This window comes from Panicum virgatum, chromosome 9K, assembly GCF_016808335.1.
Source record: "Panicum virgatum strain AP13 chromosome 9K, P.virgatum_v5, whole genome shotgun sequence".
Taxonomy (NCBI): domain Eukaryota; kingdom Viridiplantae; phylum Streptophyta; class Magnoliopsida; order Poales; family Poaceae; genus Panicum; species Panicum virgatum.
Genome location: NC_053144.1, coordinates 68,251,172 through 68,361,399, shown reverse-complemented (window position 1 = coordinate 68,361,399; position 110,228 = coordinate 68,251,172). Strand labels below are relative to the sequence as shown.

General features: G+C 47.8%; 8 protein-coding genes across 9 annotated transcripts; 5 read left to right on the top strand and 3 right to left on the bottom strand.

Moving 5' to 3' along the window:
* Positions 1-2,094: 2,094 nt before the first annotated feature.
* Positions 2,095-8,052, bottom strand: LOC120648272. The gene is made up of 4 exons (XM_039924997.1): positions 7,989-8,052; positions 2,785-2,865; positions 2,456-2,712; positions 2,095-2,376 (listed from the first exon to the last, which is right to left on the bottom strand). The coding sequence occupies exons 1-4, from the start codon at positions 8,050-8,052 to the stop codon at positions 2,095-2,097; spliced, it is 684 nt and encodes a 227-aa protein (XP_039780931.1).
* Positions 8,053-39,834: 31,782 nt separating this feature from the next.
* LOC120647381 (probable protein phosphatase 2C 28) lies at positions 39,835-43,827 on the top strand. Its single transcript, XM_039924161.1, has 5 exons — positions 39,835-40,297; positions 40,560-40,981; positions 41,413-41,780; positions 42,350-42,586; positions 43,222-43,827. Exons 2-5 carry the CDS (start codon positions 40,660-40,662, stop codon positions 43,492-43,494), a joined length of 1,200 nt encoding a protein of 399 aa, XP_039780095.1. The 5' UTR covers positions 39,835-40,297; positions 40,560-40,659; the 3' UTR covers positions 43,495-43,827.
* A 12,868-nt stretch (positions 43,828-56,695) lies between these two features.
* Positions 56,696-60,507, top strand: LOC120647379 (probable protein phosphatase 2C 28). The gene is made up of 5 exons (XM_039924159.1): positions 56,696-56,961; positions 57,224-57,617; positions 58,039-58,406; positions 58,980-59,216; positions 59,853-60,507. The coding sequence occupies exons 2-5, from the start codon at positions 57,311-57,313 to the stop codon at positions 60,123-60,125; spliced, it is 1,185 nt and encodes a 394-aa protein (XP_039780093.1). The 5' UTR covers positions 56,696-56,961; positions 57,224-57,310; the 3' UTR covers positions 60,126-60,507.
* An 875-nt stretch (positions 60,508-61,382) lies between these two features.
* LOC120647380 (protein CHAPERONE-LIKE PROTEIN OF POR1, chloroplastic-like) lies at positions 61,383-64,606 on the bottom strand. The gene is made up of 3 exons (XM_039924160.1): positions 64,181-64,606; positions 63,036-63,402; positions 61,383-61,820 (listed from the first exon to the last, which is right to left on the bottom strand). The coding sequence occupies exons 1-3, from the start codon at positions 64,484-64,486 to the stop codon at positions 61,645-61,647; spliced, it is 849 nt and encodes a 282-aa protein (XP_039780094.1). The 5' UTR covers positions 64,487-64,606; the 3' UTR covers positions 61,383-61,644.
* Positions 64,607-66,257: 1,651 nt separating this feature from the next.
* LOC120647378 (CSC1-like protein At4g35870) lies at positions 66,258-69,132 on the top strand. The gene has a single exon (XM_039924158.1). It carries the CDS (start codon positions 66,509-66,511, stop codon positions 68,891-68,893), a length of 2,385 nt encoding a protein of 794 aa, XP_039780092.1. The 5' UTR covers positions 66,258-66,508; the 3' UTR covers positions 68,894-69,132.
* A 1,972-nt stretch (positions 69,133-71,104) lies between these two features.
* On the top strand, positions 71,105-75,834 carry LOC120647377 (mitochondrial outer membrane protein porin 6-like). Of its 2 annotated transcripts, XM_039924157.1 has the most exons (8): positions 71,128-71,391; positions 71,524-71,570; positions 71,647-71,725; positions 73,551-73,618; positions 73,712-73,822; positions 74,347-74,433; positions 74,650-74,858; positions 75,112-75,834. In XM_039924157.1, exons 3-8 carry the CDS (start codon positions 71,677-71,679, stop codon positions 75,416-75,418), a joined length of 831 nt encoding a protein of 276 aa, XP_039780091.1. In that variant the 5' UTR covers positions 71,128-71,391; positions 71,524-71,570; positions 71,647-71,676; the 3' UTR covers positions 75,419-75,834. The 2 variants fall into 2 exon arrangements, with proteins under 2 accessions (XP_039780090.1, XP_039780091.1); XM_039924156.1 differs by lacking the exon at positions 71,524-71,570 and having other exon boundaries at positions 71,105-71,391.
* A 226-nt stretch (positions 75,835-76,060) lies between these two features.
* On the top strand, positions 76,061-77,777 carry LOC120647376. The gene is made up of 6 exons (XM_039924155.1): positions 76,061-76,492; positions 76,598-76,695; positions 76,844-76,915; positions 77,044-77,168; positions 77,259-77,331; positions 77,489-77,777. The coding sequence occupies exons 1-6, from the start codon at positions 76,267-76,269 to the stop codon at positions 77,591-77,593; spliced, it is 699 nt and encodes a 232-aa protein (XP_039780089.1). The 5' UTR covers positions 76,061-76,266; the 3' UTR covers positions 77,594-77,777.
* Positions 77,778-77,939: 162 nt separating this feature from the next.
* LOC120647375 (putative magnesium transporter MRS2-H) lies at positions 77,940-80,920 on the bottom strand. The gene is made up of 4 exons (XM_039924154.1): positions 80,447-80,920; positions 79,842-80,251; positions 79,069-79,353; positions 77,940-78,549 (listed from the first exon to the last, which is right to left on the bottom strand). The coding sequence occupies exons 1-4, from the start codon at positions 80,772-80,774 to the stop codon at positions 78,265-78,267; spliced, it is 1,308 nt and encodes a 435-aa protein (XP_039780088.1). The 5' UTR covers positions 80,775-80,920; the 3' UTR covers positions 77,940-78,264.
* Between the last annotated feature and the right edge of the window lie 29,308 nt (positions 80,921-110,228).

Sequence of the window (110,228 nt, the reverse complement as noted above, 5' to 3'; positions counted from 1 at the left end):
GAAAAATGTTGACCACGGTAGAAAACAAAATTGTGTTAAGAGAAGTGTAATATTTTCAGAGAATTATATCTAATTCTTATATATAATAGTTCAATATGCATAATGATTTTCTTACAAAGCAAATATTAATAGAATTGACGTAAAACATTATATCAATACAAACCACAATCCAAATGCAATAAAATATAGGTTCAACTTGTTAACACAATTTATAGGTTCAAATAAAATATAGGTTCAAATAATACAAGTCTCAAATAGTTAACACATAATATACTCTAAAATTTTTATTTCGGTGTTTTCCCATAGGAAACCTTACGACCGACCGGAAATTGTTGATGACTCCCATTGTAACGTCGAATCCTATAAAGGAATAAATAAAATGGGTGAGAAGATGTAAAAGAAATGAATGCAAGTGAGAAAATAAGATGTGTTACCTACATATTTAGGTACTCATTCGGAGGGATCTTGCTCTGGGGGATATTCCTGATAGTACATGTGAGGATTTCCATATGGGAGATATCCTTGATAGTACATATGGGGATATCCATATAGGAACGGAGGGACAGCCATCGGATGTGGTTGTGGTGGCCACACAAAGGAGGGTGCCGACGGGTAGCTGTAGGTGGAACTGACAGAGGTAGAGCTACCATCATCCTCACCGTCGTACGGCCTAATGGACGAGTATTGCTTCTTGTGCGACGTTGAGAGCTGCTCCATGATCTTGATCTTGTGTGGCATGAGTGAAGGCAGTCTCTCCCGTAAATCTCATAGCACCAGTTTGGGCACCACTAGTAGAAGCACCACCACGATCATCCCCATCATCATCGTCATTGTCATCACCACCCTCATTGCCATCACCATCATCGTCATCGTCGTCGTCGTCATCATCATCACCACCACTACCACCATGTCCATCATCACTAGGCTCTGGTGTGGTATCGTCAGTGCCAATGCTTTCCTCCTCAACGTCACCCTTTCTTTGTTTTTTTCGTTTAGACTGATTTGGAGGAATTTTGGTCTTTCTTTTCCCTAGGTGGGTGTCACCAATATTCTCTCTGGCCCAATCATCAACATTTACTGGCTCACCCACCCTACGTGCGAGGTCAGTCAAGATCTGAGCAGGCACAGGAGGGTCGGCAAAATCAGAATCTTCATCTAAGGTTGGTGCTCTATTTGATCTACCATGCTGCATCCATTCTTCAATTGGCCTGGTCTGCCGATACAATGAGAGATCCATGAAGCTAGTAGCAGGATCGAAATCACTTGCCTCAACTGTAGCTGTTGCACGCTGAATACGAAGCCGAAGGTTGTAGTGCACATATACCAAATTATGGAGCTTCATGCTGCTTAACCTGTTGCGAAGCTTTGTGTGAATAAAGGCAAAGGAACTCCAATTCCTTTCACATCCACTTGATGATGCGCATTGAGAGAGTAGTCGCTTAGCTGCTATCTGAAGATGTGTGTTTCTGAACCAAACATAGCCCACCAACTAGCTGGAGAAGTGCCTCTATCTTTTGCCATCCTCGCAGCAAGGTCAGATGAGAATTCTCCAAGTTTTCGACGAAAGAGCTCATACTCTTGTAGTGCACGTGCTGCTCTGTCGATGTCAAAAGTTTCTCCAGCCCTTTCCGAAGGTCTCCAAAGACATTTTCTGATATTCCAACGCATAACAAGCATATGGGTGTACGGCACAAGCAGTGTGCGCATACGTACCTTCGAACACACTAGCCAACCTTCTGTCAACAATTTCCATGATCCTGTCACACCTTGCCATATCTGAATGGAACCGGGTATGATATGTACGCTTGAGGCTGCCGTACTCCATAAGAACTTCACCCAAAGTTGGAGTCTTGTCTTGATCAGCAAATCGCAAAAAAGAATAGAGAGGCTCCACATCATTAATAACATACTGCATGTTTGCCCACCATTGAACAGAGGTCATGCATTCGAATGCATACTTGCCTGCTTCAGTCTTGTAGTGGCGTGATGATCTATATTCAGTTGACATCATCCATATCATAAATTGATCTTTCTTCTTCATAAAACTCTCCAGAAACATATAGTTAGTGCCAAATCTTGTTGCATTCCATTTAACTAGCTCCCACCAGTGGCACTCTTAAACATGGAGTGCACACTATTAGAATTGTATAACCATTGACAAATATATTGGGCACTCTGAATCATGGCCTTGTGATCATCCCACTTTCCAATATCTTTAAGAATGAGGTTGATCGTGTGGGCAAGACATGGCTGCCACACAATGTGAGGGTACTCCTCTGCCAACAGCTTGCAAGCCTTCTTAAAGTTGCTGCCATTATCAGTGACTATCTGAATCACATCTTCTGGCCCTATATCGTTCAGAACAATTGTTATCTCCTGCAAGTTGTTGGAATCCATTAGAAAACTACAAATTCTTACAAATGTCATGATCCATTAGAAAAATACAAATGATTACCTTAAGTATGAGATGATGATCTTGTATTTTTCCAGTTACATCAATAGACTTCCAGAAGTACATCATTCCATTGCAATATACCAAGAAGTTGATTACGCTATTGCGAGAAATACCGGTCCATGAATCACATATGATAGTGGCACCATACTCAGGGAACTCTTGCTTCCACTTGTTGATCTCCTTCTTTATCTCCTCCACGTTCTCTGAAAGATATTTTCCATCAATGTCCCTCCCAGTTGGGATCGTGACCCCAGTACCTGCATGCAATAATCACATATGATCCGGGATGTACAATACAAATTGGCATGCAATAATAAATGATTATTTACCTTGTTTCTGTGTCTCTATGATGGCCGCCCTAAAGTAAGGGTCATCTACCTTCCGTCCAGGAATACCAACGGAGTGGCAGCCTTTGACCACGCCCTACCCAGCAACTCTCTCGCAGTCCTCCCCCTTAGACGTCCAAGGCCCCGTATCAATCCTCTGCTGCCTCGGTCCGGAAGCAAGTAGCAAGGTTATAGTCCCTTGCCCGCTCGGGGATATGTGACCGACTCCTAGAAAACATCCTCCCAATTGGTCTAGAGCCACCACCTGGATCCCGTGCCTGGCCTGATCCCAGAACCACCACCCCTCTCATACCTTGGACCAGCCCTTTGCCTAAACTCATACTCTTCCCGTGAATGTCTCAAAGCTTGCTGCAACTCATCATCCTGCTCTTCTTCTTCTTCTTCCTCACCTTCAAAGTCAACATATTGAGTACTTCGAGCTTGCAAGCATCTCTCCTACGCCTATCTTGCTGTCTTTCATACTTCTTCGCCTTTATCTTGTCCAACTCACTAATGAAAAAGTTTCTTCACCGCGGGGGGAACCGAAGGCAATCAATAACATCATGACCTCTATGTGCCAAGTGGTCCTTGAACCGTGTTGCCCCTCCACCGCTCTTTGATGTGCCACAATACTTGCACTTGAAACCCGATCCCCTTTTTTCTCCATGCTCCCAAACAGGTCAACCATTTACCTGCAACGGTGCAACATTCATACACATGCACATGCATATTCACATACCAAAAAACATGCACATTCTCAATTTGTCATAACACATGCATATTAATTTCACATTTGTACTCATACACATACATAACAAAACATGAATAACAAATACATGCACATTCTCGTTTTCTAATCCATAAAACATTGTATACTTTCTACTAATACTTATATTACACTACTTGCTACCATAAAAAAATTCAAACAAAAAAAAACTTACCCACAGCAGCCGGATCCGGTCGGTAGGGAGAAAAACCGGTCGGAATCAAAGATTTACCGGCCGGAACTTCCGAAAACCGCAAAACCCGGAGCAAGCGGAAGCTACGCGCGACCGGCGACGAAATCCGGCCGAAACACCCCGATTTCCGCTCGGGAAATGACGGGAGCGGCCCGGCAGCGGCACCGGCGCCCGCGCCCGCCCGGAAACCTCTTCTTGCCGGTCGGAAACCGCCTCCACGAGCGCGGAAACCGGTGGGATCCGGTCGGAAATCGCCGGGAGCCAAGGAGGGAGCAGCTCGGGTGTCGGAGGACTGGAGGAGGAGAAATGGGAGGGTGGACGGCTGCTCGGGGCGTGCGAATGGATAAGGTGAGCGTTCAACAGTAAAAGCTCATTTTCTTTTTTTTTACACAACATATGAGGTTACATTTCAACAAAAATATTAGTCCAAAATGCTCATAAAAATGTCTAGTTTTTTATCAGATTTTTTACCCTATTTATATAATTTTTTTGAAATTTCAAATTTGAAAACGGTAATGCGAAATATCACCGAAATCCATTTCTCGGACACTACCGGTAACGGTAAATTTTCCGGTAAACCGGATTTACCGGTCGAAATTTTTTTCCATGAGCTCAACTGCGTGCCTGCTCGCACGCCAGGTGATGATTAGGGTTCACTTAACTTGTGGGAACCGGTCCGATTTGACCAGTTATCGGTCCGGTTCTGTTTTGGGCCGGTATCAAACCGGCCCCAAATTCAAAATTAAAATTTGAATTCGAAAAAAATGAAAAATTTCCAAAAAAATTCTAAAAATACTTCAAGGTGCGACGAATCTAATGGTGTCAAATTTTCTCAAAATTCGTTCGTTTAACATACTTTTAGGACATTTAAAGTTAAAACAAAAAAGAAAAAATAAGACGGCCCATTAAGGCCCACTTTGGTAAACCGATCAAACCGGACCGGTATACCGGTCAAACCGGTTGCACATGCGATTTTAAATTTGGATTTGAATTCAAACCGGCCGGTAAACCGGTCTAACTGGTCGGGTATACCAGTACGAACCGGTTGAACTGAGTTTTTTGAATTCAAATTTGAATTTAAACCAGTTTCTACCGGTAACCGGTCTGGTAAACCGGAACTGGAGTGCTCCGGTTTGGGGTGTCCGGTTGGGGAAAAAAAACCCTGGTGATGATCCGGCAAGTCGGCTGTTACCAGCAGCGGTGCATGGTGAGAGTAAGTATTATGACTGATTGAGAAGTGGCTGAGAGTCTAAGTGGCACATGAGAGAGAAGCACGCGGGCGTCTCGTCAAGCGCCGGTGCAAGCGGGCTGAGAAGCTCTGCAACCCATTCTATTGGTGCAGCTAATGGGACCCGCCACAATCATGACCTCCCTCCCAGCCCGCAGCCGGCGCGATTATGACCTTGTTTGATGAGAGTAGCACAGACGAACCTAATGAGATCTTTGACCGCACGATTAGAGGATGGTTACTGTAGTATCACTGTAGCCAATCATCGATTAATTACTATCATTAGATTCGTCGTGAAAAGTTACACCCATTCCGTGAAAAAGTTTTGTAAATAAACTTTATTTAGTACTCCATACATATAAGATTCTTTTTTCGGAAAATTGTGTGCTATGCTTTACTAGAGAAAACCAAACACGGCCTATAAACCATGCTCTGAGGAACAGGGTATGTCGGAAAGGGAAGGATGGAACCCTACCAGCAGGAAGTAGTAGCTCGTAGCTGGGGGCGGCGGCATGGCTTGTCACATGTCGTCACACACAGCACACCCCGTCCCCGTGCGTGCGCGCGGCGTGCCCATCCATCCAGGCATCCAGCCAGCCAGACAACAATTGAGGTCCGGTTTTTTATCTGGTGCGCAGCTAGAGCTAGCTGCTAGTGGCTTCCAGGCCGTGTTTACATAGAACGCAAATTTTTTTCGATAGAATTTTACTAATTTAAATTATTAAATGAAATCTATTTATAAATTTTTTTTGCACAGATGAGTTGTAAATCGCGAGACGAATCTAATGATGCTAATTAACTCATGATTAATCAATAATTAATGGATGGTTACTGTAGCATCACTGTTGAAAATCATGGATTAAGTAGGCTCATTAGATTCGTCTCGCGATTTACAGCTCATCCATGTAAAAAGTTTTATAAATAGACTTTATTTAATACTCTATATATGTGTCAAAATATTTAATGTGACGTTTTTTTTATGTTGATGAGATTTACGTGTAAAAATCTAAACTGGGCATTAATAATGGAGGCCTTCTTGTCCTGGCGACGAGATCGAGCGGCCGGACGCGACGCGACGATTGCAACGCAGCGCGCAGCCGCGAGCTGTACCGAGTACCAGTGTGGCCCTGCTCGATCATCGCCTGCTGACAACGGAAGGCAAGGCAGGACGGAGCAGTGCAGTGAGCGCTAGCTGGAGCGCGCGGGGAGGGACCACGACCGGGCCGTCGAGCGAGCGAGCGAGCACCCGAGCACCAACGCCGTCGTGCCCAGCAGGGCCGGTTTTGCTTGGCTGTACTGTACGCCCCTGCAAAATTATTACTAGCTTGTTCTGGCTGGCGGGCGACGCCAACCAGCACACACAGCAGCGACGCTTCCGTCCTCACCGGTCGACCTGGGGGAGAGAAATCATCAAAATGTCGCGTTCGGTTCATCAGCAACGACGGCGGCGGCGAAGCTGAGATTTCGGTCGAATTCTTGGCGTTTAATTTCTTCCACCGAGTTTCTAGATTCCGTATACGCAGGCCCTAGAACAGTGCTTCTTTTGTTATTTTTTTCTCGAAGAAAAACGACGCTGGGCTCATTCATTGACTATATATACAGTATACGCCGCTGATAGCGATGCACACATACATGCATACAGAGCCCGGGCAGTCGTCGAGGTTGGCAAGGACGATAGGCTTATCGTCGCGTCCGTGTCCGATTCCGGCTGCAAGCTGGTGCCCGGCGGAAGAGATCGTCGCACGGGCGTACGAGCGCCTTGGTGCCTGTCGGGGGGAGGCGACCTTTCCCGGCGGTCGCGGCCTCCAGCCTGGAAGTGGAAGGCCGGTCGGCCGGCCAGCCCCGCAAGCCCGCGCTGGGTGCTGGGCTGCTGGCACAAGTAAGCCCAATGGAGACGAGACGATTATTCCCCTGCACAAGTCATGTATGGTTGCGTCCGCCACAGCGCTAGTAGTACACGTACGTAGCTAGCACTAGCAGCTACGGTCCAGCCTTGGGTTGGTATCGATCACATCGTCGCCCTCTAGGAACCGTCCCGGGTTGGGTTTTGATGATGGCATTTGATCAGCACGGGAACAATTGGTACCATCTGCCTGCTGTAGCGACAGTCTGGCTGGCTGGGTCTGGGTGCGTGCCTCGCGGTGGGGCACGAAATTTGGAATGCTGGTCAAGCCGAGCACTGACCAGTGGATCAAGATTTTATACTCCCTAGTACCATAGTAATATCTGTACCGTTGAATCTACTATGGGGATACGTGCTATACCAGACAGATGTGGGGACATGTACTACTGACATGTACTTTTTTGTTAGTAGATGTATTGTAAGTATTTGCGTTCCCCGAGAAATACGTCCGACGTGTCGGGGCAGTAGCACATGTATCGGTTGGGGAACATTTCAAAATCATTTGAATCCTCTCAGTCCCCTGCTCCTCCCCAGCGGCGGAGCTCCCCGCGCCCTCCCTCTCCGTGGTGGCCGAGATCCCCGTCGCCTCGCGTGCTCCTCGTGGGCCATGGCGGGCCGGAGCAGGGGTGGCCGGGGCAACGCCTCCATGCGCTGCGGTCGCCGGAGCCGACGCCGCCGCCGGCCGCACTCGCCTTGGAGGCCTCCGGATCCAGTGCCGGCCCTCCCGCTCCTCTCCTCCCAAGCTCATCCTCGCGCCCTTGCCATGGATCCGGATCCGCTCTTTTCACCTCCCTCTCTGGCAGAGCTGCGCGGCCAAGGGAGCCGCCGCCGGCCATGCTCGAGGCGGGCCCCTGGCGGAGGGTGCGCGGCGGCCGGGTGAGGGCGCGGCCCCGGGGCGGAGGGTGCGGGGCGCGCGGCCCCCTGCACGGCGGCTGCGTGGCCTGCGAGGTAGCGGCGCGGTCGGTTCTGGTCCACCGACGGGTGGGCCGCCGCGGGCCGCACGTCCGGTCCGCTCCTCTTTGGCTCCGGCGTCATCGACTTCGCCGGCTCCGGAGTCGTCCACATGGTCGGCGGCGGCGGCGGGCTCTTTGGCGCGCTCTCTTCATCTCCCGTCTACCCCTCTTTCTGCTCGCGCACCGCACGCCGCCGCAGATCTGCACCAGCTCCAGCGCCCTGGGCATCGCGGGTCACGGCGCGGCGCGGATCCTTGCCCGCCTCTGACACCTCCTCCGTGGGGACCCCGCGGAGGCGCCGGGCACGGTGGCCGCGGTGCCCGCCACGGGAATTGCACACCGACCGCTGCCTCCACTAGCTCATGGCCGTGGACCGGGAGGATGGTGTACTACTAAGATCCAATGGCGTAGGTGCCAGATCCAGCAGCTCCGAGGCTGCCGCCGGGGCGTGCGGCTCATGGTCAACAGCGGCGGCGCCGGCGGAGGTCAAGACGACGTCGACGACACCTACGACGAGATCCACGACGACGACACCGCTGCCGTCGTGGAGGAGCTCGCGACGCGCTACCAACCCTCAGCGTGGCGCTCGCTGAGCATCGTGGCGAGGGTGCTGTTCGGGCTGGCGCTCCATGAGGACCACCGCGCCGCCATCGGAGCGGGCCGACCGCCCTGAGGCGGACGTGGCCGCCCCGCCGCGCCCCGACTGGCTTTCCAGCCAGGGCAAAAGGTGGAGGCCATGGTGAGGGAGGGGCTGCGGTGCACGCTGGAGCACATCACGTCGGTGTCGCAGACGCAGCCCGGGGAGCTGCTCGGCGCCATGGCTGGGGTCAGAACAAGAGCAGCGGCGGGGAGGCCGGAAGCAGCGGCACCGCGTGCTTGGTGGCCGCAGCGTTGTCCTAGTCTGGCGAGACCGCCTAAATCGTCCTCCAGCGAGGCCGCCGGCGCCCCTGCCCCCGGCGTGCCGGCTGCCGCGGCCACCGAGCAGGCCATCTGCAGCAGTGCGTGGGCGGCTCCTTGCAGACGGGGTGTCCTGGGCAACAGGAGGCCGTCCCGACGCCGCGCACAGCCGCCTGCGCCTCTCCGCCGATCACCATCCCACTCCACTCGTTCGGCGACGGCGACGAGAAGACGGAGAACCCCGTGTGTGCGAGCTGCCAGGACAGTGGCTCGGCGGCCGCCTCGACGACCCCAAGACGAGCTAGCTCTCGCTGCGGCTGTGGCTGCTGCTTCGACCGTGGCTGGCATCCTGCAGCGCCACCATGCGGCTCGGGTGCGCAAGCGCGGCCGCGCAAGCCGGCACGCGGCTCGGGCATCCCGGCGACACGAAGGCCGGCGCGTGGTACTGGGTTCTCTCCGATTCAGTTGTTTCTTTGAATATACTACTCATTCGAAGTGGCCATAATCCGCTGATGCTTCGCATTGGAGTTTCTTCACCAATTATTCTATTTGAATTGTTCCGGCCCTTTGTTTGGCCTTCGATTGGAATTATTTCGCAGAATCTCTTCATGGAGAATTTGAGATTTGCAAGCTCTGCAACTGGCTCGTTCAGGGCCAGCGCCGAAGCAGCGGCCATGACCATCCCCAGCACCAGCTCGTTCAACAACTGCACCACAGCCGTCCATAGCCGCCGCCGCCGAAGATTTCGAAGTCTCTATTTTTCATCCCGGAAGAGATTGAGGTAGCCGAGATGCTGTTCAGGCTCACCAGGGTAGTTCTCGTGCCTTGTTTTTGGAGTTTCCGTACCTAGTATATTCACAATTAGCATGGTTACCAAGCTGTGTTTATGTGTTCTTCATCCGCTGTACCACGGTGTACAAAAGAGAAGTACCTTGTCGTACCTAATTTAATTAGTGTTTATAATTTATTTTTATGTACCTGGTATTTTATTATGCAAGAAAGCGTACCATGGTGTACATAAGAGTGTCCTGAGGTACCTAATTTTATTAGTGTGCTTATGATTTGATTTTTTATGTACCTGGTATTTTATTATGCAAGAAAGCGTACCATGGTGTACATATGAGTGTCCTGAGGTACATGATTTTATTAGTGTGCTTATGATTTGATTTTAGTTTTCTTCTATTTAATTGTACTGTACAAGAGAGAAGATGGCTATGAATAAATATTATTTTTATTTTATTAGTGCGTGGTTGTGAATGTTTATTTTTTGAAATTTGTTGTGTACCTATTCTGATTTATAATAAATTGTAGATCAACTACTTTTAATACGTTGAGATTTAGTTGTATATTAAAGTTTCTAGTATACATGGGTTAAAAAATATTTCAGTTGAACAAAGCTGATACATGAGAATTTTAATTTTATTTCTCTTGATATTTTTTTCTCATGAGCAAGATGTGTGTTCATGGCTTCTTCGTATGCAGTACCAATGTGTATATCAAAATGGTACCTTGATTTGTGTTCAAAAAATAGGTCACCAGTTAAATTTAAAAATATGGTACCTTGGTTTACGTTTAAATAGTTGGACCATCAGTCAAATTAAAAAAAATAAGAAAGTGGCCGTGTGCAACGGTAGCTTTTTAAATGAGTGGTACAGAGTGAGTCAGCTTTTTGCATGTCTCAAAATAACTTTATGTGCTCATGTGTCAGCCCGAGATTCCATCGGTGGCAGCAAAGGTGGGTATACGGTACAAAAAAAAATAACACTTGTATACGCTATGTGGGGACAGGATCTCACACGGTTGGCTTCACGATTGACGTCCAGGATAAGATCTGTCATGGCTGCAAGGTACACCAATGACTTTCCCGTGACGAGTGACCACCCACCCAACGCGTCAGCATCCGATCCCTGCGGCCGAGGCGGATCGTGGCGCTGTTTACTACTTGTTGAACAAGCAACAGCCACCAGTAGGAGTATTACATTTAGGGCTTGTTTGGTTAAAGGGATTTTTTAAGTCCCTGTCACATCAAAAGGAATCTTACCATTTTATAGTATCAAATAAAATCTGTTTATAAATATTTTTTGACAGCTGAGTGCTAATTTGCGAGACGAATCTAATGAGCCTAATTAATCCATAATTTGCTACAGTGATGCTACAGTAACTATCCGCTAATCATGGCTTACTATACCTCATTAGATTCGTCTCGCAGTTTAGCCATAGAGCTCTGCAGTTAGTTTTATAATTAACTTTTATTTAATACTTATAAATACTAAAATTCTACATAGTCTAAAGTTTAGCCTCTGGAACCAAACAACCCCTTACTCCTCCTCTGTCGTCTCCTGTGCAAATGGCTGGCAGGGGGTGGGGCACACGCGCACCACGGCCGCCGGCGCAGACCTCATGGGAAACGTGGCAATTCACCGTGGCTTTGCACCTCGCGCTGGTAGTGGTAGGGCAATGCCTATGCCTTGTCGTCATTGGTTTGCTCATCCTTCCCCATACCACCACCACCACACACACGGACTCACCACCCGTCCTCTCTGCCGTGCCGGCGGCTGCGTAGAAAAGAAAGTGCCCGTCTCTCGCCGTGACAGCATCTCGCCCCCTACATTCCTGTGGCTAAAAACCTAGATTGACTCGAGCACGTAGCCCGCCATGCATCATCCCATCACCCACCTCTCATGGGTGAACGAGGCCATGGCCACGTAGCTTATGTTAGATAACTAGGCCGTTCACGCCGGGAAGTAGACGAAGTAGTCGTTCGTTCACGCCGGAAAGTAGACGAAGTAGTCGATCATGGAGCGAGCAGTCGCGTCAAGACGCTCCCCAAAAACCTTATTGCCCGCATCCCGTGCAGGACGTTCAGCGAGCAGAGGTTCCGGAGGCCTGCTCTCGCTAGAGCTGTGCGCGCAGTACTAGCGATGGGAACAGCAGAAAGCAGCAGAGGGAGAAGGGAGAGATCTCCTAAGCAGGAGTACCTGGATCAAGTGCTGAAGTGTGTGTAGATGAGAGGAGGAAGGGGTGGTTTATATAGGCGTGGAGGTGCCTCAGGTTCAACGAACCTGGACGTCGTAAAGAGCTTTGATGAGCGGCAGTTACTGGTGTGATTCTCCAGTCATTAATGTCAACGTTTATTCTCCGTTTTAATGTTCTTAACAGCAAAACGTTCTTCTCATCTCAGCACATCATGTCGGCCCGGCTCAGCGAGGCGAGCGAGCGTACGCGCGTGTGTGGTTCACCGACATCCTCTTACCGGCTTCACAAGTGGTGTACACGAAGTCCATCCTTTAAGTCGGTTGAGATCCTCCTCAAATCCCGGTACGGAATTAAGCAATTGATTCCCTAGCATTTAATAGTGGGCTTTAAATTTTTTTATTGTATTGATTAGAATAAATGGGCTAAGCCCATAATTCCAACAATCACCACCAAGAAATTCAAGCCACACTAGAAATGCCCTCATTCCCTTATTGATGTACCAGTATTTGACAGAGACTGTTAAGTTGAACTTCCATCTATGACAAAAGCTACACTTATTCACAACTGTACAATGGACTATGCCTTGAATTTCCAGTCTTGTGCAAACAAGTTTGACCAGAGCCCTACACTGGTACTAGGCTGCAAAAGCATCCCCGCGGTTTGGAGCTTATAAGTCATACTCCAAGCCCTTCATGAGTTTCTAGAGAATACCCAGTTCTCATAGACCATTACTAGTAGTAAGACTCATATAGGTGTGTTTCTTTCAGATGTTCTGTAGGACAATATCTTTGTTTCAAGAAAACAACTCATTTGTTTTAAAGAAACCACCTGGAACACATTAAGGTATAGACCAACCTGCCATACAGATTAGAAGAAAAATGCACTTTATACACGGAATGAGCCCTTTTCACAAAGGTTCTCTTCTCTCGGTCAGACTTTAGTTTGTTTCACCATCCTAATTCACGGGATCTCCGATCACATAGGATAGGTTTCCACTATAGAATGACTCACGTGGGTCTCAAGCCAAATTCCATAGATGCATTGTCTATCACATTTCGTGAAAGACCCTATGTAAACTGATCTGCCAGATTTTTAGACGTCTGAACATAGTCCAGGGCTATAACTTCGGAGTTTCTCAATTTTCTGACAGATTTCAACCAACTTTTCACATGTCTAGATGACTTCATGTTATCCTTTGAACCGTTCACCTTGACAATCACCGTTTGATTGTCACAGTTCATTAGAATTGCCGGTATAGGTTTTTCAACTATCGGCAGGTCCATAAGGAGCTCACGAAGCCACTCAGCCTCAACAGTGGCGGTATCTAATGCTGTGAGTTTTGCTTCCATAGTTGACCTCGTTAAGATGGTCTGCTTGCAAGACTTCCAGGAAACAGCTCCACCACCAAGTGTAAACACATATCCACTTGTGGCCTTTATCTCATCAGCATCAGAAATCCAGTTTGAATCACTATACCCTTCTAGGACCCTTGGGGTACCCGGTGTAGTGAATTCCATAGTTCATTGTCCCCTTTAGATAGCGCATTACTCTTTCAAGAGCCTTCCAATGATCATCTCCCGGGTTTGAAACAAACCGGCTCAGTTTGCTTACAGCAAATGAGATGTCAGGTCTTGTAGCACTAGCTAAATACATCAAGGAACCAATGATATGAGAATATCTCAGCTGATTTCGCATTATCCTTTTGTTCTTTCTAAGAATTAAACTGGCATCATATGGTGTTGAGACAGGTTTATAGTCGCTATAACCAAAGCGACTTAACACCTTCTCCACATAGTGAGACTGTGTAAGAATCACCCCACCATTGCTCTCTTTTACCAGCTTTATATTAAGGATAACATCAGCTTCTCCTAGATCCTTCATCTCAAAACTTTGAGATAAAAACTCTTTGACTTTATTAATCACATTAAGGCTAGTGCCACAGATCAGTATGTCATCCACATACAAACACAAAATCACTCCTTCAGCCCCACCATAGCGATAGTACACACATTTGTCAGCTTCGTTCACAACAAAGCCAGCAGACGTCAAAGTTCTGTCGAACTTTTCATGCCACTGCTTAGGCACTTGCTTGAGACCATATAAAGATTTCAACAACTTACAAACCATTCCTTCTTGACCCTTTGATACAAACTCATCCAGCTGATCCATATAGATCTCCTCTTCTAACTCTCCATTGAGGAAAGTCATCTTAACGTCCATATGATGAACGAGAAGACCATAAGAGGCTGCCAGGGAAAGTAACACTCGAATTGTGGTCAATCGGGCAACTGGTGAATAAGTGTCAAAGAAATCTTCTCCTCCTTTTTGGGTATAACCCTTGGCCACAAGTCTAGCCTTGTACTTTTCAATAGTACCATCTGGCCTAAACTTTTTCTTGAACACCCATTTGCATCCAACCGGTTTACATCCATAAGGACGTTCAACGACCTGTTGTCGGTCAAACCCACCGGCGAGTAGCGACAGGCAACACGAAGAGCCGGGAGGTCGCCGGGGCGATGGCAGGCACTGCTTCCTCGGACAACGGCCCGCAATCCGGCACACGCTGTTGACGCTCCTTAGCGCCCCCGATTTATATACCGCAAGCGCACGGTTTCGTGTAGCTTTTCCCTTAGAGTATTCCCCCAAGGTTTATCAATCCACGGAACCAAAGAAACAAGAAACAATCTACTAGCATAGAGATTCCTTTGTGTGAGATGGTGAAAACGAATCTAATCTACTAAAAACACGACAAACACCGAAGGGTAGCAAGAGAAAGTTAGAGATAACCAATCTAGATCACCTAGATCATGCATATGTTGTAGTTCCAGCTAGATAAAGTGAAGTAAGATAGATGTGAATCTCAATGAAAAGCCTCTTTAAACCCAAAATCTCCAATCCGATCCCTCGATACCCAATCTACTCTATGGAGACGGCCTGTCACGACGCCCCCCTTTTCAACGGGATACCCTGAAGCAAGTCGAACTCACTTTGGTAGTTCCGCCATGAACCTCTATCCACCGTGACTACAAGATCATGCTAAGTGATCTATCTCGATAATAGATCTAAGATGAAGCGAACCCAAAGAAAAGAACGAAATCGAAAGAGGAGAACATGGTCGCTAAACATTCGGAAACACAAATAACTTCACCATGAATGATAGTACATCACAAGATCACAACCGGGGCCCTACCTTGATCTTGATGATCCTAGCTCCAGAACTCCGACGTGGTCTTCCTTGCAAGGTTCCCACGTAGGCTAGGGCAAACCCTAGACAACTAGCACGACCCTCGGCTCTCCGAGAGGTGTCCCTCTATCTTCTCTGCTCCTTGGCGTCGTCTCCCGAATTGCTCTCCCCGTGAACCTTGGGAAGGGGTCTTTAAATAGCCTCAGGGAACCCTCGGTCAAAGGGGAGGTCGAACCGACCTAAAAACAGGCTGGGCCGGCCGGCCCAATGAGCCTAGGCCGGCCGGCCTGGGTCTTTCCTTCACCGGCTGGTGCTCAACTTTCTCCCCAAGTCTCCTGGAATCTTCTAGAATTTATGTATTTCACGATTGCACCCCTTTAGACGTCGTTATCTTCGAGATTTCTTCGAGAAGAAGGATAGGATGGAAAATCCTTCCTTAAATATCTCTTTGCTTTGCTTAGCCCCGAAGCATCTCAATCTTATCTTGTGGGCTTTGTCTTTTGGGCTTCATTGGAGGGTGGATATGCATGAATGGGCCTCTAATCATCATGGCCTTCGATCCTTTGTTCGGGCTTTGGCCTTCGTCATTCTTCGTGTCATCGCGTGATCGTGGGCCTCGCCATTTCATGCTCCAAAATTGGTCAAAAACCTGCAAAAAACGAAGTACCTCCAAAATATATGTGCAAACGTGAAAACGATCAATAATTGGGCCGAGGTTAGGATGGTTAGTGATTTTGATATTAAATTCATGCCATTATCAAAGTTAAACAGGGGATAAAATGGATACTTAAGGAGCGCCAACATTCCCCCCATGCTTAAACCTTGCTCGTCCTCGAGTAAGTCTTTGATAAAAATCAGCACTGCCTTTCAGTGTCCAATCCCTGCACTTGATCATACACGAGAAAACACAATGCTCCCAAAAAATATTTTGTATTTATTAGTTCAAGTTGTACCCAGCTTTTTCAATGTGGAAGGTAGATACAAGTTAAATGCTTCCCCACAATTATTAAGCACATGCTCTCAAAATTAAACAAGTCTCAGGAGTAAGAAAGTAAGTTCCATAAGTAATGCTAAACCAAGATCAATAATTCAAACCTCATTGCAATTTGCTCATGGAAACTCTCAGCTCATCTTGTCTCTCAAACTTGCTGGAACTCTCTCCTTTCTTTCTCTCATATGTATGTGTGAGGCTTTATCTGGAGCTCTTGAAAGGTTAGTCCTAACAAAAGATATTATAATCAAGATATTATCAAAACAAGAAATACTTCTTATGGATTTACCGAGACTCGTCAAAAAGACCATTGGAAAATAATTTCTTTGTGGAGAGGGAGAGAATGGAACACACACTTTAGATGGTGGACATGTGCAAATGGCAACGGTTGATCCCAAGGCACGACTGAAGTCCTTGTTATCGGATTGCACATGGTTGGAATAATTGAGTATAGAATAATCTTCAAAGTACCTGGAGTTTAATGAAGCAAACGGGACCGAGGAGCTTTTCATCATTATTTATTTTTTTTCTTTTCTCTCTTCCTCTTTTTTTATTTCTTTCTTTTTGCTCCTCAGAACCACTGGCAACACAATGCACTTACTCCACCTCCCCCCATGCTTGAACGTTTGCTTGTCCTCAAGCAATGAAGTGATGATAACTTGATGGAGTGAGTGCACAAAACTTCTATCAATTCTCTGGACATAACTTTGGAATTCAAGGGAGCATCTCCTCGTGAAAGATTGAAGCCAACAAAGGAGGAAAAGGGGCAAGCCGGCCGGCCTAGGGGTGTTGAGCCGGCCGGCCTACTGCCTGTAGGCCTCCACTTCTTCGGATTTTTCTTCTTCGAACTCTTTGATGCTTCCCAAGCTTACGTTTTACTGAATTTTGCTCTTGATTCCACTGTTTTGCCGTCGAAATAAATATATATACTCAATATATAGGTTGTGGTCAAGGAGGTGTTTCACAAAAAGATGTTTTTGGTTAAGGGTGGATATCCAGCGAGGTTTGCGATGTTCCCGGTATAGAAACTCACAATGCATGGATAGAATGGCTAGCAAAAGATAGGTACGCAAAAATACGGAATGGTCAACTTCTTAGTCTCGTACCAAAGAAGATAAATCCTGAATTAATTCACTTGAAAATAATTCTTGCTCTATGGTTTGTTATGATATATCATTTAAGCTTGTAGAAGGGTAGAGCAAATGCAAAAGGTATCATTGACAAGGTTAGCTCAAAATTAAATCCAAATTAAATTTTCCTTGACAAGCTTAAGTAAGAGAGCAAGAGTAAAAGATATGGGTCCTAATTTATCATAACCTCCACAATTGCATTACCCGGCATTTAATTAATTTTCAGATCATGTTAAAGAGAGCATTAGTTTAATCATGCATAGACCAAGCACAAGAAAGTAGACAAAGCGGCAACAATCATCATATTTTAACATGGCACAAACTTTCTATCATCATTACTAACCATAACATTAAAGCGTGGGTGATGCATTTATTTATCATGGTGATGAAGACAAATGAAAACAAATTGCACACATGCTGAAATAAATAAAACAGAAAATTGCTACGCACACACAAGCTTGCACACATGCTGAAAATGAATGAAAAGAAATAGAAAATCCAAACCACACGTGCGAGCATTTTGTTCATGGTCATGCCGTCGATCAATCTCCTTGATTGGCTCTTGCGTTGTATCCTTGATCATAATACTGCTGAAATGTTCCTCCATTAAATTGTTCCGGTGGCGCCAGACCTAGAAGTCCCATTTGATATGCAATTCCTGCAGTTCCATCTTCTAGTTGGGTTGTATGCCTCCGGATGGCATCTATATCTTCCATATTTCTTCTCGCATAAGCACCCATAATTCTCATTCCTTGTTCTGGTTGAGGGAGGTCAAAATATTGTGCTCCAAATAATGGGTCGGGCATCTCTCCTTGATATGACGAGGGTGGGCATCCGTAGTTGCTAAATGGTGGGGGTGCCGCCGCAGCGTGCCCCCATGCTTGTTCTTGGCTTCCTTCCCATTGACTCGTCCATCCTTGCGGGTATCCCTGTCCACTTGATGCACCTTGAAATTCATTTCTCCAATAAGCAGAACTTGGCGGTGGAAGATTTACTTCCAAGTCTTCTTGATGTGCCGATGCCGATGTCACTTCAATTAACCTTCCTCTTTTTGATTTCTTCACCTTTTTTCCAATATTTTCAACTCGCCAATCAGTCCTCCCTCTTGCAAATAATTTCAGCCTTTGATCGGGGAGGGAAATATCCATCTCAGAAATAGTAAATCCCTTCTTTTCATCTCCTCCCGATATAATGGCCTTGCCTCAAATGATCAATCCCAATATCTCTTCCCGGGACATAAAATTTTTGGATCACTCGTAACCTCGGATTCATTGCTCGGGCTATCATTGTGAGATAACATCCCGAACCAACTTCTCCCGTACCGGATGATGCTTCACAAAGCCACATTTCAACCATGATGTTGGTGGGATCAATTACTTGCTTCTTCACCAATGCAGCATACATCCAACTTAATTCCTGGTCGGTGACCTTTGATTCTCTCATCCTCCCGACAATTCTTTTGCTCAACCAAGAGTGGAATATTTGGAGGGTAACATTACTTATATTCTTTCTTTGGCGGTTGACATCTTTTGCTATTTTTGTCCAAAATTCATCAAGCTCTCCATCTCCAACTTGCACCATTTCATATGCATTATTTTTGAATCCGAGCAAGCTTCCTATTTCACCATAGGTGATTACTTTCTCTTCATTCTTGAGCCTAAATTTCAGATATGAAACTTCTTCACCATCCACCATTTCTGTTGATTTTTCTAATGTCATGAACATCTTAAGAGCCACTTCTTCTTGCATATCAACCGTGACACCATCGGAAAATAACTTCCAACCGATGTTCTCCAATAGCTCATAGATGTCATGATGAAATCCCAGCTTCACCAATGCTTCATCATCAAAATCATAATTTGCTCATAGTCTTCCCTTCATGAACTTGAGCCTTTCTTCTTCTTCCTTCGACAAGATAATAAACTCATATTCTGAATTCTTGGGCTTGTATGGTGGTGCGGATGACCTTGTCGAACGCCGTGGAGGAGGTGGCATCCCTTCGGTGAATCTCATGGAGGAGCTTCTCGGGTCTCTCATCCCACCAAGGAGCAACATGTCGCTCCTCGGTGCGGGGTTGTCTTCCTCCATGCTCCGCGGAGACTCGGAGACCGAGTGCCTCCGCGAAGAACTTGCCGATGCGTCGGATGTTGATGAACGTGTCCTTCTCCTCCCGGCGATGAACTTCAAGAGGCCACTCATGGTGACTCCTTGCTGCACACACTCAAAAACAAACACACCGGGGGTTTCTTGCCGGCGGGAGAACAATATATCGAAGAGTGGAACAAACTAGGAATTGTGGTGAATTTTCTGAGATTTTTGGAGTAGATTTTGGTGGACGAATTTTTCAGGGCTCTAACTGATGTTTCTGGGCAAAGAACTTGAAGAACATAAGCAAGGAAATGAGTGAGGAGCATACCTGCCAAAGGGGAGCACCAGAGGGCATAAATAGGGGCCAGGCCGGCCGGCCTAGGGCCTTGGGGCCGGCCGGCCTAGGGTGTTTTTCCATCTTCTCCACTTCAATTTTCTCTGGTGGATTCCTGGTGCAATTATTTGCTTATGTCCAGTACATCTTGTATGCTTTGCACCGCCCAAATCATGTGAACCACTCCTTCTTTGCCTTTGATGTCCACTTGCAACATTATTTCTCCACTTTGTGTCATTCACCTTGTCCCATGCTTAATCATTCATCACATGAAGCCATCTTTGCTGAAAATCACTTGTCCTTCCCATGCATGGCTGCTCCCTCCTTTGAATTATTTGCATGTGGTGGTAGGTAGAGAGCACTACTCTTTCCCGTGAACTCACTTTGATCAATGGATGTTAATCAAGCACATAAACCCTTTCCAAATCATGCTTAGATGTTTAATCCTCCTCTAACTTCGAAATTTCAGAATTGACTCAAAGCATGCAATGAGTTTAAATGAATAATTAGAGGGGAATTGAAACATCTTTACATTTGTAAGTCGAAAAATATTTCCCGACTACGTTAATTTTGGTTGCATTCGAACCGTTCACTTTCATGAATTGATAGTGAACAGTCTCGAATTCAACCGTGGGTATTGGGTTTAGGTTCTAGTTTTTGCCAAAATGAGAGAGAGATTTTTGAAAAAGAGAATAATTAAGGTTAGGAAAATTCTAGTCCTATGGTAATGAAACTGAAAATTCTCTCTAAGTTTGTGTGAACCTACGCATCAAGAATTTAAGTAACATAGCGCGGCTCTACTCGTGTGTTTTAACTCAACTTGGTCCGGCCGTCATGGAGAGGACGGTCGCCAAAAATAGGTATGGAATTTTGGATGTGGCTTTCTCAAGAAGAGGCAAATAAATCTTAGGATGGCTCATGTCATTGGTTTAAAATAAGAAATAACATTGGAATGACCGAGCGAATAAAATCCAAATTGAATTGTTCGACCGAACGACCAATTGTTCAAAAGTATATCATGTCCTTGCGTAGCAAAATTCTCGACTCACTTACCTAAACTTTTCATGGGTTGTCCTCCCGGCAGCTTATTCTTGACTCGACGAACGGGTTGCCTCCCACAAAGCGCTTCGTTTATAGTCTATAGCTAGACTTTCTTCTTCTTCACTTCGGACCAACGCTCGATGATGGCGCTGCAGTCTTGGGTACCCACTTCCGCACAATCCTTGGTGCGGGTTTGTCTTCTACGTTAGTCGTCTTTTTGGTCTTCACAGGCGGGCTTTTAGCTTTCTTCTTGACGGGTGCAACGATCTTCTTTGTCGCGATGGACGCGACGACTTCTATCTCCTTCTTCGCTTCCTTCTTGTTCGGCTCCTCTTCTTTCTTTGGCTTCTCCTCTGTGACGCGGCGGTGAGGCGGAACATATTTAACATTGATCATGTTGCATACCTCGAGGCATGGACGAAACTTGAATTCGCTTGTGGTGCCATTGATGTCGAACTTTATCTCCCCCTTGCCAACGTCGATGTTTGCCCTTGCGGTCTTGAGGAAAGGCCTCCCAAGTATGAGAGGCGTCTTGCTCCCTTCTCCCATATCGAGAATCACAAAGTCAACGGGGATTAAGTGTTCTCCAATCTTCACGGGCACGTCTTCGGCGATTCCCAAAGGATAGCGAACGGAATTGTCCGCTAACTCTAGGCACATGGCGGTGGGTTCCAGCTCCGGTAAGCATAGCTTCTCGAACACATTCTTTGGCATGACGCTCACACTTGCACCGAGATCACAAAGTGCTCTTTCGAACATAAGAGATCCAATGGAACACGAGATGGTAGGACATCCGGGGTCCCTCTTCTTTTCTGGAGCTTCATTAGCGATTGCCGCGCTGCATTCCTCAGTTAGCTTGACAGTGCTTGGTGGTATCTCGCGCTTGTTTCCCATGATGTCTTTGAAGTAGCGAGAATACGTCGGAACTTGTAGAGCGTCCAAGAGCGGCATATTGATGCTCAACCTGCGTACCATCTCAACAAATTTGTTGAATTGCTCATCTTCGTGTTTACCTTTGCGGTATCGTGGCCTTGGCGGTAGAATCTTGGTGTCTATATCATCTAGCTCAAACTCCGGCTCTTCGGTGACTATCTCTGGCATAGGAGTAGGTGCCTTCTCCTTGATGATGGTCTCCACTTCAACTCTTGGCTTAGGCTTCCTTGCTCCCGCTGCATGTTCAGGTTCTTCGGTCTCCTTTCCCGAGCGAGTTTGAATTGCCTTAGCCGTCTCCACAGAGTAGGTTGGGTATCGAGAGATCGGATTGGAGATTTCTAGCATCTTCATCATGTTGAGTACTTGAAGATTAGAGCTCCCGACCTCCGTCACCTTGCCATCAATGTTCTCCAAGATCTTGTCCATAGCCTTGAACTTGGTGACGGTGTCCTTGTTGATCTTGCCTTGCTCCTCCATAAACTCCTTCAATTGTATACGAAGAGGCACCGAGTTTTGAATGGAAGAGCTTGCATTAAATTGGGGTCTACCTTGCCCGTAGCGGAAGTTGGTCGGCGGAATCCATTCTCCCTTCTTCATGTAATCGAGCATCTTGGCTTCCTCCGGGCAATTCTTTTGCACATGGCCGTACTCTCCACATTCTTCACATGTAGACCTTGCTTCGGCCGCCTTCACATCGATAGCTTGGGCTTCTCTCTTTTCCACTTCCATCTTCTCCAACCTTCTCATGAGCGAGTCGATCTTCCCTTCTAGCACTTCTTCGTGTTCCACTTGTAATACACTCTTCGCGGCGCCCACGGCTTGGAGTGGTTGCCGGCGCCCCGATGATGCCCATGCGTCATTGTCCGCCACCTTCTTGAATAGTTTGAAAACTTGAGTAGGCGTGAGTTCAATGATAGAGCCTCCGGCCGATGCGTCAATGATCTTAAATTGATGGTTCCCCGGCAACGGCGCCAGAAAAGCTTGTTGACGCTCCTTAGCGCCCCCAATTTATATACCGCAAGCGCACGATTTCGTGTAGATTTTCCCTCAGAGTATTCCCCCAAGGTTTATCAATCCACGGAACCAAAGAGACAAGAAACAATCTACTAGCATAGAGATTCCTTTGTGTGAGATGGTGAAAACGAATCTAATCTACTAAAAACACGACAAACACCGAAGGTAGCAAGAGAAAGTTAGAGATAACCAATCTAGATCACCTAGATCATGCATATGTTGTAGTTCCAGCTAGATAAAGTGAAGTAAGATAGATGTGAATCTCAATGAAAAGCCTCTTTAAACCCAAAATCTCCAATCCGATCCCTCGATACCCAACCTACTCTGTGGAGACGGCCTGTCACGACGCCCCCCCTTTTCAATGGGATACCCTGAAGCAAGTCGAACTCACTTTGGTAGTTCCGCCATGAACCTCTAGCCACCATGACTACAAGATCATGCTAAGTGATCTATCTCGATAATAGATCTAAGATGAAGCGAACCCAAAGAAAAGAACGAAATCGAAAGAGGAGAACATGGTCGCTAAACATTCGGAAACACAAATAACTTCACCATGAATGATAGTACATCACAAGATCACAACCGGGGCCCTACCTTGATCTTGATGATCCTAGCTCCAGAACTCCAACGTGGTCTTCCTTGCAAGGTTCCCACGTCGGCTAGGGCAAACCCTAGACAACTAGCACGACCCTCGGCTCTCCGAGAGGTGTCCCTCTATCTTCTCTGCTCCTTGGCGTCGTCTCCCGAATTGCTCTCCCCGTGAACCTTGGGAAGGGGTCTTTAAATAGCCTCAGGGAACCCTCGGTCAAAGGGGAGGTCGAACCGACCTAAAAACAGGCTGGGCCGGCCGGCCCAATGAGCCTAGGCCGGCCGGCCTGGGTCTTTCCTTCGCCGGCTGGTGCTCAACTTTCTCCCCAAGTCTCCTGGAATCTTCTAGAATTTATGTCTTTCACGATTGCACCCCTTTAGACGTCGTTATCTTCGAGATTTCTTCGAGAAGAAGGATAGGATGGAAAATCCTTCCTTAAATATCTCTTTGCTTTGCTTAGCCCCGAAGCATCTCAATCTTATCTTGTGGGCTTTGTCTTTTGGGCTTCATTGGAGGGTGGATGTGCATGAATGGGCCTCTAATCATCATGGCCTTCGATCCTTTGTTCGGGCTTTGCCCTTCGTCATTCTTCGTGTCATCGCATGATCGTGGGCCTCGCCATTTCATGCTCCAAAATTGGTCAAAAACCTGCAAAAACGAAGTACCTCCAAAATATATGTGCAAACGTGAAAACGACCAATAATTGGGCCGAGGTTAGGATGGTTAGTGAGTTTGATATTAAATTCATGCCATTATCAAAGTTAAACAGGGGATAAAATGGATACTTAAGGAGCGCCAACACACGCCAAAGATTCCGGAAAATGTAAGGCATGCCACCTGACCTATACCTGATCAGGAAGATGCGAACGTGCTTTAAACGATTAGCCTGCATGCACAAACACATGTAAATATTAGTCCGAGCCGTAGTCTGCTCCCCGGGATGACTCTTGCATCGGCTTTCAAAGAACCGATCAAGTCCCGGTGTCAGATCTGATCTGTATATCCGGATATCAGTGGATAAAGCAAATAACTATGAAAACTTGCTTCAATTGAATCTAGCTAATCCAACCCACGACAGTAAAAGCTTCACCGCTGGATCGGAACATCCTACACATAACTAGGCCTAGCGAGTGTAACAAATAACTAAACCATAACCAAAAACAGAGGCCTAAGAACTAGCAATAGCCGATTCCCGGAACAATCCCTATCAAGGCTAGAACAAAGCATCTATTACATCACCGGAACATCCAATCCGTTTGCAAGGCCTAACCTAGCAGATATTGAGATAATCCTTATAAAATAAGAACAAACCATAACAGATTGGATCTACTAGATAGAAAAGAAGTAAGGTGTTAACTCTATACAACTAATCCTTTGCGACGAGAATTAGCTTAAGATCAAGCATGAACGCATAGAGGAAACATGATATTCGTAGATGGTAAACAATAAAAGCATAATAAATCTACTAAAAATCATGCTACGAACATCAAGATAACTAGCATTACTCGCCATAAAAAACGCTTCAGAACGAGTAATACCAAGGTACTCCTTCAACAGTGCTATCATCAACTCACGCAAGATTGGGTCTAACCTTTTGCTGATAAACGTCGGTCGCGGCTTATCCCCGGGACCGATATCAACTTCCTCCAAATCGTCAGCTGACGTAAACCCGTACCCTAACTTGCCGCCGTCTGAAAGATCGACATCGACAGCAAACACAGGGAGATAACAAGAAAAATTTTCCGGCCAACCGCACGGGCTGGCCATTCCTGTATTTCCATTATCCTTCAAAACTAAATGCGCAGCAACTGACCAACTACCGGAGCAGGCCATTGTTTGTTCATAATGTAACAATTTTAACTCCAAACATATATTACTCATATTTTTTGGCCGGTCGCTGGGACCGGCCTCTCTAATCATGTTGGATTCCGTAGCTTGCCAGGATGTTTTTACTCTGTGAGGCCAGTGGATAAGACCAGCCTCAGCCCATTTTTTGTCGCTTCAATCCGATCACAGTCTTCCAACGCGATCCCTGAGATCGGCTCTTGCCCTTCCGCATCCCAGGCATTCATGTCTGCAAGTGAAACCTCGCTGGAGTCATCTGCACGGACCACCTCCACTTCATCGCCATCACAATGGACCAAACACTGGTGCATTGTGGAAGGAACACAACAATTGGCGTGAATCCAATCCTTCCCAAGTAGCATTGTGTATGTACTCTTACTGTTGACGATGAAGAATGAAGTTGGGATGGTCGTGCGGCCAACTGTCAACTCCACATTGAGGACACCCTGTGCCTCCGACGGCTGACCGTTGAAATCATTGAGCATCACATTAGTCTTGATAAGATCAGCAGCGGAACGACTCAATCGGCGCAGCACTGAGTACGGCATCAGATTGACTGCGGCGCCAGTGTCGACCAACATCCTGTTCACAGGCTTGCCATCGATGAGGCCCTTGAGATACAATCCCTTTAGGTGCTTGTAGCTTTTCTCCTTGGGCTTCTCGAAGATGATCGGCTGTGGGTCGAGATCCAGCTGCGCGATGGCCAATTCCTCCGGTTGGGGCGCCCGAAACTCCGACGGGAGCACGAACACCATATTCACATTAGCCGATGGCTTTTCATCGGTTCTTGGCTGCTTGGGGCGCCACTCCCTCCTTAGAGGATGCCTTTCCACCCTTCGCGGGTGCCTGACTTGCTCCGCGAGATCCGGACGCGCCTTCCTCAGCACGTCGAGGTACTTTGCTTCTGCCTCTTCGAGATTGCGTAGACGCTGCACATGGGGCTTCTATGAGCGGCTGAGCACGTCAGGACACCATCGTGGACGATGATACTTGTCTTCCTCTTCTAGCTCAAGATCGTCCCTGGATGGCCGCTCAATATGATCGTCATGATGTGTTTTGGGCCCTAAGCGCTGGAACACCGACGTCTCGCCTGGATGGCGTCCCCGAGGCCTGCACTCCAAGCAATCATAGATAGTAGGCAATCAGCTCATGCCAGAATTCCAACAGTACCTGAAGAACGGGCAATGCCAGTGGTCGTGTATAGTTTGGCGTCGCCCCAGCGTTCTCCCTGTGCGATGCTCATACTCCTCCTCTTCCGATTCATATCGGCGGCGCAACTTATACTGATACTGGTATTTTTCCAGAAGCCGATTAGAAGCTGGGAGTTGATTGCGAATGTGACACACTTGTTCTTCAGTGACACGTTGTTGCTCCGGCTCGTGTTCATCCTGGGGCCATTTGCCAGAAGCGGCCTCTTTCCTCTGCTCGACATGGCGGTGCATGGATCCCGCCATGTTGATCTGGAACGCCAAGTTCTGGCCCTCGGGTCCAAGATCCGACAGCTCCACCATGTTAGCCTGTGGGAATGGTTGACTGTCCACTTTCATCGTGTGTTGGGCCAGAATTAATCGGCCTTGCTCGATAGCCGATTGGATCTGCCGACGCAGCTCCTTGCAGTCATTCGTGGCATGAGTGAACGAGTGGTGCCACTTGCAGTACAGCCTTTCCTGCAGCTCCTGTGTCGTTGGAAGCTTGTGATTCTCTGGGAGCTTCAACTGCTTTTCTTTGAGCAGTAGATCGAATATCTGCTCTGCTTTGGCCACGTCAAAGTCAAAGCCCTTCACAAGCCCCTTCTATTTGACCCACTTGCACGGGACGGGGTTTGCCCCCCGGGTCCACTCTGCCACAACCACTTCTTGTTCCTCGCCAGAATCATCGAAATCACCTGCTTGTGCCATATTGACATGGTGCTTGAATTTTTCTTGGTACAGCTCAGGGTGATAGTGTTCATACGTCGTAAGCTTCTGCACCATGTGTGCCAGAGAAGTGAATTCCAACTGAAAAGCCAGATCCTTGATCGGCTTAGCGAGCCCCAGGACAGCCAAATCGACTGCCTCCTTCTCTGTAATGCGCGATGAGTAGCATCGATTCTTAACTTCTCTGAAGTGCTGGACATATTTTGACACACTTTCCCCTCGCTTCTGCTTGACCTGGGCGAGGTCAGCAATCCCGGCTTCAGCAGCCTCTGAATGATACTGGGTGTGGAACTGATCTTCCAGCTACCTCCAAGTACGGATCGAATCTGGGGGCAGTGATGTATACCATCTAAAAGCTGAACCCGTGAGAGACTGGGAGAAGAAACAAACCCTTAGAGGATCCGACACTGAGATCATCCCGAGCTGCGTTAGGTATCGGCTTACATGCTCGATAGAGCTGGCTCCTTCTGATCCGCTGAATTTGGTGAATTCCGGGAGCCGATACTTGGGTGGCAACGGGATCAAGTCGTATTCACTTGGATACGGCTTAGAATAGCCGATCGCCTTTCTCTTGGGCAGGATGCCGAACTGGTCCCTTAGTATTGCACTGACCTGCTCCACACTAAAAACTCCTGGGGCCGAGGGCTCAGCACTCGGCCCAGTAGCGTACTTCGCCAGCCATGCCTGCTTCTCCGCGTCTGCCCCTGAGGCCCCTGTACTCACCAGCTGCCCCGCATGTGTTGGGTTGATATTGTCAGGTATGTACACGCACGTGTAGCCGTGCGGGATCTCCTTGGGCGGTTCGCTCAGGAATTGTCCCTCCCCGGGGTTACCGCCGATCTTGTAGACGACGTAGATCGGCGAACTCTGCGGTCCTGCTGCCGTGAGTGAGTATGATACTGGCGGCCTAGATTGCAATGCAGCTTCCCCTCTGTGGCTCCCTAGGACTGGTCCCGATGAGGAGTACTGGTTCTTGATCACCTCCTGGACAACGCGATGTGCCATGCGCTCGAGCTCGTTCATCAGGCTTTCTGAGTGCCGATGAAGCGTGTGAGCCACCATATAATTCATCTCCTGGCGTAGGGCCCTGATGCGCTCCTCTGACGGCACAGACAGATCAACGTTGTCGAGAGCGCCCTCTGGTGAGAACCCCTTCCACCTGATGCCGTGGTTGCGAGTCCTCTCGAAAGAGCCGATGAGATCGGCTTTGAACTGAGCTTTGACCTCATCATATTTTTGCTTGTGTTCTGGAGTCAGCTCTTCATACGTGACAGGTTTGGTGACCGGCGGAACGGGAGCTTGGTCTTGAGGTCCAGTCATCTCTGCGGCGGGCGTTGTTCTTGATGAATGTCCCACTGGGCGTGCCAGAATGTGTTGTCGGTCAAAACCCACCGGCAAGTAGCGACAGGCAACACGAAGAGCCAGGAGGTCGCTGGGGCGCTGGCAGGCACTGCTTCCTCGGACAACGGCCCGCAATCCGGCACACGCCGAAGATTCTGGAGAATGTAAGGCGGCACCTGACTTATACCTGATCAGGAAGGTGCGAACGTGCTTTAAACGATTTGCCTGCATGCACAAAAATGTGTAAATATTAGTCCGAGGCGTAGTCGGCTCCCCGGGACGACTCTTGCTTCGGCTTTCAAAGAACCGATCAAGTCTGTGGCAGAACCGCCTAAATTATCCCGGCTCAAGTGCGTAAACCATCACCATAAAGGCAACATTAGCTTTAACGCACGTCAAACGGAACAATTTTTGGTCTGTCGGGTAACGTCCCGATACAACCACCGATTCTCGGATCGAACAAGCATATCCCGCACGAAGGCGAGTTCAGAGATATTACAACCACCATTTTACAACACAGGCATATTAAAGATTACAAACCAGTTCAAAAGATTATTACAAAACCAACTTAAGTAAAACAGTTATACAAAACATAAGTGTAGAATCAGAGTTTAAACAGCGGAAGTTAAAACACGATAACTACAACACGTCGCAAAGGTATACCGAGCTAGCCCAAGCCTGGTATCACTCGTCATAGTCATTGCCGGCCGAAGACGTATCCCATTCTACGGACCAGCCAGGAGGCAAAGCGCAAGGATAGGTCAAGCTAGCGATCTGATCCTCAAAACTCATACCTGAAAAAGGGTTTCAACAGCAAGGCTGAGTATTCTAATACTCAGCAAGACTTAACCGACAACGGGTATAAGTAGCCCACCTTAGCTAGACTATGCAAGGCTTTGTAAGGTTCTGGTTTTCCTTTGCTGAAAAGCAATAAAGAGTAGGTCCTTACTTTCAAGTTTTAGCTTCAAGATTCTAGTTGATTAACCATTCTATGTAAGCATCTACTAACCAAACATGGTGGAACTTCTAAGCAAGCATCAAGATTAATAAGAATATTGTTGCTCTTATTACTCTGTGTGGCAAAGAGATCAAGCAGTCTCATTTCATCGTGAGAGGCGGACGATTCTGAATCGAGATTCAACCTTGCAAGGGTAACCTAGCACACACGTCTGGAATACCGTCGGGTCATTCCCAAACAACCGTTAACCTTTCTTTCCGGCTTGTGGATAGTGCCACTCTCCCCGACTACAGGGCTCCAAGGCCGAACCTTGTCCCTAGAAGTCGTAGTGTTGCGCAACATATAATAAAACCTATCCCTACTGAGAGAGTGGGAGGTATATCCACTCCCCGGTCCAATCGGCTACTAGGCTTGCCGCGTACCATATTTACGGCATGTGACTAGTACTTTCAAAAACTTAACCAGCACTACCACACACCGCGACCTTAGCAAGTTCTTTAACACAGACGGGGTCTCACATGAGGTCATGATATTGAACACAACCCCGTCCGTCGTCCTTATATTGATAACAGAAAGTAAACAGGCAATTCCTATAAAGCTCGCGAGTGACAGGCAATCACTCGACTTTTACCGGTCCTATAAGCTTAGCAAGTAGTCGAACTCAATTCTAGTGTTCAGTACATAGGTTCCTAGGATCATGCATCTAGGGTTTCAATTCAACTCCTATGAACTGTAAATGCACAAGTAAAATATTACAGTAAAGGATATTAATTTGAAGTATAGGTTATGTCCGGGGCTTGCCTTCTCGGTAGTTGCTAACTATTTCAGCGCTAGGCTCTTCCGAACTTTGGTTCGGGGCTTCAGTTAGTTCCGCAGTGTTTACTTGAGCTTCGAGATCACCTCCGTCAGACTCCGGAATCAGCTCGTAAGTCCCGTCTGACAAAGTAGTCGTATCTATATGTAATGCAAGAACAACATTATAAACAAACATGGGCAATCGTTTATAGAGTAGTTAAATAACAAATTTAACTACACAAAGCATCATGATCAACAGCACAAAAGAAGTTAACTAACTTCATAAAATTAGTGGTGGCGATTTCCTATACAACTAAGTCATGGTTTGTAAATAAATCAACAAATCAGAGTACAAATAGTAATAAAATCTACCAAAATTACACTAAACAGAACATGAACAAAGTAATCTACCCTGTAAAAATCATGCCAAGACATTTAACCATTTAAACACAATAAATCATTTATTCAGATAACATCTAGAACAAGCAAGAATTATACAGGTCAAACTAGAGCAGATTAGAAGCTCAAAATTTAACATGAGATCTACACAGGGATGATCTAGCCACTGTGAATTTTTCATGATTTTATCTGCACGGAATTAATTCAGATAAATTAAACTAAACAGACATCAGTTTAGCAATATTTAATTTTTGCTCCTGTTCTAGACAAGAACTAATGCTCAAACTTCCTGGACAAGCTAATATACTCCAGAAGAACACTCAGGAATATTTTCAGGATTTAACAAGAACAGAAACTATTTATCATGATTAAAGTCTACTAAACAAAGATTAAATCAAATAAATAGCTACACAAGAGAACTGATCATGAAATTTTTATAGCAAAGCTAGTGTAACATGATTCAACTACCACAAAAATTTCAGAGCAATACAAGCTTTTAAGCATCAGATAAGAAAAAGATTAAAGAACAAGTATTTATATACCTATTAACACAAAACCATTTATACAGCAAAAGTTTGCAACTAAAGCCTAACATATTATGGTTCTACTGCATAGAGCTCTTCAAGAGGATTCCAAAACATCAAGATTTGCTATTTTACGAATTTTCTACAAATTGATATTGAATTTCAAAGATCACAGCAAACTATTTCAAACAAGTCCTCAGAGCACTATTCCTCTGAGTCACTGACATCGCAGACAACCCCCTGAGCTTTCTCAAATTCAAAACCGAGGTCCTCGGGTCGGGTCAGAGGGGGAGGCGAGGTTTGACCGGCGGTTTCCCGGCGAGGGGCTCACCGGCGGCGAGGGTGGAGGGGTGCGTGAGCCTCACGGGTTCAAGGCGCACCTCTGGGTGCTTGGAATCGAAGCTAGGGCGGTCGGAGAGGGGGTGTCGACGGCGAGCGGCGGCTTGCGGGCTCGGAGCTCGGCGGCGGGACGGCTCTGGTGAGGTTTGGGCGAGGGGAAAAAGCCTGGGAGCTGCGCGAGGTCGAGGCGGTGCTAATGGTGGGGGATGTAGGGGTAGAGCGGGTCTGGGTTGGCGGCTCCGCGGCGGGGCGAAGCTCGTCGGCGTTCACGGTGGAGCGGCGGCGTGTTCTGGGGTCTGGACGCGGGGAGAGAGCTAAGGGGCGAGCGAAATCGAATCCTGGGACTCTTGTAGTGCTCAGGCGCGCGAAAGAGCGAGAGCTCGGCCTCTGGTTTGGGCTCTCCACGGCGACGTCGCGGTGGCGGCCGCCGGGGAGGTTCTGGGCTCGGCGGGGGCGCGTGGCGAGGGGTGGGGGCTCCAGCGCGAGGCAACAGGAGGGGGAGGAGCTCGCCGGCGACGCGTGGGAGACAGCGCACGGCGAATTGATGGCCGGGAAAGCCGGGAAGGCGTCGGCGGGCGGCGCTGTCGGTGGCCGGCGGCGAGAAGCAGAGCAGGGAGGGGGAGATGGTCATAAGGGCAGTTTTGCAATTTCCAAAAGTTCCAGGGACCTTTCTGTAAACCAGTGATAACTTTTAAACCAAAGCTCAAATGGAAAAGTGCCCAACATGAAAGTTGTTCAACTTTTCAAGATCTACAACTTTGATGTTGTGAAAAAATTTATTTGACCAAAGATTCAAGAGTTAAAATTAAAATCGTTGAAGGGACTTTGAATTCTAGGAAATTTGTCTTTTTCAACGTAAATTCACTTCAAACATAGACTTACAAGCAAAATTGGTTGTCATGCAATAAATGCACTGAAATTTTGCACAAACACCCTCCATAAAAGCTATAAACACAATTAACTATATAAAGGACCTTGCATAAAATCATAATTACACATATACCCTTTCATAATTACAAAAAGATCCATTTTAAGTAATTCAAGCACATGATGCAAAACAAACCTACACCATTACTGTGCAGACATTTATTTAATTACTGTGCAAACACCCGGGGTGTTACAAAGTCCCGGTGTCAGATCTGATCTGTATATCCGGATATCAGTGGATAAAGCAAATAACTATGAAAACTTGCTTCAATTGAATCTAGCTAATCCAACCCACGATAGTAAAAGCTTCACCGCTAGATCAGAACATCCTACACGTAACTAAGCCTAGCGAGTGTAACAGATAACTAAACCATAACCAAAAATAGAGGCCTAAGAACTAGCAATAGCCGATTCCCGGAACAATCCCTATCAAGGCTAGAACAAAGCATCTATTACATCACCGGAACATCCAATCCGTTTGCAAGGCCTAACCTAACAGATATTGAGCTAATCCTTATAAAATAAGAACAAACCATAATAGATTGGATCTACTAGATAGAAAAGAAGCAAGGTGTTAACTCTATGCAACTAATCCTTTGCGACGAGAATTAGCTTAAGATCAAGCATGAACGCATAGAGGAAACATGATATTCGTAGATGGTAAACAATAAAAGCATAATAAATCTACTAAAAATTATGCTACGAACATCAAGATAACTAGCATTACTCGCCATCAAAAACGCTTCAGTACGAGTAATACCAAGGTAAAGGCAAGAACAATGTTGCCCTGATCGCAAGAAGACGATCAGGGCAGCATGACGCTTACTTGGATGAAACCCTAGAATTAGAGGCGGCATTGCGCCAAGGTGTTCTTGCAAAACGTGATGACATTCTTCTTTTTACGAATATCATAGGGTACATATTTATAGTCCGGAGACTTGGGAATCAATCTAAACCTAAAGCTTCCAAATCGGACTCTATCTCTAATCCAAACTGAACTAAATCTAAAGATACATGGCCTGCAAGGCCCAAATACTCACGCAGGAGCCGATTCTCAAGCCTTATTTAATCCTTGCTTCAAGCCCAACTCGCTTGCGGCCCATTAATTAACCCTGTTAATTTATGGCGATAACACGACCTCCCAGGTTCCATTAGACATAATAGAATCCATCTCACTCCTCACTGCTTCCTTCCAATAGTCAGCATCAGGAGATGAATATGCCTCTTCAATGGTTCTGGGTGTATCATCTATGAGGTATACAATGAAATCATCACCAAAAGACTTTGCAGTCCTTTGTCTCTTGCTCTTTCTCGGAGCATCATTGTTATCCTCCTCAGAATTTTCCAGAAGTGTATGTTCATTGTGTTTTATCGGCTCAGCAGAGCTATCATCCTCGATGAACTCTTGCCTAGATGAACTTGTTTCATCTCTAATGGGAAAAATATTTTCAAAAAATGTAGCATCTCTGGACTCCATTATAGTACCAACATGCATGTCAGGTACTCCAGATTTCACTATTAAAAATCTATACCCAACGCTGTGAATAGCATAACCTAGAAAGATACAATCCACAGTTTTAGGTCCAAGCTTACGTTTCTTGGTTATTGGTACACTCATTTTTGCCAAACAACCCCATGTACGAAAGTATGAAAGTGTTGGCCTTTTCTTCTCCCATTCCTCGAATGATGTTATCTCTTTATTCTTTGTAGGAACACGGTTTAGGACATGACATGCAGTCAATATAGCCTCACCCCACCATTCCTTGGAAAGTCCCGTTGTATCTAACATGGCGTTAACCAAATCCGTTAGAGTGCGGTTCTTTCTTTCGGCAACCCCATTTGACTGAGGTGAATAGGAAGGCCTCCTCTCATGAATAATACCATGTTCCTCGCAGAATAAAGTAAATAAATTTGAGAAGTACTCGCCACCACGATCTGACCTAACTCTTTTGATATTTCTCTCAAGTTGGTTTTCTACTTCAGCTTTATAGATTTTAAAGTAGTGTAAAGCTTCATCTCTTGACTTCAACAAATAGATGTAACAAAATCTAGTACTGTCATCAATCAAAGTCATGAAATATCTTTTACCACCTTTTGTCAACACTCCATTCATTTCGCACAAATCGGCCGAATTAATTCAAAGGATGCCAAGCTCCTCGCCTCCGCGGCCTTATGAGGCTTGCGAGTTTGTTTTGATTCAACACATACATGACACTTAGAATTTTCGACAAAAGTAATCTTTGGAATTAAACTCAAATTAGCTAAGCGCATCATACAACCAAAATTAACGTGACAAAGCCTCGAATGCTAAACATTTGTTTCATCAACGTTAATAACATTGTTTGCAACTTTATTACAAACATCTGACAAAGAAAGACAGAACAATCATCCGCTTTCATAACCTTTTTCAACAAAAGTATCAAATTTAGACAAGATACATTTATTGGACTCAAAGACTAATTTAAAACCATCTCTACACAATAGAGAGCCGCTGACTAGATTCTTCTTGATGGTGGGGACATGCTGCACGGTCTTCCCCGAAGTAAACTTCAGATTTACCGTACCAACACCAAGAACACGAGCATGCGATCCGTTCCCCATCAGCAAGGAGGAAGTCCCGCCGTCCTGGTAAGAAGAAAACAAAGAAGCATCAGCACAAACATGAATATTAGCACCAGTGTCAACCCACCATTCGGGTGAACAAAAAACTAAAAGAACTGTAGGTAATAAATTACCGTACCCCGATGTTCCTCCAGGTTCGCTAATGACCATGTTGGCGGAGTCGTTGCCTTTGCAGTTCGGACACTTTGCAGCAAAGTGTTCCGTACTAGCGCACACATAGCAAGCTCCCATCTTCTTCTTCTTCTTGAAGGTGGTTGTCTGCTTAGTCTTTGGTTGGTTCTGCGGTGGCTTTTTCTTGTTCTTGTGGGAGTTGTTCTTCTGAACAAGGTTGGCGCTAGAAGCACCAACAACTCCTTTCCCACGTATGTCCTTTGCTCTCGCCTTCTCCTCAACATCAAGAGTCCCTATGAGTCCATCTATGGTGAACTCATGTCTCTTGTGTTTTAGAGAAGTAGCAAAGTCTCTCCAAGAAGGTGGCAGCTTAGAGATAATACCTCCGGCCACAAACTTATGGGGTAACACAAATGGGGACTCTTTGCTACAATTTTTGAGATCTTTTGCCAGAGTATGTATTTCATGAGCCTGTTCCACCACAGAACGGTCTTCGACCATCCTATATTCAAGGAACTGCTCCATCGTATACAACTTACTACCGGCGTCAGACACTCCATATTGAGCCTCAAGAGCATCCCACAACGCTTTGCCAGTTGGCAGCCGGACATAGGAATCCACCAGGTTTTCACCGAGAACACTAATGACCAAACCTCGAAAGAGGGTATCAGCCTCATCGAACGCACTCCCTTCCTCTGGAGTGAACTGTTCAGGCTTACCCTCTTTTACATGGATCACTCTCGATATTGTTAACCATAATATAAGCTGATCTTGCCAACGTTTGTAATTTGAACCATCAAAAGGTGGTGGTTTGATTGATGCAGCAAAACTAGATACCGAAAGCTTATTAACAAAATCAGGTTTTTGGATTGTTAGATAACTAGGCAATTTTCGGTATATTTTAATTCTAAATATTACTAGCAATTTCATGACATAAATGAGTGATAATGTGTGAATAAGATATGTGCATGTGCTTATGTTATTCTTACTAAAAAGCATGAACAAAAAGTTAAACCAGAATATGTTTAGAGTGTACCCCAAGGCGGGACCAGTGCCGGAGGCACCGGTTGCGCCGTTACCAGCTGGAATAGACATGCTATTCGACTGGCCTTGTCTGAAGTAGCCGAACGATATGATGCAGGAAGAGGTTCGCAGTGCAGTCCCACGAACGGTCACCAGGAAGCAGATAAAGTAGTCATTCGTTCACGCCGGGAAGGAGACGAAGTAGTCGATCTGGGAGCGAGCAGTCGCGTCTGATTGCCCGCGTCCCGAGCAGAGGTTCCGGAGGCCTGCTCTCGCTAGAGCTGTGCGCGCAGCACTAGCGATGGGAACGACAGAAAGCAGCAGAGGGAGAAGGGAGAGGTCTCCTAAGCAGGAGTATCTGGATCAATTGCTGAAGTGTGTGTAGATGAGATGAGGAAGGGGTGGTTTATATAGGCGTGGAGGTGCCTCAGGTTCAACGAACCTTAAAGAGTTTTGATGAGCGGTAGTTACTGGTGTGATTCTCCAATCATTATTGTCAATATTTATTCTCTGTTTTAATGTTCTCAACAGCAAAATATTTTTCTCATCTCAGCACATCACGTCGCACCTGCACGCGCACCGTCCGCGCCTCGGCCCGGCGAGGCGAGCGAGCGTGCGCGCACGTGTGGTTCACCAACCTCCTCTTACCGGCTTCACAAGTGGTGTACACGAAGTCCATCCTTTAAATCGGTTGAGATCCTTCTCAAATCCCGATACGGAATTAAGTAATTGATTCTCTAGCATTTAATAGTAGACTTTAAATTTTTTTATAGTATTAATTAGAATAAATGAAACAAGCCCATAATTCCAACAGATTCTCCAGGACTCCGCCAAGCACCGCAGCTAGCTAAGCTACGTACCACCCATCGGCGCTTAGCAAGTTGTAGCAGCGTCGCCGTTTTCGTACGAGCACGTGAACAAAACCGGGACTAGACAAAGAGCATCTCATGAAAGTCGCAGGGCCAGCACTCCCACAGATAGGGACGTGATCCGACGGCTCGGACGACCTGCGGGCCGCGGATCGGATGGCCCGGAGTGCTCTCCGCAGGGCAGGGGGACCAGCACGCACCGCAGCTGCGCAGCAGCAGCAGCATGGAGATGGAGGCGGTTGGTTCCCGCCGTCCCAGGCCTCGTCGTAGTAGCTTTTCTGGCGCGATTAAAAAAAAAAGCTTTTCTGACTTAATTATTGAAGTGCGTGCTCGCTTCTCTGCCGCGTCCGGCCAGCCTTGCACTGCACCCTCTCCACCACACCATGGACATGGACCGGCCTGCGGAGTAGCACGGCAAGGTGAATGTAGGACACCTGCTGGCAACAAGTAGTAACAGCGAAGCCAACCGGGCGTGGTCGTACCGGTCGGTTCCTGGGGATCGCCGTGGGGCCGGCCCGCCCGGTCCACTGTCCACCGTCCCGTGACTGTGAGTAACGATCGAGCGGTGGATGAAGTCAAGAAGATGGGAAGAAGAAGAAACCGGGCATGCGCCGTCTGCTGTCGACGGCCGTGTCCACCGCGCGCACGCACGTTTTGCAATGCAATGCGAGTGAGGCCATGCCATGCGATGCGAGTGCCTGCAGGTGCGCAATGATGCCAGTCGGTCCGGCGAGCTCGCGGTGCGGGGGACTGGCGCGGCGAGAGGAGCGAAAGGGATGGAAGGCCGCCGCCGCCGCCAGCCCAGCCCGGCAGGCAGGCACCTTGGCACGGCGCGCGTCGCCCCCCACCTGCAACCCGGCCGGCCGCCCGACACGCGCATAGTCGCCTAGTTGCGCGATTAGGCCACTCGCCCAACCGTCCGGTCCGTCCATTTGCCCCGCCCGCGCGCCTCGGCGTCCGTCCAAAGCGGAGCCGGAGCCCTCACCCCGTCTCTCGAGAGCGCTCAGGAAACAGAGGTGGTGGCCGCCCTGTGCCGTGCCGGGGGCTTTGGATTGGGCCGCCATGAGTGGAGAGCGGGGGGGACCACGCCGCACTGTCACGACCTAATCGGGTCGCTCTCGCCATCAAATCCCGCGCATTTCCCTTCCCCCATCCCATTGACCCCCGCCGCGGGGAGGGTGTCAGCGCAGTGATTACTGGTGAAACCGATGCTTCTAGTGCTTTATTACTGGGTGCTCACACTCACACTCACTGCCAACTCTCACCTGATGAGTCAATCTTTAGTCGCGGCCTGAGTGGGTGAGGCCGGATTCGGGCGCGATCTCGGTCCTTGACGGGAAAAGAAAGGAAAAGCTTTGCCGCCACTCCATGATACGTCGTGCTGCAGACCTGATTAGCTAGATAAGCCTGAGGCTTGATCGGCCCACTCAGCACAATAAGGTGCTGTCAAGGGGGGGATGATTCTCTACCAGTGGAGTTGGAGCTTGAAATGCTAGCTGAGCTGATAAAATTGTAGGTAAGCTGCTTTCCCCCCCACGACGTGTCTTCCAGCAATTTCTCGGGGAACCAAAGTCCAAGCCTTCCAGGCACGATCCAAAAAGTCACTATAAATTGACACTTTACTTACAAGTTGTAATGTTCTGTCTTGCTGAGACTGTACATCATCATACATCTTTTAATTGCCTTTTTTGATTTGTAGTAAGTATAGCAGCAGCGCACTATGAAAACCTTTTTTTTAAAAAAATACACTGATTTTCATAGCTAGGCGTCATTCTCGTGCAATTGCCTGCGAGCTGCTTGTTGTTTTCAGAATATAAATAAAATGACGGCCATCTTTAAAAGAATAAAAGCGCTATTTGGAGATAAGAGGAACATGTATGTCGCTACATCACGTCCCAGATCTAACCATGGCCACTCCGAAAACGGAATGCTACTGATGCCGGCCGCGCTGCCAAAATTTGTTACTCCATCCGGCTCTCTGACGCGCCCGTCCGTCTGATCCTCTCCACTGAATAAAACCGACCGTGCGCGTGTCGTCGTCGCCGTCTGCACGAGCCCACGGCTGCAGCTCGTTTTGTCCGTTTTCCCCGGATTTACCTCAAGAATTGAATGAGCATGCCACTACACTAGTGTTAGCTGCTGCAGATAAGCCATTTGTTTTTGGAATATGCCGTGCGCGGCAATGTATGTATCTATCGTAGTAACCGACCAGCAGGTCTTGGACTGGGGCGGGGCCTCGGCAGGTCATGCAGGCCGTGTGAAACTGGGAAACGCCGAGCGTTACTGTACCAGTGCAACTACTCTACTCAGCTCGCAGATTTTTTTTTGCCTTGTTTTTCTCTCTCTAAAAATCATTGCGCCTTGTTTTGCAGCGAGAAAGTTTTCAACAACTAAACGGGTCCAGAGGAATGGGATAGGGACCGCAGGCCGCCGCAGCGCACACACCCCTGTCTGACCGCAGGCCTTAAGCCGCATCGCGTACACGCTCTTGTCATGTCGTTTGGCCTCTTCCTATTCATTCTCAATTCTACTGTGATGCGCTCGAGTCACCGTAGCTCCATCGGTTACGCTCCCTTTCGCTGCAGCGAGCCAGACGTTCCAGAGCCTCTGCGCACACCATGCTTGATAAAATGGTGAAGCTAGCCGCTCTTCTGCCGTCTTAAGGAAGTTTTTCAAGTGTACTTGTTTTCTTTTTTTCTTCTTCTGAATGAAATTCAAGTGCACTGTTTTTAACTGCGAAAATCTAGATTTACTTTATTATCCTCAATCATCAAAAGGAGAAAGCAACTCTTTGACCTATTGCTCGTATACACATTGGTACATCAAGATACACTGTCGAGTCATTGTACCTGGTAGGGTGTAAAATGTGACAAGAGGAAAAAAAAAGGTGACCAAACTTAGGAAGACTAATAATTACTGACTAAGACCTTCTTTGAAATCCGTTTTTTTACATGAATTATGTCGAAATTTCAATTGCTTTCAGTGATATTCCTATAAAATCCATATATCACACTCCAAAAGAGCCCTACCTGTAGGACTGTTATTACGTGTATGAAACAATAATGCCATTACTATCAAAGTTTAAACAATATTCTTTTCTTGTAGGTTGGGCGAATCCAATGGGTGGAAACTGATTTAAGGGACCGAACCCTACGCCACTACCAGTCATCACACACAAATTAGGATTGGTAGAGCCCATCCCTGCGCCCTGCCTTGCTGGCTCTGACCTCTCCCTCTCCTCCCTTCTCTCTCCTTCTCTTGTTGCTCCCCTTCTTTTATTTGTGTTTTTTTTGTCTCCTTGGATTTGCGCTTCTGCTCACCTGGGCGCGTACTAGTTCCTCTCATCATAGAGAGTAGAGACCTCTGAGCTGTTTCTTCGGGTCTTCGGGATAGATTGGGCAGATCTGCCTGCCGGAAGAGACTAAAAGAGAGCTCAAGAGGGGGCGGAAGGAGAATTTTCTATCCAGCTTCCTGCTCGATTCTCTTTGATCCCGGAGAGCTGCCGCCAGTCCAACCAATCCTTCTGTTCGTGTGCCCGGGCTTTGATTGCTCTCCAGATCTGAGGCACCTGCTCGGTGGATTCCAGGAATCCGAGCACGAACTCGACAGGGAGTTCTCTGGGAAAAGGTGAGACCCTTTTCTTCTCCCTCCTCATCAGTCCACCATTGCCAAACAGTCCGTCGCATACTCTTAGCTCCGATTGGTAAGCTTCAATTGTTGCCTCTTGATCTGTCTTTTGTTGCGTACACTGGACGACGCTTGATGCATACTACGAGATATCGAGTTGGATGCAACTTCTTGATCCTTGCTTACAATCCACCAGTTGACGCGCATAAAAATTATTGACCTTTAACTCGCTTTGATTGCGTCCGTTGTTTCGGTTGCACAGGGGAGGAAGAGGCTGAAAGGACGGTGGAGATAAGAGCGACCTGGGTCCCTTGAGGATGCCGTCAAGAAACCGCGTGGAGGGGAGGGCGATGAGATGAGGGATGCTGGCCGCGGTGATGGATTACTTCAGCTCCTGCTGGGGCCCGCAATCTCGGGACGGGCACCGGGGCAAGGGCTCCGACGCTGCCGGCCGGCAGGAAGGTCTCCTCTGGTACAAAGACGCTGGCCAGCTCGCCACCGGGGAGTTCTCCATGGCCGTGGTGCAGGCCAACCAGCTGCTTGAGGACCAGAGCCAGGTGGAATCCGGATCGCTCTCCTTGGCTGAGCCCGGTCCGCAGGGCACCTTCGTCGGCGTCTATGATGGCCATGGCGGCCCGGAGACGGCCCGGTTCATCAATGACCACCTCTTCAACCATCTCAGGAGTAAGGACTCTATATGTGAAAGTCGCTGCTGCTGATTTCCTTTTCTTCTTAGTTTTACAGACACCGCTGTGTTGATGATGCAATGATCAAATCCTAACTTCTGCTGCGTTTATTTAATTATGGGTTGCGCTTTCTATGACTGCTAGCATTATGACCATGCTGCCTGTATGTCCCAAAAAGGGCATTGGTACTTATTGCTTTCAGAACAGAAATTATCATTAGTTCAGTAGATCTGATTGGTAAACTTGCATAGCATGATGGGATATGGGATGGCAGCTGGGAATTGTTAAGGTTCTCCTGAAGAAAAAAAAAAAGGACACCATTTTATTTTATTGCCAGGCTCCTTTCTGATTACTGTCTTAAGTGTGTTACATTACTTATTACTAGTTTTCTTTATCTGTTCGGTGTATTAAAATTATTTCTTTTTCCAGAATTTGCAACTGAGCACAAGTGCATCTCTGCGGATGTGATCCGGAAAGCTTTCCAAGCAACTGAGGAAGGATTTCTTTCTCTAGTCAGCAGGGAATGGTCTTTGAAGCCTCAGATTGCATCAGTAGGCTCTTGTTGCCTAGTGGGAGTAATTTGTTCTGGGACTCTCTTTGTCGCGAACCTTGGTGACTCGCGTGCAGTTCTTGGAAGACTTGTTAAGGCCACTGGAGAGGTTGTGGCCATGCAGTTGTCGTCGGAGCACAATGCATGCAACGAGGAAGTTAGACAAGAGCTACGGTTAGCACATCCCGATGATCCACAAATTGTGGTTCTAAAACACAATGTTTGGCGTGTGAAGGGTCTCATCCAGGTAGACAAAAATCTATACTCAGGTTGCTAATTTCTCACTTTATTGGTAGACTCTTCTAGCTAATTAGTCTTTGAAAGTGTTCGAACTTTTTACATCATCTGTTGTTCTCATCATAGCCCCACTTTCCGCATGTGGGGCATGGGTAATTACTTTTGTATTTGCATTATTTCTCATAAGTTAGGTATTAGGTATGGTCTCATTCCTATAGCTAAAGTTATATGCATTCTTTATAGTTGTGTCATCTGAAGGTCCATTATCAGCTGTCAATAATCATATAACATACTTGCCATATAACTCAAAATAAAAGTGGATGGTAAGATGTAGCCCTTGGACCAATATACTATGTTACTGCACTGATACCACTTGTCCTCCTATTCGTGATTTCACTTTAGTGAAAGGTTAGCGCACCAACCATATACAGGAGAAAATGATCTATTCGGTGTTGCTATTGATTAATATTTAATTTCTTCATTCACATAACCATGAAGCTAATTCAACACTGTCAGTGCTTTGGATCCTTGTCATGCTTTATCCATGCTATTGCTTATGAGGCAAGGTCATATCTGCAGATCTCAAGATCTATCGGAGATGTATATTTAAAGAGACCGGAGTATAACAGAGAACCACTTCATAGCAAGTTTCGGCTTCGAGAAACCTTCCAGAGGCCAATTCTTCGTTCTGATCCTCAAATTACTGAACACCGAATACAGCCCAGTGATCAGTTTGCTATATTTGCTTCTGACGGGCTATGGGAGCACCTAAGCAATCAGGAAGCAGTCGAACTTGTCCAAAATAGTCCCCGCAACGTATGTTTTCTTCTCGCCTTCTACAATTGCCATGGGTTGGAATAAAATTTGTCAATATTGTTCCATTTAATGGGCATTAGATAAGCAGATGTTGAATTATGTTCTGCTTTTATTGGATAGCGAGTTGTCTCTTAAAATGAATGTATTAATTTGTGTGAATTGGTCCAATATATGGTATGAGGCTCTTCAAATACTGTAATAGTTTGAATCAAGCTGAACTGGTGGTGGTTTTTTTAAGTGTCAGTATACAATATACATCTAAAATCTGGACGTAACTCACAACTTAGGGCAATATAAGATATTACATAATTCGGATTGCAGAGCTTAAAGCATTGAGCAGCGCTTAATTCTTCACCACTATTAAATGAATTATTCATCGATTTATTAGTAGTACCCATGTGAACTGAACCCACGCATCATTGGTTGTTTCTCCTGGATGCCTATTTTGTTCGTTTGGAGTATCTTTTGTTCACTTCCTCTGAACTCGAATTGTATTCCAAACAACATAGCGCAAGTTGCTTTCATTAAACATAGTAAAGCTCTGGACTGCTACCTTTTTCTTTGTCGAATTCATGCATGTCTTGGCTTGATATTATTTGCTTCCTACTTTGAAAAATGTTATCTCCTTCCACCAGGGAATTGCTCGAAGGCTAGTGAAAGTCGCGATGCAAGAAGCAGCGAAGAAGAGGGAGATGAGATATTCAGACCTCAAGAAAATCGACCGCGGGGTGAGGCGGCATTTCCACGATGATATAACTGTCATTGTGGTATTCCTCGACTCAAATGCCATAAGTAAAGCTAGCTGGAGCAAAAGCCCCTCGGTTTCTCTCCGAGGGGGCGGTGTTACCCTTCCCGCAAAATCCCTTGCGCCTTTCTCAGCTCCGGCAGAGCTGAACAGCACCTACTGAAGACGCTATATTGGCAAGAAAGCAGAACGCAGATCTGCAGGAGATGAAAACTGCTCTGCAAACATGTGTAGTGTAACACCTGCTGGGGTGCCCTTCACGAAACTACTGTCTAGACTCCGCCTGGTAATTAGTGTACTGATAGCGAGGTATAAAAATTAGATTATTTCGTAGCAATGCAAATCCTTCATTTTCCTTTTCTTTTCCTTTTGGCCTTCTCTTTATTCTTATCCCTTTTCTCTTCATCATCCATGAGAGATCAGGTGGTTGTAAATTGTCCAGAACATGTTTTCCGTAATAGTCCATCATATCCCGCTTTTTTCGTGTTGATATGAAGGCGGCAGCATCACTGCTCAAGATAATGTTTGGGGCGCATGATTTGACTAGTTCGGATCCAAACTTTTGATGATGTGTTGTAGCAGCATGTTGCTCTCAACAAGGTAGGTACTGAGCTGCAAGGTATCCTTTTTCGCGCCATTTTTTTAATGAAAGGTCTGGACGCGTGGCTGGGCCATTCATAGATTGATCCGGTTCGTGATTTTATTTTACCCGGAGCAGGAGATTCAATTAATGGTCGAAGCAACAATTTCGCCTTTCCCATCAATAAATTCTCAGACAGCTAGCAGCATCAGCGATTTGACATTTAAGGAACATCACACAGCGACACTGATTTTGTGAGCCTGAAGGTTAGGGGCAGGTTGGCACGAGTGTAAAGGTATCACTGGATCAGGCATTGCTCACGGGACAGCCAGGCTTACTGGCTTAGGCGTTTTAGCTTGCGGCATTTGGATTGAATTGAAATAACCTGCAAGCGCCGTGAGATAGGAGACGGCATGCACGAATTATAAGACCATGAAGAATAAGAATAATGCATATTAAAATTAATTTTTTATGACACATGTAAAGGTGATTCATATAATGGAAACGGTATTGATATGTAAGGATTGCACCATTGCCGGTTCTGATTATGGAACTTCTGTTTTGGAGTAGATTTTGAGTGCTCGGAATTTATAGGCTGACTAGCATGTTTAATATTTTTTTCCTTTGAGAATTTAACCGGAAGCTCTCTATGAATAGGCGTCGCCTTTTTCTTTTGATGTTTGCTATGATCTTTAGTTTGAACGGTTTTCCAAACACCGATCTCTAGTTTCTTGGGCTTAACCATCTTAAGTTTTGATTTATTTTGCAAAATCGTAGACAAAGCGGTTAGACCTATTGGAAATCCGGTCAGACCACTTGCGGTGCAACCGGCACCTTTGTCTTTGTTTTGTTGCCCACCCGAGCGTAGAAGTACTAGACTTAGTTTCTGTGCTCTTGCTAGGAAAATTTGATTTTGACAATTTCGGCTTGGGACGGCCGAATTGTATCTTGACCAGCAACATCACAAGTTGGCAAATCATTGTAAGGATTATTAGTCGACTTTTCAATGGCCGATTTTGAATAACAGAAGTTGCAACTGAACTATCTTCTTTATCAATAAAATAGTCAAATTGTATCTTGACCAGTAACATCACAATTAACAATTAAGCACCTATTTTTTTAGATTTATTTTTTTATTGTCAACATGCTAAAATTATTTGGCGTATTATTTATATAACTACTGGGTTAACCCCACCTAAATCAATATCTCGTATGCTTGGACATTGGTTAACTGGCATAAACAAGAAAGATAGATTATTGATTTTTGTAGGGGCTACTGCTCTTATTTGGGCTATTTGGTGTACGCGTAATGACTTGATTTTTGAGAAAAAATAAATTACCTCTTTTACGCAGGTTATTTTCAGAGAAGCATATTAGCTGCGATTTTGGTCCCTACTGCAGCCTGAGGAATCAAGAGAGACTGTCCATTTGGCAAGCAAAGCATCAGAGGTCATCGCTTTGGATATCTTCGCCAAAAATAGATGGAGAAGTAATAAGAGAATTTGCTTTTAATTACTTCCTTTAGTTGGTGTACATTTTTACTTATTATTTGTGATCAGCTTCGGAGCTGAGATTGATGTAAAAATTGGCTGTGTGCGATTGCAGAGGTCGGAAACTTTGCTTTTTCTAAAAAAAATATCACAATTAACGACGACATGAAATTATCAAGCTTATCCTGCACAGTCACGAGGCTGCCGCGACCAAATCTCGCCGCTACGTAATGCGCCGTGCCATGTACAGCTCGGCTCGACTCGACACCCCCAGGCTGCTCCCTTCAATACACTATACGAACTAGTACTCTCTCCATCTCAAAATATAAGTATTTATCGACTTTCGCGATTTACGTTTGACCATTCGTCTTCTTCGAAAAATTTGTAAAAATATTATTTATTTTATTATGACATGTTTTATCATCATATATATTTTAAGTATATTATAATTGTTTTTATATTTTCATAAATTTTTTAAATAAGATGAATGGTCAAATATAATCAGTAAAAGTTAATACATGCTTATATTCTGAGACGGAGGGAGTATGCTGTTATTGTCAGGCTCTATTTGCCTGATCATGTGACACAGACGGGCAGACAGGACCGGTCGATCAACCAATCCATCTGCCAAACCTGCAACACCAGCAGGGGAGAGAGCTCAGCTCGCTGACCCTTTTTCAATCCCCAAGCTGGCTGGCCCCGGAAGATAGCCGGCGCTCGGCAGGGGATCGAGCCGGTCGTGCTCAGGCGATGGATGATTCGTCGGCAGGCGCGTGGGGGCCGATAGAGCCGACGCGCGCTTGCGTGTCCATCCGGATTCGGGGGTCGGCCGTCCGGAAGGAGCAGGCAGTCAACGGCGGCGAATAGATTAGTCCGGCAGGGCGGCTCGGCGTCAAGGTCGAAGGAGATCGACCAGCGTTGTCGGCCCAGGCGACGCTGCACCTGGTGATCACTGCCCCAGGGGTTAGACTCTGCTTATCTAAATGGGGCGGTCAAATGTGGCGTCCTCCCTCCATGGCGCCGTTCATCGAGCCATTGATGTGAAAGGGGAGAAGTGCGACCGCGACCGCGACCGACTTGGGGGGTTTGGAAATTGGAAGGCACGAACGATCCGGGGGTGGCTCGTTCGAGGGAGCTAGCAACTGCGGAGATCTCTCTCTGTGTGTATGTGTATGTACGTGGCGCCTTTATTTTGCTGGCGTGGGATGGGGGACTTTGATTAGGGGGCCGTTTATTGACGCCCATTGTGATGATGAGTGATGATCATGGAGTTAGTTACTCCCTCCGTCCTCAAATGTATGTCATTTTAGAGTTTTTATGATGAGTAAATTCCATGTGTGCCACTGGAAAATATAATCCATCCACTATGTGCCATTAAAAATTAGCACATCCATTCAATGTCATCGTTTTTAATTTTTCATCCCCTCCGTGCCATTGCCGTCAGAAGACACGTTAACAGCGTCAAATTGGCTCAAGTTCAGATTTTTTTTTACCCCTCCTTCCTCCTCTCGACCTCTCCTTCCCCTCTCCCGGGGCGACGGGGAAAGGAACGCCCTGCCGCACCGTGCCGGGGCGCCGCGCTGACCGCACCCGGTTTGGTAGCGCTGTCGGCCTGCGCCTGCCCCTGCCGCCCCCGTGACCTCTCTTGCTGCCGAACTCCCTTCCATCCTCTGCGCCCGTGCGCACCGCCCAGCCGCCACGGCCCTCGCCTCGGCGCCCTCGCGCACCGCCCAGCCGCCGCGGCCCTCGCCCCTGCCCGTCAGGTGGCCAGCGCGGCCGCCATGCGCAGCCCGTCTAGGCCCTCAGCGCCCACAAGAGGGGCGCGCGGCCCTCGCTCCCGTCGGCCGCCGCACCGCTGGCTGGCGGCCCTGCTCGTCAGACGCGTCACCAGCACGGGTTGCCGGGGACGCGAAGCCGCCGGATGCCAGGGCGGCCGGGGAGAGCAGCAAGGCGGGGAGAGCGGCAAGGCGGCGAGAGCACCCGGAGCTCGGGGGCGTTGAGCAGCGCGGCCGGGAGGGTCCCGTTGAGGGTGTTCTCGGCGAGGTCGAGGTGCTGCAGGTGCTCGACGCGGCCGAGGTCCAGCGGCAGCGCCCCCGTGAGCCGCGTGTTGGGGAGCACTAGGCTGATGACCCGCGACACCGTGGCCGTCGCCGGAGACGCGTTGAGGCCGCCCGCCGCCGCGGTGCCGTTCCATGTGGCCGCCGTCGAGTTGCCGCTGGCGGCGTTGGTGGCGGAGGCCGAGGTGACGTCGACGGCGGCGGCGGCGCCGGCGCCGGGTGCAGACGACGCCGTTCCAGGCGCAGGGCTCCGCGGCGTCGTAGCCCCAGCCGGCCAGAGCGCCCAGCGGGTCCGCGGTGACCGCGGCCTTGAAGGACATGAGCAGCGTCCCATCGGCATTGAGCCCCGCCGCGCCGGCGCTCAACGAGACGCCGACCAGTAGCCACAGTGCCACCGCAACCACCGGCCCGCCGCCGCGCCTCATCTCCTCCATCGCCGCCGCGGCTAGCTACCTAGGAACCCAGCAGCGCCGGCATACCACCACGCCGGAGCCGTTCCTCCCTCTCGGCGGTAGGGGGATCCAGGCGGGATTGGCGTCGGGGATGGGAGGGGATGGGCGCTCGGGGGATAAGGTAACGGAGGGGTATTTTGGTCTTTTCCCAATACTCTTTAACGGATTCGGTAGGGAAACTTAACAGCAATGGCATGGAGGGGATGGAAAATTATAAATGATGGCATAGAAGGGATAAGCTAATTTCTAATGGCACATAAGGGATCATCTCGATTTTCCAATGGCATACGGGAAATTTACTCTTTTATGATAGATTATGGTTGTTTAGAAAAGACTCTCCTACCCCTAATTATTAAACATTGAGAATATGCTAATTAAATTAGTATATCTTTTTTTCATGCACCTCCTCCATATGCATCTCCCCTGCATAGTTGCATGCACATCTTTCTATTAGAAAAGATTCGAAAACGATGCACAATTAAGATGATTGGGTTCACTCTCAATCTAGAATGACATACATTTGAGAACAAATTTCAAACCTTATAATGATATAAATTTAAGGACGGAGGGAGTAGGTAGGATCTTGAAATCTATGGCCAAAGCCTCGTCGGTTCATAATTTGACTTTTGGCACGTAGCGGCGGCAGGACAACACATGCTTGTCCCCTTGTTCTTATTCTCGCAGCCAGCAGGTACGTGCCACACGCTTTGATTGTTGTCCCTCTAAAATCTAATGGAGCGAGCAAATTGCTGCTGATAGCAGATTAGAAGTGCACTGAATCTACTTGGTGCATTGTACATGCCTAGTATTACTTAGTATTATCTATCTGCGTTTTTTTTAAATTTTTTAAAAAAATAATGTACTTGACTCGTAAACGGCGGCCCTGATTCCTGTGTCGATATATAGGCCCTGATTCCTGTATCTATCTTCGTTTTTTTAAAAAAATTAAATGTATTTGGCTCCTAAATGGCGGCCTTAATTCCTGTGTCGATATATAGGATTAGAGACCGCGGGGAGTCCGGATTTGCTACGCGCAGCGGTAGCTACCCCTGACTCGGCGCCTGCCGCCGCCGTCCACCGCCTGTCCCGCCCCGCCCGGACAAACCGCCGCCGCCGCCGGGCCTGCCGTCGCCGCACCCTTGTCCTGTAAGCTCGTCGGGCCATGGCTCCCCCCAAACCCGAATTCCAAAGCTCCGCCGCCTCTCTCCCCCACCTCGGCCGCCGGCGACCTCGTCGGCGCCGCCCCCCCTCCCCCCTACCAACCACGCCTGGGCGGCGGCGGCGGCCAGTGGCAGCGACGGGCGCAGATTTGGTGAGGGAGGGTAGCTATCGCTGCGCACATCTGAACATTTGGCCCGCGGGACAGTTTTGTCGCGTGCGCATCTCTGTATCCAGTTTCAGACTAGGATGCTAAAAATGCATGGAAACAAATCGAAAAAGAAATGGAGTATCCGATCCTGTCGTATCTCTCAAAAAAAAAGAAAATCGGAGTACTATTATCTTTTGCACTTGAACTTAGCTTGTAGGGGCAGTGCCTCGGTCTCCAAAGCTCCGCGCAGCTGCCCTGGCATGCAAACTCGCAAGAGGCTCTACGGTCTACTTCCTCCGTCCCAAAATAAATATATAAGTTTAAAATTTGTCCTACAAAAAATACTAACTTTAATTTACGTACCACAAAAGACAATACAGTTTTTGAAATATTCTTGCAAAAGACAACTAACACCTCATCTATTTATTACGAAAGACAAAGAGTATTTTGATAATTTTATACATAGTATTAGTTTGCTTGCTCAATTCTAAGATTGCATTTATTTTGGGACGAAGGAAGTAGACAGTAGATCATCAGCTAGCTCAGCTCCTAGCTAGGTAGCTGTTGACTTGCCCTTATCATTTATCAAGAACACATGCATCGCCTTCCTTGCCCGCTTATCTAATCGTCAGACTACCACGAGTTGCGGTCAACCCAGGTTGCTAGGTTCGATCACGTATCTTTTTTTTTGAAATACATCGGGGGATCCCCACCTACTATTTCATTGGAAACTTGTGAGTCCGGTTACAAGTAGTGCTCGACATCCCGAGCAAAGAGAATACATGAGGAGAGCGGGAAGAGTAGGGAGAGGTGTCTAGCCAGTGACAATCCATTCGTGCCAAGCATGGAGCTCCACGGCCAGCTTTCTATATCTACAACTACAGGCATCAATATCAGCAGAGATGTGGCGAAGAACTTCAGCAGGAGAGGAGTCCCGATGGTTGAAAATTTTGGCGTTCCGAGCTTTCTAGATGTGCCAGAAGATGAGAATCATAACATCATCCTTGACAACGCCAGGCAGCAAAGAAGGGAGGGTGACATCCAGGGGCGTCCCAAGATGGACTCATGCACCACGAAGCGAAGCCGAGACCAGACTGCTTGGGCCCGAGGTCATGCAATGATGCAAGTGGGTTTCAGATCGCTCATGAGCCAGCGTAAAAGTTGACTGACTAGCTAGGTGTATAGGAGGCGCACACACACTGACGTAGGACGAATTAAACTAATGTTACGTAGTACGCCAGTAAGCTAGAAAAACTACTAGCATCTACTGGCTGGAAGATGTATGCCAACTTCCTGCCAGTGCAAACGGAATACTCTCTACTACTTAATCAGAGTTCTTATTTCTTCCTTATTCTTTTGTTGAAGCGGCCGGCAGGCAGTGATCGTCAGTGCTCTGCTGCTCTCTTATATACTCGATCTACGTACTCTATATCCCCGTGGCTGTGCGTGCGTGCACGATCAATCAACTCCTCGACGATCTACACCAACAAGTAGTAGGCTGAGGCTCCTTATCACGGCCAGCGCATGATGAACACAAGAGCGCCATGCTGCTTGATCGCATGGCTCGCTTCTTGTTTAATGCGATCTATTAACCCACCTTGTGCTAGCTAGCTAGCTAGCTGCTGTAGAGAGAATCCATGGTGGCGGTCCATGGGGTCACCATGCGCCTGCCTGCTGCCTAGATAAGGCTATCCACACCGCGCACCTGGATCCAGGCCTGAACTGGAAATATAGAGGGGAGACTCCCGCACCGCGCACCTGTATCAGAACCTCAATCCTTCCTATTGCTACAGGAGACCTGGATATCCAACGTTCGCCCCCCCCCCCCCCCCCCGCTACACTCTCTCTCTCCACTGCCACGGGCCCCACCCACCTCGCCGCTCTCTAGCTCCCGGGCGTGATACAGACGATGCGGCGGCAGCGTCCGCGTTCTCCAGCACCTGTAAACTCTTCTGAAAAGTGAGCCAGCCCTGTTTACCGAGTCCTTTGCAGACCGCAGCGGTGCGGTTAGCCTAAACTCGGAACGCACGCGACGCGAGCGTCGCCTGGTTTGGTACGCGGATTGGAACGGCACCAGCTCGCCCGGATTGGGTGCGAGAACCGCCCAATTTTACGGAAGAATAAATATTAATACAAGTAATTAAATTTTATTTCGCTCTCATTTCCCTAAGCAAATTCCGGTTCACTCTATGGAACGACCTGACTCCGATACCCGTTATAAGAACTGTCCAGTTTGCATTCAGTTTAGGTAAAATTATTGGTCAATTCATTTAGATAAGAGCTAGCACGTGTCCGTCTCTTGACACGTCATGTGTTAATCCACATCTAGAGTCGCTTGATCAATACAATCACATAAAGTGAAGTCAAATCCGATAGTCCCAGTACGTGTTTGCCACATGTTCAGGATTGAGCACATGTACCGTTATACAAGAGATGTATCACCAATAAACCATGCAAAGAGCAATTTTAAGCATAAAAAGAGTACAACAAATAACTAAGCATTTAACTCACTTTTGCAACACTAAATCATAAATAAATCTACAGCAAGGTAACATGTAAAACACTGCTACTAAGTTCCATAATTTTTTAAGGTCTATACAAATTTCTACACATTTTACAAATTTGCAGACATACAAAACACATCACAAAATTGTAGCAAAACGATAGATCCATCCACATCCGGCCAGCCCAGAGGCCGACAGGTGGGGCCCACGGGCAGGCGGCCCCATCCAAGACGGGTCAAGGCAAGGCGCGAGGCCTTGAACGCAGCGCGGGCGCGCCCAGGCACCAGGCTGGGGCGTGGCGACGGCGGGCGCCAGCGCCGGCGGGCGGGTTCGGGGAGCGCGCGGAAGACGTGGTACAGGTGACAGCGAGGCTCACCCCGAGGCCGAGGGGCAGCAAGCGGCGGCGGACAGGCGGCGCGACAGCGACGGGCGGAGAAAGGACGGAGTGGGGCCCGGAATCATTCGAGGAGAGGGAGGAGAGGCTCCCCTCGCGAGGAATTGAACCATGGCTCACCGGAGACGACGAATCGACGGTGGCGGCGGAGCTCCTACGTGGCGGCGGCAATGGAGGTTGGGGCCAAATGGGGCAAGGGTTTGAAGGGGAAAGAGTTGGCCGGCTTTAAAGAGGAGGAGGGAGGCGAGCAGCCAGCGGGGCGCCTTGACGCCCGCCCCTGCTGCCCAACGGGCGAGCAAGGAGGCATGATGGAGGCTGGGTGAGGGGCTGTCAGGTGGGCCTGGGCGAAGGGAAAATGATAAAACATCGGGTCAAGTTTAAAGTTTGAAAACAAGGAGCTCCCAGGTCAAAAATTCACAAAATATTTACTGGAGCAATATAAAATCATCGACAACATTTTCCAACAAGAATCACTCTAAAAATGTTTGTAGTTTGTTTGCAGTAAAAAGGAACAAAATTACTACTTTCCAAGAATTATGTAGCTCGGATCAAAGGTTTTATAATCCTGAAAAAATATTTTTAAATCAAAAATTGAAATATAGTATTTAAATAAAAACTTTGGAGGCCAAGTTACATAACAAAAATTGAACTTTCTTAACAAACACATATTCAAACATACACAAGATGGAATTTAAATCAAACCACACAAGCACATGATGCTCCATGATGCTTGATGATGCTCATGATGATGTTGTTTAAGTGTTAAGCATGTTTAGCGAGTTTGGGTTGTGACATTGGTAGAGCACGCCACATCGCGTACACGCTCTTGTCATGTCGTTTGGCCTCTTCCTATTCATTCTCAATTCCACTGTGACCATGCTCGAGTCACCGTAGCTCCAGGCCTCCATCGGTTACGCTCCCTTTTGCAGCAGCGAGCCAGCCGTTCCAGAGCCTCTGCGCACACCTTGCTTGATAAAATGGTGAAGCTAGCCACTCTTCTGCTGTCTTAAGGAAGTTTTTCAAGTGTACTTGTTTTCTTTTTTTTCTCTTCAAGTGTACTGTTTTTAACTGAGAAAATCTAGGTTTAATTTATTATCCTCAATCATCATAACGAGAAAGCAACTCTTTGACCTATTGCTCGTATACACATTGGTACATCAAGATACATTGTCAAGTCATTGTACCTCGGTAGTGTGTAAAATGTGACAAGAGAAAAAAAAGGGTGACCAAACTTAGGAAGACTAATAATTACTGACTAAGACCTTCTTTGAAATCCTTTTTTTACATGAGTTATGTGGAAATTTCAATTACTTTCAGTGATATTCCTATGAAATCCATATATCACACTCCAAAAGAGGCCTACCTGTAGGACTGTTATTACGTGTATGAAAAAATAATGCCATTACTATCAAAGTTTAAACATAATATTCTTTTCTTGTAGGTTGGGTGAATCCAATGGGTGGAAACTGATTTAAGGGACCGAACCCTACGCCACTACCAGTCATCACATACAAACTAGTGCATTAGCGCGCGCCAGGAATTAGAGTTGGGGCCCTCTAAAGAATAGTGATAATAATAATAGCGATAATAATTATATGTAAAAATATTTTTTAATTATATATATATTTCCAATAAGCCAGATGCATCCAAAATAGATTTACGTAAAGAAAATTATGCATATTAGTATTACATGGTATTACCGTAAAAATATATTCTAGCAACTCTATATGCAAATTCATTAACTAACATATAAATCAATATCACTCCTATTCTTCTTGAAGCTTGAAAATTCAAAGAAAATTAAATAGCAATTGAAATTTGGAATCTAGTGCATGCGAGTGGTTCGAGAGTCGTTGTGACGCTACTTAGCAAAGCATGATTCACAGAACGCCAGTACGCAGACGCTAGAGGGAGTCACGCACAAGTCAGGCACAACACAGTCGTGAAGTCGTAGCGACGATGTCGGCATCGTTCTTGTGGAGGAGTAGAGGTGTGGAGCCTCTAGTGTGGTCGTGTGGATGTAGATTGTGCAATCTCATCCAGTGTGGCTGTTAATCAATGTTAGGAAATTGCATCACAAGGAACGATGAGATGGCATAGCGTGGCGCATGCGCAGTCGTGGGGAGACACCAGTCGCGAGAAACTTTGGTGACGGGTCATTTCATTTAGAGTAAATATTATAAGCTAATTTAGGTGGGCTAAATGAAATATCGTATCATATTTATGTTGAGTTGGAAAGGAGAGAAGGGGAGAGAAAAGAGAAGTGGAACAAATTTACATCATGCACTCAGCGGGCTATAACACAGACTACAATAAATTTAGTTTGAAAATGAGAGTAGAAAGATTAGAATCAATTATTAATGGTATACAACAAACTATCATATAGACTAGCTATTAGATTGGATTATGATAATATAACTGTTAGAGTATATTTGGCAACTCCGGATATAGTTAGTTTAGGATTGATTGTAATCCCGGGATAACCTTCCTTATCTCTAGGAGAGACTACTTGCCCTCCAAGCCATGTACTCTATATATACCGCCCTAGGGGCTCAATGCAATATATCGACCACATTACACGCATCCTGCCTTTCCTCCATGGTATCACGAGTTAGGATTTCGACATAGGCTTCCGCTTCCGCAGCCACCGTCGCGCCGCCCCCGGGGAGATCGATCTCCGCCGGGGGCAGCGCCCTCGCAGGATTCGCGGCCGATCCTTCCGATTCGCCGCGCCGTCGTGGTCCAGCGAGCAGCAGCAGATACCGCCTACCTCATCCCATGGCCGATTCGATCCCGCCGGGCATGCCTCGTCTTCGCGCCGTCGATCTACATCTGCCCCCCCCCCCCCCCCGCGCCACAGGCTAGGCGCCCTTCTACCAGCGCCGCAGCACCGCTGCCCTAGCGCGAGTGCGCGGCTACGGAGGAGGGGCCGCTAGGCCATCGCGCCATTGGGGCTGCACCGCTGGTCGCCATCGATGCCGGGCCGCAGCTACGCAGGGCCCCGCCCCTCCCACCCTCCATCGCTGGTGATTTCCTCCGCGTACTGGGCTGTGGTCCCCTCCCACCTTCAGCGCCGCCACTGCTGCCATGCGCACAAGGCCGCGCGGGGGCCAGTGAGGGGCCAGCCCACCGTGTCGCTGGAGGAAGACACCGCTCGGGCCGCACCAGGTGCATCCGAGATTGTACCCGCGAGCAATTTTTGCTGTTGCATCTGCTGTGTTTTTCTTTTTCCGATCTAAGATCGGTTTGTGTCGCGCTCTGTCGTTCGTCGACACCCCCGAAGGACGAGGTTGTTGCTGCGCCCTTCCAGGCTGCAGCGACGACGTTCGTGATCAAGCCACCCTACCGGTGTCGTCGCCTTTTCAGGCGCTGGCGCCACTCGCCGCCGGTCTTCGTCAAGCTGACTCTCGATCCGCCTCCTTGCCTCCAGCCGTTCTCGCGCGGACATCGCCGCCGATATTCTTGAAGGAAGATGTCGTTGCCACCCTTGATCTGAGCGCGACACTTGCTGTAACCTGCGCCGTCGCCACCCCTGTCCTGAGCGTGACCTAAGTCGCAAACTGCCGCACCCCTGCTGCTGTCTTCGGCAAGAAGCTGCTGAGTTTGTGGACTCGAGCACCTCGACGACGCTTCGACCCACGCCCCCTCCACGGCTTCAACCACGTCCACCTCGACTTCGGCTACTATGGCACTAAAGGGCTATCATCTGCATGAGTCTCCAGTCAAAATTTTCGCATCGGCGTTCCGACTGCAGGGGGATACGCCTCCATTGTTCTCCAGTCTGACCATTCGTGTTGCTACCGCTACGATTGCGGGGGGATGTTAGAGTATATTAGGCAACTCCGGATGTGGTTAGTTTAGGATTGATTGTAATCCCGGGATAACCTTCCTTATCTCTAGGAGAGGCTACTTGCCCTCCAAACCATGTACTCTATATATACCGCCCTAGGGGCTCAATGTAATGTATCGTCTACATTACACGCATCCTACCTTTCCTCCAATAACAATAAATAGTTCGCAGCTCTAAATTATTAGTCATGCTCTTATTTATATGTGTAATGTTGCAATTATATTATACTTATGTACACATACATGCTATATCTGGATTTTGGGCCCCTGATGGGCCCGGGGCGGTCGCCCCTCTCGCCCGCTCTCAGCGCCGGGCCTTTGATTTGCGCTTGTGCTCACCTGGGTGCGTACTAGTTCCTCTCATCATAGAGGCCGTTTAGTTTCCAAAATTTCCTTAGTGCTACAGTAACTAACAATGTTTGACTTTTAACTACGAGTATTAAATGTGAATAATTGACAAAACTCATTCTACAACCCCGCGTGAAATTGCGAGACGAATCTTTTAAGTCTTATTGGACAATGTCGTGCTACAGTAACCAACCTCTATTGACGAATTAATTAGTCTTAATAGATTCGTCTCGTGATTTTCCGTCTATCCATATAATTAGTTTTATAATTAATCTATATTTAATACTTTTAATTAATGGTCAAACGTTGTCCAAAAAATTTCACCCAAAATTTTTTTTGGAACTAAACTGTCCCATAGACAGGAGAGACCTCTGAGGCTCCGAGTTGTTTCTTCCGTCGGGTCTTCGGGATAGATTGGGCAGAGCTGCCTGCCGGAAGAGACTAAAAGAGAGCTCAAGGGGGGCGGAAGGAGAATTTTTTATCCAGCTTCCTGCTCGATTCTCTTTGATCCCGGAGAGCTGCCGCCAGTCCAACCAATCCTTGCTGTTCGTGTGCCCGGGCTTTGATTGCTCTCCAGATCTGAGGCACCTGCTCGGTGGATTCCAGGAATCCAAGCACGAACTCGACAGGGAGTTCTCTGGGAAAAGGTGAGACCCCTTTCTTCTCCCACCTCATACGTCCACCATTGCCAAACTGTCCGTCGCGTACTCTTAGCTCCGATTGGTAAGTTTCAATTGTTGCTTCTTGATCTGTCTTTTGTTGCGTACACTGGACGACGCTTGATGCATATTACGAGATATCGAGTTGGATGCAACTTCTTGATCCTTGCTTACAATCCACCAGCTGACGCGCATAAAAATTATTGACCTTTAACTCGCTTTGATTGCGTCCGTTGTTTCGGTTGCACAGGGGAGGAAGAGACTGAAAGGACGGTGGAGATAAGAGCGAGCTGGGTGGAGGAGAGGGCGATGAGATGAGGGATGCTGGCCGTCGGTGATGGATTACTTCAGCTCCTGCTGGGGCCCGCGATCTCGGGACGGGCACCGGGGCAAGGGCTCCGACGCGGCTGGCCGGCAGGAAGGTCTCCTCTGGTACAAGGACGCTGGCCAGCTCGCCACCGGGGAGTTCTCCATGGCCGTGGTGCAGGCCAACCAGCTGCTTGAGGACCAGAGTCAGGTGGAATCCGGATCGCTCTCCTTGGCTGAGCCCGGTCCGCAGGGCACCTTCGTCGGCGTCTATGATGGCCATGGCGGCCCGGAGACGGCCCGGTTCATCAATGACCACCTCTTCAACCATCTCAGGAGTAAGGACTCTATTTGTGAAAGTCGCTGCTGCTGATTTCCTTTTCTTAGTTTTAGAGACACCGCTGTGCTGATGATGCAATGATCAAATCCTAACTTCTGCTGCATTTCTTTGATTATGGGTTGCGTTTTCTATGACTGCTAGCATTATGACCATGCTGACTGTATGTCCCAAAAGGGGCATTGGTACTTATTGCTTTCAGAACAGAAATTATCATTAGTTCAGTAGATCTGATTGGTAAACTTGCATAGCATGATGGGATATGGGATGGCAGCTGGGAATTGTTGTTCAGGTTCTCCTGAAGAAAAAAAAAGGACACCATTTTATTTTATTACCAGGCTCCTTTCTGATTACTGTCTTAAGTGTGTTACATTACTTATTTCTTTATCTGTTCGATGCATTAAAATTATTTCTTTTTCCAGAATTTGCAACTGAGCACAAGTGCATCTCAGTGGATGTGATCCGGAAAGCTTTCCAAGCAACTGAGGAAGGCTTTCTTTCTCTAGTCAGCAGGGAATGGTCTTTGAAGCCTCAGATTGCATCAGTAGGCTCTTGTTGCCTAGTGGGAGTAATCTGTTCTGGGACTCTCTATGTCGCGAACCTCGGTGACTCGCGTGCAGTTCTTGGAAGACTTGTTAAGGCCACTGGAGAGGTTGTGGCCATGCAGTTGTCGTCGGAGCACAATGCGTGCAACGAGGAAGTTAGACAAGAGCTACGGTTAACACATCCCGATGATCCACAAATTGTGGTTCTAAAACACAATGTTTGGCGTGTGAAGGGTCTCATCCAGGTAGACAAAAATCTATACTCAGGTTGCTAATTTCTCACTTTATCGGTAGACTCGTCTAGCTAATTAGTCTTTGAAAGTGTTCGAACTTTTGACATCATCCGTTGTTCTCATCATAGCCCCACTTTCTGCATGTGGGGCATGGGTAATTACTTTTGTATTTGCATTATTTCTCATAAGTTAGGTATTAGGTATGGTCTCATTCCTATAGCTAAAGTTATCTGTGTTCTTTATAGTTGTGTCATCAGAATGTCCATTATCAGCTGTCAATAACCATATAACATACTTGCCATATAACTCAAAATAAAAGTGGATGGTAAGATGTAACCCTTGGACCAATATACTATGTTACTTGCACTGATACAACTTGTCCTCCTATTCATGATTTCACTTTAATGAAAGGTTAGCGCACCAACCATGTACAGGAGAAAATGATGTATTCAGTGTTGCTATTGATTAATATTTAATTTCTTCATTCACATAACCATGAAGCTAATTCAACGCTGTCAGTGCTTTGGATCCTTGTCAACATGCTTTATCCATGCTATTGCTGATGAGGCAAGGTCATATGTGCAGATCTCAAGATCTATTGGAGATGTATATTTAAAGAGACCGGAGTATAACAGAGAACCTCTTCATAGCAAGTTTCGGCTTCGAGAAACCTTCCAGAGGCCAATTCTTAGTTCTGATCCTCAAATTACTGAACACCGAATACAGTCCAGTGATCAGTTTGCTATATTTGCTTCTGACGGGCTATGGGAGCACCTTAGCAATCAGGAAGCAGTCGAACTTGTCCAAAATAGTCCCCGCAACGTATGTTTTCTTCTCACCTTCTACAATTGCCATGGGTTGGAATAAAATTTGTCAATATTGTTCCATTTAATGGGCATTAGATAAGCAGATGTTGAATTATGTTCTGCTTTTATTGGATAGCGATTTCTCTCTTAAAATGAATGTATTATTTTTTGTGCATTAGGTCCAATATATGGTATGAGGCTCTTCAAATACTGTAATAGTTTGAATCAAGCTGAACTGGTGGTGGTTTTTTTAAGTGTCAGTATACAATATACATCTAAAATCTGGACGTAACTCACAACTTAGGGCGATATAAGATATTACATGATTCTGATTGCAGAGCTTAAAGCATTGGACAGCGCTTAATTCTTCACCACTATTAAATGTATCATTCATCGATTTATTAGTTATACCCATGTGAAATGGACCCACGCATCATTGGTTGTTTCTCCTGGATGCCTATTTTGTTCGTTTGGAGTATCTTTTGTTCACTTCCTCTGAACTCGAATTGTATTCCAAACAACATAGCGCAAGTTGCTTTCATTAAACATAGTAAAGCTCTGGACTGCTACCTTTTTCTTTGTTGAATTCATGCATCTCTTGGCTTGATATTGTTTGCTTCCTACTTTCTAATATGTTATCTCCTTCCACCAGGGAATTGCTCGAAGGCTAGTGAAAGTCGCGATGCAAAAAGCAGCGAAGAAGAGGGAGATGAGATATTCAGACCTCAAGAAAATCGACCGCGGGGTGAGGCGGCATTTCCACGATGATATAACTGTCATTGTGGTATTCCTCGACTCAAATGCCATAAGTAAAGCTAGCTGGAGCAAAAGCCCCTCGGTTTCTCTCCGAGGGGGCAGTGTTACCCTTCCTGCAAAATCCCTTGCACCTTTCTCAGCTCCGGCACAGCTGAACAGCACCTATTGAAGACGCTATATGGCAAGAAAGCAGAACGCAGATCTGCAGGAGATGAAAACTGCTCTGCAATCAAGTGTAGTGTAACACCTGCTGTGGTGCCCTTCACGAAACTACTGTCTAGACTCCGCCTGGTAATTAGTGTACTAATAGCGAGGTATAAAAATTAGATTATTTCGTAGCAACGCAAATCCTTCCTTTTCCTTTTCTTTTCCTTTTGGCCTTCTCTTTATTCTTATCCCTTTTCTCTTCATCATCCATGAGAGAACAGGTGGTTCTAAATTGTCCAAAACATGTTTTCCCTAATAGTCCATCATATCCCACTTTTTTCGTGTTGATATGAAGGCGGCACCATTACTGCTCAAGATAATGTTTTGGGCTCATGATTTGACTAGTTCGGATCCAAACTTTTGATGATGTGTTGTAGCAGCATGTTGCTCTCAACAAGGTAGGTACTGAGCTGCAAGGTTTGCTTTTTCGCGCCATTTTTTTTTAATGAAGGCCTGGACGCGTGGCTGGGCCATTCATAGATTGATCCGGTTCGTGATTTTTCTCAGACAGCTAGCAGCATCAGCGATTTGACATGTAAGGAACATAACACAGCGACACTGATTTTGTGAGCCTGAAGGTCAGGGGCAGGTTGGCACGAGTGTAAAGGTATCACTGGATCAGGCATTGCTCACGGGACAGCCAGGCTTTCTGGCTTAGGCGTTTTAGCTTGCGGCATTTGGATTGAATTGAAATAACATGCAAGCGCCGTGAGATAGTAGTAGTTTGTTCGAACTTGTACAGATTGTAAGTTTGTAACAATCTGTCAGCCGCAATCCACAGTATGCAAGCTAAAACAAACATGTTCTTAGCTGTTTATATGCATTGTGCACCTTATTGCTGCATGTTAAATAAACTCAAATGAGCCCAGATACATATTCGAGGAACTCACGTATTTGACAACAATCCATGTCTAATGTGACTGGATGGGCTCCAACGCCATCTCCTATCATGGCTATCAATCCATGTCTCACGTCTAATCACTATCCCAAAAGGTACGAAGAATCATATAAAGTAACCCAAACATAAATAGATGCTAGAAACAGGATCCAATCTGATTTTGAGGGAAATCTGGAACCATTCTCGGAGAACTGCAACCCTGATAAACTAATCTTGATGGAAGTGCAAGATAGCATATTCAAACCATCTGCTCATATGACTGAAATATTCAGCCAGGAATCCAGGACCTTTGGCTTCATCACTTTCAGCAGTGACAGTAAATTCCAAAGGATTAGATGCTTTGCTTTGATGTCAGAAAAATGCAAATTTACATTGCAATCCATACAATCTTCTTTCAGAAACACAGGGATTGAGCTTGAGAGAACTAGATACAGGTGATTTTTGTAATGGAAAAAGATGTCAATATATTGTTTGCTATACACAGCTGCTTCCACTTCTGCGGAAAATAAGCATTTTTCCTGACTCTTCGAACATGATCCATTTCAGTTAATTACATGCTAGGTCGACAACTTGATTTCAGATCCTACCTAACAAATAACGATACCAACAATTGGGAGAACAGAATAAATTCGCTGACAACGACAGCGGGGGAGTGGATGCCTAGAAATGGAACGATATCAACCTGCAGGAAATTCTCCACAGCAGATCCAACAGTCGCACCAGCTGCAAGTCCCCCGACGGTGATCAATGCAGCCTTACCTGGATAAAGGACCAAAAAAGGTCTTAATGTCATGCTAAATCTATATATGAAGGTTGGCAGAAGAGCAGCAATAACGTAAAGGTTTCCTCCCATAGGTAAGCCATGTCATAATATGCACAAAAGCAGGTAGGGCTTTTCTAGTTCTATGCCACAACTCACATGCTCACTCACTAGCATTCTACACACACAGTTCAAAATCAAGGTACTCCATACAGTACAGTAAATTAAATAGCAGTAGGATCAAGTTATTTACCCACAGGACTACGGTGCACAGTTGTAAAGGATATCTGGTGCATATCTTACAAATGCACGATAGATTATAACCCAAAAATGACAGGATTGTTGGGTGTGTGGCCGCGTGTGTAATACTATGTGCCACCTTGAAGATTAGCTAAGCTTTTCTTTTAATCAGTACCCCATTACTCTTTGAACCAAACCTCAGTCACCCAAAGCCCATGAAATGCTCGGTCAGCAGAATGATTACAGGGAGATACGACTGAAGAATGGCCACACAAAAGGATGATGCAGCATGTTTGACTTGGCTACCCAAGTATATCTTGGGAGCATGTTTGACTTGGCTACCCAAGTATATCTTGGGAAACACACACACCTTATCCAAAAAGGCTGGCACTGCATGAGACACTAGCATTGGATTATGACAGAAATAGATTTTGTCCAGTATAATCTAATGCAAGCAATCTATGCTTCAATCATCCCTATAGCGAACAAGGATTAAGGCAACTTTCTTAGTAGTATATGAGTAGTGCCGTGGTGAAATCTATGGGTTCTGTTACTATGCTCAGGAATAAAAATGACTCTGATAAATCAAATGATTCATGGGCAATTATTAGTTTGTGAGAAAACTACCATGGCAACATAGATTCAAAAAGCAAGAGGATAATACAGAATTCATATATGATGAACAATGCACAAATTTACGCCACTCAAGCAGTCGAGTAATATTGCACCAGCATGAGCATAACTGTTTTTTTTTTGCAAAAAAAGATGAACAATGTGATGAAAATGTTGCTGTAGATATGAATTATGGAATCATTGCAAGTTCAACTCTAGAAGAACATTCCTGTGCTTCCGCAATACATATTGTGCAGGCTTAAAAAACTTTGCTGCATATATTCTAAGAACAGATGTCCAAATGTATCAACATAAAGCATAGGATAGTATAACTACAGAGTAAAAGTGGTGGATCAATTTACCTAAGTTCATATTTTTCTTTGCCAGGAAATACAGTGACGCTCCAAATCCTGTTGCTAGGATAAAACCTGGCACATCCGGGCTAGTGTATGCAGATGGTAAAGATGTAGGACTTCCACTAGCATAGGTGAAAACCATCAGTGCACCATAAACACATGACTGGATGCCCAGGCTGCTCGAAGATGGAGTCTCAAATGTAATAGGAGCATTCTTCATTGTTGTCTGCATCCACTGTGGGAGCGGGACTGTCCCTGCTCCTGCACTTTTTACAGGTTTAACATCAGCATAGCGAATGCTGTTATCAGCAACCTTTCCAGCCCTCCGCTGCAATAAACTCTGCATAAGCAACATGTCGTAGGCAGCTTCCACCTGAAATGAAACAAGCACTCGGAGTCAAATATGACACCAGGGAAGCGTATGAGATTGGGTTTCTGTGTTCATTTGAGGAACAGCCGTAACTACTTGTGAAACTATCTTGAAATAGACAGTTTAGAAATTAGGCAAGGATCTGACAAACAGCCACAAGCAACTGTACTTATCAAGAAGATGCCTTGCAGAAGAAAACAAGAAGGAAATAGACCTAGTTCATTGGAATAAGAAAGGCTATAAACGTCATAAAATAGCAGTAAGTTGCATAAAAAATCGAGCACTAGAACATGCGAAAACAAAGTTATGAAAAATTTAGAATCCTTCATTCCTACGACACAGGCTACTACCTCAAAAATAAGGCAATACATAGTATATGATGATCTCCACCATAAATATACAAAGGCCAATACCACTTTTTAGAGACCACGCGTGATGAATCAGCCATCAAAATTGCATGAACCCATGAAAAGCCAGTCCATCACCAACTCAACGAGCTAGATAAAGTAATCACGCTTTCCCAGACTTTACAAGCAATTGTGTTCATATACAAATTTTGATTCTGCATTTGAATGGCGCAAGGATATATCACAACAATCCACATCGCTTCACACATTCCCGATTGATCCAGGCGTCTCCTAGTACTAAATTGGCAACTTCAATCGGTGGTACCAAGGACCCAATAAAGAATACCCTTATTTCCCCCGAGCGGCTGAGCACAACAAAAGGCGGACGCGAATGGAATAATAATAAAGAGTGGAGGAGAAGTAGTCTCGGGGACCTGGGCGACGGCGTCCTGGTCGTCCTTGCAGGAGGCGAGGACGGCGTTCTTGGCGCGCAGGATTTCTTCGAACGACGCGCCCTCGGCGACGCCGAGCAGCTTCAGCGCGCCCTCCACAGTCATCTCGAACGGCGCCGGCGAGGAGTCGTCCGCGCGGGAGGCCGCCAGGCGCGGCGGCCTCCACCGCGAGCGGGGGAACGCGCAGCACCGCCCCGCCGCCGCGGCCGTGTACCCGCGGAGGAGGGGAGTACCGCCACAGCCGCCGCGGCCGCCGCCGCCGAGGGAGAGGGCCGTCGCCGTGGCCATTATTTCCCTTTGGCTGCGCTCGCTTGGAGCCTCAAGTCTAGCGTGCGTGCGCTGCCGCTGTGTGCGTCGCCTTCTGCCGTCGCGGATGATTTTTTTCAGGGGAGGAGGATTCGGCCCTGTGGGTCGGGGTGTTTTCGGACATTTCTTGGGCTTTTTCTCCTCGGGACGAGTTTGGATAAGCTTCCAGGTTCCAAGACGGGCTTTCTTTTCCAACCCTTCTAATAATTGGCTTTGGGCGCCACTTGGAAAATATTATTATTATTTTCCTTAAAAGGAGCATGGAAGAACTAACTACTATCAACGCGGGACAGTGCAATGGGCTAAAGTGATACTTCTCTTTAAAAAAATATAGACCGTTTTGACTTTTTAGATTCGTACTTCCTCTACTTCGACTAAAGTTATCATATATCTATTTCGATTATGCATTGGCCTACCAGGGTCAACGAGATTATACAGTATAAAATAGTAAGGAGAATGGTATGATAATTAGGTGGTGTTTGGTTTCGGTTTTTGTAACGTTATCAGCGGTAACCGACTTTAATTTGTTAAATCATGTTTGTTTTGGCTCTCGAGAAAACAATTCACGCTGCAAACGGGACGGGCTTGTGAAAATCTGGTATCGCTCTTTTTTCTACGTAACCGGGTACACTGCCGTCGTCGTCAAGCTTGGAGCCTCGTGCTCGACTCTCGGCAGAAGCCGGGACTCTCAGCGGAGCCCGGGCCATGTAATCGACGAATGTACTTTGAAGTACATGGTCACTAACGCGTGGAGCTGCAGCCACACATTAATAATTCAACTGTACTCTGAAGTACTCCTTAGGATCTTCCTCCAGTAGATACAACATTGGCTACACGAATGTGCGGAGGTTGCATTGAGCTATCACGACGGCAAAATGGTGGCTCCGGCCATCGTCCGCCTGCATGGTGCAGGCCGCACCGGCGCCGTACCTAGATGGTGCCGACGCCTTAGCCGGTGCGGCATGGTGCGAGAGGCGGTGCTTAGAACATCTACGGCAGATTGATTATTTCTCTTCCCGATGTCCAAAACATGTCTTTTTAGTAATGAGACGTGCTCTAGCAAATTACTAATTCTATCATCAATACTAAATTATTTTCGATAATTGTCAAAAAGCACCTTCTTTCACCCTGTCTTTTGTGTAATCTGCTACAGTAATATTAAAAAAAACGTAAAATGTATTATTGGTAACGAACAATGTCCTTACGATTTTAACACGCATATTATGTGATATAGCAAGATTTACAGGTGAACATTTCTGGAGAACCATCATTACATTAAAAAAAATAATTTAGTAACTTGTCTATGATCGGAACTAAACAAAACTAAGGTCCTATCTAGCTTCCATGAAGTTTTGTAGGTACTTCTACAACCGCCTGTTTCTTTCTCGTCCTTCTGTAATATAATAATTTCCTGATTTTGAAGTACAGCAAATAAATATTGTAATTTGAATGGTATGCAAAAATAGCTCATATAGTGCTGCGGAACTGATTTCATCTTTTGCTTGAAGCTATTTATTCCGTTTCGATTTTTTAAAATTTAATATATATTATATATAGATTCGTAGTAAAAAAATATATATTTGGAAAAGTTAAAATACAATTTGGAACGAGAGGACTAGTAAAATTGATTTGACCGGTTCTGGATGCAAATTATGTCCAAATCACTCTCGAGCAAGCTTTCCTTAACCGAGGAATCCTCTACTTCCCGCGGCATATGCTATAAAAAAAATTCTTCGAGGAAATAATTCTCCACCTCTTGTCCCCACCTTCAGCGTCACGCACCTCGGCGGGCCGCGCATGGCGAGTTGGCGACACGGCTCGTTCACCGCCCCCCTCCCGTGATCTAGCCACCCGGACCGGATCCGCCACCCGTTCCGCACGCACCCCCCACGACCAGGAGGACCACGAGCCGCGGCGACGCATCTCATCGGCGGCGGAATAGTTCGCTGTCGGACACCGCCTCCACCGGAATCTAGGGTTTGCCGCACCCCGACGTCGCCCCCGATGGGACCGGCCGCGCGGCCGCCGGACGCCGGCGGCGGCGGGGACCCGGAGGCGTGGTACGGCAGCATCCAGTACCTCATCAACATCTCCGCCGTGGGGGCCACCTCCTGCGTCCTGCTGTTCCTCCTCGTCAAGCTCCGCTTCGACCACCGCCGCATCCCGGGGCCCTCCGCGCTCGCCGCCAAGCTCCTCGCCGTCTACCACGCCACCGCGCCGCAGATCGCGCTCCACTGCGGCGCCGACGCCGCCCAGTTCCTCCTCTTCGAGCGCGCCTCCTTCCTCATCCTCGCCGCCGTCGCCGCCGCGGCCGTCGCGGCGGCCCTACCGCTCAATCTCCTCGCGGGGGACGCCGCCATCATCGACCAGTTCGCCGCCACGACCATCTCGCACATCCCCAAGTCGTCACCGCTCCTCTGGCTCCACCTCCTCCTCACCGCCGCTGTCGTCGCCATCGCCCACCTCGGCATCTCCCGCATGGAGGACGCGCTCCGCATCACACGCTTCCGCGACGGCAACGGCAACCCCAGCGACCCCAATTCCAGCTCCGTGGCCGTCTTCACCATAATGATCCAGGGCACTCCCAAGACGCTGGCTGCAGACAAGACCCCGCTCAAGGACTACTTCGAGCACAAATACCCTGGCAAGGTCTACCGTGTTATCGTGCCATTTGATCTCTGCACGTTGGAGTATCTCGTCCAGGAATTGGGGAAGGTCCGCAACAAGATCTCATGGCTAGAGGCAAGGTTGGGCGCCCGTGACCTGTTTGATGACTTTTCACACGACGAAGCAGCTCAATCAGAGGAGCATCGGTTTGTGAGAAAGTGCAAAGAGGTGTGGGCGATGGCAGTGAAGGGGTTAGGTTTTACTGAAGAGCATTGGCTGAGGAAGTTGCAGACTAAGAAACTTGTGCTTGGAAGCAAGCTATCAGATTATAAAGAAGGGTGTGCGCCAGGCGCGGGCGTAGCTTTTGTGGTTTTTAAGGATGTATACACCGCAAACAAGGCTGTAAGGGATTTCAAGATGGAGAGGAAGAAGACCCCGATCGGCAGGTTTTTCCCGGTGATAGAGCTCCAGCTTGAGAGAAGTCGATGGAAGGTGGAGAGAGCACCACCGGCATCAGATATTTACTGGAATCATCTAGGTCTTAGCAAGACATCTTCGAGGTTGAGGAGGGTTGCGGTTAACACCTGCCTTCTTTTAATGCTATTGTTCTTCAGTTCACCCTTGGCAGTCATCAGCGGGATGCAAAGCGCGGCACGGATCATCAATGTGGAAGCTATGGATCATGCCAAATCATGGCTTGCCTGGCTTGAAGGCTCAAGCTGGTTCTGGACCATAATCTTTCAGTTTCTTCCCAATGTTCTCATCTTTGTGAGCATGTATATCATCATCCCATCTGTGTTGTCGTATTTTTCCAAGTTTGAGTGCCATCTGACGGTGTCAGGGGAGCAGAGGGCTGCATTGCTTAAGATGGTTTGCTTCTTCCTGGTCAATCTTATCCTGTTGCGTGCACTGGTGGAATCATCACTTGAAAGTTGGATACTCAGCATGGGGCGTTGTTACTTGGATCGTCCAGATTGCAAGCAGATCGAACGCTACTTAAGCCCATCCTTTTTATCAAGATCATCACTTTCTTCCCTGGCGTTCTTGATCACATGTACTTTTCTGGGAATATCATTTGATCTGTTGGCACCAATTCCTTGGATAAAACATATAATGAAGAAATTTAGAAAGAATGACATGGTCCAGTTGGTTCCTGAAGAAAATGAGGACTACCCAACGATGCAAAATGGTGAAGAAACTAATAATTTGACAGCTCCTCTAATGCCCGAGAGAGAAGATAGTGGCCTTCTGGATAATATTGAAGGGCATGATCTTTCCCTGTACCCACTAAACAGGAGCTTCCACATGCCAAAGCAGAAATTTGACTTTGCGCAGTACTATGCTTTTGACATTACAATATTTGCACTCACAATGATCTACTCCCTGTTTGCTCCGCTCGTGGTTCCTGTGGGTGCAGCATACTTTGGCTACCGATATCTTGTGGACAAGTACAATTTCTTGTTTGTGTACAGAGTTAGAGGATTTCCTGCAGGCAATGATGGGAAGCTGATGGACAGAGTGCTGTGCATCATGCAATTCTGTGTGATCTTCTTCCTTTCAGCAATGCTGCTATTCTTTGCTGTTCAGGGCGATTCCATGAAGCTGCAGGCTATATGTACTCTTGGGATGTTAGTGTTTTATAAGCTGCTGCCTTCTAGAAGTGATCGCTTCCAGCCATCTTTGTTAGAAGGGATGCAGACAGTTAATAGCTTTGTAGATGGTCCTACAGATTATGAAGTCTTTTCACAACCTGACCTGGACTGGGATCTGTATCAATCCTGAAGAAAAAACTCAAGATCAATACAGACTTTTTTTTTCTCATTACAATGTCATCTTTTTATCACTTGATGAGATCCCTGGTCTACCACGCACTCACTCATTCTTACTGTACAGCTATGTAGATTAACTGCCCTTTTAGATGTCTTCGTTTTGTCAGAGGTGACAGGCACATGCAATTTTGATCATGAACCTGGTCTGTCTAAACATACTTCAAATTATTCTGCATGATGCGGTCATCTTCATTCTATCTTAAGATAATCTAAGCTCCTGTTACCAGAAGGAATCTGTCTTATGCAAGATAAATTTATATGGTTTAGATAAAATCATACAAGAGGCAATTTCGATACTGTGTATTATAGGTTGTGACAGGAAAACTGTGGCATGATCTTTTGAAGTTTGAGCGGGCTTTACAGGCAATTTGTAACATCATTTTTGTGTCATATTGAAGCACTGGCTGGTGGCTGCTGTAGTTATATGATTATTTGGGGGTATGGATGTGAGTTCTATTATTGTTTCTACGAGGCAGCTTTCTTCGTTGGAGCAGCATAAATCATTCCGAAGTTTCTGATGTTCTCGTGCCCATCCAGATTGCAGAGGATGGCGTATTCAGCTGGCACTGTAAAAAAAATTCAGTAAATCACGCCTTCGTTTTGTTACTGTATCTTGTGATTCATGTTGATGAAAGGATGATCAACAGCTGAATATGGCCCTCTCTCGTTCTCGTTTCCAGCTTCAGAGCTGTGAGGCCAACAGTCGGCGACTTAACCTGACCCTGTCTGCGTCCCATTTCTCTGTTTCCATCATGTAACACAACAACAACATAGCCTTTTTTTTCCCAAGCAAATTGGGATAGGCTAGAGATGAAACTCGAAAGAAATAAGTTCAAGGTTCAAACACATTGATAGCTAGTCTCTAAGCGATCCTATCCAAAGCTATCTCTTTAGAAATATTCCAATTCTTAAGGTCTCTTTTAACCGACTCATCCCACATCAGTTTAGGTCTACCTCTACCCCTCTTTACATTATCGACCCGCTCAAGAACCCCATTACGCACCGGCGCCTCAGGAGGCCTTCGTTGGACATGTCCAAACCATCTCAGCCGATGCTGGGTAAGTTTCTCCTCAATTGGTGCCACCCCGACCTTATCCCGAATAACTTCGTTCCGGACTCTATCCCTTCTTGTGTGCCCGCAAAACCACTGCAACATCCGCATCTCTTCTACACTTGGAAGATCACCAAATTTTCTCGCTTGGAAGATCACCAAATTTCCTCAAAATCGTATTCAAATTTAATGTTTCTGCCTGGCGAGTGCCCTCATGTCGCTCTACCGCCCCAGGGAGGGAGAATCTTTCTTCTGGATGCATCCAGTGAGAATCTTGGAGGCGAAAGACAGCGAAAGAGGGAAGGAATCCACCGGCGATACGAGCGGTTTTTTTATTTTTATATTTTTTAAAAACGTTTTTTATATTAATATATTTTCGATTTCACATTTTCAAAACTCATCTCTAGGTGTTTATCTAGACTGCACTGTTTTCTTTCCAATGCTGATAGATTTACTCCATAGGAATCATGAGTAATTCTATAGAAGTCACCGTAATGAACTTGAAACGCCACTTTGATCGACATATCTGGTCATCTAAAGATTTTATTTTAATTAATCCAATATCTAGAAACATGGTATGGCTTCGATTATTACCACTAATCCGAACCCTAACTGCTTGCAATAATAAAAAATACTAATCATAGAATTAAATATACAAAAAAATTTCAATGAGAAAGTTGAGAAATATTGATTACCTGCGGTTCGAATCCAAAATCCGGCAGGGCTTCGCCGGTGGAATTACCTCCCTCACCCCTCCTCTCTCCCTCTCCCCTCTCTTGATCTCGTGGGCAGGAAACGAGGGTGCGAGGGAGGGAAGGGGCTCAGCTTTTATATTTGGGGGGAGCCTGCCGCCCGGCGGGGGTGGCAGGCTCCCGCCAGGGGCCTCCGTGCAAAAAAAAAATTATTTACATATAGGTCCCTGCCGGGCGGTAGGCCCCTGCCGCCCCGGGCGGAAGGGGTATAAAAATGTAAAATGTGAAAATCGAAAATATATTTATGTAAAAACCGTTTTTAAAAAATATAAAAATAAAAAAGCCGCACGATACGGATCCGTGAGCGTGGCCGCATGTGGGCCGTCGTGGGCCAAGCCACGACCCCGCGTGCGTTTCCTGCCGCCCTGCTGGTGCAGTGCTGGGGATTCCAAACCTAGGAGGTCTCCCACTCCAAGGAAGCACCGCGCCGCCGGACCCCTCTCCCTCTATTCTTCTCCCACTTCTCCGTCGGATCCTCGCCCCGCCGCCTCGGGTTCATCTCCCCCCTCTGTTTCTTAAACCTTTTCCCTTCTCTCGGACTCTCTCCTCCCTTGCTCTTCCTTCCCTGGCGGCGACGACTGGGCGAGCGGCGGCGCCATTTGCCCTGTCTTCGCCCAGCCCTTAGCCGGCGACGACCGCATCTCCCAGGTATGCCCGCCCCTTCTCTTTCCTTCTGCTGTGCGAGACGGAGCACCCCAAACCCTAACAAAACTATTTCTATTCGGATCTGAATCCCGTTATTACAATATATTACCTACTAACTTTGATTTCGTTTGAAAGGATTATCGGGTGTACATGTGTACATCCATGTCCTATGCTGTTGCTGGGTGCGCCCCTGACATCTAGGCTCCTCTTCCTCAGTTAATTGATCATGGTATTAATGTGCACTTATTTTCCTGAAAGGTCACTGGAACATTACTAAGTTCAGGAAGGATGAGCAAAGGTCCAGCTCCGTTCGTCAACATCGGGAAGAGAGCAAAAGGTTCTTAAAAGTCCAACCAACCTTAGTTTTCGATTGTTGTGCTTCATGCCATGCTACACATTTTCGGCAGACAATTCCTAGTGTGATACCTGGCTTAATTATTTGCGTTGTGGCCTGTTATTAGGCTTAAGTATTTCTGTATGAGATGCATGCGGTGGTTTTAGAATCGAGTCCAGCGTGAACGACTCTATTAGGTGCTAGGGGATTCATATGACCGTCACGAGGAAGGTGCCTAGTACTCAGTTCTTTGTTCCAGTTGTTTTTTGCATAGCTTCATAGAGAACGGACCATTATCTAGTTGCTGTGATCTGTATGGATAGGTTATGGGCAGAGAAACGGGAGCTCAATTCTGTGGGAATGTCTTTTCTATATTCTCTATAGAATGATAGAAATGTACCTCTGGACCTTCCTGTCAACATATTTATTTGGGATAATGTCATATACTTTTATCTGTTTTTGTATGTAGTATGACACGTGCATATGAATTTAATTAGCCCTGCTAATGGGTTGGAACCCGCACCATACCCAACCCCACCCAAAATTAACATATTTAGATACCCAACCCCACCCAACCCAATTAGTTAATTTCTCAACTCTAACCAACCCGCCCCATTATAAGCGGGTAACCCATAAAAACCCATGGGTTCTACTATGCAGAGGAATTTAGTGGTTCTACACTTAATGTGGGGACCACATATATGTCTAGCCACACTACTTTGCACAGAGTATCTGTCAGTCATATTGACTCATTTCTAAAAATTTCAGTCAATTTCGATAAAATTTTATAGTATGAACGCGAGGTTTTAATTCTAGGGTCCGGCTCTTGATGTGGAGCCCACGTATAGTTCTAGCCACGCTATTTTGCACAGAGTAGCTACCAGTCGTACTGAGTCATCTCCAACAAATTTCAGTCAATTTCGATAAAATTTTATAGTGTGAACGCGAGATTTTAATTCTAGGGTCCGGCTCTTGATGTGGAGCCCACGTGTAGTTCTAGCCACGCTGCTTTGCACAGAGTAGCTGCCAGTCGTACTGAGTCATCTCCAACAAATTTCAGTCAATTTCGATAAAATTTTATAGTGTGAACGCGAGATTTTAATTCTAGGGTCCGGCTCTTGATGTGGAGCCCACGTGTAGTTCTAGCCACGCTGCTTTGCACAGAGTAGCTGCCAGTCGTACTGAGTCATCTCCAACAAATTTCAGTCAATTTCGATAAAATTTTATAGTGTGAACGCGAGGTTTTAATTCTAGGGTCCGGCTTTTGATGTGGAGCCCACGTGTAGTTCTAGCCACGCTGCTTTGCACAGAGTAGCTGCCAGTCGTACTGAGTCATCTCCAACAAATTTCAGTCAATTTCGATAAAATTTTATAGTGTGAACGCGAGGTTTTAATTCCAGGGTCCGGCTCTTCATGTGGGGTCCACAAGTAGTTCTAGCCACACTGCTTTGCACAAAATAGCTGCCAGTCGTACTGAGTCATCTCCAACAAAATTCAGTCAATTTCGATAAAATTTTCTGATATAAACACGTGGTTTTAATTTCAGAGTCCAGCTCTCACGTGGGATCCACATTTATATATAGTTATACTATTTTGTAAAAAATATCCATTTCAACCCACCCCAACCCGCTCCAACCCGCATTTATATAGAACCCGCCCCGACCCACCCCATTAACTAATACAACCCATTTTAAATCATCCAAACACACTCCATTTCAAAACCCACCCCATAAAACTCATTTCAACCCAACCCATTAGCAGGCCTAAATTTAATGATCATATTTATGTGCTAGCAAACTTCATGAGTTAATACTTCACCTTCTTACAGATCTCTTGTACAAGGACTACAACTTTGACCAAAAGTTTTCTTTGTCGACGTCTAGCAAATCTGGTTTGGTAAGATGTTCATGCTTCTACTTTCGTTTAGTTTCTTTGGAAAACTCTTTGAACTCACTCATTTTTCTGATAACCTGCTTTTTTTTGTCATAGAATCTCACAGCCACTGGTGTGAGGATCAATGAAGACTTCATTGGTGGTATACGGACACAGCATAAAAGTGGTAGAACCACTGTTGATGTCTTAATTGATAGTGATTCTAAAGTACGGTCCTTGTAAACCTTTTTTTTCTGCATTTGAATCCCTTTTGTGGAGTTTGGTAGCATATGTTCTCTGTTTTCTGGATCAAGGCTGCTAATTGTGGCATTGCTGTCTCTAAATATCTTGCATGAGGCATGAACATATCGTGGCACCTGAAATATTACGTCACTGGCCTCATATGCTAGGGATACATGCGTCGGTTATGTAAGCAGCAAGAATACACTGCTAATAAATTCTGTGGGTAGGTAATAGTGTTAAATTTAGCTAGTTGTAAGCGTCTGAAAGTGATAACTATATTAAACGGGATCTCTTTCCACTTTTAGGCTAAGAAGATTTACCACATTAAAGAACAAGTGGATTTCTGAATTCGAGTTTTAGTACAGATGTGGGTTACTATACCATTTCTATCAGCTGCATTTGTGCATTTATAATATTTAGTGCTTCATATTCACTTTTGCTTTAGCCATGGTCTTTCTTCATGCATGCATCCTGCATTTGTGTTCTTACTGGAGTCCTCTTGTTTGCAGGTGTCAACCACAGTCACTGTTGATGAAGCACTCACTGGTTTGAAGACTTCATTCAGCTTCAAGGTTCCCGATCACAAGTCTGGGAAGGTTAGTATGTTTCGAAGTAAAAGAGGAAACATCAGCTTTCCTGAAACACAGAAAATGAGCAGTGCAATGTGTGCAGGATGTCTTAAACTAAACTGTATTTGGCCCACATGTTGTGTTTATTGATTGCATCAGTGGCTAATGATCTACATCTCAACCCACTACTTTTCAATGAAATGATTTTTTATCTTTGCTAGTACTTACTTTTTTTTGTGACAGCTTGATCTGCAATACGCACACAGTCGATTTGCATTGAGTTCAACCATTGGTTTGACATCAGCACCTGTAGTCGAGCTCGCTGCAACTGTTGGCACAAGTGAACTTAGCTTTGGTGCTGAGGTTGGATTTGACAGTACTTCAGCTTCCGTTACCAAGTACAACTCAGGGATTGGATACAACAAATCAGATTTCTCGACTTCTTTACTATTGTAAGCTCTCCGCAAGTTTATGCTTTCTGTTTAGGCGTATATAGAATTTGTGCATTGCTCTTAATGTTATAATGAGTTACATAAGCTCTGGTCGCTGTACAAAAGTTAATCCATGTTTATACTATTGTAGTTTGTCATTTTGGTCTTTTCCTCACTTGAAATAATTTGCATGTTTAACAAACAAACGATGTTTACCTAGCAACCTCTCTTTTACTTGTGGGCTGACCAATCTTTCCACATTTTTGCTACATAGAGCTGATAAAGGGGAGACTTTGAAGGCGTCTTATATTCACCTTTTCAATCCGAACGATGGTGCTACAGTGGCGGCTGAGGTAACACACAAGCTGAAAACAAAGGAGAACTGTTTCACCATTGGGAGCTCCCATGCCATTGATTCTTCAACATTGCTTAAGACGAGATTCAGCAACTCTGGGAAGGTTGGACTCCTCTGTCAGCATGAGTGGAGGCCAAAGTCCCTTGTGACTCTTTCAGCTGAGTATGATCCGAAGGTGGTACGTTCGCCTTCAAGATTCGGCGTGGCCATATCAGTCAAGCCTTGATGAGTCGACTCACCTCCTGTAAAACAGTACAAGCGTTACACAGTCTCCAAGAACATAAGCTTTGGAGCGATACCTAGAACAGCTCTCCCATTTTAGCCGTTTTGGTAACTGTCTTGGGCAAAGGAGTATTGTCTGGGAGTTGGACTTGTTTTGTGGAATGCTTCCATCAGAGCCAACTCCAAACCGAGAACTGAAAATACACAGGTTTGTATTAGAGCAGAAGCTTTATTCTTTTCGCGATGTTTTTCCCTGTTACTATTCGACGCCAAATGATTTTGGGGGCGATTAAACGCCAAAGGCCTTGTGATCATGAGGATAATTGATAACTCTGATGATAATGGGGGCACTTGTACCCAGCGACTAAGGAGTGACTACCGGGATTGTTCCCAATCAGTCAATTGATTCTTTTGGAGAAATTCGTGTCCTGATTTGATTCTTTTGAAATTCATGTATTCAGAGGCAAGCTTGGTTTTAATTGCTTGCTGGTTCTTGTGATATGAGTTGAATGCGACTAGGCTCGAGATGAGCCGATGGAAGCTTATCGAGCAGCTGGGGCGGAGGCCCGCGCTGCGTGTCCTATGCATGTCCCTCGCGACAGCATTGAGAGTCTCTTGTCCTTGCGCACTCACAGGACCACGCTCGCGGACGCGCGTGTGCTCGGCTCACTTCACTTGGCCGGGCTGTCTCCACGCCACGCTCCCCACATCCCCTTTTTCCCTTTTCCTCCTCTCCCCTCGTGTACCTGCTCTAGCTCTATCGGTCTATCCCTCCGCGTCGTCGGGCATCTCGCCACCTCCAGGTCCAAGAGACCAAGATCGAGTGATTGCAGTAGGCAGATTGCACGAGGGATGGTCGCCGTGTCTACCGCGGCGATGGCGAGCTCGCTTCTCCTCCGGCCGCGCGCCTCCTTCCGGCGGGCGCTCCCGCCACCGCCACCTTCCAGCCGCCGGGCATTGCCAGCGCCGCGGGTTCAAGCAGCTAGCACCAAACAGGAGCAACCAGGCCGGCCGGCCGGGACGCGGCTCTACTCGCTGGCACCCTACCCTCTGCTGCTCGCCGCGCTGTTGCCGGGAGGTACGTAGGCTGCCCTCGGTTTCTTTTTTCTGCGGGTGCGCGCTCTCGGCGCTCGGTGCTGATGGCTTGTCCTCTCGCCGGCGGTTTCGCTTGCCTGGTGGACAGCTGAGCCGGTGACGGCCGTGTTCGCGCCGTTCGTGGAGCTGGTGAAGACGTGGGGCCTCCCTGGCTGGCTCGTGCACTGGGGCCACCCCGGCAACATGGTACGCCTCTGCGCTCTGCCCGTGCCTTGTTCACAGATGACATTCTTGCAGTTCCTACACGAGTGTAGAGAGAAAATTATGTGGCTGCCGGAGCAACCATGTTGCTGAGCTGACACTGAAACTCTCTGTTCTTTGCTCTTTCTTTCAGGCTGTGGTGCTTTTTGCGATGGGTGGCTACGGGACATACCTCGGCTTCAGGATCAAACTATCAGATGATCCGGTAAGTAGTATTCACCAATGCGGCCGTATCTCTCAAGGCCACTGATATGCAAAAATGTATCTTTTCTGCCTATACATTTTGCCTTCCATTGAGAATGCTGTTAATTCAGGCATGCAACTTGCATACAGGAAGAGAAGGCTAAGGCCAAAGATCTCCACCCAAAGCTCCTTGCCGGCATGTTCTTCTTCTTCGCCCTCGGTGCCACAGGTGGTGTCACTGCTCTTCTTACCTCAGACAAACCAATCTTTGAAAGGTACAGCTCTCAGAGAACTCAGAATTGAGAACACCGTCTTCCTTCTGAAATCTAAAGTCGCCTTCTGATCATTTTGTGATGGATTTGCAGTCCTCATGCAGTAACAGGAGTCATCGGCCTGGCACTCCTGACCATTCAGTCTATTCTTCCAAAATTGTTTGAGGTAACTTGAGAAGATAGTAGATACATCAAATAATCACAGCAGATCAATATTTCACTTTTGGAATTCAATTCACAGACCCATAGAAACTACGAAATATACTCTAAAATTACTGATGATACCCACAGCTACCATGAATAACTTGCTTCTCTGACGACAGGGGAACCCAGGGCTTAGGACTACACATGGTCTACTCGGCAGTGGCATCATGACTCTGTTTCTAATCCATGCAGCACTCGGCCTGCAGCTTGGGATCAGTTTCTAACTTTTGGCTAGAATATCTTGGGGTTTGCTTCTTTCTGATTGCTTTTTTGGAGATTTAACTCACTCTTATTATTATTCACACGAGGCATCCCTTTATAAAGCAAAACAATGTAAGAGAAAGCAAATTTACTATCCTTCTCTTTGTGCGCAATTATAGTAAATGGTATCATATGCTAAATTGCTAATATGATATCGCAGATGCATATTCTTATACAAGCATACATGTTTGCTACCTTAAAAAAGAACAGAACGATCAGACAAGAAAGAAAAAGCATCTTGTCATAATACTAAATAGCAGAAAGCAGCAGGCTGTATTATATGAACTAACCATTTTGATGATCTGAAGATTGGGTTCTAGGCTGTCAAAGATGAAAAAAATCCTGTTGGATCTCAATATTTTTAACAGTTGGATCTTGTCAATACACAGGCATGGCATGCATGATGAATGCCGATGCAATCTCCATAAAGAAAAAGAAAAGAGGACTTCTTATTATGATTAAAGCGTCAATATATAAAATCTTCCGGACAAGATCTTTCTCCTTAGATCTCAACTATCATATACCCGTAGCAATGTATTGCCTCCAGTCGGGAGGAATTATGAAGACGAATACCTGTCTGGCTGTCACCAACATAATGGCCCTGGTTTCCATGGATTTCCCTAAATCTTGCCTTTTAACTGCTGAGTAGTCTGTTCCTCCAAGCATATCCGAACAACACGATCATGACCAACAAGCAGAATGACGAGGTGGCCCCAACAAATGGCCAAAAACGACCTACGGTAGTGTTCCTGTCACCATTGTGAGGCAGGTTCATGCCAAATGATGCAGCTACCAATGTGTTCATGGCTATGCCAAAGGATACGATGATCAGGATCAGATGGAATTGAATAAGTTGATTGCGTTGGTTGTCAAGTTGGATGTTGATGTAGTCTTCTGTGTCAACAATATATTCTCGAACCTGCCAAATGTACCAAAGAAGAATTATTTGATGATGAGGATAGGAATTATGAAGGGCGGGCCTGGTGCAGCGGTAGAGCCTACCGTCTGTAACCGGAAGGTCCCGGGTTCGAGCCTCAGCCTCTGCACATTTGTGTGGGTAAGGCTTGGGGCTTAAAAACAACCCTTCCCCAGACCCCGCACAGTGCGGGAAGCCTACGGCACTGGGTACGCCCTTTTTTTATGAGGATAGGAATTATAGCCCTCTAGACAAACAAAATGCTAAGTTTCTATCAGTCCAATGGAACTGCAACAATTTACTATGAAAAGTACAAAGGAAGTGAACTAGGCTTTCCATCTTCACTAGCTTGCTCCATAATAAACAAGAAAAATCTTATACATGGTGAATTGGTGATGGTGATGGTGGTATAATGGTGAATAAGCACAAATTCCCAAAATAAGACAGAGTGTGAGGTATATGTAGTCTCAAGGAAAGCCTATGCAGACGCAGTACAGGTTTGGGAGAAAGAAAAGAACAGACCATCACAATCCTGTTGCGAATTCCATCCAACTGCATGAAATAGGATTCAAGTAACATCTCTAGGTTTCCAGCATCAGTGTCCAGTGGCACACTTGTAACAATGCCCATGGCTTGGTTCATAATAGGATTTGGTCTAGCCAGGCTTGTTTGTGAAGGAAAATTGCTATTTATAGCACCAGAAGCCAGTAGAGCTTGATCCTGCAGAGTTTTTGTTGGCTTCCATGACAGGTGTAGCTCTGCCATGTTTTCATTATGATCCAGAAGATGCTGTACTTCATCTCTGACCTTCAAATTTAAAACAACAATATCAAATATTATGAAAAGGAAGTGGTTCTAGACATCGTAAGGATTATTACCAAAGTCTTTGAGTTATTAAAAAAATAAATTGGAAGGCTTTGTGGAGTATAAGAAACCCTAGTATGGTATGAAATTATGAATGATAGATTGACTTTTGTCTTCCTGTGCCTTTTCAAAGATCCAAACATAACTATTTTCATCAACGACGACAGTCTGCAAAGTGCAATTTTAAAAGCTAATTTCATTTATTATTTTATTAGATGGAGCACTTTTTTCGTGTCCTGCTAATCAGCAGGAGACACACATACTGCTGATGTTATTCTTCAGAAATTCACATGAATACAGTGCAGTTCAAAATATGTATGCACAGTTGTAGTGAAGCAAACAATGCCAGTCAACCATTCATTCGCAGAACATTAGACATTAAAAAAATAAGAAAGAGGAATCGACCAAAAAAAATGTATGTCTAACAATACCTTGTGCACACCAGCAAGCAGGGTGGTGAGATCTCTTTTTAGGCTCCGAACACGCTCAAGGTTACTAGTGCTCACTTTTTTAGTCAATTCATCCAGCACAAAACGTGCATGCTTGTTAAGATCAGATAGGCTGGAATGAAATGACAAGCATACAGCTTCCAGGGCGAGCTCCAACACCTGAAACTCAAAGGGAAGCCCACGCTCGGCACTAGTTTGATCTTGGTTGCCATCCAAACTGCCCACTTGTGTGGCGCCAACATCAACCTCCAAGCTCTTCAAAGGGAAATAGTGCCTCAATTTATCAATGAAAGGGATAACCTCCTGAGCAAGAGGTTCCAGCACCAGGACTTCATCGGCAGTCACGATAGCTCTTATGAACTCTAGATTGATTACAATAGCCTTCTCTCTAGCTGCAAAATCTAAGGTTAATCTTACGGACAACAAATATGATTCATGATATCCATATTCAATGAAGAACACTTTAAAACATACCATAACACTACCAGAACGAGGACCAATAACCTGTACGACACTCGCTAGTAGTTCACGGCTCTACAGGCATTCAAACTTTTTGTGGACCAAAATATGAGGTAGCATCAGCTCACCGAGGATGATGGGGCAGCGGGAGAGAAGGGGCCCGATGACGCGGAGTTCGCGCGCGTGCACCCCGGAGCGTTCCGCGACGAACGCCTTGTCGCACATGAATACCTCGCAGCCGCCCCACCGATCCATCCTCATCCACAGCCGGGCTGGCGCCTTCTTCCGCCTCCTCCCGGCGAAACGCGGCGCCGGCGGCGCGAGGGGCGGCTTGGGGAGGGATGGGAGGCGGCGGAACGGGCGGGAGCGCTTGGAGTAGGACGACGACGAGAATGACGCGGCGGGGGAGAGGAAGGGAGGCGGCTTCCTGCCGCCGCTGCCTGACAGCCTCCCCATCGCGGCGGCACGGCGAAGACCATAGTGGGGAGGAGGCGGAGAGATAGCTTTTGGGCCTGGGGGGAGACGGAGGCGGAGCGGCGGAGGCAGCCGAGAGCGAGAGGTTTTGGCCGCGAACGGCGCGCGGTGGCTGGCCGTTGGGCGGATGCGCGGCCGGCGAAGCCGACGAGGCGTGTCCTACTACTTGAAAAAGAAAAACTGGAAAGATATCCATGGTTTGAGTCGACGCTGATCTCAAGCCCATCTAGAGGCCCAAGCTTTCCCAAGCCTATTTGCGTTAGAACCCACAGCGCACGGCCCACTCTTTTTAGTTAACGCGGCCCATGTGTTTGAGATGGTTCGGGCGTACGGCAGAAGCGAACGCACTGCAAGTCTGTAAGCCAAGTCTGCACGATTATTATGCTCCATCGTACTGAAACTCTGCACGATTTAGACTGAAGGCTGCTGTCGGATGAATCGATTCCTTTCATCAGACGATAAGGGCGCAGCTGAAAATCCCAGAGGCAGCCAGCCACATCAGAACGCCAACAAAACGTCGCTGCAGGTCGCCGGGGAGGCAGACCGCAGAAGAGAGGAACCAATCAGCCATCGCTGCTGGCCGATGCCGCGGCAGTGTTTCCGGCAGAGCGATTCGGTTCCACCGGCAAGGAACAAGGATGCTGGTTAGGAATCCCTCGGTGTCCGCGACCGTCGAGACGTGCACGAGCGATGGAGGGCTCGGTTGGCCGCTGCCCCTTTGCGCAGGGGTGGTGGTGCAGCCGCGAGGCGAGGCCCATGCCCATCCATCGGCGGCGGAAAGCTGATGGGGAAGGCGGCGGCAGGCGCGCATGGACGGGTGATTGGCCGGCGATACGGCGGCGTCCGGTGGGGTCGCGGCGGCGCAAGCGGCACGGCAATTTCCTAGCGTTTTTACGCGGCGCGCGCGTACGGGCACGGCGGCGCCCCCGGACTGTCTCCGCGCACTCCGAGGTCTTGACGCGCGCGCCCTGATCTTGCTCTACAAGTAGTACTACTACTACCGTGCCAATCCACTGGTCCCTCGAACAAGAAACGGCAAGCAAACCGCTGCACCAGCCGGGCAGGCACGGTACACGCCTGCTCCTTTGTCCTTTCGACCTGCGCCTCATCTTTCACCCTCGACGACACTGCTGACTCATACCACTGTACCTGTAGGCAACCGGGCATCATCATCATCAGTTCATTGCTGCAGAGAAAGAGAAATTTGCAACCAGTGGACACTTGGACGGAACAGGGAACGCGTATTCCCAAGGAGGAACAGGGCGCGTGGAGTACATGTTGGATTGGATACACCTGTTCCTCCTCGGATGCTCAAGAGATCATACAGGCGGCAGGCACCCTGTCGTCAAACGAGGAGGGCTTGCGGCTTGCGCAGTGGGGTGCCTTTCTTGTAGCTTCTCGAGCGCCTCGGGCTCCGTCGCCCTCGCGCCGGTGCTCCTCTCCCACGCTCCTGCTGCCGCGTGGGCCCGGCCACCGCACTGGCGGCTCCAGGCGGTGCTCGCGGCCAGCGGCGCTACAGATACGGGAGAGAGAGCCCCACCCCACCCATCGTGATCCTGACTAGGTGGGTGGCCCACGCGTCGGTGATAGCTGCGGGGGGGGGGGGGGGGACGCCATCATTGGGAATGAGCGGGCGTTTGACCAACCTTGGCGGCGCCGCACGTGCCCCGGCCGGCGGCGGCGCCTTTTTGGCGCCAAGTTTTGGCGGGAAGGGGTTCGGTTTTGGAGGGTTTGAGAGTCCGGGGCCGAATCTGCGGCGGGAAGGGTTCCATTTCCATCCACCTGTCTATCCATCCATCTGGTTTTCACCATGGGCCTGAGGCCTCGGACCGTGCCGCCAGGGTGTGCATTTTCACCGGCGCCAAGCGTCGTGTCCTTCCTTCATAGTAGCATCTTGCCTTCATCATTCTTCGACACAAGATGGCAGGGTACAATCAATCCTACACGTACAATGCTTGTCGGCAAGAGCTGACGTGAGGTTCGTACTAGTTTACTACAAAAACTTTGTACGTAGAGTGCAGTGCTGATACGCGCCACGTATGTACCGTGCGCAACGATGCAGGTCCAGCGACTGAAGTGGAGCTGGTTCAAATTTGAAAGCATCGGATGCCATGCGCCCGGCCAAAGCCTGCCTGCGGCAGCCTGCACCACCTGGCGCATTTACCACAGGGGTAAGGAAGCCTAGACACTGACTCACTCCACTGTCATTGATAGGCTGTGTTTAGTTCCCCATCCAAAAATTTTTGGATGTCAAATCAGCACTTTGATCGGATATCGGGAGGACTTTTCGGACACTAATTAAAAAACTAATTTCAGAACTCACTTGGAAACCACGAGACGAATCTTTTGAGGCATTTGACCGCGTCATTAGCACATGTGGGTTACTGTAGCACTTATGGCTAATCATGCACTAATTAGGCTTAAAAGATTCGTCTCGTCATGTACATCCAAACTGTGTAATTAGTTTTGTTATTTAATTATATTTAGTGCTTCATACATGTGTTTAAAGGGGATGTTAAAATTTTTGGGTGAAAATTTTTGGGAACTAAACGCGCCCTAAATAAACTCAAAGTCCGAAGGCGACGCGGTAAAAACCACTTCGGCCATGGGAAAAGGCAGCTTTTCCGTGCAAGGGCTGGGGTCAGCTCCCAAACGTGGAAAGATGGCAGCTTTTTGAACACGGCAACGGACAAAAACGAGCAAAGGCCGTCAGGGTGGAGATGGGGCCGGCCAGCATGGGCAGGGGAAGGAAAAAAAATAAATCACCGTCAGGTCAACAGCATCACCAGGGTTAAAGATGGGTGTGGAGCGGATCGAACCAATGGATCACTGATCCAGCTCATCGAAACAGCCATAAAGGACCCCTATTGGATCAGAGCCTAAAAAACCATTGAACCAAGGGATCGGGGGGTTCGACCCACCCCTTCGACGTACCTGATGCCGCTGCCTCCTCTGGCTCGGCCACCGTCTCTCGACAACGCCGCCGCAGCCGCAAGAATTGGATCCCCAAATTCCTATTCCCCGTTCTGCCACCGCAGCGCCCGATTCGCCAACTACCACGCCGCGCCTTGCTATGCCGCCGTCTGTCGTCTGCCGCAAGCGCTCCCTGTCCCCTGTGCCCGGCTTCAACTCTACTGCAAGCGCACGCGCCCAATGCCGGTGACGGACAGACGGAGTAGGCTGGCGACGCGCGACGTCATCCGTTGCACCGCCGTGTGCCGCCGCTGGCGCGGAGGCGCCGTGCCTCTCCCCGCGGCCACCGTTCATGCCCGTCGCGAGCGTCATCCCCGACGCCGGCCCCCTCCCGTCGGCAGTGCCCTGGTGTGGCATGGTCCTTGCAGACTCCCGCGACCAGCGCCTCCTGCTGCGGGAGCTCGGCCCCGTCTGCAACCGCGAGGTCCGGCTCCTCGTCAACCCGCTCGACAAGCATGTGCGGGCGCTGGCTGGCGACGCCGTGGCGAGGAAGGAAGAGACAGACGAGTCGGAGTTGTAGCAGGGGCAGTACGGGCAGCGTGTAGCAGAGGAGGCGTGGCGCACGCACGAGCCCAGCAATAGCAAGCTAAATGGTTCGACCCACTAGAACCATTGGTGCAATCACGGATCATTTGGTGCTCCTCATCTCACAGAATGGGTCGTTGGATAGTTCCAGGATCTCTCCATGGTGCACCTACGCCCATCTTGGAACAGGGTGCGCCAGCTTGCGGCCATTAGGCCATACACCCCTGATCGTGCAGCAGCGTTGGCAGCTTGCATTGCAATGGGCCGCTAGCTAGCTCGATCGATCAGAGTTTGCGCCAGCTTCAAGAACACAAGCTGCCGCGCCCAGCCTATTTGTTCAACGGTTCCTAGCATGACGTAGTACCATCGATCCCGTGACCTCAGATCTAGACATGATCATGATCAGGAGTGGAGCTAGAAAGTCTCTCCAAACCGAGCTAAATCAATGGATAATACCAGATTGACTGAAATATGCTTAATCCTACTGTTTTTGATCTAAACACCAGAGTGCATTTTATCTTGCATGAACTAAGGTGGGCCCATGCTATGCACATCCCACTACTACGAAAAGCATTTGTAGAGGCGGGTAAAAACACATTTTTTTTGGACCGGTAGCGCGCCCGTTGATAATTCTCGGTGTTAAAAATACCTATTTTTAGGGGCGGAAAGTGAAACCGCCCCTAAAAACACATTTGCAGGGGCGGGCCACCCCCTCCCCACCCGCCCCTACAAATCCATTTTCAGGGGCGGGTCACCGCCCTGTCTACCCCTGTAAATAACTTTTCAGGGGCGGGCAGAGGGTGACCCGCCCCTGAAAATGAATTTGCAGGGGCGGGTGGGGGTGGCCCGCCCCTGCAAATGAATTTCCGACCCATCAAAATTAGTAATTCGTTTTTAATTTGTTTCGCGGTATTTTAAAATTTGAATTCCACTTTATATACCTACCAAGCTAAGTTTATATTGACCCATCCTGATCCAACACTCAAATAACAATGCAATCAAATAAAATTTTAGAAGATAAAGGACTAGCAGTACAAGCTGTTCAATGATAATAGTAGTTATACATCCATGCATATTACAAATTTGTAACTACTGCATTGCTCGCATCCGTAGATAGATAAGATAGTTGCGGTCTCCAATCGTCCACCCTTAAACTTCATCAAAATAAACTAGTGCACGAACAAGTGCACTCTCCTCCGCTTCCCATTGGTGGCCACATCTAGAACTACAAATATCGAACAATGGAGTGTTAGGCTTACTTGCCCTGCAGAAGGAGAGCTTTGCTTAAAACCTGCAACCTCTTGTAAAATATGGCTCTCCACTCATGCAAGTCAAACCTAAGGTGTCCATGACTTGATTCAGAATATTCCGAAAGCTAACTGATGCAATGGTATATTGATGATCAATGAGATCCTGCAAAAAGGTGATAATAACGTTATGAAAGTTGAAAGAATAATGCAACATTACTAAAGTTAAAAATGACTAAAAAGAAAATTTCATACTCTGTCTTGTCGATTAAGACGACAAAGCCTCTCTGTAGTCAAAATAACATTGGATTCTCTCGCCTGTAGCTGCTTAACTCGAAAATATCACTACTACAGAAAGGCTTTTTCGAGGCAGTCAAAAAGGCTTTTTCGAGGCGGGTAGCCCAACCGCCTCGGAGCTATCGTTGCAGTTAATAGAGGCATTTCCAGAGCCGGTTACACGGGCCCGCCTCGGCTAAACAAATAAAAAAATAAAAAAAGGCAAGGCCCGCCGAGCCCATCGGTGCGCCGCCACCGGATCCGGGCGGCCGCCGCCGTCCTCCGACGCCCCGCTGCCACGTCCGCCGCCGCTCGACGCCGGATCTAGGCACCCCGGCTGCCGGTCACCACGCGGAGCAGCCGGATCCAGTGGGCTCCGAGGTCATCGCCGCGCGTAGCCACCGGGGTCCGCCCCCTCGCGCCGTCGCGCCATGCCCCGCCGCCGCCGGGGTCCACCCGCCGCACGCCGTGGCCCCGGCCGTCGGCGAGGAGCAGTGGGGAGGGAGGAGGGAACCCGCGGCCGCCAGCCTTTTCGAAGGCGGGGAGGGAGCAGGGAGGCTGCGTGCCCCCGCACGCTGCACCGCCGCAAGGGCCGTGCGCCCCCGCACCTCGCCGCGCCACTGCAGGGGCCCCGCGCTCCCCCACCACTCGCCGCTGGTAGATGGAGGGGCGACAGAGAGGGAGGGCTCAGGGAGAGCGGGAGTGTTATTGCCATAATTTAACAGGATTAATTTATGGGCCACGCCACATGTATCTTAGATTTAGTTCAAGATTAGAGATAGAGTCTGATCGGGACAAGATTGGTTAGATTGTTTCGCAAGTCTCCGGACTATAAATATGTACCCTATGTTATTCATGAAAAAAAACATCATCACGTCTCACAAACAACAATCTCGGCGCATCGCCACCCCTAATCCTAGGGTTTCATCTAAGTAAGCGTCATGCTGCCCTGATCGCTTCTCGCGATCAGGGCAGCGTTGTTCTTACCTTTACCATGGTATTACTCGTATTGAAGCGTTTTTTATGGCGAGTAGTACTAGTTATCTTGATGTTCGTAGCATGGCTTTTAATAGATCTATCGTGCTTTGTTGCTTATCATCTACGAACATCATGTTGCCTTTATGCGATCATGTCATCATCTGATACTAGCTCTTGTTGCATAGAGCTAGCTGCGTAAAGGCAACACCCTGCTTCTTTTACATCTGGTAGATCTAATCTGTTATGGTTTTCTCTTTTTCTTAAGAGTTGGCGTAATATCTGCTAGGTTGAGCCTTACAAACAGGTTGGATGATCCGGTGGCGTGTTAGATGCTCTGCTCCCCGGCAACCTCCCGGCTCTTCGTGTTGCCTGTCGCTGCTCGCCGGTGGGTTTCGACCGACAACACATTATGGCACACCCGGTGGGACCTTCATCAACAACAACACCCACCGCAGAGATGGCAGGAGCTCAAGATCAAGAACCCGCTCCCAAGCCCATCACGTATGAAGAGCTGACTCCAGAACACAAGCTAAAACATGATGAGATCAAAGCTCAGTTCGAAGCTGATCTTATCGGCTTTTTTGAGAGGACCCGCAACCATGGCATCAGGTGGAAGGGGTTCTCACCAGAAGGCGCTCTCGACAACGTTGATCTGTCCGTGCCTTCAGAGGAACGCACCAGGGCCCTACGCCAGGAGATGAACTACATGGTGACTCACATGCTCCATCGGCACTCAGAAAGCCTGGTGAACGAGCTTGAGCGTGTGGCACATCGCGTTGTCCATGAGGTAATCAAGAACCAGTACTCCCCATCGAGACCAACTCTGGGGAGTCACAGGGGGGAAGCTGCATTGCAAACCAAGCCGCCAGTGTCCTACTCGCTCGCGGTAGCAATACAGCAGAATTCGCCGATCTACGTTGTCCACAAGAAATGCGGTGATCCTGGAGAAGGCCAGTTCTTGACCGAGCCACCCAAGGAGGTCCCGCACGGCTACACGTGCGCATACATCCCTGACAGCGTCAATCCAACACGCTCGGTGCAGTTGGCAAACCCAGGGGCTTCAGGAGCAGACGCGGAGAAACAAGCGTGGTTGGCAAAGTACGCTACTGGGCCGAATGTTGAGCCATCGGCCCCAGGAGTTCTTAGTGTGGAGCAGGTCAGTGCAATACTGAGAGACCAGTTTGGCATCCTGCCCAAGAGAAAAGCGATCGGCTATTCCAAGCCGTATCCGAGTGACTACGACTTGATCCCATTGCCACCCAAGTATCGGCTCCCTGAGTTCACCAAGTTCAACGGGTCAGAAGGAGCCAGCTCCATCGAGCATGTAAGCCGATACTAAACGCAGCTTGGGATGATCTCAGTATTGGATCCGTTGAGGGTCCGATTCTTCGGCCAATCTCTTACAGGCCCAGCTTTTGGATGGTACGCGTCATTGGCTCCAGATTCAATTAGAACTTGGAGGCAGCTGGAAGATCAGTTCCATACCCAGTATCACTCAGAGGCTGCTAAAGCTGGGATCGCCGACCTCGCCCAAGTCAGGCAGAAGCAAGGAGAGACTGTGTCAGAATACATACAGCGCTTCAGAGAGGTCAAGAATCGATGCTACTCATCACGCATCACGGAGAAGGAGGCAGTCGATCTAGCAGTGCTGGAGCAGGCCAACTGTTGTATCCCTTCCACAATGCATCAGTATCTCGTCCAATGGGATGGCGATGAAGTGGAAGTGGTCCCTGCGGACGATTCCAGCGAAGTCTCGCTTGCAGATATGAATGCCTGGGACGCAGAAGGACAAGAGCTGATCTCAGGGATTTCCCTGGAAGACTGTGATCGGATCGAAGCGACAAAAAACGGACTGAGGCTGGTCTTATCCACTGGTCTCACAGAGTAAACACATCCTGGCATGCTACGGGGTGTAACAGAGATAGAGAGATCGGTCCTAGCGACCGGCCCCGAAAAATAGAAAAATCCTGTTTGGGGTCGGAATTGTTACATCATGTACATACGATGGCCTGCTCCAGCCCATGCGGTTGGCCAAATAATTTTCCTCGTCATCTCCCTGTGTTTGTCGTTGATCTTGTGGATAATGAGGACTCGCCTGCGTTCGTAGCTGGTTTTTCAGACGACGGCAAGCTAGGATACGGGTTCACGTCGGCTGATGATTTGGAAGAGGTTGACATCGGTCTTGGGGATAAGCCACGGCCGACATTTATCAGCAAAAAGTTGGATCCGGTCTTGCGTGTGAAAATGGTTGCACTGCTGAAAGAGTACCGGGATTGTTTCGCGTGGGATTACACTGAGATGCCCGGTCTAGACAGAAGCATCATCGAGCATCGGCTCCCGCTCAAGAAAGGGTTTCGGCCGTTTCAGCAACGAGCACGCCAGATGAAGGCCGAAGTCCTAGAAGAAGTCAAGAAAGAAGTGGAGAAGATGTTGGATGCTGGGTTCATCAGGCCGTGCCGGTATGCAGAATGGATCTCCAGCGTGGTACCGGTACAAAAGAAGGATGACCGATGGCGTGTCTAAGTTGATTTTAGAGATCTCAACAGAGCAACGCCAAAAGATGAGTACCCGATGCCTGTTGCAGAGACATTGATCAACGCAGCTGCCGGCCACAAAATGATGAGTTTTATGGACAGTAATGCAGGCTACAATCAGATCTTCATGGCCCTAGAAGACGTGAATAAGACCGCGTTCAGAGTTCCAGGCACAGTCAGTTTGTTCGAGTACTTGGTTATGACCTTTGGATTGAAAAATGCCGGTGCAACGTACCAGCGTGCCATGAATTACATTTTTCATGATCTCATCAGCAAACTGGTAGAAATTTATATTAATGATGTTGTGGTCAAGTCCAAATTAGCTGGGGGGGCATTTAGAAGATCTGCGTCAAGTTTTGGAGCGGACTCGAAGGTTTGGGCTCAAAATGAACCCAAGGAAGTGTGCCTTTGGTGTGTCGGCCGGTCAATTTTTGGGATTCCTGGTGCATGAACGGGGAATCGAGATCGGCCTGAAGAGTCAAGAAGCTGTGAGGACGATGAAGCCACCTACTACAAAGAAAGAGTTGCAGAAGCTCATCGGTAAAATTAACTTTGTCAGACGATTTATTTCTAATCTGTCTGGGCGCATCGAACCGTTCATGGGTTTAGTGAAGATCAAATCCGATGATGAGTTTCGCTGGGGGGCAGAACAGCAGCAAGCTTTCGATGAAATTAAAGAATATTTATCAAAGCCTCCAGTGTTGGTTCCTCCTCAGCAAGATAGACCGTTCTATGTGTACCTGTCCGTGGGTGACACTTCTATTGCTTCGGTGTTAATCCAGAAGCACGACGGCCAAAAGAGGGTGGTTTTCTACCTCAGCAGGCGCATGCTAGATGCCGAGACCAGGTACCCTGAAATCAAGAAGCTTTGCCTTTGCTTATTCTTTACGTGTACAAAGCTTCGTCATATTTTGCTTTCGGCGGAAACAATTGTTATATGCAAATCGGATGTCATAAAGCATATGCTGTCGGCTCCTGTTCTGAAAGGCCGGCTTGGAAAATGGATGTTTGCATTGTCAGAGTTCGATATTCGATACCAGCTTGCGAAAGCAGTCAAAGGACAGGCACTGGTGGATCTTGTTGCAGACAGGATCAGCACTGATATTACTGCACTATTTATTCGTGCTTGGGCTATGTTTTTTGACGGATCGGCTTGTGATGATGGATGCGGTGTGGGAATTCTGTTGGTGTCACCTCGATGGGTGACTTACTCTTTTTCCATCAGAATGACTGCCCCATGCACCAATAATTTGGTGGAATATGAAGCCGTTCGCAGAGGGATGGAACTACTCCTTGAAGCTGGTGCAGAAGCGGTGGAAATATTTGGAGATTCCAAGCTGGTGATTTCTCAACTCACGGAAGAATATAGATGTGAGAGCCAGGCTCTTTTTCCGATATGGATGCAGTGCCGTTAGTTGATGTCACGATTCAGGTACATCAATTTCCACAGGATAAGAAGAACTCTGAACAATGAGGCTAATAATTTGGCACAGATGGCTTCTGGGTACAAGAAAACAGCCGATGGAGTAGATGTTGAGGTTCTGTTTCTAGAACCCGGAGACTGGAGAGCCGATATGTTCAATTACTTGAAGGATTCGGCTCGGGGGGCACCCAGAAGGATAAGACCCAAGGCCATGAAGTATGTTCTGATAGGGAATGACATGTTCTACAGGACCTTGGAAGGATTACTACTTAAATGTCTGGGACCTTCAGAGTCAAATCGGCTCTTGCATGAGGTTCATGAAGGAGCCTGTGGTACTCATCAATCGGCTCACAAGATGAAGTGGCTAATTAGGCGATCGGGTTATTACTGGCCCACTATGCTTGAAGATTGCTTCAAATATTATAAAGGATATCAGGCATGTCAGAGATTTAGCAAAATTCAGATAGTGCCAGCATCAGTAATGAATTCTATCATCAAACCGTGGCCATTCAGAGGTTGGGCCATGGACATGATTGGTCAGATCAACCCGTCGTCTAGCAAGGGTCACCAATGGGTCTTAGCTGCTACAGATTATTTCACAAAATGGGTAGAAGCAGTGCCCATGAGATCAGTAGCGTCAAGAGATGTGATCAGCTTTGTCAAAGAGCACATCATTCATAGATTTGGGATCCCTCAGACCATTACAACCGATGGAGGATCGGTCTTTATATCAGAGGAATTCAGGAAGTTTGCTGATGACATGGGGATTAAGCTGATCAGATCATCTCCATATTATGCCCAAGCTAATGGAGAGCCTGAAGCATCCAACCAGAGCCTCATCAAGCTCATAAAGAGAAAGATCGATGAATATCCTAGGCGCTGGCATGAGGTGTTGTCAGAAGCTTTGTGGGCGTATCGTATTTCATGTCACGGGTCCACCAAGACATCGCCGTACCATTTAGTCTATGGCCAAGACGCTGTGTTACCATGGGAAATCACGGCCGGATCAAGGCGTGTTGAGTTTCAGAATAATCTATCTGCTGAACAGTATGCAGCCTTGATGAACGATAATGTGGAGGATCTGACAGAGCTAAGGCTTTGGTCGCTGGAGAAGATCAAGGAAAATAAGGCTAAAGTTGCTCGTGCGTACAACAATAAGGTCAAGCCAAAGAATTTCCAGGTTGGAGATTTGGTTTGGAAGGCAGTATTGCCATTGGGAACTAAAGATAAAAAGTATGGCAAGTGGTCTCCAACTTGGCACGGGCCGTACAAGGTTGATCAGGTTTTGCCTGGGAATGCATACATGCTTGAGGAGCTAGATGGTGTCAAGTTTCCTGTTGCGGTCAGTGGCCAACACCTCAAGAAGTATTTCCCGAGCATGTGGGAAAGCGAGTAACAAGAGCCGATGAGACCCATCTGGCTGTAGCGTAAAGGGCCAACACGTTGAGTTGGCCAGGAAAAAAATCATGAAAGGCCAACACGTTGAGTTGGCCGGTAAAAAAAGTAAGAAAGGCCAACACATTGAGTTGGCCGGTAAAAAAATGAATGAGAAGGCCAACACGTTGAGTTGGCTAGTAAAAATACATATGAGAAGCAAGTTAGCCGATGTGCGACCATCGACTTAAGATGTTTCAAACAGTTACGAGTTTCAGGATTAACAAGCAGTGCTAATTGTTTCTGGAGCCTATCTATTGGTTCAGGAATTCTTCTATGGCATGGATGGCTTCTGTGCGGACGACGTCTGCTCGTGCTATGATTGCTTCATCATCCTTGTCATCGCCTGTTATTATCTGCCGAATCAAGGTGCTTATCTCTGCAAACTCCGCTTGTATCTGCTCGGCTATTTCCTGGGTTTCCTGTTTGGAGTTAGCGATGGAAGTTTCCTCGACCTGGATGAGTTTTTTTGGTAGTATGAACCTTTTCTTCGAGTTCTGCCAGTTCTTTCTTCAGGAGGTCGAGTCAGTTCGTGTTGGCAGACACGTCAGCTTTGATATCTAGAGTTGCCTTCTTCTGGTTGAGGGCCTTGCACTTTTGAGCAATGTCAGCTTTCAGAGAAGCTTGAGAGTGACGTGCTTCTATTCTTTGTTGTGCTTTATTCACTTCTATCTGGAAGAATGGAAGATTGCTGGCTGGCCAAAGCTTTATTTGCAATGGCTCCGGGAGTTGGGATTCTATTTGCTCGAAGATATTCTTTATCTTGCTGGAATCACCAACTGGAGCAGTGAATGGAGCAGATAGTAGATCCTTGATGAGATGAAGCTGATGTGCCAAATTAGCCGATTGCTGCAAAGATGGTGTTTTTGCTCCAGGGGCAGTCAGACCCATTGATACCGGGTCGAAGGAAAGCAAACTTGAAATATCAAAGCCCTGTGGACATATCTGAAGTTAGAACAAGATGCATTTATGAAGCTATCGGCTGGTTCAGAATTGGTTCTTGTAATGTTACCTGTTCTGAAGAAGAAGCGTTGGGCGGTCCAAGAGCGATCGTCCTAATAAAACTTGTGTCATCATCAAGAACATTGACTGTGTCAGCTTGCCCCTTGCTTGCCTCTATCAGTACATTGGGATTTGCAGTCATCTTGTGTTGTACTGGGCTTTCTGCGTTGGAGATGTCTTCAGCCATGTCCTGAAAATAGAATTACAGTCAACCAGAGTATGTGCGTATGCAATAAAGAAGAAGTTTTAGAAAGATGAATTACCTGGTTGGTGTTGGACTCTGATGGACTCGGGGAAGCTGGTGCTGGTTTCTTGATAACGCGCCTCGTGATCATCTTCCTTTTCTTGGTTAAGACTCGGGGAGCAACAATTGCAGAAGCTTGTCTTCGTTTGGAAGCCGACTGAAGTAAGTCTGGCTGAATGGTCATTATCACTTTCTTCATCGATGGCGATCCTTTGCAGAAGAGTACATCAGTGGCAGTTGGAAGAAAGTGGAATGGCTCCCTGTTGCTGGTCATAAGTTCTGGACCATCTTGTTGCTGCAAACAGGGTGAGCAGGATTAGTCAAGTAAAGGAATGGAGACTTAGAAAGGATGTATAAATTCAGTACCTCTTCCTCGGGGATTGCATATTCAGGATCAATTTGTTGCAGTCGAGGACCTAGAGCTTTCCTGAATACATGTGTTTTCCACATTCCCCACCATGTGCTAAAATCGATCGATGAAGGATCAAAGGATAGATCGGCTGGTATTGGAATGTGGAGGTCATCGAACATGCTGTAGCATCTTGAGTTGGTGAGACCATCAGGCAGATCGGCTCTACTCTCCACCAAGTGGTGAATATGGAAGTGGGGAGGGACCTGTCCTAGGCCAAATTGCCGAGCTGCTATGACTGGTTGGTAAGATTCATAACCTGGCTTGATAATTCTGTTAGAGGTGCTAATGCCAACAGGAAGGAAACCAGGTCGGATCATTAAAGAGTATAAATGCCGAGTGCTGTCATCATCGGCAAAATTATCTAGTCTAAAGGCAGTTGGGTTCTCAAAGGATTCAGATTCAGTGAATAGGAAATAGAGTGGATTATCCAGTCCCTTGTAGAAGATTCTGAACCAGTTTGTTGCATCTGCTGAATTCAGTTTACTGCCAGAAAGACTAAATAAAGCTTGGCCATAGCTAGTACATCTAATTGGTTTGCCACTCTCATCAGGAAAAGAGTTCTTGGTTAGGCCTTGGAAGTTCGAAATCTGGTGTTGAAAGTACAGTTGTGTCCACAATTGAATAAACCACCAAGGCCCTCCAGTTCTCAGTTTCTTTTTGTTAAGCAAGTTAGATGTCATCAAATGGAGATATCTGTAGGTTTCTCCAAGAAAAAGTTTGCCTAGGACGATGTGATTGCCATGGGCCAGGTGATAGGCCAAGAGAAGATAGTTCTTAGTTGGAGCTAAAGAAGGGCCACAGAAGATGAAGTGCTCTAGCCGAAGATTTAAGAAGGCTGTGTGTTCTTTCTCAGTCACTGGACCTTTTGTTTTCATGTACTGATTCATGTAAGTGCCCCAATTTGTGCAGTTGACCTTGGAAGAAAGTCTGAAGGGGACTTCTGTCATTTTGTGGGCAGCTGGATTAGGAGATCCAATATCTAGGCCAGTGATCATGGTGACATCTAGCAGAGTGGGAGTCATGGGTCCATGACCAAAGAGGAAACAGTTCAGAGCATCAGACCAGAAATAGCCGATGGTTTTCAGAAGATTCTCATCTTTGTCAAGAGGAGATAATGATAAGCTAAGTGCATCAGCTATGTTCAAATCCTGCCACAAGGGCATGTAAGCTTTTGCTACTCTGTTGTACCATGTAATCCAGCTCTCAGGAGGGTTAGGCCAGGCTCTTAAGCAGTCGGCCCAGAGGTTCAAATCGATGTTTTGACTCACGAAAGGGATCATATTTGCTTCACAAGAGATCAAATCTATGGGATTTTCATAGGTTCGTGGGCCAAGACATAAAGATTTTGGATTGGAGGGATCCGGCAGAAGGATGTTTGACACCTGAAGTTCAGAAATTCAGAAGTATGCATATGGTGTCATGTTTCAGAGTTTAGTGTTTAGAGGCTTAATAAGCTGAGGGAAATTAAAGGATTAGGTCGAATATTACCTTCAGGCCGCAGATTGCCGCATCAACGATTGCATCATCAACAGTAGGATTTGTTGTCTGAGCCGCAGAGTCTGCCATGGCTCAGATCCGTTGACTCGGGGTTTGGTTGCTGTGGGCTCTAATTCGAATTCCGGATGCTTGGAGAGTTCTTGCTCGAATTTGTAGAGCTGGGTTTTCGAATTACGCTCGGATTTGAGAGCTTGTTTCGAGTTCGGTTCAAGGTGGAAGTGGCACTCTACTCTTATGCGGGTTGCTTCTAGTTTGAATTTCGTCGGCTCTTGGATATTTATAGAAGCCTGATGCGTTGCCATCGGCTTTTTGGAAAGTAAACGAGGACACAGTAATTAAAGGAATTTGATTTCATTAATAAAAGGTCATTACAAGGAAAGCCGATTGTTACAAAGGAATTAATCCTTCGGCTTTGTGATCCTACCCCTACGATGCTACCTACATCTACCAATCGTAGGTGTCTGAGTGCCTACGGCGCTTGGTGCTTTGCGCCGGTGCGTCTCCGTCGTCGTCATCGTCGTCGTCGCTGCCGTTGTTGCCGTCGTCGTCGGCACTGCTGCTGCTTCGTCCGCCGCCGCTGCTGCTTCCTTCTTCGCTCCCCTCCATGGGGGCTTTGGAATTGGTGGGGGTTTTCTCCTGCCGCCGTGTCGTCGCTGGAGGAGGAGTCGATCTCTTCGGAGGAGTCGGTTCCTTCCCAAGAGAAGACGTCGTCTTCGCTGCTCTCCAGTTCCTTTTGGAATAGGAACTGGAGGTTTTCTTCTCCTTCAGTTTCGGGCTCGTCCTCCTCGGAGGCAATCCCGAAGTCGAACTCCTCTGCATCCCAGTGCAGAGGAGCCAGTGCCTCGTAGGCTGCTATTGGGTCCCATTCGGGAGTCGGCTCCCGACTCTCCGGGATGGAGTCGATGGAGGAGGCGGAAAGAGAAGAAGAAGAAGAGGGAGAAGAGGAGGAAGAGGAATCTCCGAAGGAGTTGGAGCCAGAGGAAGAAGAAATCGCCATGGCTGGCAGAGGAGTGGGGTTTTTGCGCTATTTGGCTCTGGGAGGAAGAAGGAGTTTGCTGTGAAGAAAAGCCGATTCGGGGTGAGGTTAAATAGTGAAAAGATGAAGGCGGATCGGCAGTTTCACATTCTACGAGGAGCCAGTTGCAGAGACGTTGCGTCTTCCTTGGTGGTTGCAGCAGTTTTAATGAGCATTAACGGGAAGATGGGGCGACAGAGTGGTTTTGGAACTATCATTGCCAAAACCAGGGGGGCATGTGTTATCGCCATAAATTAACAGGATTAATTTAGGGGCCGAAAGCAAGATGGGCTTGAAGCAGGAGAACAAGAAGGCTTGCGAATCGGCTCCTGCGTGAGCATTTGGGCCACATGGGCCATGTATCTTAGATTTAGTTCAAGATTAGAGATAGAGTCCGATCGGGACAAAATTAGTTAGATTGTTTCCCAAGTCTCCGGACTATAAATATGTACCCTATGTTATTCATGAAAAAAACGTCATCACGTCTCACAAACAACAATCTCGGCGCATCGCCACCCCTAATCCTAGGGTTTCATCCAAGTAAGCGCCATGCTGCCCTGATCGCTTCTCGCGATCAGGGCAGCGTTGTTCTTCCCTTTACCTTGGTATTACTCGTACTGAAGCGTTTTTATGGCGAGTAGTACTAGTTATCTTGATATTCGTAGCATGGCTTTTAATAGATCTATCGTGCTTTGTTGCTTATCATCTACGAACATCATGTTGCCTTTATGCGATCATGTCATCATCTGATACTAGCTCTTGTTGCATAGAGCTAGCTGCGTAAAGGCAACACCCTGCTTCTTTTACGTCTGGTAGATCTAATCTGTTATGGTTTTCTCTTTTTCTTAAGAGTTGGCGTAATATCTGCTAGGTTAGGCCTTGCAAACAGGTTGGATGATCCTGTGGCGTGTTAGATGCTCTGCTCTAGTCTTAACAGGGAATTGATCTAGGAATCGGCTCTTGCTAGTTCTTAGGCCTCTATTTTGGTTATGGTTTAGATATCTGTTACGTTTATTAGGCCCAATCACGTGTAGGATGTTCCGATCTAGCAGTGAAGCCTTTACCGTTGTGGATTAGATCAATTAGATTTAATTGAAGCAGCTTTACACTTATTTGCTTTATTTATCGATATCCGGATAGATGCAGATCCAATCTGACACCGGGACTCGATCGGCTCTTTAAAGCCGATGCAAGAGTCGTCCCGGGGAGCCGACCACGGCTCGGACTTATGTTTCCACGTGTTTGTGTATGCAGGCAAATCATCCCAAGCACGTCCGCACCTTCCTGATCGGGTATAGGTCAGGTGGCACGCCCTGCGTCTTCACAAGCCGTGGCGTGTGCTGGAATTGCGGGCCGTCGACGAGGGAGCAATGCCTGCCAGCGCCCCGGCAACCTCCCGGCTCTTCGTGTTGCCTGTCGCTGCTCGCCGGTGGGTTTCGACCGACAACAGAGATAGAGAGTGTCGGTACCCCAGGACTGGGGTACCCCCTCTTGCTGTGACTAGGCAAGGGCCTTTGTAGTCATCCTTGACTACAACCAAACAGCCGGACCCCTGCAGTCCGAAGTCCTGTCCTCCCGACAAAGGTCCGGACCTGTTCCACGGCCGGGGAAGGTCTGGGAACGCCACGTCCCAGGAAAAACAGGCGCTCAAGCGCAAGCAGCCAGGGCTCCGGACCTCCCAAGGAATCCGGACCCCCGCGGGGTTCCGGACCCCTCATAGGGTCCTGGATAGCAACCGGACCCCTCTCCAAGGGAAAGTTTGGACGCCCCGCCTCAGGGTGGTCCGGGGCCGACACGTGTATGAGGCCCTTGGTCTCCATATTGAGGTCCACCTACCTTCGCATTTATTGCGGTAGGTGGACGTCCACTTTGATATAGTGGAAGCCGAGGCGTTTGACTGACCAGGGGGCACTATTGATCGCGTATTACCAAGGCAGTGGAGCCGATGGCGCCGCCCATGCCGCGTCTGCCAGTCTGCCGTAACAGTCGGATACGACGGCTCGGCTTCACCCATTATGACGCTACATAATAGCCTCAGCAGGCCACGCCGCAAGCTACGCTACTCCAACGGGCGCCTCGCTGACGGGACAAGAGAAGACCCCCTGTGTCAGAAGAGCAGCAGTACGCATATCGAAGGAAAGATTCGCTATCACTGTAGCCACAGTCACGTTGGGCCCACCTGTCGGGGCATCAACGTTCTATGTATCCACCCCCCTTTGATCTATAAAAGGGGAGAGCGCCGTTAGAAAACCTCAGGCTGGGTAAGAGCCAAGACCAGCAGAGGATAGATTCATTCACACAACCAAGACAATACATCTCCCAGTGGACGTAGGGTATTACGCTCCGGCGGCCCGAACCACTCTAAATCGTGTGTTCCTGAGTCCCAATCTCAGCGTAGACCTAGCCCCATCGCCTAGTACTTCCCCGAGTACTCCCTCACTGGGAATAGGCGGGTGCGCTCCGCCACCCGGCTGTGGGTACCCCTGAAAATCCCCGCGACATTTTGGCGCCGTCCGTGGGGAAGACAGGCGTTGGCTGGATCTTCAGGCCTCTGGGCTGCGTTCTCCCTCTGCAACGGCAAACTTGAAGATGAAGGAAGGCACACTCACTCCGCATGCTATGGCACCGGCACTCCGACGACCTCGGTGCGGCGGCGCACGGCAGCGGCGTCTGCTGTGTGTCGCCACCGCGACACCTCAGAGCCGGCGTAGCAGCATGCAGCGGAGGCGCCGCTGCGCGCCGCCGCTCCTACGTCGACTCAAGGTTTTCTCTCAAGCAACGGCCACGCCCCCTCTGCGATGGCATGACGTCGGCTCAAGGCTTTCTCTCAACTTGGAGCCTAGAGCCGACAGCCATCCCGGAGGAAGTTGACTGAGACCTCCTGCCGCAGCAGCACCGGAGATCCACCTCAGCGTTGCTCGGTGCTGCTGCAGGCAGGACCCCGCCACCTCGCGCGGGGGCCCTTGGCGCTAGCACCAAGGACAAGTCGGCGAACGACCTGCACTTCTCCACGCGTCGCACCGGTCCATCTGCTGCGCAAGGGTTCTGGTTTCCATCGGCAACGGCGACGGCAGGGGGAGGGGGCCTCTTCCATTCAAGGCCAAAGAATTTGTCTCATGCCATGTAAGCATGTGACAGCTCTTAGGCAAGGAGGGGCCCCCCGAGCTCCCGAGGTGATCCTGGATGATGCGGTTCAGGCACGTCCAAGGTGCCTTCACCTCCGAAGAACACGCTGTATAGCATGCAGCCGTAGGTTACTCCTAAGAAAGGAATAAGAGAATTTCTCCTTTATAATAGCGTGGTGTCTATGTGTGTGTCCAGAGCGGTTAAGGTCCGGCCTTGTAAACCCGGCCTCTGGCCCTATCACACAAACAGGCAAAAGCGGTCCGGAGCGGTGGAGGTCCGACCTCGTAATCCCGACCTCTGATGTATACCGTGATAACCACAATGATAAAGGAGATTTTCTTTCTTGACCTTATCTAGGCTCCACCCCGGTTACATTCATTCATTCTGGATGGCTGTTTTTTCGGTTGACCATTTCTTCCTCCCAAACAGAGTCTTTACCATTGTTGCTAACAATCCAAGTTGAGTTGCTGGCTTGTGGTCAGGTAAAGACACCCCTTCTAGCTGGAAGGCAGTCCGGACCCCTAGGGACCTGCTCTGGAGAAGTGGTATTTGTATCCTGGGGTAGAGAAGCTCCGCGTGGCTTAGCCTGGTAATGTACCCTAAGTTTACGTACTTCACTACCCTGTTACAAGTACTCTAGTATCCAGGACTGCTGACTTTAGAGGTCCCGGGCTCTCTTCTAGTATAAGGCTTGGTTTCTTTGCACCTTACTATGAGGTCCGGTAACATGCTTCATCGGATTGTCAGCAACGGCCGCTCCGGCGGAGACCGCTCGCCCCGGTCGCTCCAAGTCCACTCCGGTGGCCCGCTCCGGCGGAGACCGCTCGCCCCGGTCGCTCCAAGTCCACTCCGGTGGCCCGCTCCGGCGGAGACCGCTCGCCCCGGTCGCTCCAAGTCCACTCCGGTGGCCCGCTCCGGCGGAGACCGCTCGCCCCGGTCGCTCCAAGTCCACTCCGGTGGCCCGCTCCGGCGGAGACCGCTCGCCCCGGTCGCTCCAAGTCCACTCCGGTGGCCCGCTCCGGCGGAGACCGCTCGCCCCGGTCGCTCCAAGTCCACTCCGGTGGCCCGCTCCGGCGGAGACCGCTCGCCCCGGTCGCTCCAAGTCCACTCCGGTGGCCCGCTCCGGCGGAGACCGCTCGCCCCGGTCGCTCCAAGTCCACTCCGGTGGCCCGCTCCGGCGGAGACCGCTCGCCCCGGTCGCTCCAAGTCCACTCCGGTGGCCCGCTCCGGCGGAGACCGCTCGCCACGGTCGCTCCAAGTCCACTCCGGTGGCCCGCTCCGGCGGAGACCGCTCGCCACGGTCGCTCCAAGTCCACTCCGGTGGCCCGCTCCGGCGGAGACCGCTCGCCCCGGTCGCTCCAAGTCCACTCCGGTGGCCCGCTCCGGCGGAGACCGCTCGCCACGGTCGACAAAAGCCGGGTCCGGGAAGTAGTGCTACCCCCTGAGCGATCCGAAGTCCGTGTAGCCGCTTAGCTTGGTTCCGTACCCTAAGCCTACACCTTCGTCGCCCCGTGGAGAGCACTCTAGTACCTAAACCAGGCAACAAGCATACCGGCCTCAGGGGTCCGGGATGCCCATTCTCTCCAAGAGCACACCAACGCAATCAAGTTGCGTAGGAACACATCACGGTGGTGGCCCCACCCGCGGGTTCGGACCTCTCCCGAGGTGGGCCCGGGGGCCACTGTCGGTACCCCAGGACTGGGGTACCCCCTCTTGCTGTGACTAGGCAAGGGCCTTTGTAGTCATCCTTGACTACAACCAAACAGCCGGACCCCTGCAGTCCGAAGTCCTGTCCTCCCGACAAAGGTCCGGACCTGTTCCACGGCCGGGGAAGGTCTGGGAACGCCACGTCCCAGGAAAAACAGGCGCTCAAGCGCAAGCAGCCAGGGCTCCGGACCTCCCAAGGAATCCGGACCCCCGCGGGGTTCCGGACCCCTCATAGGGTCCTGGATAGCAACCGGACCCCTCTCCAAGGGAAAGTTTGGACGCCCCGCCTCAGGGTGGTCCGGGGCCGACACGTGTATGAGGCCCTTGGTCTCCATATTGAGGTCCACCTACCTTCGCATTTATTGCGGTAGGTGGACGTCCACTTTGATATAGTGGAAGCCGAGGCGTTTGACTGACCAGGGGGCACTATTGATCGCGTATTACCAAGGCAGTGGAGCCGATGGCGCCGCCCATGCCGCGTCTGCCAGTCTGCCGTAACAGTCGGATACGACGGCTCGGCTTCACCCATTATGACGCTACATAATAGCCTCAGCAGGCCACGCCGCAAGCTACGCTACTCCAACGGGCGCCTCGCTGACGGGACAAGAGAAGACCCCCTGTGTCAGAAGAGCAGCAGTACGCATATCGAAGGAAAGATTCGCTATCACTGTAGCCACAGTCACGTTGGGCCCACCTGTCGGGGCATCAACGTTCTATGTATCCACCCCCCTTTGATCTATAAAAGGGGAGAGCGCCGTTAGAAAACCTCAGGCTGGGTAAGAGCCAAGACCAGCAGAGGATAGATTCATTCACACAACCAAGACAATACATCTCCCAGTGGACGTAGGGTATTACGCTCCGGCGGCCCGAACCACTCTAAATCGTGTGTTCCTGAGTCCCAATCTCAGCGTAGACCTAGCCCCATCGCCTAGTACTTCCCCGAGTACTCCCTCACTGGGAATAGGCGGGTGCGCTCCGCCACCCGGCTGTGGGTACCCCTGAAAATCCCCGCGACAGAGAGAGAGAGAGGCGGCGCTTGTGGTGTGAGAGGATAAGTCACGGGAGAAGGTAGAGGTAGGGTTGAAGCAGTTATATAGCAGTGTGTTCCCAATTGGGCTTTATGGGCTAATAGGCTGGATTTGATTTACCGAGGCGGTTGCGTAACAATGACCGCCTCGGTTAATATATTTTATGAGGCGGTTGTCGTAACCGCCTCGGTTAATAAAAAAATGACCGCCTCAGTTAATCGAAGGTATTAACCGAGGCGATTTTTTAATGTGCCAGCCTCCGAGGCAATTTTAAAGCGCCTCGATTAATGAAATTTTGTAGTAGTGTATGAAAAGTCGGGCACAAAGTACCCATGATTCTTAAGCTTCTGCAGGCATGCCTCCACCGCTAGCCTCTCATAAGTTGTCCAAATCGGTGCCTCTCCACCCACTACGGCAATTGAAATCATGGGTATCATCGAGGAGGATGGATCCTCTCCTAGTACCATCGAGAACCACTCCATATGTCGAACAGGTATTTGAAAAGAAATATGTACCATTTTGACATCCGGTTGCCAAACAAGCTCTTGTCGAGCCACAAAAGTAGTACCACCCAAACCTTGGACAACATCTTGAAGCCATCTGACAAGATTGATAAGCTGCATTGTATGTGAGGAAATTTAGAATTATTTGAAGCTGCATTGTATGTGAGCAAAACTATATGAAACTAACAAATAAAATTTACAACATTTGGAATTGATCTGAGCGTTCGATCACCCAGTGGTAAGTCAACCTCTTGATGGAAGTGTATGCCTGACTACTGAGCCACAAAATCGTCCATAAGCACACGACCACCACCATGACCGCCACCACGGAACATCTAACAGTATTCACATTGAGTAAATATGAATAACGAAATTCATAGTGTAACAAAAGTTCACTAATTCATGTACTCCCATTCTCATTCAAATGAAAAAAGTTCTAACCCTATTCCCTTACCCTAACCCTAACCGTACAGGTTCTAACCCTAACCCTAATCGTACATGTTCTAACCCTAACCCTAAGAAAGGGGCTAGACAGGGGAAGGCAATGGCACCTACCGTGTGGCTTGGAGAGGAACAAGGGCGGCGCTGTGACGAGTCGCGGCCGAGGAGAGGCAGTGGCGGCGTCGACGGCGCGGGTTCTTCTCCTCGGCGAGCTCCAGGCGTTGCGGCGGCGGAGGTCGGGGCGGCGGCAGAGGTCGGGGCGGCGGTAGAGGAGGAGGTGGCGGCGGATCCGGGAGTCGGCGGCGGAGGAGGAGGCGGCGGCAATGGAGGAGGAAGTGTCGGCGAGGAGGAGGTGGCAGCAGCGGCGGCGGCGAGGAGGAGGAGGTGGCGGCTGCGCGGAGGTCGGGGCGGCGGTGGATCCCGGTGTCTGGGAGGAGGAGGTGGCGGCAACAGCGGCGGCGAGGAGGAGGAGGAGGAGGTGGCGGCTGCGAGGAGGAAGAGGAGGAGGGAGCGGAGGAGGAGGTGGCGGCTGCGGCGACGAGAAGGAGGGCGCGGAGGAGGATAAGGAGGAGGAGGTAGCGACGGCGGCGGCGGCGAGGAGGAGGTGGCGGCGGATCCGGGCGTCGGCGAGGAGGAGGAGGTGGTGGCGGCTGCGCGGAAGAGGAAGAGGAGGAGGGTGTGGAGGGCATATATAGGGGGTATTAGTAGGGGCGGATGGGGGTCCGGCCCGCCCCCACAAATCGGTTTGTAGGGGCGGGTGGCGGCCCGGCCCGCCCCAACAAATATTTTTGCAAATTATTCAGAAAATTAAATTAATGCAAAAAAATAGTAAAACACATGATAAAATTGTAAATTTTTTACCATAGGAAAATTATGATATGTATAACATAGGAAAAATATCAAAATCATATTTCAGAGCATATAATGAATAAGTATTTTGAAACAACAATGTATACCTATGTCACACTACTATGCCATACAACTTAAGGCTAACTTTGTGTTTTCAATACTCTTTAACACTAAACGTGTTGAATTGTATTTTTCATATTTTTTTTACAATTCTACATGACAGTATGTGCTTATAGTAAAAATTGCACGTTGTTTGGAAGTATTTTGCATCCCCATTTGAAATAAATGAATTTTTCAAATAAATTAAAAAATTATTTGTAGGGGCGGCTCATCCCCATAGTCGCCCCTGAAAATGCATGCGGTTTGTAGGGGCACAAACCGCACGCATTTTCAGGGGCGACTGTGGGGGTGAGCCGCCCCTACAAATTCCATGTTTAGGCGCGGTTCGTTTCTACAGTACCCGCGCTCTATTTATAGAAACGGGTGATTTTTTTGTCCGTCCCTAAAAAGAAATTGAGGTGTTGCTGCAAATTATTTTTGTAATAGTGTCCAGCACGGCTGCACGGGCCCTGGCTTCGCGCCCTAGCCTGGACATGATCTAGCTAAATAGCTGTCAACTGAGCATAGCTTGTTAGTTTCTTTCTAGAGGAACATGAGTAATCGACTGCTTGTTTTTTTTTCTTGTTGTAGAAATTAACCCTATTATTTTTCTAGTGGTAGTCTATTAACGTGTGTGTAACTTTATTAACATCAAGATATGCCGGTTAAATCTTTTGAAGATGCTCGTACATATGAAGTTGGTGTGTGTGCCTGTGTGTAAACATGTATGCTGTTTACCGAGATATAAGAAATAAAGGTAGATTGCTTTGGGTGTGGAGGTCTTCAAAAGGGTGGAAATAAATCATGCGATCTGGACAGCATCTGTCTTTTTTCAATGTTCGAGATGGCAGTTAGAACTTGTGAAGCAAAAGAAGGAAAGAGCGCTAGTTATGTGAACGTGATGATCACAGCCCCAAAACTGTCCAAGAAGAGAACCATCGGCGACGATGTACTGTATTGGAATCTATACAAGAACAATGGACCTTTTTTTTTAACCGTAGACGGAGAGAGAGAGAGAGAGAGAGAGAGAGAGAGAGAGAGAGAGAGAGAGGCGCACTGCAGTGGCACTCACCAAAGCGAGGGGGAATCGGAATGTCTTTGAAACCTGCATCGTCATTCCGATAGATAGGACACAGGTCGTGTCGCCGGTACGCATGCCATGATGGGCGATGTGATTCCGGTGGGTACGAGCTGCTAGCTGCTTGTGTGCCGTGCGCCGATGCAATGCGTTGCGTTGTGTTGGTTGGCGGTGGCACTCTGTAGTTGGTACGTGGGAATCGCGATTTGAGCTCCTCATCGATCTTTTGTATCGACGAAATCATTTGTAATTTACCGAATGAAACTGACATTGTAACCGTGAGAGAGAGAGAGTAGTAGTAGAAGAAGAAGTTCCTGTAGTCGATGACGACGAGCATTGGGCCACCGTCGTCTACAGTTGGAAGAAGTTGCAGCAAGCAGCAAGCAGCAAGCAGCAAGCAAAGCTATGAAGGGGTTGCATCGACGCGGATGCATGCACGGCGCATCGGCGCTGCGCATTCAACTGCAGAGAGGCCTCCCTACGTCGGGAAGAGTGCACGTGGCGGAACAAATAATTGGGCGCCGCAGTGACCGGGATGCTGCGGCGGGTCTGCGGCCGTGTCGCCACGGCCCAGCCCCCTTTGTTTTCTTCCCCGTCGCCTCCTCCGGCCGCCGCCGTCCTCCGCGCCCGTGCGCAATCCCCATGGCCGGGGCCTGGTTTTTCTACTGCTCCTTTTTTTCCTTTTTACCGTACGTGCTCTCCCGGAGACCGAGGCGAGCCTCATTAACTGGCGTATTAACTGGACGGGGTTACCACGAAAGTCAGAGCTTTGTTTGCAACGGGCATCAGACTGAGGCAAATGTTTAGGCTATCCGCACCGCGCCGGCAAATATACAGGTGGAATCGCTGCACCGCACGTCGCTATCCTCACCGCGAAGGGCCTTTCTACGGTACTCCAATTACCTCATAGGAGGTAAGAGCTTTAATAAATCTAGACCCTTGAATTTTAGAAGAGACAAGCCAATTAATTAAATGTAAAAAATATGCTATTTCGGTTATCATGCATGCAGCCATGCATGCAGGTGGAATCTGGCGTGGATTGCTCCCCTTGTTTGCTCGGAGGTTGTTGAATGGAATCTACACGTAGTATGTCACATTTATTTGTTGCCGGTTGGAAAAATAAAAAGTGTACAAACATATTATGTTTCAGTTAGATCTAAATCTAATCTGGCTGTAGGTTTCGAGCAAAATCAGATAGTTGATTCCATGTATGTGTACCTTTCAAAAAGTAACAAATTATTTATATCTTTCAAAACAATTGTCACGTGTATACGGGTCACATATATCTTAAAAATGTAACATTCATATGCCATATTTTTCTTTTTTTGAATCATGTTATAAAAAACAGGGTCACATGCTTTTTTTTGCGGGTAAAACAGGGTCACATGCATAATGCATAACACGTTAAGTATCTATTATTTTCTTGATCAAACACTGGGTTAGTACGTGTTATTATATCGCATTACAAAAAACATATTATAACACACTCATGTCACGCCAGGAAAAATTGTTACAACTCACCCATATCATGTTAGGAACAAAATGTTACAACACACCCATGTCACATTAGGGAAAGGATATTACAACTCACCTATTATTTTATTTTCCTCTAAAGTGTCAAGTGTCTATTTTATTTTTCTCTAAAGTGTCAAGTATCAACCCATGTCAATGCATTCACGTTAAACAAAAAACAATGAAAAAAAATATAAACGGCCATCATGCACATATACACGTGTTACGTTTGCATAGCTAATAATAGTCCAAATTGTGATCACTCCGCAGGCGGCTACTCAGCTAGAGATGCAATGGCCGCTTCAATTCCAAACATGTTAGTAATGCCGATGGCTCTTCCTGCACAAATTAATTCGTCACGTTTGAACGGCCAACACGCACATATGAATGTGTCACGTGGAAATAGTCACGGTATATGATTTTGGAGGTTAGATCCAATAGGAAGTTAGTTCCTATATTTTTCTACTTTTATAATTAAAAATATATAAATACTATTACTTTCTAGGAGGTAATAGTTCATTCTAACCATCAAGATCTACGGTGCACAGTTATTTCGGAGTACCGTAGCAAAGCCCCACCGCGAAAGCTCAGGTCGCTACAGGAGATCTCTACTCCTAGCGTTGGCCGAGCGGAATGCTATGCTCTCCATGGCCCCCGCAGCCCACCGACGCAGAGAGAGGAATCGGGGGCCCCGCATCCCATCGGCGCAGAGAGAGAAATTGGGGGGCCGTATACAGGTTGTGCGCGCGGCAGCGTTTGCCCTTCAAGCCCCTGTAAACACTCACCTGGCAAGTGGGCCACACGCCTGTCCAGTTTTGTTTCCAGATACAGCGGTGCGGAGGAGAATGAAGGTGAACTGAGGCCAAGCGCAAAAAATTTTTTATTGTAATCTTACTAATTTGAAATACTAAATAAAGTCTATTTACAAAACTTTTTGCACAGATGGGTTGTAAATCGCGAGACGAATCTAATGATGCTAATTAATCCATGATTAAGCAGTGTTGTGGCTCTGGAAGGGGGCCACGGCTGGGTGGCGGAATGCACCCGCCTAACCTCAGAGGGTGGTTACCCGGGGAGGTGCAAGCTATTCTTCAGATCTACCCATGGAGCAAGAACACAAGAACCCACCAGGAGTTAGAGTGGTTCGGGCCGCCGGAGCGTAATACCCTACGTCCACTGCGTGTTGTATTGCTCTTGGGTTTAAGGATGAGTCTATCCTCTGCCCTCAGGTCTCCCCTTCGACTTGAGTCGTCCCCTCACGGGCGTCTCCCTTTTATAGAGCAAGGAGGACGCGTACACAGGCGTTGGACCCCGACAAGTGGGCCCAACAAGAATGTATATTATACTAGATAGACTCTAATGGTGTTACAGTGTTGGAGGATCTCTTGCTGGATACGCTTCTTCGTCCTGTAGACTCTCTGACCGAGGGGGTCTTGTCCCATCGGCGAGGCGCTCGTTGAGGCAGTATAGGTTGCGGCGTAGACTGTGGGTCTACCGCGTAGGAGTTATGATACTCTGTCGCCGAGCTGTTGTGTCTGGCTGGCGTAGCAGACTGACGAGCGTGGCGTGGGTGGCTCCAGCGGCTGCACTGTGCGCCTTGGTAACATGCGGTCAACAGTACAGCCTGGCAAAAGTCACCTCGGGCTCTACAGCAGAGCGTACCTTTGTCTACCGCATTGAATGCGGTAGGTGGGCGAGCCTTCCCGGGGAAGCGTCGCGGCCGCGCGCACGTGCCGCCACCTGCGGGCACGTGGCGGCTCCGGACCCCCCGGGTGGGGTGTCTGTTTTCTCCCTGCTGAGGGGTCCGGATAGTATGTGGGGGTCTGGGACCCCGTGGGGGGTCCGGGGACCCCAGCCGTTTGGCCCTGAGTGCTTTCTTCTCCGGGACACGTGGCGACACCGGACCTGCCTCGAGCGGGAAGCGGGTTCGGTGCCGTTGGTCTGGTGAGATGGAGCCGGACCCCAGGGGTCCGGCTGCTCAGCTCCTTAGGGTGTAGTTACTGATAACTACACGAGTCTTGACATGGCAAGAGGGGGTACCCCAGTCCTGAGGTACCGAAAAAACAGTAATTAGCGGATTGTTACTGTAGAATCACTGTTGCAAATCATGGATTAAGTATGCTCATTGGATTCGTCTCGCGATTTACAGCCCATCTATGCAAAAAAATTTGTAAATAGACTTCATTTAGTACTCCATGCATGTGTCGAAACATTCGATGTGACAGTTTTTTTGCGTTTATGGGTTTATGGGGTGGGAACTAAAAAGTGCCTGAAATCTCTTATCTCTCAATTCTATGAGAGCCTATATACCTTAGAGGGTACTGTTAACATGGGTACAGTCCTTTCTGCGGTGCCAGCTAAGGTGACAGATGAAATGAATAGCGGCTTGCTTGCTCCATACTCCGATGATGAAGTTAAGCAAGCTCTCTTCCAGATGTTTCCTACTAAGGCCCCGGGCCCGGATGGCTTTCCTGCTCATTTCTTCCAGCGTCACTGGGAACTTTGCGGGGAGGAAATTACGACAATAGTTCTAAGACTGTTGCGGGATGAGGAGGATTTCTCAAGTATAAATGAAACGTTGATTGTGCTGATACCCAAGGTAACTGTGCCGGACGATGTTGGGCAATTCAGGCCAATTAGTTTGTGCAATGTACTTTATAAGATCGCCTCCAAGGTGATAGCAAACCGTCTAAAGGCAGTTCTCCCAAATATTATCTCTGAAGAACAGTTGGCTTTTGTTCCAGGTAGGCTCATAACAGACAATATCATTAGTGCCTATGAATGTCTTCACTTTATGAAGCAAAAGAAGGCGACAGATGCTAGGTGTTATGCGCTCAAGTAAGACATGAAAAAGGCCTATGACCGTGTCGAGTGGGATTTTCTCTCAGCTATGATGAGTCGTCTTGGCTTTCATCAGTCATGGGTGGACTCAGTAATGAGGTTGGTTTCTTCAGTGTCCTTTTCAGTATTGTTTAATGGTGAAAGGTTGCAGAGTTTCAAACCAACTCGAGGATTACGACAAGGCGATCCCATTTCTCCTTATTTGTTTCTTGTAACAGCAGAGGGCCTATCTGGCCTCATAAATTCAAAGTCTCAGTCATCTGCACTCAATGGTATTAAGGTGGCAGCATCTGCACCGGTGATTAGCCACCTACTCTTTGCTGATGACATCCTGCTGTTTTTTAGAGCAAACAATGAGAATGCGACCGTGCTTAAGGATGTTTTGTTATCCTACTGCAATGCATCGGGGCAGCAGATTAATATGGAGAAGTCCTCCATACACTTTGCCAAGGGGGTGCGACAACAGGTTCGGGATGGGATTAAGGGCATTCTGCAAGTCCAAAATGAGGCCCTCAATGAAAAATACCTAGGCATGCCAACTGAGGTTGGAGCTGCAACTATTGGGGCGTTTAAATACCTCAAGGACAGGGTTTGGAGTAGTGTTCAGGGCTGAATGGACTTATGCCTCTCGGCTGGGGTAAAGGAAGTCCTAATCAAGTAAGTGGCACAAGCTATACCCACTTACTCGATGT

Excerpts from the sequence above, each read along its gene's own strand:
- LOC120647380 (XM_039924160.1), bottom strand. The coding sequence starts at position 64,486 with ATGGCCACGGCGACGGCCCTCTCCCTCGGCGGCGGCGGCCGCGGCGGC. Across the intron at positions 63,403-64,180 it reads ACCAGGACGCCGTCGCCCAG|GTGGAAGCTGCCTACGACAT; the intron begins GTCCCCGAGACT and ends GTTTCATTTCAG. Across the intron at positions 61,821-63,035 it reads AAAGAAAAATATGAACTTAG|GTAAGGCTGCATTGATCACC; the intron begins GTAAATTGATCC and ends TCCTTTATCCAG.
- LOC120647378 (XM_039924158.1), top strand. The coding sequence starts at position 66,509 with ATGGGACCGGCCGCGCGGCCGCCGGACGCCGGCGGCGGCGGGGACCCG.
- LOC120647381 (XM_039924161.1), top strand. The coding sequence starts at position 40,660 with ATGCTGGCCGCGGTGATGGATTACTTCAGCTCCTGCTGGGGCCCGCAA. Across the intron at positions 40,982-41,412 it reads CCTCTTCAACCATCTCAGGA|AATTTGCAACTGAGCACAAG; the intron begins GTAAGGACTCTA and ends TTCTTTTTCCAG. Across the intron at positions 42,587-43,221 it reads TCCAAAATAGTCCCCGCAAC|GGAATTGCTCGAAGGCTAGT; the intron begins GTATGTTTTCTT and ends TCCTTCCACCAG.
- LOC120647379 (XM_039924159.1), top strand. The coding sequence starts at position 57,311 with ATGGATTACTTCAGCTCCTGCTGGGGCCCGCGATCTCGGGACGGGCAC. Across the intron at positions 57,618-58,038 it reads CCTCTTCAACCATCTCAGGA|AATTTGCAACTGAGCACAAG; the intron begins GTAAGGACTCTA and ends TTCTTTTTCCAG. Across the intron at positions 59,217-59,852 it reads TCCAAAATAGTCCCCGCAAC|GGAATTGCTCGAAGGCTAGT; the intron begins GTATGTTTTCTT and ends TCCTTCCACCAG.
- LOC120647377 (XM_039924156.1), top strand. The coding sequence starts at position 71,677 with ATGAGCAAAGGTCCAGCTCCGTTCGTCAACATCGGGAAGAGAGCAAAA. Across the intron at positions 73,823-74,346 it reads TAATTGATAGTGATTCTAAA|GTGTCAACCACAGTCACTGT; the intron begins GTACGGTCCTTG and ends TCTTGTTTGCAG. Across the intron at positions 74,859-75,111 it reads TTCTCGACTTCTTTACTATT|AGCTGATAAAGGGGAGACTT; the intron begins GTAAGCTCTCCG and ends TTTGCTACATAG.
- LOC120648272 (XM_039924997.1), bottom strand. The coding sequence starts at position 8,052 with ATGCCCAGGGCGCTGGAGCTGGTGCAGATCTGCGGCGGCGTGCGGTGC. Across the intron at positions 2,866-7,988 it reads GTGCGCGAGCAGAAAGAGGG|GCTGCCACTCCGTTGGTATT; the intron begins GTAGACGGGAGA and ends GCGTGGTCAAAG. Across the intron at positions 2,377-2,455 it reads ATCATCATCTCATACTTAAG|GAGATAACAATTGTTCTGAA; the intron begins GTAATCATTTGT and ends AACAACTTGCAG.
- LOC120647375 (XM_039924154.1), bottom strand. The coding sequence starts at position 80,774 with ATGGGGAGGCTGTCAGGCAGCGGCGGCAGGAAGCCGCCTCCCTTCCTC. Across the intron at positions 79,354-79,841 it reads TGCTTGCTGGTGTGCACAAG|GTCAGAGATGAAGTACAGCA; the intron begins GTATTGTTAGAC and ends TTAAATTTGAAG. Across the intron at positions 78,550-79,068 it reads TTCGCAACAGGATTGTGATG|GTTCGAGAATATATTGTTGA; the intron begins GTCTGTTCTTTT and ends TACATTTGGCAG.
- LOC120647376 (XM_039924155.1), top strand. The coding sequence starts at position 76,267 with ATGGTCGCCGTGTCTACCGCGGCGATGGCGAGCTCGCTTCTCCTCCGG. Across the intron at positions 76,493-76,597 it reads CGCCGCGCTGTTGCCGGGAG|CTGAGCCGGTGACGGCCGTG; the intron begins GTACGTAGGCTG and ends CCTGGTGGACAG. Across the intron at positions 76,916-77,043 it reads TCAAACTATCAGATGATCCG|GAAGAGAAGGCTAAGGCCAA; the intron begins GTAAGTAGTATT and ends ACTTGCATACAG.